General features: G+C 39.4%; 1 protein-coding gene and 1 non-coding gene across 5 annotated transcripts; both read right to left on the bottom strand.

Annotated features, from left to right (window-relative positions):
• Positions 1-10,533: 10,533 nt before the first annotated feature.
• Tsc22d2 (TSC22 domain family member 2) lies at positions 10,534-107,939 on the bottom strand. Of its 4 annotated transcripts, XM_076867192.2 has the most exons (4): positions 105,572-107,920; positions 94,506-94,577; positions 63,074-63,125; positions 59,825-61,560 (listed from the first exon to the last, which is right to left on the bottom strand). In XM_076867192.2, the coding sequence occupies exons 1-4, from the start codon at positions 107,545-107,547 to the stop codon at positions 61,300-61,302; spliced, it is 2,361 nt and encodes a 786-aa protein (XP_076723307.2). In that variant the 5' UTR covers positions 107,548-107,920; the 3' UTR covers positions 59,825-61,299. The 4 variants fall into 4 exon arrangements, with proteins under 4 accessions (XP_076723310.2, XP_076723307.2, XP_076723308.2 ...); XM_076867193.2 differs by lacking the exon at positions 94,506-94,577 and having other exon boundaries at positions 105,572-107,919; XM_076867195.2 differs by lacking the exons at positions 59,825-61,560; positions 63,074-63,125; positions 94,506-94,577 and adding an exon at positions 10,534-10,557 and having other exon boundaries at positions 105,572-107,939.
• On the bottom strand, positions 77,321-77,432 carry LOC143409106 (U6 spliceosomal RNA). The gene has a single exon (XR_013092612.1). It is a non-coding gene; the product is annotated as a U6 spliceosomal RNA (small nuclear RNA).
• Positions 107,940-126,337: the final 18,398 nt, after the last annotated feature.

Genomic DNA, 126,337 nt, shown 5'->3' with positions numbered 1-126,337 from the left:
CTAACAGGCACAGCTGTATTGTAGGGCTCAGTAGTGGATCCACTAACAAAATTCCCATGTGCTTTAGCATCTGAAAATTTAGAATATCATCAGATTCTCCATTTAGAAATTGTTCTTAGGTTTGCTTTGACTTTACCTACTTTTTTAGTTAGATTTTTTTTTTTTTATTGTTTTTGACTTTAACTTCAGGAGTTGACTTAAACAACAAATTCTGTCACTCTTAGAGCTTTTCCTGTTAAATGTAGTTCCACTCTGGGCAATTCAATTACTTTATCTTCAAGTGGAATTAGGACACGTCCATACTGGGAAGGAATATTAAGAGCAGTAAAAGGCTAAAAAACTGAAAGGAAATTTTTAACTGAGCTTTGATAATTCAAATTAAATTCATACATTTCACAGAAAAAGAAAAGACATGGAGAATTTAGTTGAACTGCTTTAACTTACAGATAAAATATCATTTTTTCAGTGAATACTCAGTAACATGCTAGATCTAGATAGAGCTGTGAATAGAGTCCCAATATTCAAGTATCTTTCAATCTGGTGGAGGAGAGCAGATAACAGAAAGCATAAGAATAACTGTACATATTTCAAAGGAAAAGATAAATGATCTTGCCGTCACAGAGCTATTGGGGAGCAGAAACAGAACTGAGGTTTCTTGACTCGCTGAAGAAGTCAGAAATTGCAAAACGTACATAGCACTTCTGTTGTCATGAGCACTTTGCTTCTGCTTTTAGAAAAATATTTATTTTTTCAGGTTGCTAATCAAAAATTTATCCTTTAATGGGTGAATTTTTTTTTCATTTTTCCACTATTTTTATTGGTACCTTATGGTTACATAATAGAGGGATTTATTGTTACATGTTTGTACATGCGCACAGTATAACATAGTTTGGCCAATATCACTCCTCAGCACTTCCCCTTTCGCTCCCTATCTGATCCTTTGGGTGCAATTTCTTTTGAGAGTGAATTTAAGTGACAATTACTATTGGTGTTTCTTGTATAGCAGAAAAATCAAAGATCAAATTAGTAAGGTTTATGTCTTTAAGAATTATTTTGCTACAGTTTTATTGTATTTTGTTTTTAATTTTTTTATCTGTGATAAAAAGAATAACCCTACAATAAACTTATTTTTAAAAATAATGATTAGGTAGTCTAGTAGTTCAAGAAATGTAACAAGTGTTCTCCAAAGATACTTTTGATACCAAAGGTTCAGTGTGTTTCTATTTTGGAATGCAGATAGAACCAAATCTATAAATTTAAGTAATTACAATGGTTTCACCCAACTGCTATGTATTGTTATAAAACTCTAATTTAAAAAAAAAATCTATGAAACATGAAAAGAATTTTTAAAAAAGCATATTTGTGAAACTTTTTTTTTAAGAGGGAGAGAGAAAAAAAAAAAAGAGGGAGAGAGAGAGAATTTTTTAACATTTATTTTTTTTTTAGTACTTGGCGGACACAACATCTTTGTTTGTATATGGTGCTGAGGATCGAACCCGGGCCGCACGCATGCCAGGCGAGCGCACTACCACTTGAGCCACATCCCCAGCCCATATTTGTGAAACTTATAAAAAGAATTTTACAAGATTGTTTCATAGTCAGTAGATAAACTAGGAACAGGCATTTTCTCACTGTTGGTCCAGCAGGAAGATGAGAATAATTGATTTAGAACTAGAATAATTTATTTAGAAGCTCTAGATATGATCTTCATTGGCTTCTTTATATCTGAGGAAATGACAGACAAGAAAAGTTAATCTTTCTCCCACCAGTGCCAGTAACACAACAAAAATTAGAAAAACCAAACTGGCTTTTCAGTATGGTAAGGATATGCTTCAGAGGTAGAGAGCTCACCTGGGCTGTGCACGGCCCTGGGTCACATCCCCAGCACCTGAGGAAACAGGGCTCCTTTTACCTTGTGTATTAATCTCATGAGGCCCCGTGGGTTTTTCATAGAGGTGAAATCTGAAAGAGTCTGGTTTTCAGGGCTCTCCACCGCGTGGCTGAACCTGCGTTTTCAGCCTTGTCCCCAGTTTCCCCTCATTGCACAGTTTTCAATACTTTTGAAAATGTTTCTGCTCATTCTCCCACGTTAAAGTTCTACCTGTCTTTTCAGACCCAGCTTTCATTTCACTTCCTCTGTAAAGTTTCTTTTTCCCTCTAGAAACCAGATGCACTTGGGGATTGATGACTGGGCAGTTAGCACTTAGACCATATTGAATTGTTTTGTTTCTGAGTTTCTCAGATCAAGTATAGAGAGGGGCCAAGTCTTTTTCTTTCTTACTATCTTCTACTCTGACCACCCCCAAGGCTAGTATGGAGCTTTATACACATAGTGGGAACTCAACATTGTTGAGTGATAAAAAGAGCAATGAAGGCCTTATAATAAAATAATCTTGGGGCTGTTGCTGTAGCTCAGTGGTAGAGCACTTGCCTAGCACGCGTGAGGCACTGGGTTCAATTCTCAGCACCGCATAAAAATAAATAAAATAAAGGTATGCATCTACAACTAAAAAAAAAAACCTTATAAAAATAATAATCTTTAAGAAACATGTCTTGTAAAATCCTCTAACCCTGGCAAAATAGTCACCCATTACTTCCAGTCCAGTGATCTCTGGTTAATGTCTGCCTTCATTACCAAAATTCAGTTTCTGTACCCACGAAGCAAAGTCACACAGGATAGGCTTGATATTTGGAAATATTTCAACAGAGTGATATTTGTCCTTCAGTCATATTTAGAACAGTCATTGAGAAAACCAAATAGTGCTTTATCAAAGAAGCTAATACTTCACCAACCAGTCAGTCCAGTTACAGGAAAAAAGCACAGCTGTGCCTGCCCTGCAGAGGGGTGTCTGTGAGTTGTCAGCTGCCCCTGCCTACCTCCATCCCAGGATTCAGGAAAGCCAGGACACCACCCGGGTGCTGCTTCTCCATACCAGGCCTGTGGACATTTCTCAAACCAGACCTAGCCCTGGGAAGACAGCTTCTCCTCACAGATTCCCTCACAGCAGGGTCATACCACATGACTAGCATTTAGAATGTGGTGTGGTTACCAAACCAGGCCACATATGTTGTGCAAGGGGCACTATTTCCTTGTGGGAAAATACCATCCTTGGAGCCACACAGAGCACAGGAGCCACACAGCTCAGCTCCTGGCACCGGGAGCCCCTTGAGACCAGAGGAAACCTGCTCTATTTGATGCACCAATAAATGCACAACTGCAAATTCCTGAGCACAAATCCATCTGGAATTGAGACATAATTTCTTATAAGGCCCAAATCATAAAGGTATATAAACATTGGGAGATTAAAGCATGCTTTTACCTAACTCCAGCCCTAGTGACTAGTGTACAGCCCACCTGTTAATTACCAGTGGATTATAAGGAGAAGGAAGGCACCACAGGAAATGAAATCCATCCCCAAATCTTAGTCACTTGTTCTTGCATGAGAACAGTATTAAGATGTGTTTTGAAGCGAGAAACATTTCTTTTGCAAAACATGCTGTGGAAATCGATATGGTGCCAAGTACACACAAGGAAAGCTGACCAGTGAAATTTAATGCCTAACCTGGGCTAATCTGCTCAGAGTATCATCCTGGAAGTAAAGTCCTGGAAGCCTGTTAGAAATACAGTATCTCCCACCTCACCCAAGGCCCACTGAATCTCCATCTTTACGGATCCCCTGGTAATCTGCCTGCACAGAGAACTTTGAGAACTATTGAAAGGGCTTGGGTTTTCATCCAGCTCTGGCACTAACTAGCTCCATGGTGATCAATCCCACAACCTCCTCAGGCTTCCTTTTCTTTGTGGTGAAGGAAACACCCTCTGCCTCAAGCAGCCCTTATGAAATCTAATGATGACAAAAACACTTAAAGTTAAAAATACTCTGCAAATAAGATAAGACTGACTTTGTGAACTGCAAAAACAGATTTGTGATATGGCGAAGTGCTTTCCCCACCCCAAATAAAAGGAATAATAGCCTTCATCTTTGATTTGGCAGGAAGTGATCCATCTTCTTAGTATCATTGGCTATTTACAGATCCCAAATTATAATTCAACCTTTTCAAAGCTTTGCCTCTGAAGGACCACTGGAAACCTGTAGGATTGTGAGTCATGTCCAGCTATGGAGTGATTGCCATGTGCCAGTCCTCCAGGAAGATCTGTTGGCATTTGGAAAAGTGAGGAGAAACCAGAGAGCTTGTTGTTCCCAGAGCTTGCTCATTCATTCTATATAATTTCCTTGATGTAAGTTGTATAACAAGCAAACAAAACTTTTAAAAAACAAACCATAAAGATGGGTCCCTCACAGCAGCAACCTGCTTTGATGATCCTTACCACACCCCTTCTATTACTTACAACCAAATCAGCACCACTGGGGAAGCGCAGTGATGGTACCAAAGCCACCTGGATGTGAAAAGGCCCTTCACAAATACTGGGCTCCCAGCCTTGAACCTGAAAATGCTTGGGTCCTCATTAAGACAAATGGAGAACCAGTTAGGGAAAATGTATGGAATTTGATTTGATATCTTTAATCATTTTAAAATAAACCTAGATTTACAGAGAAGTCTCAAAGATAGTACAGAAAATTTTTGTAAATCCTCTACTTAACTTCCTTTTATATACATCTTACAAAATTAATTATAGATTTGTTTCTGTTGTTTTGTCACTTTGTACCTATGTGACCTTGAGCAATCTATTTCAGTTTCCTCAAGTATAAAATCAAGATGAGGTGGGTTTGTTCATGGAAAGCGTGCAGAAGTGAGACGGGCAGAGCAGAAGCCCCAGGTTCATCTGAGATGTTTCCCTCCCTGGCTTGAACAAGCCATTTCCCCAAGGAGCCTGCTGTTTTCCATCAGGATGTGGATTTAGAGACTGCAATGTCCACTCTAAGGGAACTCATGAACTGTGCTGCCTTGCTTCTAAGACTTTAGTAAACAAAGCTTTTATTTTTGTTGTTTTGGGGAGGAAGGACTGAGTCCAGGGCCTTATACATGTTGCTAAGCATGTTGTGTATGACTGAGCTGTCCCCAGAACATTTTTTTTTTTTTTAGTTGTTGATAGACCTTTATTTTATTTATTTATATGCAGTGCTGAGAATGAAACCCAGTGTCTCACACATGCCAGGCAAGTGCACTACCGCTGAACCACAGCCACAGCCCCAGAACACATTGTTTTAAGAGAAAATGTACCATGAATTTACACTGATACTGCCAACTCAAATTTGAAATTACAGGTCTTCACTTATGTCCTTAACTTTCTGTTTGTAACCCCCCTTTAAACTACATTGAAAATCTTGGTTCCTCAATGGTTGTGCAACTGATGTGATTCTGCAATCTGTATATGGGGTAAAAATGGGAGCTCATATCCCACTTGAATCAAAGTGTGAAATATGATATATCAAGAACTATGTAATGTTTTGAACAACCTACAATAAAAATTAATTAAAAAAAATAAAAAGAAAAAGAAAATCTTGGTTCCTAACGTTAAAATAATTGCTTAGCTGCTTTATCTTATTACCTACACAATGTTTGCAGAATAACAATACCAACTTTATTATTATGAAAAGTTTGATTTTCAAAGTTTCTTTGCACTCCTTTTTATTCCTAGATAATATTTCTTGAGGAATGTAGAGTCAAATTCCTGCTTTTAAGTCACCCAAAGTTTATATGTGGTTATTCCACTAACTGAATACATAGGTTTATTCGTTCTGTTTGATTTTTATGTTTAGAGCTTCCTTTTTTTAAAAAAAAAATTTTGTTGAGCCGGGCACCGTGGAGCATGCCTGTAATCCTAGCAGCTCAGGAGGCTGCGAGAAGAGGATCAAGAGTTCAAAGCCAGCCTCAGGAAAATTGAGGTGCTAAGCAACTCAGTGAGATCCTCTCTCTAAAAAAAATACAAAATAGGGCTGGGGATGTGGCTCAGTGGTTGAGTGCCCTGAGGAAGGAAGGAAGGAAAGAAGGAAGGAAGGAAGGAAGGAAGGAAGGAAGGCTGGGGATGTGGCTCAAGTGGTAGTGTGCTCGCCTGGCATGCACGGGGCTCTGGATTCCATCCTCAGCACCACACAAAAATAAAATAAAGATGTTGTATCCTCCAAAAACTAAAAAAATAAATATTAAAAAATTCTCTCTCTTTAAAAAAAAAAGAGAAAAGTTTTATTGAGAAGAAATTCACATACCATGCAATTTACCCATTTAGAGCATATAATTAACTGGTTTTTAATGGATTTATAGAGGTGTACAACCATCACCATAATCATGATGCTTTTATTATGTTAAAAGGAATCTATAACTATCACTGCTCAACTCTCACCCTCACATACAGCCTAGAGCAACCACGAAGTCACCTTCTGCCTCTGTATTTGCCTTGCACGGATATTTCCATCAGCGCATGGTTGGATCCGCATCTCTGGGACTGGCTTCACCCCTGTTGTATCAACGCTTCCTCTTTCAGACCTTCCATTACGCGACTCTCCTGTAGTTTGTGGATTACTCTTAGTTGGTGGAGATTTGGGTAGTTTCTACCTTTGGTTTTCATGGCAGAGGCTGCTGTGAGCCTTCCTATACAATTTTTGTGAGAGCCCGTTCCATCTGTCTTGGCACACGCCCTGGAGTACTGCTGCTGGGCCAAGTGGCACGTGTGCCTACCTTTCTGAGGACAGCAGGCTGCTTGCAAAGCGCTGAACCATCTTACATTCCTACTGGCAGCGAGAGGGTTCCAGTTTCTCCTCTGGATCAACACCTGTGATTGCCTGTCTTCTCCATTCCAGCCACCCTAGCACATGGGCAGTGGGATCTCATGTAGCTTTGATTTGCTTCCCTGATGACTAATGATCTTCGTGTGCTTACTGGCCATGTGCATCTTCTTTGGTGAAATATCTATGCAGATTCTTTGCCCATTTTTAAAACTAAGTTATTTATCTCTTATTTAATTATAAGCATTTTAAAAATATATTCTAGATATAAACCCAGTATCAGATACATGATTTGCAAATATTTTCTCCCAGTCTGTGAATTGTCTTTCTCGGTAGTATCCTTTAGATTCCAGAAGATTTTATTTTTATTTGTTTGTCACTAGGGATTGGACATGGGCACCCTTTACCATTAAGCCACATAATGAGCCTTTGAATTTTTTATTTTGAGACAGGGTCTTGCTAAGTTGCTTAGGGCCTCACTAAATTGCTGAGGTGGCCTTTAATCTGCCTTCAACCTCCTGCCTCAGCCTCCTGAGTTGCTGGGATTACAGGCATGTGTCACTGCACCTAACTCAGATTTTTAAATTTAGACACAACCCAATTTACCTACTTCTTGATTTTGTAGCTTTTGCTTTTGATTTTATATCTAAGATATCCATGGCCAAATTCAAGGTCATGAGGATGTTTCTCTCTTTTAAGAGTTTTACAGTTTTGGTTCTTCATTTAAGTTGTGTGTGTGTGTGTGTGTGTGTGTGTGTGTGTGTGTAATGTACATAAATAAATATTTAAATTAAATATATATGTCAATATATATTGGTACTGGAGATTAAACCCAGGTATGCTTTACCATTGAGGTACATCCCAAATCCTTTTTTATTTTTTCATTTTGAGACAGGGTCTTGCTAAGGTTCTAAGGGTCTCATTAAATTGCCTAGGCTGGCTTCAAACTTGACTTGTCCTCCTGAGTGCTAGGACTATAGGTGTCTGCCACCACTTTTCTTCAGTGAATCACCTTGGCATTCTTGTTGAAAATCAGTTGACCCATATACATATGGGTTTATTTCTGGACTCACAGTTCTGATCTATTGATCTATATGTCTAGCCCTGTATCAGTCCAGTGCCTGATTACCCTTGCTTTGTTTTTATTTGTTTATTTATTTATTTATTTAGTTGTAGATAGACCTTTATTTTATTTATTTATATGCGGTGCTGAGAATTGAACCCAGTGCCTCACACATGCCAGGCAAGTGTGCTACCGCTGAGCCTTAGCCCCAGCCTGTGCTTTTGTTTTTGTTTGCTTGTTTTTAGTACCAGGGATTGAACTCTGGGGCACTCGACCACTGAGCCACATCCCCAGTCCTATTTTGTATTTTATTTAGAGACAGGGTCTCACTGAGTTGCTTAGCACCTTGCATTTGCTGAGGCTGGCTTTGAACTTGCCATCCTCTTGCCTCGGCCTCCAGAGCTGCTGGGATGGCAGGCATGTGCCACTGTGCCCAGCTGTATTAGGTTTTCGAATCAGGAAGCATGAGTCACCCAGAATGGTTCTTTTTCAAGAGTGTTTTATCTATTTGGGGTTCCTAGAGTTTTCATATGAATTTTCAGATCAGCTTGTCAGTCTATAAAGAAGCCAGTTGGTATTCTGATAGGGATTGTATTAAATCTCTATATCAATCTGGGAAGCATTGCAACTTCAGTTCATAAATTGTCTTCCAATTTATGAACGTGAGATTGTTTCAAGGCAATGTAGAAGTGGCTACACAGCACTCTGTCTTGGTCTGTCACCCTAACTATGATGATAGCTGTGGATTTTTTGTGGATGCCTTTTTTTTTTTTTTTTTCAGGTAGATATTTTGGTTTGGTAGCATATTGTTGAGGATTTCTGTATGTGTGTATCTTTAGAGATCTCATAAGCGATCCTGGTGTAAGTTTTCTTACTTTGAGGTGCAGGTTTTTGTATGAGGATAACAATAGGCTCTTAGAATGAATCGGAAATTATTCCTTCCTCTTCTATTTCCTTGAAGACTTTGTGAAGAATTAGCATTAATTCTTCCTTAAATGTTCAGCAGAATTCACCCGGGAAACCATCAGGGCCTGGGCTTTTCTTTATGGATTTCTTGTTATTTCTATTGTACAAATTCAATCTTTTTATTTGTTGTAGGTCTACTTAGGTTTTCTATTCTTGACTTGGTTTTAGCAGTTTTTGTCTTTTTTAGGAATTTGCCCATTTTCTAAATTATTTATTTATACTTATATTTTTCAATGTTTATATAATTTATTGGTTTACAATTGTTCATAATACTTCTTCACAGTCTTTTTTTGTATTTCTAAATGTCAATAGTAATGTTTCCTCTTTCATTTGAGACTTCCCTCCCCACCCCCTCTCTCATTTATTTGATCAACCTAGCTCAAGACTGGTCAACTTTGTTGTTCCAGAGAACCAACTTTAGGTTCCTTTATCCTCTCTGTTGTTTTCCTCTTCTCAGCTTCTCTAATTTCTGCTCCATAGCTGATGGTATTCCTGGCTTGCCTATCCTTGGCTTTACGACTAAACTTGGGGGAAGGAAATCAGACTAGATGTTCTCAATGCACCTAACTAAAGACACAGCCTCTACCCCATCTGGGGGCCAGGTATGGCCAACTCCCCAGGGTTTATGAGAACTGCAGACCTCCCAGCCTTCTTGGAAGGAATACCGTAGAACACTACTCCTTGGGTTTGGAGCTATGGGCAGAGGGGGCCTGTGTTCTCAGCTACGTTTTTCCCAAGTAGTTTCCATAACTCTGAATGGGGAAGGGGAAAGAAATGGGTCATGGTTCTGATGTCACAGACTTCTTATTCTTTCCTAGTTTAAATAGCTTTTCTTGAATAAATGTTTCTTCACTTGCTGCACAGCCCTAAGGCAATTTCCAGAGAATTCAAATATTTTTTAAATGCTTTTCAGCAACCTCACTGTGAAGTAGGCCCAGGAGGGTTCACGTTGCCATCCAGAGGTAGAATGTTAGGAGTCGTCTTTTAACTTTTAATTCAATTTACCTTTATAGCCATGTGCCTTATTTAACATGATCCTAATTTCAAATGTATTAAGGTATATTCAGAGAAACTCAGTTTCTATTCCTATCATTTCTACTTTGTTGCTTCTTCCTATTGATAAGATCAACTTTTTTTTTTTGAGTACTAGGAATTGAACTCAGGGGCACTCAACCACATCCCCAGCCCAATTTTTTTTTTTTTTTTTTTTTGTATTTTATTTAGAGACAGAGGCTCACTGAGTTGTTTAAAGATTGACATTTTTGAGATATAATTAATGTACTATAACTCTCACCCACTTAAGAATATTTTGTCTCCTCCCACCCATGCAGCCTTGCTTTCCCAGCCCAGCCCAGCCCCTGGCAACAGTAATCTACTTTCTTTCTCTGGACTAACCTGTTTTAGACTCTTTATATAAATGGAATGATACAACATGTGGCCTTTTATGACTGACTTCTTTTACTTAGTATGATGTTTTCAAGGTTCATTCATTTTACAGTGGGAATTAAGACTTCATTTCTTTTTATTTGTGTATCTGTTCATCCAGCTGGTGGACATCTGGGTTGTTTCCATTTGTGTCTGTTATGATCAATGTTGCTGTGAACGTTGGGTTACACATTTTTTGTGTTGAACATGTGTGTTTCTTCTCTCTCAGGTATTTACCTCGGATAAGAATTGCTGAACTTTAGGTAACTTTTAACAAAACTTTTTTGCTTTCTTCTGTCATTCAGAGAGGTAATTAGATGGATAGCTCTGGGTGTATAATTATCCATTTTTTTAGATAAATAGCAGCACTGCACAGATGCTCTTTTTCCACCCTATTTCTTCTACCTAAAATATATCCTGAAAAAGAAAAGGAAAAAAAAATTATATGCTGAGCATCTGGTCACTTCAATGAACAGAAATTATTCCAATCGCTTTGTAGCCTCACAATCAGGACGTGCTATAACTTATCCAACCAGTCACCATTCAGGGGCATTGGGGTTGTTTTACCACCTCATGTTATTACAAATAGAGAACTGAAAAAAATATTTGCCCTGGGTATTATGTCTTTTCATATTTTTGCAAGTGTATTTGGGGGATAAATCCTTAGAAGTGAGATTCTGCGTCAAGGGATACGCGCGTTAGGGATTGTCAAATGACCTTCCATCGATGTTGCACATTCCCATCAGCAGTGTGATGGAGTGCGGCGTCCCTAGCTGGTCACTTTTGGTGACCTACTATTTATGCTTGAATAATGTGTGTTCTCTGGACCACAAGGCCAGGTTTATTGTTCCTTTGTTCATGTTGTTAATTATGTTGTTTAAATCTAGATTCTTATTAGTCTTTTTAACTTTTTGATAGAGGCTTATAGGTTTATAAATTCTTTCAATATTTCTTTAAATTTTTACTTTAAATATTTTTAGGCTCTGATTGGTATGTTCAAGTTCAAGGTACTTTTCTTTTTTACTGTGTAATATCCATCCTAATTTCTAATAAAGCTTCTCCACTACAGTTTACTATATTTGATGTGGGATATATGTATATATAGTCTTTAAATATATATTCAATTGTATTTTTATTTAGAATACATAATCAAATATATTCCTCAGTATATTTGATGTGGGATATATGTATATATATAGTCTTTAAATGTATATTCAACTGTATTTTTATTTAGAACACATAATCAAATATATTCCTCTGTATCCAAAATGGCATTTATAATAAATACATGTATACGTTCACCTTTTGTGGGGGAGGTGCTGGGGATTGAACTTGAACATACCAATACTTTCTTCTCATTAAGTGATAGTTCCTTTTCTTCCCCTAGTTTGGGATTAATTCAAGAAAGGCTTACTTTGTAGAAATTAATATGAAATTGTTTTTTCAGTTCTAAGTCATAATTTAAGCTTACATAAGCACATAGAACTATAGCTTACAATGTAGCTTTTTTGGGGAAAAACGACATTTTAATCATGATCTTTTGAACTGTAAAAATATTACTATAATGCTTGTTCATCAAAAGAATACTCTTGAGTACCCTGTTATGAAGAAAACCACACTAAAATATTTAGGGTAAAGACCCGCGACATGATTTATCTGCACACATGTGCACGCACACATAGCAGCACAAAGTGAATGATCTAACATGAGTAATCTGGGTAAAGGGCATATTGTTTGGGCACTATTTTTATTTTCACGATATTTTACAAGTTAGAAATTATTTCCAAGCAAAAATTTGGGGGCTGGGACTAAGCTCAGTTTTAGAGCATTTGCTTAGATATGCAAGGCCCTTGGTTTAATCCCCAGCACTTAAAAAAAAAAAAAAAAAAAAAAGATTTAAAACTTGAGCTGTAGCAAAGGATTAAAATGATAATCTCTTTTACTTGTGGAATTTTCCGTTCACATTATTAAAACAAAAAGGAGCACAATAGTATTTTTAATAGTAGTTGGGTGCCACCCAGAGTTCAGTTTCTGCAACTACTAATCTTATAAAATCAAAGCAAACTATCAACTATCTAGGAATATCGTGGTGTTGACTTCTTTGTGATGACAACAGAAGATTAGGAAAGGGATGTGTTTGAGGTCACTAAAAATAACCACGAGCCCCTGCCCCACGAACACAGGCGCAGGCACTGCAATATCAGAGCCTTTCTGCCCTCCTTAAAAAGTCATCAAGTGATTCTGAAATCTTTGTAATGTTTTGAATAACCAATTAAAAAAAAAAAAAAAGTCATCAAAATTTCAAGGGGACATTGAAGGAGCGGGAGTTTAGAAAAAGACGATGATCAGTGTCCAGGCTAGTCAGAAGGGGGCTTTACACATGATCCAGGATCATTTTAGGGCAGAGAATTTATTCAAAACATAAAGTTACTAAGTAGTCAGGTCAGGAAAACTAGCAACACGTTTTTTCCCCTTTCTCTCTAAAAAGCAGATGTGTGTTCTTTGATCCAAGTAAATTCCATGACAACAGAAGAACAAAGTGGGTTTAACATTTGACTTAGGATAATTTAGCACCGTGAGTTTGTAAAGAAACATACTTTAAAACAGACTTTGGAAATCAATGTCTAGCGCTCTTCATTCATCCCGATCCCCTTTAGTCCTTCTCCTGGATGTGACCTTGGTCCAGTTGTGCGGCAATCTTCAGAAGAACTGCAGAGTGTTGAACTGGATTTAGAGCTTCTCAGTATTGTCACCATCATTTCCCAGGCCATCATCTGGCACCATCTGCAGGGTGCAAGGAACCTGCCCTGCTGCAGCTTGTCCCAAGGCTCCATGTGGCTTTCGACGTGCAGTTTTGTTGGAATATGACATAAAGTACCATGCTTTTCAATTTCATTGAAACATGTTGCTTCCACTTCCCAACATTCCCCTCACGTGGGCTTGCTGGTCCGATCTCCTTGAAGGCCAGTTCAGAATCTGTCACCTCCTCACCTCTCCTGCTGTCACGTCTCCTTAGCAGCACTTCAGTGGAGGTCTGGGTCTCCACCTCCTCCCAGTATGTGAGACACACCAGGGCTGCCTGGTGCTGTTGTGTAGCAGGACAGCGGCCTGCGTGTCCTTGTCACATTGTCCCCTCTGTGCCTTCCTTGACTACACAGTCTATTTCTGTGTTCCCAACAAATACCCTTTCCACCTCACCAGCTGTATTTGGTGAAGTCTAAAATTAATCTGACCTCTACTTTCTTCTCCAACAAAGACTTTTAAATGACGGATAGGACAATCTCTCTTCCCTATTTTATGTTCATGTCTAGTATCCTCTGCAAAAATAAACTCTCACCCCCATTCCCAGGATGAGAATGGAGTCCCCTAGTGGGATGGGCTGGCTGAGACCCCCACTCCCTGGGTGGGAAGGGTTCCCCTGGTAGAATGGGCTGGCTGAGACCCCCCCCACTCCCAGAGGTGGGAATGGGGTCCTCTGGTGGAATGGGCTGGCTGAGACCCCCCCCCACTCCCAGAGGTGGGAATGGGGTCCTCTGGTGGAATGGGCTGGCTGAGACTCCCACTCCCTGGGTGGGCATGGAGTCCCCTTGGTGGGATGGGCTGGCTGAGATCCCCACTCCCCGGTGGGCAAGGGGTCCCCTGGTGGGATGGGTTGGCTGAGAAATAACAGCTAAGAAAAGTAGAACCATGAAAAAACACAGGACACAGAGAGCAGTTTCAACAGCGGGGGCAGGACGGGCAGGCTGACCAGATGGATTGCGCTTCTAGACTCTGGCAAAATGAGCCTGCGCCTGCTTAATTTATATTGGGAAACATCAAAGGCCTTCCATAGAATGTTCTTCACCAGAAAAGGTTAAAGTTGGGCTGTCCAGTTCCCAGTGGGTTATACCCATCTCTGGAGGAACTAGGAGGGAGCTTCTTAGTAGAGCGGAGATGAAGGTCACGTGCATTGGGCAGTCTGTTGCTGTGGGAGAGCCATGGAAAGTTCCCAAGGCCAAAACTAAATCTCCCTGGCTTCCACTCTGAGAGAAGACCCTCATGTAATTCACAGATGGCTTCCCACAGTAAGCTGTTACCATTGTTTTGTTTTGTTAATTTTTTTCTTAGTTGTAGTTGGACACAGTACCTTTATTTTATTTATTTATTTTTATGTGGATCTGAGGACCGGGTGCTAGGTGACTGCTCTACCACTGAACCCCAGCCCCAGCCCTTATTGCTGTTGTTTTTAATGAATTTCCCCCCTCCCTCTGTCCCTCCCTCCCTCCCTCCCTCCCTCCCTCCCTCCCTCCCTTCCTCCCTTGCTCCTCCATGCTCCTCCATTGCCTAGGTCACCATTCCTTCTTGCATGTCATTTCTTCTAGGTTCTGTTTCCTTTCTAAGGTGCGTCTCTTACTACTTCATCCTTTGGTGTCCACAGGGGGCTGGTTCCAAGACCAAAATCTGAGGATGCTTGAGTCCCTTATATAAAATGATGTGGCACTTGCATGGAACCTACACACACACCCTGCATATTTTAAATCATCTCTAAATTACTTATAAGACCTAACACAATGTATACAGTTGTTATGTATTTTGTAAATATACATGTAACTATGTAAATAGTTGTTATACTATATTGTTTAGGGAATAATGGTTAGAAAGAAATCTGTTCAGTACAAAAACACAATTTTTAAAAAAATATTTTCCATCTGTGGCGGTTGAGTCTACAAATATGGAATCCACCAAGATGGAAGACCAACTGTACTTTAACATTTCTCCTATTTCCTCCTGAACATTTGATTCTAGTTCCCTTTGGATAGGTAGCAGGTGCTGCTGTTGATTTGTAGAAATGCTTCAAAGTTCTGGGGACAGAAATCCATTCTCCCCGGACCCATCCAGACAGCTCCTTTGTACAGCAGTTTGGAAAATGAATTGTATTCAGGACTCTTTCCTTCAGATTTCAGGGTTGGGCCTTAGCACTTGTTTTTTGGAAGGAAGATGAAGCAGATTTTGGCCATATAACAGCTTCGCAAGCACCTTGTGGGCATCTCTGCAAGCCCCACCTAGGGAACTGCAAGCCCCACCTAGGGAAACGGTGAAGAGACGGGAGAGCAGGAAACTGACTTCCTTCAGGAGTGGCCAGGCCTTTGTCAGCGTCCTGCACAGAGAGGCACTTGATGGGCAGTTGCTTCTTCAAGCAGAGGAGAGTCTGGGGATGGGGTGAATTCTCCAAGCATTCTGTTTGTTCTAATGTGGGAGGAGTGAAAGATTTCCCAGGGAGAGAAGACTGAAAAACTTGCTCTGAATGCTTGTGTAAAAGGAATTCAGAGAGTGGAATTAATATGTTGAAAGATATGCACATATTTTAGTCAGTTCCAGGCGGTCTTGTGAATTAGTTTCACAAGGCTGTGTGGTAACATGGAACTCATGGATAGTAACTGAGAAAGGATATAAAATATCAAGTATACTGATCTATCCATACTAAAATGGGAAAGGAATACAGGACATATTAACTCAATGGATTCTTTTTTATTGTGATAGGTTTGTGTGTGTTTTAAAAATTATATTTTGATAAATATGTCCATAATAAACATTCAATAATTGTTTTTTAAAGCAAAGATAAAGAAAGAGAAAAATACGCTTTTGCTTAGTGTAATTACAACTTGTTTCAACTTTTCATATTTTTCCTGTTATATATAAACCAAAGGGTGTTAAATAGCATATACCATCAGATTATTCCAGTGAGAGTGGGAAATGCCTATGTTGATTTGTGTTAGTTCTTTTTAAATTTGGGCTCTTTTTGCAGGATTAAATGCAGAAGCCGCCCAAAGTTCAACTTTCCCAGGTCTTTTGTAAAAGCTCAAGGAAACCAGGATGAGGAGTATGGGACTGTGGAGGGTGGGACTGTGGAGGGTGGGAGGGTGGGACTGTGGAGGGTGGGAAGGTGGGACCTGGAGGCCGGGGAGTGGAGTGGTACAGCAAGTTCCTGGGGCTGGAAGTGCTACAGGGGACAGAAAGTGGGGGACCCATGGGAGCAGAGGATTGCTGAGGCGTTTGGGGTGTGGAGTCTGGGACCTTGAGAAAGTCAGCTAGAGTCTGATGGCTTCTGGGCGAGGCCCAGTTTCCAGCTCCGCCTGTGCCTGTTTCCCTCCGTGCTGTTCAGGAGGGTCTGAAGGAAGGTAACAGAAAGTGAGGCCAAAGCTGTAGCCTGAAACCACACACAGAGCAGATAAATTCTGCCCAGAACCAGAGGAGGGTCAAAGACCTCCATGGTGCTGGTGCTTGGGAGCTGGGAGAAGCTGGGTGCACCTGGAGGGTCCTAAAGCCCGATTTTCATTCTCTCTCTCTCTCTCTCTCTCTCTCTCTCTCTCTCACACACACACACACACACACACACACACACACACACACAGGGCTCTGCTTCAGCAGCCTGGGGCAAAGCTGAGAACGCACTTCAGCAGGTTGGCAGTGCAGCTGCTGCTGCTGGCCACCCCCAGGGTGGGAGATGGAACCCAGGGCCCCCTCAGGCTGAGCCCACCTCTGGACAGTCCTTGGCCACCCGTTTGAGCACTGTGTTTAGGCACTGATGAGTCTTGCTGGCTGAGGCTCTGGGAGGGCTGTGATGTCATTTCCCGAGCATTGCTGCCCCCTTGAGGTTGGTTCGGTTCTTTTCAGATTTGGCGTTTGTTGGACCCAAAGGCCCCATAGAAGAGCCCGTTCCTGTGCTTTCAATTACTTGGCTGCCTGACCAAAATTTTGGATTTCCATAGTTAAAATGACCTCTTGGTCACTTATGTGATGTCTTTCAGTTGAAGTCACTGTCGCATGCGTCAGGTAATTGTGTTTCTCTTCCTGGGAGTATTCAACACTGTGTCTTGGGGACTTTTAGCAGCTGTCCTGTGAGGAGGCGAACGGAGGATTCTTCCCCTTTTCTGTGTTGGTCACAGAGCTGGGAGTGACTCCACACCAGCTGCTGGCAGGTACGCATGGCAAAGGGGTGCGGGAGGGGACAGTGAGAGGAAGACCAGACGCCACAGAGCGGCTTGTCCCTGGGAACACGCCTTGCCACTAAGACTGTGACTGGGGAGAAGAGGAGGCCTCCACCAGGAGAGAGACATTTGGTCCCACCACTGTCCCCGGACACTCTGGGCTTCCCAAGCCAACGTGGCCTCCTGCGACGAGGGGGCCTTGCTGGGTCAGGGGCAGTGGAGCCTGAATCCTATGCCTGTCCTGCGTGGACAGAAACACACATGGCCTTTGGCCTTCTCTGGGGTGAAGGAGGAGAGCCGTGTGGGGAGAGGAGCCTCATTCAATGCAGAGCAACTGGAACCTCCAGAGAAGCAACGCCAAAGGTTTATTTCCCCCTCTGACATGAGTAGAAATGACCTGAAGGGATGGAGGACAAGGAAAAACGCCATCCCTGGAGCAGCTGGGCCCCGGCACAGGAGACCTGTCAGTGTCCCAGTCTCTCCTTCCCTCTCCCTGTCCCTCCCCTTCCTTCTGTGACCCTGTCACCACTATCCTATCTGCTTGAAGTCAGTTAGCAGTGACAACTGAAGGAGGCTGAAATAGGGGCCCTGGAGGAGAGAAAGGAGCAGACGCTGTAGCCGTGGTCGCAGGAGGTGTGCAGGCTAACCAGGGGGGATGGTGCTCTTTATTCTGTCCAGACAACTTTGTTTTTTAAATCGTGGTTTAACTCACACAGTAAGCAAATGCAACTGAGTGCATTCTGTACGCATGTGCACTGTTCCTCCAGGTCTCACTAACGGGCCACTCCAGTGCTCCAAGGCCCCGTGCCCAGGCAGTGACCTCAGAGGTCAGCTCTGCCGTCCTGTCCTGCCCTTGGATGGATGTCCCTGCTCCAGCAGCATGTGCATCCTGGTGCCTGGCTTTCTCAGCACTGTGCTGGTTAAATTCACTGACACTGTTAGAGGCAATGGGTTTGTTCTTTTTCACCCCAAACACCCCACTCCCCAGGCAGGCCCATGAAGCCACTCCTCTGCTCTCTGTAGATCAGCCTATTCTGAATATTTCATATAAATGGAATTTCACAATATCCAATCCTCGTGATGGGCTTGTTTTCAGGGTAAACCCATGTCACAGCATTTATCAGTGTCTCATTTTTCTTTTTAGCTAACAGATAATATTGTATGTTTTTATCATGTATAACATGATGTTTTGAGGCACAGATTCATTGTGGAACAGTTAACTGTAGCCAATTAACAAATTCATTACCTTACATACATAGTTAATTATCTTTGTGTCGTTTCTTTTTATTGCTGAAAAATATTCCATTGTCTGAGCATAGTCATTCTCTTTATCCATTCATCAGCACATTTGGATTTTTCCACCTTTGCCCATTATGAATAATACTGCTGTGGATACTCAGGTCACATTTTTGTGTGGACAGTGGACATATGTGTTAATTTCTCTGAGGTCCATACCTGGGAGTGGAACGGCTGGATCATTTGTAATGCTGTTTAACTGGTTAAGCGGTTGGTTAAGAAGCAGCTGCACCATCTGTATTCCCACTAGCAACGTGCAAGGGTCCAGTTCTTCCTGTCTTCACCACTCTCCTCTCTTGCCTTTTGGATTCTAGCCATCTTAGCCGCTGTGAATTATCATCTCACAGTGCTTTGGATTCACATTTCCCCATGACTTGTGATGTGCAGCATCTTTCCGTGACCACATTAGTGTACCTTTTTTTCGGGGGGGTACCAGGGATTGAACTCAGGGGCACTTGACCACAGAGCCACACTCCCAGCCCTATTTTGTGTTTTATTTAGAGACAGGATCTCACTGAGTTGCTTAGTGCCTCTCTGTTGCTGAGGCTGGCTTTGAACTCGCAATCCTGCCTCAGCCTTCTGAGCCTCGGGGATTACAGGTGTGCACCACCGCACCTGTCTACACATTAGTATATATTTTTGGGAAATCTATTTAGGCGCTTTGTTTATTTTTTAAAAATGAGCTATTTGTTTTTTATTATTTAGTTGTAAGAATTCCTTATATATAGACATAAACCTTTATTAATATGATTTTCCAAAATTTAATCCCATTTTTATCTTGTAAAACTGAAACTGGGGGCTGGGGTTGGGGCTCAGTGGTAGAGCACTTGCCCAGCACACGTGAGGCACTGGGTTAGATTCTCAGCACTACATAAAAATAAGTAAGTAAAACGAAGGCAGTGTGTCAATCTACAACTTCAAAAAAAAAAAAAAAAAAGCTGAAACTCTACGCATTAAGCCACTCCCCCGTCCCTTCCCCCAGCAGGCTGACTGCCCTTCTCTATTTCTATGAACCTGGCTATTGCAGGTGCTGCTCCTAAGTGGATCAGCAGTATTTGATCTGGTTGCTGGCTGCTCTCACTTGGGCAGTGCTGTCCAGACTCATCCATGCTGGGGCATCCAAATGTCAGAACGTCCTTTCTAAAGCAGCTTAACATTGCTTTGTGTGTGTGTGTGTGTTTCACATTTTGTCTATCCATTCATTCAGAGGTGGACATTTGGGTAGCTTCTACTTTGGGGGGTTTTGGATCACTTTTGCTATAACGAATACTTTTGTGATTTGAGGACAACATTATTTGGAGGAAAGGTACATAGAAAAGGATCATGTGCCACTTCATGGTGTTTGTGCATTTATTTAAGCAGCTAGGTAACCTCAGATAAGTGTGTCCCTAGCAGGTGCTGTCAGACCCTGTGACCCTCTGGTCACTTGCATTACCCTCCTACATATTCCCCAGGCCTTTGGTGCTTATTGTCCTGCTGAACACAAACTACTGGCTAATTAGGAAGAACTCAGTGGAGAACAATGTCACCTGACAGAAGCACATGTCCCCGTTCACCAGCAGTGCTGCTTCCTTATAGTCGAGGTAGTTCATAGCACCGAGTGTTTGGAAGTGCTATGCGGTCATTTTAATCAAGCAAGTATCACAAAATCCCCTGAGGATTTATGTTCATTTGCATAAGACAACAAAACCTTCAGATGGGACAGCAGGTAAGGTGACAGAGTTAGTCTTGACCTGGGGGAAGTGGGAGAGGAAAGGAAAGAAGGGGTGGGTGCGGCATCTCAGCTCTCCTAAGTGGACATGCTGCAAAATGACTGGTTTCCATGGCTCCAAAAAATAAAAAAGTGGAATTTGGACATGTGGCTTGGAGTTCTTATCTACCCCTCCCTTAGCTGTGCCTGTGTCCAGCCAACAATGATCACATGATCATTGTCAAAAGAGTGACAGCCACTGCAAAGGCCTTTTAGGAGGGAACCGACCCCTCCGGATAATACATGCAGCCACCTTGTAGTCAGACGCAGATCAGCCTGTCAACATCTTGTTGTTGATAACCTAGATTTTAAAGGCACCTGTCCCCAAGGAATACCTAAGCCAACTCCACAGTAGGGCACAGGTCCCCTGCAAGTTGGGGAGGCACTGGACTTCACAACCCAGCTGCCTGCCTTCTCTGGCTATCTTGCCTTCTCGTTCTTAACTGATTCTTCTCTTCCGCAGGTGCACACACAAGGAGCACGACTTTGCCACCCAGGGACCTCCCTCTACTTGCACTAGTGTCAGCCTGTACTTTAAGTGCTTTGGGAACTTTGACTTCCTGTTCATTGGCCCCTCTGCAGGCTGATCTTTACCACGGCTTGCTTTTTACTTGCTTATTGCAATTTAAGGAGCAGTATCAAGCCTTTATAATCTTCTTGCACATGATTATAAACTGACAGCATGCATCTACTGGCTCTTTCATGATGTAAAACAGAAGGAAGCTAAAGAGTTAGACACCTGACCCTTGGGTCCCCACTATGAAGGGACATTCCCCTCTGGCAGGTGTCCTCAAACCCAAGCCTGCCTCCAGAGCAGCTTCCAAGCTTCTTAAGACATTGCCACTGCTGAGCCTCACTCCCGAGTTCTCTGGTGGCTTAGTTCTGGGTTGGCCTCTGAGAATTTGCATCTTTAACAAGTTCCCAAGTGATCCCAATGCTCCTGGTTTGGGGACTTTAGAGGGTTAATTCCAAAAGTCATATCAGGAAGAGCCGCACAGCGTGGATGTGGGCCATTCATCACATACAAGACAGTGGTGACAAGGGATTTACTTACCACCCTTTACCACAACTTCTATTTTTGTATTTTCAAATGAGGAAACTGAGTCATGAAGAGATTAGTGCCTTTCCAAAGGCATAGCACAAACCAAGTAGGGGGCTGGATTATGGATTTTGTTAGTTTCAGAGTCTGTGGGTTTAAATGAACCTCATCATATGAAGTGACGTATCTTATGTGTGTTTGCATACATTTTGTATCAAGTATGAACCTGTAAAAACTAAGAAATGCGTAAGAAAAATCAGTCTTGCTAATATAAAGCCAATCATTTCATTTTCTTCTAATTCTGTGAATGCTCACTTTCTATCACAGGGAACCAGAATGATAAAGGGAGAGGACTATTAGTTCTTCTAATTGAGACTTTTAAAGGCATTTACCTCTCAACCTGAAGAGCATCCTCACATTTCCCTCCCGGGCCTTTCCTTCTGTATTCCCCATCAGTCTGCAGGCATGTACTCGGGTCACCTAAGGAGATGTGCTGTGTGACTTCTCTTCTCTGGAGAAGGCCCTCTGCTGTCTCTCCCTGCTTCACTGGGTTTTAATCTAGGCTTTCCTAAGACCTAGCACTGAAAACAATGAACTGAGACTCTGCTGCATGAGTGACTGTAACTTATGAGATGGGCTCCCCAGGTCTCCACACCTACCCCTGGGACCGTTCAGAGCAGGAGACAGATCTCAAGGCGACGCGGTGTTGCACTAAGACGCATGGCTTGTGGAGGGACCATTGCCATATGTACCACTCAGTACAAGGAGAATGCTGCCCATTAAGCTGCCTCAGCTGCCGTCCCCATCCAGTAATCAGTCACACTGACGTCTTATTGCTTTGACAATTTTTTCATCTCTTTTGAGAGATTTGATAAGATCTTGAAAGCCATTCAGGTGCCTTTCTTGGAATGTGATAGGCAAGTGTTTCTGAAACTCGACAGGGCCCATGAATCACTGGGAGTCTTATTAAAAATGCAGGTTCTGGTTCAACAGGTCTGCAAAGGGCTTGGCATTCTGCATGTCCATTGCGCTCCCTGGTGAGCCCAACACTGCCACTGTGGGCCAGTTGTTGACTAGTAAGGTGCCGCTCCCTGTCATCTTCTGGTGGGTGCCTTCCCTGCTGTGGTCTCAGAAGTGCATGCTTACTGCCTTACAAGTAAACAGAGCTGCAGGAATTCCTCCCACTATGAACACGGCTTTACAAACATCCCGCTCCTGTCCCTATCCTTGTTACTGGGCCTTTCTGGTGTGCATGACCTTTTGTTTCAGAATTGAATCATGCTGTGAAAATGTTTGAAGACATTTTAAGTGGCAAGTAAGCTTAACACATCCAATAGGAGTGATGCACAGAACTCAACAGAAGCAGGGATAACATGGCCATGCATGGCCACATTTACAAACGCATAGGCAAGGACAGCGGTGTCACAGACCTGGCCAGGTTGACAGTAGACACAGGATGCAGTCAGGATGCAGGACCCATCCTCATTTCTCAACAATATTAAAATATGAAAAAGCAGCTGGGCATGGTGGTGCACCATAATCCCAATGACCCGAGAGGCTGAGGCAGGAGGATTGCCTATTCAAATCTAGCCTCAGCAATTTAGGGAGGCCTTCAGCAATTTAGTAAGACACTGTCTCAAAATAAAAAATAAAAGGGGCTAGGGATGTTTCTAAGAGGTAAAGCTCCCCTGAGTTCAATCCCCTGCACTCCTCCATATATATATGTACATATATGTACATATACATATATGTGGAATCTGAAACATAGTGTTTTAAAGGAGGAGAAGGAAAGACACAGGAAAGGAAGCTAAACATCTTGGCACTGCTGGCTTATAGTGTCTTCCATGGGAAAAGCAGTGCCCCTGAGGAGGGGAGAAGAGCAGTTCCTGTGCCCTTGCACTGCTGCAGGGGGACCCACAGCAGAGAAGTGCACCCAAATTTCGGGATTCGGGGATTCTGCACTGGTGGGTTGGCCTCGGTGATGGTCAGCTAGGGCTGCCATAATCAGACGCAGCCTGGGTGACTTAACTGCAGAAGAGCATTTGCTCACAGTTCTAGAGACAACAAGTCCATTTGAGGTGGGAGGAAGTTTGGTGCTGGCAAGACTCCCTCCTGCTTGCTCAGATCCGAGGAACTGGGGTAGGGTGGGAAGGGGTATGCTCTCTGCTGCCTCCTCCTCCTCTTGTGAGGACACCAGTCCTGTTGGCAGAACCTCACCTTTATGACCTCAGCTAACCCTAATCAACTCCTTCAAGGTCCAGTCTCCAAATATGGTCACTTTGGGGGCCAGAGCCTCAGCATATGAATTTTAGAAAAACACAATTCAGTCCCTTATACCTACTTGTTAAAATTTATTTGTAAGCTCTCAACATTTTACCACTCTTCAGTGGTGTGTAGACATGCGCAGAGCAGTAAAAACTTTTTGTGTCCCACGTGTTCCTCCCTGAGACGGAGAGGGCAGCACTCCACCTTCCTGTCTCGGCTGTCATGCGGTTAACAAAGTCCCTCTTCACAGCCAATTTTGCTTCACATTTTCCTCATTTTTTTTTTGTGCTCTGTTTTTGTGATCTTGGCGTTTGAAATGTCCCCAAGAGTGGTGTTGAAGTTCTGTCTAGTGTTCCTAAGGGCAAGGACACTGAGAGAGGCCATAGAGAAAGTGTTGGGGACACGTGGTTCAGGCAGGAGTTGGCCCTGGGCTGGGGGTTGATGGAGCAGTCACCTGTACTAAAGGAAGCAGTCACCTGTCTTTAAAGGAAGCACACGTAAAGCAAGACGAGGTGTTGAACAGTGAAGGGGAATGAGACCAGAGGCCCTGGAGCCCGGCCTGTGGTTCCCTGGAGCCAGGGTCAAGGTCACTGACTCAGTGCTCACGGCAGCTCAGAGAGCACATCGACCAGGAGCACCAAGCACGACTGTCATTGTCACTAACTACCTGTGACATGAAGGAACCTGGTAAGATTCTACGACAGGTCCCTGAGTAGCATCACAAGTTTCTATATCTCAGATGGTACTCATGAGAAATATTTCTAGAGTGAAAAAGTGCTGCATTAAAAGAATAAGGAGGGAAACAGCATCGGATCCTCATTGTGCAGAGTGAAGCTTACTAAAGGCAAGGGTGGGTCTTCCACATTTGAAATGAACAAATGAAAAATGTGTTCATTTTTTTGTGTTTTTATTTTTTATAAAAGTCATACAGTAGTTGGTCTTCCAATGCTGTGTTTTTTAAGTTTCAAAATTTGAATGATCATTAAAAACCAGTGTTTCCAGGAAGACTGTACCGTGGTAGGTGAAGACATCTGGGGGAGCCCAGACCTAATAGAAAGTAATCCTAGAATTAAACATGAAAATTAATAAGATGTCTTTATTCTTTGTTCTTGTAAATGAACAATATACGAAACGTAAGTCATACATTATGCTATTTAAATTTCATAATAATTACATCTTTCCTGTTCGAAAGCATTTTCTAATTGAAGAGTTTACTTTAGGAACTTAAACTCTTGAATTAGAAAATGTTTCATTTTGAGTAAGCTTTCCAGTTCCTTTAAGGACTGGGTTCTGAGTTCCAACCACCAGGTGGAGACCAAACAGAACTAAAGCACCTCCCACATTCTATGCTTTGTGTTGATTGGGAGCAGTTCTTTAATCTGAATGGAAGAAAGTGAGAATTATTTTTTTCTTCTTGTAAGTGTTCCACTGACCTCAAAGACCATCTGCACCGTCAAAACAGTTTTTTGAAGAGAACCACAACATGCTCAAGTCAGTGACCTATGAAATTAAAAAAGGGAAACATGTACTTTAAATAAGTTTAACAAAAGTAAATATATTTCCACATTACATTCTGGCCAGTTAGAGGATGTGTAAAATAAGGTAGAGGAAAACAGTCATGAAGAAAAAATAAAGGACTGAGGCTGTAGCTCAATGGTGAGCACTTGCCTGGTGCATGTGAGGCTCTGGGCTCTTCCTCAACACCACATTAAACATACAAACAAACAAATAAAATAAAAATATAAAAATACAATAACATTATTTTTAAAAAGAAAAGTAAATAGATGCAAGAGGAACTTTAAACAGCAGACACAAGCAGGGACACACAGAGTGAAAGGCGCTGGGCCGGCGGGGTGGTGGTGGTGGTGGTGGGGAGGCCTCTTGACCCTGCTGGCAGGGGCAGCTGGGTTTTGGCCCTTTCTTGTCCACTGCAGGGAGGGTATCCAGGACAGCAGCCCCACAGAGCCTTCAAAGACTGACCAGCCTCCCACAGCCCCTCTCTGAATGGGGAGTTGGGTCTGTTTTAATTTGTGAACTTCAAAGTCTAATTTTAAAATGAAGATTTCTCTTTCCCCCAAAATTGAAATATTTTTCTATCCCACGTAAAGGAATCCCTGGAGTTTTTAAAGTTCTCCTTTGGATGTTAGAAGTACTGTCTCAGGCGAGATATTTAACATTCACAGGAGGAGTCTTCTGACTCCCTTTTCTTTTCTTTTTAAGATAGGGGTTTCTCATTCCATGATATTTGGACGTTCTAATTCTAGTGGCCATAGAAGTGCCCTGAGGCAATGAAACCTGTTGTGTGTGTCTGTGTGTGTCTGTGTGTGCAGGCCCGCACACGCACTGGGAGTCTCAGGGTTGTGTGCCTAATTAGGGCCTTTCCAAGATGTTCTATGATAAAAAAGACTTTCCCCTCTGGGGATATCAGCTCTGCTTTCTGCCTCTTGAGGGATCCAACCATTTCGCTCCCCACACGGAGGGGAACTGGCCCCATGTGGGGTGCTCATTTCTCCTATTTACCAGGAACTGGACACAAATTAGGAGCCAGAGCTCAGCAAGAAGATGAACTTCCCCATGAGGGCCTCTCCCTCAGATGAAATGTCTAGCTCATTGTCATGTCATTAGGAGAAAACCAGCTTGTTCTAGAAAAACTAATCTCACGGGTACTTTGAGTCACACCACTTGCCCTATTGGAGACTTCTGTGAGATTACATCATATGAAAGTTTTTGACAAAATTATGATGGTATTCACATTTCTTCCCTTAACACTTGGAAATTTAAAATAAATAAATAAATCAATCAGGTGTGTGTGGGGGAATCTAAGTTCCTTCCTTTTATTTTTAACGTTTAAAAGAGTTTCATCTTTTATGATTATTATTATTTTACAATAAAAACAAATAGGCATGCTCTCAGAAGGTATTGAGTCTTTGCAACTTTAGAGGTGCTGCTTAGGCCAGATTCAATGTTTTTTTGAATTCTGGTTGTAACCTGCTGCTTGGTTGTAATACCAAGTTAGTGGAATTTTTTTTTTTTTAACCTGTCCAAGATTTTATTAGCAGGACTGTAGCGGCCAGTCGTAGAAGAAAAGGGGGGGAGAGAGAGAGAGAGAGAGAGAGAGAGAGAGAGAGAGAGAGAAGAGGGGGAGAGTAAGAGGGAGAGGGAGAGTAAGAGAGAGTAAGAGTAAGAGAGTAAGAGAGGAGAGACAGAGAGGGTGAGAGGAGGAGAGACAGAGTAAGAGTAAGAGAGTTAGAGAGCCAACACGAACAAGGTGTTGATATTTATGGACTTAACGCAGGATGAGGAGGAGCAAGGTGAGTGGGCTGCTACTTCTTCATTGGCTGAGAGTTCACGCCACTTCAGGGATTGGAGGTGCGCCATTCAAAGTTTGTGCCATTCAAAGTTCGCGCCATTCACAGGGATTGGAGGTGATGGTTCCTTTGCCATTCAGTGCGTCATGGACCTGAGTTCCCAGAAGAGAAGCGCTCTGGGCGCCATCTTTACCAACATTCCTTCCTTTTTTGTTTTGGTTTGGGGGCGTCGTACTTGATCTGGCTACTTCCTGCTGAGTAGGGGCATCATTTAGAGGGAGGGAGGGAGGTCAGTTGGATGGAGAAGAAGGGCCAGGAGGCCCCATATCCATTAACTGAAGGCATGGATTTCCTCAGGGGAGAAGTCCATGAACGTGTCCTGCAACTATGAAAAGAAATATCATTAATTTCTGGCATGTCGTCCAGTCTGTAGGGATGGGTAGAAAAAGCCTATGCCCAGGAGAAGGCAGATTAGAACACATAAAGCTGAAAACCCAGGGCTTATTTCTTTGGCATGGTGGGGTAGAGATGGCCCTTCAGTGGAGTTGTCATTCGGTATCTTCATCTGTCAGCACTTGGTGGAAATTTCTTGGGATGACTGGATGTGCATGTCGTCTGGCTCATTGGCAAGTAGCTGGTAATCCTTGAGGAGCAATCTGCAGGCCGGTGGTGGATGTCAGGCAGGCAGGAGGAGTGGACTACAACAGGAACGGTTGGGCTCGTAGTTTGGGAACGGAGTTCCACCTTGAGCGACGAGGATCCCGGTCCCAGGTTTCAGCATCAATGTAAAGAACAGTGGAAAAGCTCCGTAAACTCAACAAGCCAAAACAACCGTTTACCTGTCTGAGATTTTATTAGCAGGACCATAGCGGCCAGTTGCAGAAGAGAAGGTGGGGGGAGGGAGAGAGAGAGAGAGAGAGGAAGAGAGAGAGGAGAGAGAGAGAAGAGGGGTAGAGTAAGAGGGAGAGGGAAAGTAAGAGAGAGTAAGAGAGGAGAGACAGAGAGTGTGAGGGGAGGAGAGAGAGTAAGAGTAAGAGAGTAAGAGCAAGTTAGTGGAATTTTAAACAATAAAATAAAATACAAAATGACAGTGTGTATTGTAAGTATTGACGCATTAAAGGTGTGCCTGTGTGAGTACTGGATTATCATGTAAAATGTATTTCTTACATTTCTACATCTTCATAACATAAGTTGAAAACACATGGACTACATTGTGGCCTCCAAAGTGCAGTCCTGAGAACTTTCTAGAAACACACACTCCGGGCTCACCTGAGATTCACAGTCTGAAACTAGGGTGGATTACAGCCTCCCACCTCAGGTATTTTTTCTCCTTTTTTAAAAGGTGTAGATTTTGGGGTTGGGGATGTGGCTCAAGCAGTAGCGCGCTCCCTGGCATGTGCAAGGTGCTGGGTTCATCCTCAGCACCACATAAAAATAAAATAAAGATGTCCACTGTAAACTAAAAAAAATAAATATTAAAAAAATTCTCTCTCTCTCTCTCTCTAAAAAAAGTGTAGATTTTTTTTCCACTTTAGTTAACTATATCATAACTCTAAAATTAAAATTTTACTGCCATGAGAAGTGGCCCTTATGACATTTTCTGTTACTCTTACTGCTATTTTGACCTGTTATTATCATCTGTCTTTTATGACATATTGTTTTGCTTTGGCTTTTTGCCATTTATTTTCTTTTTCTTGTCTTTTATTTGCATTGCAGTAAGAACTTTTCACTACAGCTACCCTCTTAACAGATTTAAAGTGTGACATAGAGAATGGTTAACTGTAGGTACAAGGACAGACAGCAGACCTCTAGAACTTAATTATCTTGCATAATTTTTTGTCCCGTTCTCAGGATGGAAGCCCAGGCCTCAACAAGGCAGGCAAGTGCTCTGCCCCTGAGCTCCACCCCAGCCCACAGAAAGGGCGATGGGCGGGATACCTGGCCATCTTCTTCCCCCAGCTTCTGGCACTAGCCTCCTCCTCTCTGCTTCTGGGGGTTTGACTATCTTAGCTACTTCACTTAAGTAGAATTAAGACCAGAGTTGACACCAGTGTTGAGAATAAATCAGGATCCGGTCCATTCCCCGCTATGGAAGATGGAACGCTGGAGAAACACTAAGGCAAGAGCAAAGAGTTTTATTTCAAGGATTAGAGGGAGAGGGAGAGGGAGAGGGAAAGGAAGAGGCAGAGAGAGGGGAAGTGGGGAGGCGGGGTGAGAGGGTCCTCTGCAGAGGAGGGGGTCCAAAGCTAGTGCCCCAGGGAGTGGGGGTGTCCTGCCCGTTTTATAGATTTTAGATTCCTTTGTTCTCAAGCCCCTCCTCCCATCTTGCTTAGAAGACCAAAAGGTGGAGTGATCCTAGGACCTGAAATGAGCTGTCCAGGGGTACAAGCTGGAGGGAGCCGCCCAGGGGGCATTCCTTAACCACCCCTCGAAAGGAGGCAGGTTGGCATCAGGTTGGAGAAGCGAGGGAGTACTCTGGAGATATTAGTGCTTTATTTCCTTTGAATCAGCCCCCATCTTCCTGGCCTAATTGTTCATTATCTACACTGACTGCCCTTTTGCCCGGGCCTCAGAATCATGTATATTTTGCAATCAGATAATATAATATCTCCAGTATTATTGTTCTTTCTCAAGATTGCTTTAGCTATTCAGGATCACGTGCGTGCGTGCATGTGTGGTGTGTGTGTGTGTGTGTGTGTGTGTGCACGCGCGTGTGCACGCCCTCTCCTGCGCCCATGAGAGCATGTGTATATTGTGCATGGTTCCAAATAAATTTAAAGGTTTTCTATTCCTGAAAAAAGAACGCTATTGTGATTTGGATGGCAGGAATTGTGCTGAATCTTCTTATCACTTTAGGTATTATGGATATTTTAATAAAATTCTTCCAATCCATGAATATGGTCATATCTTTCCATTTATTTGTGTCTTCTTTAAACTTCTTTTCATCAATAATTTATATTTTTTAGTGCATGAGTTTATTTTTAAGTTTATTCCTTAATATTTTCTTCTTTTTCATGCTATAATAAATGGAATTGCTTTCTTAATTTTATTCTCACATTGTTGTCATATAGAAATGTAACTAGCTTTTGTATGTTGATTGGATCCTGATATTGCCAGTGACGAAAATCAGTCAGGACTGAGTATCCAAGAAGTGTGGAGGCAAGCATAGAAAGTAAGTTTTATCTAAAGGATAGAACAGAGATAGACTTCTCCTGGAGGAGAAAGGGGATCCAGAGCTAGTATCCGAGGAAGTTGGGATGTCCTTCCCCCTTTTATACATTTTAGAATTTTTTTTTTCTCATGGCCTTTCCTCCCCATCCTGTGTACCTGACTCCTGACCAAAAGGTGGGCCAAGGGTAGGAAGCTCCCCAGGGGTCCAGGCAGGAAGGAGCACCCAGGAGGCATTCATTAACAGCCCCTTGTACAGAGGAACAATTCCCTGGAGGCAAGTCTCCTTAACTTCTGGTTGCAGGGGTCTGGAGGTTTTAGCATTTCATTTCCTCCTGAAGCAGCCCCCATCTTTCTGACCCAGTTATTTATTACCTATACTGTGTCTTTTTGCCTTGTGGCCTCAGTAACCTGCAACTTCACTCCATTAATTTGTGAGTTCTAAGTATATGAGATTTTTACAAGTAAGATCATGTCATCTGCAGAGATAATTTTACTTCTTCTATTCTGATTTGGATGCCTTATATTTCTTTTTCTTGCCTGATTGTTCTGGCTAGAATTTCTAGTATTGTGTTGAATACAAAAGGCAAGAGTAGGGGAATCTTTTCTGTCCTGATCTTAGAGGAAAACTTTCAGTTTTTCCCCATTGAGAATAATGTTAACTGTTGGATTTTCTTTTTTTCTTATTGGTGCATTATAATTATATATAATAATGGGAATCATTGGTATTTTTCATATATGGACTTTATGGTGTTGAGAATTTTTTTCATGAAAGATAATTGATTTTTTTGCGGGGGGAGGGTGCTAGGGATTGAACCCAGGGCCTTGTGCATGTAAGGCAAGCACTCTACCAACTGAGATATACCCCCAGCCCAAGAGTATTAAATTTTGTCAAAAACTTTTTCTGCATCTGTCAAAATTATTGCTGGGCTCGATGGCACATGCCTGTAATCCCAGCAGCCGAGGCGGCTGAGATAGGAGGATTGAGAGTTCAAAGCTAGCCTCAGCAATGGTGAGGCACTAAGCAACTCAGTGAGATCCTGTCTCTTAATAAAATACAAAATAGGGCTGGGATGTGGCTCAGTGGTCTAGTGCCCCTTAATTTCAATCCCCATTACAAAAAAAAAAAAAAAAAAGTGATTTTTATTCTTCATCCTATTAATGTGATACATCACATTTACTGATTTGAACATATTGAAGCATTCTTGCCTCCCAAGGATAAATCCCGTGATCCTAGTGTATAATCCTTTTAATTGTGCTCAGGAAGTCAGTTTTCTTGAAGATATTTTGTTGAGGATTTTTTCATGTATGTTATCAGGATATTAATCTGTAATTTTCTTGTGGTATTTTTATCTAGCTTTGGTATCAGAATACTGCTGACCTCATGAAGTGAGTTTGGAATTATTTTCTCTTCTTCAGTCTTTAAAAAGAGTTTGAGTGATTGGTGTTCATTCTTTAAATATTTGGTAGAAGTCATAAGCAAAGCTGTCTGGTCCTGGACTTTTCTTTGTTCAGTTTCATAATATCTTATTGTTCTCATCAAGTTAGATATTTCTTCATGATTCAGTTTTGATAGGTTATATGTTTCTAGGAATTTATTCATTTCTTCTATGTTATCCAATTGTCATATATTTACAATAATATCTTATAATATTTTTTGTGGCATTGGTTATAATATCTCCTCTTTCATTTCTGATTTTATTTGTCTTCTCTTTTTTTTCTTAGTCTAGATAAAAACTAATAAATTATTTTAAAAAGTCAACTACTACTTTCATTAATTCTTTTCTATTGTTTTTATATCCTCTATTTTTTTTTTCTTTTCTGCTCTAATCATCGTTGTGTCCTTTGTTTTCCTGACTTTGAGCTCAGGATGCTCTTCCTTATAGTTCCTTGGGACATAAAGTTGGATTATTTGAGATCTTTCCTCTTCTTCACATATTACTTCTATTGCTTCTTTTTTACTTGTCTTGAGATATTTTCTAATCTCCCTATTGATATCTTCTTTGACTCAATAGTTATTTAAAAGTGTGCTGTGTGCTGGGATGTAGCTCGATGGTGAAGAACCTGATTAGCATGCACGAGGCCCTGAGTTCGATCTGCAGTACTGCCTAAATAAAGAAGTATAAATTTAAGTGTGTTCATTTTCATGGATTTATGAATTTTCTAGTTTTTTCTTCCATTATTGATTCATTTCATTGTGCCATAGTTTCAGTCTTCTTAAACTTTTTGAGGCTTATTGTGTGACCTTGCCTGTGAGCTGTCCTTAAGAATGTCCCATGTGTGCCTGAGAAGACCTATACTCTGCTTCGGTTGGGTGTCACTTTCTGAATATGTTGGTTAGGTCCATTTAGAATATAATGTTGTTTGTTTATAGATTTTCTGTCTGGAAGTTCTATACACTGTTGAAAGGTGGGTATTGGAATTTCCTACTCTTATTGTATTCCTGTCTATTTCACCTTTTAGATCTGTCAGTCTCTGCTTTATGTACGTGGGTGCTCTGACAATGGACACACACACACACACACACACACACACACACACACACACACATAAAACTGTATATCTTTATGAAAAATTGTCCCTGTTGTCATTGTATAAAGATAAAACATGTCCTTTGTCTTGTGTGACAGGTTTTGACAGCCTGTTGGTTATGACATTTGTATGGAGTACCTTTTCTATAGTTTCACTTTCAGCCTGTGTGAATCTCTGACTCTAGACTGAGTGTCTTGAAGACATCATGTGATGGTTACTTTTAGATGTCATCTTGACTGGATTAAGGAATACCCATTTCCATGATGGCATTTCCCAAGGAGACTGGCAAGTGAATTGGTGGATCAAATGGGGAAGATCTGCCCTCTGTGTGCAGGCTCCATCCAATCAGAAGGGGACCCTGAATGGAAGAAAAGAAGCCAGGAAAGGCGATTTTCCTTTCCTCTCCTCCCAGGACTCCTCTCCTGCCTTTGGACTCCATGCATTCTGGGATTTGGACTCCAGGGCTGACATCGGAGGAACTCCAGTCTCAGAATGAGAGTCACACCACTGGCTTCCTTAGTCCTCAGGCTTTGGGCCTTGGACTCAGCGTCTCCAGCTGGAGATGGCCTGTAGCGGGATTTCTCGCCTTCCTCATTTCAAGAACCCTTTCACCTAGTGAGTACACTGCTCCAATATCTACGTCTGTTTCTGTATTTTCTGCTGCCCTGCGTCTGTGTTGACCTCTATATCCCAGTGACTCTCCGGGAGAACACAGCTAATACTACATAAAACAGGAGCTTTTGAAAAAATCCATTTGCTATTCTTTGTGTTTTGATTAGAGAGCTCTGTTGAGCTATTTTAAAGTAATTGTCGATAGGTTAGGACTTTTAATTGTATTTTGTTAATCGCTTTCTTTTTGTAGCTCTTTTGTCCCTTTGCTGTCTTCGTTTGTGATTTGTGCATATGTTTTGTAGTGATGTGCTTGGATTCCTTTTAATTTTTCTTTTGTGCATCTGTTGTAGATATTTTCTTTGTGGTTACCATGAAGCTTATAAAAAAACTTCTTATAGCTAGAACGATCTATTTTATTTTATTTTATTTTTTAAATTAGAGCTTTATAGTTATACATAATTGGGTTCATCCTAACTCATCCATGCATGATAACCATCTATTTTAAACTGATACCTTTTTACATACAAAAACTAATTTTACCCCTATCTATATTTTTGTTATTGATGCTATACTTATTTTATATTGTGTATACATTAATGAATTTTTTTAACTATAGTAATTTTGAACACATTTTTTTTTGACTTTTATGCTAGAGCTCAAAGGACTCACCACACCACAGTTTTACTCTAGAGTACTTAACTTTACTGGTGAGCTTTATATTTTCACATCCCTTCCTGTTGCTGTTTAGCATCCTTGCATTTTAATTTAAAGAATTCCCTTTATCATTTTTTGTAAGACAGATTTGAGTGGTGACGATCTCTCAGCTTTTGTTTGGAAAAAACTCTTTTACCTTAATTTCCGAAGGGCAGTTCTGCCAGGTAGGGAATTGTTGGCTGGGGATTTATTTCTTTCAGTACATGATCATCTCCTTCCCTTTTGGCCTGTCGCGCTTCTGCTGGGATTTCTTGTACTTGATGAAGCACTTTTCTCTTGCTTCTTCCAAAGTTTCTCTTTGTGTTTGATTTTTGACAAACTGATTATAATGTGTCTCAGTGTAGACTTTTTTAGGGTTCGTCCTATTTGAGGTCTCTTGAGCTTTATGAATCTGTTTATCTATTTCCCTCCCCAGATTCAGGAAGTTTCCAGCTGTTCTTTCTCTGAATAACCTCTCTGCCCACTTTTGCTTCACTTCCCAGCACTGCCAAGATACATATGTAGGTTTGCACAATAGTGTCTCAGAATTCTCGTAGGCTCTCTTCACTCTTTTTCATTATTTATTCTTTTCTTGCTGGATAATTTTAAATGGATGGTCTTTGAGTCTGCTGGTTCTTCTGCTTGGTCAAGTTGGCTTTTGAATCCTTCTGGTAAAATTTTTAGTACAATGATTGAATTCTTCAGCTTCAAAATTTGTTTGATTTTTCTTTATCATTTCTATTTTTTTGTTAATATTCTCATTTTGCACATGTATTGTTTTCCTGACTATCTGTATTCTTTTGGAACTCACTAAGCTTCTTTTAGATGATCACTTTTAATTTTCTGTCAATTTATAGATTTCCTTATGTGTAGGGTCAGTTACTGGAGATTTCCTTTGTTCATTTGATTGTGTCAAATTTTCATTTTTTTTTTTCAATGTTCCTTGTGGCTTGGCACTAGTGTTGGCACATTTGAAAAAACAGTCCACCCCGCCCCCGCCCCCCCCCCCCCCCCAGTCTTTGTGGACTAGCTTTAATTGGGAAAGACCTTCCCCAGTCAGCTTGGCTAGAGATTCTGGTTCTTTGGTCCTAGATGCCTCAGGCATCTGAATTTTGTTTTATTTCATAGCTTACAAACTCTTGCTTCCATGTCTGCTCACATGGGTTCTGTCAGCACTCTGTGTGGAGTGAGACACACCCAGAGTGTACCAGGAGGCAAGGATGTTGGGAGCATGTTCTACTTCCTGTCCCCCCTGGAGGAGAGGCCTCGTTCTGTGCCTTCTCCAAGCCCCGCAGATCTGTGCTGGCCTTGGGAAGGTGTCTCTCCCACTAGCTGCCCCAGGAAGCTGGGCTATGCATGTTCTTTCAGCACTCTGTGCAAGACAGAAGCCAGACTCCTGGGGAGTACACTGATAGGCCAGAGACATTGGATATTCACCTGGCTCTACCCCCAAGGAAGAGTCATGATGTCCCTCATTACTGAGCTGATGCAAGTTAAGTGAAATTGTTCATCTAATCCATTTCAATGGGACTGACCCTGATTTTGGCTCCCATAGGGGCACTTCAACTTCGTAACAAGCTTCTGAACTTCTCATAGAGGTATTTTTGTTATTTATGTCATTGTCAAATCTGTGTCTCTGTGGGGTAAGAGGACTGGGACTTCCTAGCCTGCTCTTTTGCTGATGTCACCATTCAGGTGATGAACAGCATATGCTAAATTTTGGAGCCACTGGCTAGAGCATTTCTGGGATTCTTCCAGTTGCACAAATGTAGGATTGTGTTAGTTATTTTTATAGTTAAGGCAGCATTTTAAAAATTTACCTGAGCATAAGAAAAATACCCCAGAGACCCTAATTAAGCAGAATTTGGGCAGAGAGGGCCTTGGAACTGTATTTTTAACAAACATCCATGGCGCTTGCTTCTTGTAAGTTGTGGGAGATACTATAGAAACATGAAAACTTCAAAGTCTGTAGAAAATAAGTATTTTCTACATAAGAGAAATGACTGTTTTCTAGAGAAGAAAAAAACTGTTATATAGAAATCAGTTATAAGGAAGGAAAATGAGCTATTTGAAACAGAGCCTTAAAAGGTAAGAATTGTCTGAACATTCTAAACTGAAGGGAATGAACTTTCTTACATTTTGAATGCTGAGACTGGGACATTCTCTCTGGAAAGCTGGCTCCGGAGCCTAGCAGGTAGACCTAGCAGGTGCTGAAAGGTGCCACTTGAAATGAACCCTGCGTGTCTATAGGGTCTGCTTCTGAGGCCCTGGACCCGGGAGTGCTTGAGCCAGGCATTGGAGGAAGTGCCCTCAAGTGTCTCACTGTGGGAGAGGCGACTTCACACGTGTTGGTAGGGTGAGACTTCACCTTCAGAGGTGACAGATTCATCCAATGTGACAGACTTAAAATAAAAGGAAGCAAACTTAAAATAGTGTTCTGGGCTCACGTTATCACCTCACTACTGTACTGTGTTTTGATGAAGAATCTTATATACATTAGAACATCAGATTTGTGGCAGTGCAGAGTCTCGTCACAGCACCATAGATGAAAATCCCCCTTGTACACAGGACACTGTGGTGCAGGAAGGAAGGAAGGGTATGCAGAGTGCAGACGTTTACAGTCTTCATGTATCTTTGATTTACATGCTTTAAAAATTCTTAATTAAATTCTCCTTCATAGTTCTTTTTTTCTAGAAATTCGTGGGTTTCATTTTTATGTTGATGTGTTTGACTATTTTGCTTCCTTCTTTTCACTTTAGATCTATGAGGAACAAGTGGTATGAGTGTTTATTTATTTATTTATGTTTTTAATTTTTTTTTTTTTTTTTTTTTGGTGGTTCTGGGAATGGAGCCTAGGGCCTGTGTATGCTAGGCAAATGCTGTACCACTAAGCAACATCCCCAGCTGTATATGAGTGTTTAAAAGTATTGCCAATATCAATATCTACCTCCAGGGCATGTGGTAATCATGAGATGAGACACCTATCAATGGATCCGTCACCCAGGACAGGATTGTGCAAGCATTTCCAGGCCTGGGTGCTCTGGGAGACATGGTCACATGCTTTCCTATGAGGTATTTTTCTCTTTTAATTTCCTGGCATTCTGGAGTGGAAGGTAACTTTAGTATTCTCTGAAGTTTTATGGTTTAGGACACAACTAGGATATTTAGCAATGAAAGAAATAAATAGTTATGAAATGCTACAGATTTAAATTTTGATTGAGATTTTTATTTTTTATGTTTTAGTTGTAGATGGACACTGTATTTATCTTTATTTATTTTTATGCGGCGCTGAGAATTGAAGTGTGAGGCAAGCGCTCTGCCACTGAGCACCAGCCCCAGCCCCAGCCCTAGCCCTGGATCAGATATTTTCTGATGTCAGAACCAAACTCTTAAACCTTGATCATTCAGCCCAGCACTCAGGCCCACGGGGAACCACTGCTTTACTGACAGCTCTGCTCCCCGTCGTCCCTGCCCGGAGAAGAGGAAGTGTTCTCCTCAGTGCTCTGTGACTCTCCCGTGGTCTGTGAAGCATTTTGTGTGTATTATTTCATTCAGCATCGAAAACGCCCTGGGAAACTGGAAACCACCACATAAGGGGAGGTAAGCTAGACTCCGCAAGAGAAGTACCACTGTTTTCTCTTGTGGTGGAGCTCATGGGGGATTAAAAAGGGCACCAGGAAAACAGAAGGGAGACCGGCAGGGTAGAAGGGAATGAGGTGAAATGAAGAGTTGTGTCACACACATGCCCCAGCAAGCCACAGCAGCCCACCACCCTGCATGCTCAGTGGGCACCAGTCAGGACTCCCAGTACAAGTTCTCTCTCATGTGCAGAAGCTATTGCGAAATGAAGGAAAGGCAGGGAAGGATAGGACAACACGCAGAGCCAATCAAATGCAAATTAATAACGAGCCAAAAGAGGTCTAGGGAGTGGAGATTGGAGCAGGAAGAGGGCATCAGAAGGGAAGTCAACTCCGTGGTGTATGAGTTTGTGGAGATGAATCCAACTAGGAGGCATGACTTAACAACAACAACAACAACACACACCCTGTGAAGCAGGTGCCATTTTATAGAGAAGAGACCAAGGCTCAAGAGAGGTAAGGCGCGTGTACAAGGTGCCTAGAATTCAATTCATATTTAATTTCAAGGCCTTGTGCTAGTCATTTGCCCACCACTGACATTTTTTCTGTATGTACCACTGTTTTATTCTCGCTTAAGATATTTTTAAATAGGCTCATTATTTATTTATTAATTTTGAGAGTCAATTTGATATTGGTGGTATTTAAATGGGTACCAAGACTTCACAAAGGGAAGCAGAAAAGGATAACTTTAAACAATCAACTCTCATTTGTCGGCTTCCATAGACACTCAGTCCTAACTGGGATCTGAGAACACACTGTCTCCCCTCCCCCACCTTATTCTTATTGGGCAGGTTTGCCCTGGGGTACACAAATTTCAGGGACTCAAGCAAACGACAGTTTGAAATATATGCTCAGGTTTTATTGACTGGATAACAAATCCTTCTGCTAGAAAGGAATTTCTCACCTTTAGATTTTGGCAAAACTGAAGAAAGACCTAACTGAGTTATGAACTTCTTGACCACTAAAAATAATACCTGATGAGAGATCATGATGTAGATTTTGGCATAGAACTCAAATGGCTCAAATATTGATTTTGATGTAACAAAACTCCACTTCTTATCTACTTACGTCAACAAGATTTTTCAGAGATGACATCTACAAAAAAGAAAAATAGAAATAGAATTGATGCTAGATTGCTAGATCTCTCTTGCTCAACCAGTAACTATTCTCATCCATGAATAAATGAGTTAACTCGAAAAAATTCTAGCCATGGGGTTAGAGGAATTGCTGGTTGGGAGAGCACTTGCCCAGCATGCGCAAGGGCCTGGGTTTGGTCCCAGCAACGAACAAAAAAAAAAAAAAAGAAAGAAAGAAAAAAGAAAAAGAAAAAATTACCAACCATATTGCCATATTCATTTTATCAGAATATGTGTTTTTAGTACAACTTTTCTTTTTAAATTTGGAAGTTGTCTATCAAACTGGGCATGATGGTCAATGCCAGCAACTTGGGAGGTTGAGAAAAGAAGATGGCAATTTCAAGGCCAGCCTCAGCAACTTAGCAAGACCCTAAGCAACTTAGCAAGACCCTGTCTCAAAATAAGAATGAAAAGATCTGGATATGTGGCTCAGTGATCAAGTGGCCCTGGGTTCAACCCCCAGTATCCTCCCCAAAAGTTAACTATTATAATTTTTAATAAATAGATATAGGTTTTTGCCCAGTTGTGTATGGATATAATTGTGATAACTGAGAAAACAATTTAAAACCTTGAACTTTATGGTTATGGGCAATAAATCATATTTTGATTTATAAGCATATTTTTATAATAGAAGAACATCATATTAATAAAACTTGTTTAGGCTTAAGAATGTATTGCATGAGGTCAGCTGTTTTTTAACTTCATCATGCTGGGGAGGACACATGATTCTCTGCTGTGCTGGGTGCGGAGGGGGAAGGCTGACCTGTGTGCCTGGGAACAGTTAGCAAACAACTGGGTACTAGTAGCACCTCCCACAAAGTGGTCCAGATGTTGCTAGAAGTTCCCAAACCCACACGGTGGGGAAAATCACCCATGGTTGAGACCCACTGCAATAGGTTAAGTTCTGTGGAGGGAACAGAGTAGAAAAGGGAAAATCAGAACAGGGGTGTGGCTCGGTGGTAGAGCCCATGCCTGGCCTGTGTACGGTCCCAGGTTTGATCCCCAGGCCTGCAAAAACAAACAAACATGAGTCACCTCTGCTGTTGAAGAAGAGCTTGTTTATTTTTGGATGATGATGAGTGATAGTGAGTATCCAGTCCCTGTGGAGTTTAGATTCTACTAGGTAAGTTTAAAAGTGAGACCTAACACCTCTTTTTTCTCTTTCCAGTTGAGGCGCATATGTACAAAGTAGAAATGGATGTATTATTTCTATTTCAAGATACCAATTTTCAGATAGCCTTCTTGAAGCTATTATCATTTTTGTAATTATGAACACATTAATTGTTGAGGTTCACGGGTTTCACGGTGGCGTTTGCATACACACGTGTGGAACTTTGATCATGTCCCCTGTCTCTTCTCCTTCCCTTCTCTGTGCCCTCTCTAGATCTGGATTGTCCCTCTTCTACTTTCAGGTGAAGACAGAGGAACCCTGCACACTGTTGGTGGAGTGTCAATTAGTGCAGTCACGGAAGATAATATGGAGGTCCCTCATAGAGCTAAAAATAGAGCCACTTAAATGATCCAGCTTTTCCACTCCCAGGTACATTTCTGAAGGAAATGAAGTCATCAAAGAAGACACCTGCATGCCCATGTTCATGGTAGCAGTATTCATGTCGCCAACACATAGCTTTGGGAGGGACCTCCACAGTTTTCAAGGCTGCACTCACGGACACTCCACTGACAGTGAGCAGGGTTCCTTTTCCTTCACGCACGACCTTGCCAGTACTTGTCATTCTCTCTGTGCTTGGTAATAGCCATTCTGACCAGGTGAGATGGAGTATCGAGGTGGTTTTTATTTGCCTTTCCCTGATGGCTAGAGATGTTGAACATTTTTTCCACATATTTATTGGCCATTTGTACCTCCTCTTTTGATTCAGATAATTTGCCCATATATTGATTGGATTGTTTGGGTTTTTGTTGCAGCCTTTGAATTTTTTTATTTTTATTTTTTGTGGTGCTGGGGATTGAACCTGAGGCCTTCTGAATGCCAGGCAAGCGCTCTACTAACTGAGCTATATCCCCAGCCCATGAGCTGTATCCCCAGCCCTGAATTTTGTATATGTTCTGGATATTAATTCTCTGTCAGATGCACAGCTGGAGAATATTTTCTCCATTTCCTTCCCTCTGTTGATGTTTCCTTTGCTGTGAGAGGCTTTTTAATTGGAGGTAACACATCTGTCGATTCCGGCTTCTGTTTCCTGGACCACTGGAGTCCTGTTCAGGAATCCACTGCCTGGGCCACTCAGGGCCTGGAAGTGCTCCCCTTCTAGAGGCTTCAGCTCCAGGTCTTAGGGAAGGTCTGTTGTCCATTTGGAGTTGATGTTTGCACAGGACAGTGGGATCTAGTTTCAGTTTTCTCTGTGTGAATCTGGAGCTGTTTAAAGCACCGTTGGTTGAAGAGGCTGTCTTCTCCAATGTGGGCTTCTAGCTACAAGTGGGTCTATCTCTGGGTCTCCCCTGCTGTGCTGTTGGTCTGTGGGTCTGTTTCTAGGCCTGTGCCGGATGCTCTGGCCACCAGGCTCGGGGTGTGCTGTCAATCTCTTTGTGCTGCCCCAAGCAAGGCTTTGCTTCCTTTTTTCTGAGCACTGCTTTGGCTGGTCAGGGTCTTTTGTGTTGCCAGGTGAACTTCAGGGTGATTTTTTTCTACTTCTGTGAAGAACAGCATCGGTGTCTTGAAGGGGATTGCACGGAGTGTACAGATGGCCTTGGGTAGCATGGACATTGTCATAATACTAATCCTCCAGTCTGTGAATGCGGGGGATATTTCCAGTGTCTCTTCTGTGTGTTTCTCCAGTGTTTCATAATTTTCATTGTAGTCTTTCACATCCTCACTTAGGTTTAGTGTGTGTGTGTGTGTGTGTGTGTGTGTGTAGCTACTGGGACTGGGACCATTTCCTGATTTCTTTCCTTCTCAGTGAGTTCATTGTTGATCTATGGAAAAGCTACTGACCTCTCCATGTTGGCTTTTTACCCTGCTGCCTCACTGACTGCTCATCATGTCTTTTGGTGCAGCCGGTGGGATGTTCTAAGTGCAGAGTCAAGTTGTCAGCAGTCAGGGGTCATACGACTCCTCCTGTCCTAGGTGTAGGCCTTTTCTTTCTTTCTCTTGCCTGATTGCTATGACTGGCACTTCTAGAACTATACCAAGTGATAGCGATGAGAGTGACAACCTTGTCTTTTTTCTGATCTTAAAAGATATGCTTTCTGTTTTTCCCTTTCCGTATGATGTTGGTTGTGGGTTGGTCAGGCAGTCTTTATTATGTAGCAGCATGATCTCTGTGTGCCTAATATATCAAAAAAAGTTTCCCTTTTATCATAAAGAGATGTTGACTTTTATCAAAGGCTTTTTCTGAACCTATTGAGATGACCATGGATTTTTACCCTTAATTCTATTAATGTGATGTATTTTGTTTTTTGACCTTTACTTGTATCCCCAGCATGAAAACAATTTGGCATATCAACTTTCTAATGTGCTGTTGAATTTGATTTCCAAGTATTCTGTCAAGGATTTTTACATCTATGCTCATGAGGGATATTGATCTGTAGTTTTCTTCTCTTTCTCTTTCCCTCTCTGTCTCTCCCTCCCCTCCCTCTCCCTCCCCTCCCTCCCTCCTCCTCCCCCTTCGTCCCTCCCTCCCCCTTCATCTCTCCCTCCCCCTCCCTCCCCTTCATCTCTCCCTCCCCCTCCCTCCCTCATCTCTCCCTCTCTCCTCCCCCTCCTCCCCCTTCATCTCTCTCTCCCCCTCCCTCACTCATCTCTCCCTCCCCCTCCCTCCTCCCCCTTCATCTCTCCCTCCCCCTCCCTTCCTCCTCCCCTTTCCTCTTCCTCCATCTCCCTCCCTCCTTCCCCCTCTTCATCTCTCCCTCCCCCTCCTTTTCCCTCCCCCTCCCTCCCTCCTCCTCCCTCCCTCCCTCCCCCTCCCCTTTCTCTTCTTCCCTCTCCCTCCCTCCTTCCCCTCTTCATCTCTCCCTCCCCTCCCTCCCTCCTCCTCCCTTTCTCCCTCCTCCCCTCCCTCCTCCCTCCTCTCTCCTTCCTCCCCCCTTTCTCTTCCTACCTCTTTCCCCCTTTCTCTTCTTCCCCCCTCCCTCCTCCCCCTCCCTCCCTCCTCCCCCCTCCCCCTCCCTCCCCCCTCCCCCTCCCTCCCTCCTGTCTCCTTCCTCCCCCTCTCTCCTCCCCCCTCTTCATCTCTCCCTCCCCCGCCCTCCCTCTTCCCCTCTCCCTCCCTCCTTCCCCCTCTTCATCTCTCCCTCCCCCCTTTCTCTCCCTCTGTTCCCCACCTCTTGCTCTCTTTCTTTCTCCCTCCCTCCCTCCCTCCCCCTTTCCTTTCTTCTTTGTCTGATATTGTACCAGGGTGATATAGGACTGGTAGAACAAGTTTGTAAGTCTCTTTCCCTTTCTATTTTGTGGAATTGTTTTAGAGCCTTGGTGTTGGTTCCTCTCTAATGTCTGATAATACTCAGCAATGAATCCATTGGTTCTGGGGCTTTCTTTATTGGGAAACTTTAATAACTGCTTTAATTTCATTACTTGTTATTGATCAATTTAGGATTTTTCATGTTCTCTTGATTCAACTTCAGCAGGGATTATGCATCCTGAAATATATCCATTTCTTCTTGATTTTACAAATGATTGACGTGAACTTTTTTAAATATTCCCTAATGGTCCTTTGAATTCCTGTGGCATCTGTTACATGATCTCTTTTTCCACCTACAATTTTATTTATCTGGGGCTTCTCTCTGTTTGTTAGTTTAGCTAAGAGTTTGTCGATTTCACTGATCTTTTCAAAGAACCAGCTCTTAGTTTCATTGGTCCTTTGCATCATTCTCTTAGTCTTTATTTCATTTATTTCTGCCCTGCTCTTTATTATTTTTTTTCCTACTGATTTGGAGTTTGGTTCTTACTTTTCTAATATTTTGAAGTGCATTACTAGGTTACTTATTTTAGATGTCTATTTTTATTTTTTTAATATTTATTTTTTAATTGTAGTTGAACACAATACCTTTATTTTATTTATTTATTTTTATGTGGTGCTGAGCATCGAACCCAGGGCCTCACACGTGCTAGGTGAGCTCTCTACCACGGATATGTAGAATTCCATCAAGCATCTTCTGTAATGCTGATCTAGTGCTCTGGTGCTCATGAATTTACTTAATTTATGCTTTTCCTAGGAGGCCTTTACTTTTCTCTCAGTTTTCAAGAATAACATTGCTGGGCATAGTCATCTTGGTTGGCAGTTATTTTCTTTCTGGATTTGAAATTCATCATCCAGTGTCCTTCTGGTCATCAATTTCTGATGAGAAATCTGTCATTACTCCAGTTAGTTTGCCTTTAAATTTGACTTGGGAATTTTCTCTTGCAGCTTTAATATTACCTCTTTGTTTTGTACTTTTGGCAATTTAATTATAGTATGTCATGAGAAGTTCTCTTATGGCAATATCTACTTGGGGTTCTAAGGGCCTCCTCTACCTGAACATCCATTACCTTTCCCAATGTTTGGGAACATTGCAGCTATTATATTCCTGAGGATGTTTTCTGTGCCCTAAGCTATGGCTCTTCCCCCTGTGGTAGGCAATTAGACAGATGTTTAAGCTTTTAGTGGTGTCATGTATCCTGTATGTCCTTTCACTGTTTCTGTTTTTCCTTCATGGCCATCTGAATTTAATATTTGGGCAGAGTTGTCCTAAAGCCCTGACCTTCTTTCTCCCGCCTGATCCAGTCTGTTGTTGAGCCTTCCAACTTTTTAAATCTGACTGATTGAACTCTTCATTTCCAGAATTTCTGTTTTTCCTCTTTTTCAGAATCTCTGTCTCTTTATTTACGGCCTGCATGGTCTTCCTGAATCCATTCAACTAGCAGATTATTTTTCATCAACCTGAAAATATGTGAAGGGGTACACAGTTACCCCAAATTCTTTCAGGAATAAATAAGGAAAAAACAGGTTGGAGATCACTGCTTTCTATCACTTTATAAGTGGAAAATCGTTATCCTGGTCTTTGGGTATTGAATATGCCCTCCCCCCTGCCCCACCCAGCAGACGTACTAAAGTTCTAACTGCTGACGTCCTAATGTCCACTAGGGTTTTTAAAGGGGTAATCAAGTTAAAATGGGGCCATAGGTTGGGTTCTAATCCATTATCACTGTTGTTCTTATGAAAAAGGAAAATCTGGGTGTAGACACTCACGGAAGGAGAACCATGTAGAGAGGTGGACTCGTGGTGACTGAGACAGAGATTGGACTAACAGCCGTGCATCAAGGAAGGTCAGAGGTCGCTGGCCACCACAGCAATCAGGCCAATCCTTGGGAGGAATCTACCCACAGGCTCACACCTCACTTTTGGACTTCTGGCCTCCAGAACTGTGAGGCAATGGTCTTCTTTTTCTTTTATTTTTTTCATCCAGGTTGTGGGTCCTTTGTTAGGAAAACCCTCACCAATTCACACACTCACCATAAAATTATATAATAAGAGTGTAATAATAAGAAGACGATGCCCTCGAATGTCACGAAATTTCATCAGTTCCCCAAGAGCCCACTGAAGACAGGCCTGAGTCTTTTTCTTTATTGGAAGGAGACTTGGCAGCGGCACCCCCGTGTTCAGAGCTGCTTATCTGCCAGCTAATAGGTACAAGCAACCCCAAGACCATCAGTAGATGAACAAATAAACAAAATGTGGTATCTATGCATGGTGGGGTGTCATACAGCCTTTTAAAGGAAGGGAATCTTGATGCAGCTGTACCGTGGGTGGAGCTTGAGGCCACTATGCTGAGTGAGATGTGCTGATCACAAAGGACAGCTGCTGCATTACTGTCCTTTTTAGTAGCCCTGCAGAAGAGTCCAAGTCATAAAGATGGGACACTAGACGATGGCTGGAGGGGCTGGGGAGGCATTTCGAGGTACTGTTTGGTGCATATGGAGTTCCAGACAGACAGACGAAGGGTCCTGTGGGTGGTGGTAGGGACAGTGCGGCTAACGTTAGCATGTTTAATGCCACGAACTTAAAAACGTCCAATGTCTAGGTTATGTATTTTACCACAATTGAGAAAAAAACCAAAAAACAGAATAGCCAATGTCAAGAGAGATGTTAAAAGCATAATTAAGACAAAATTGAGGTGGTTACCTTGAGCTAATCAGGAAAATCAGGCAAATTGGAAGTGAATTAGATTTTAATAGCTTTTTACAGCGTAGTCCATGTTATTTGTTTGCTGGGCAAATGTCTACATATCACCTAAGGTCATCCCACACAGTGGAGAACTGTACCCCACTCAGGTGGTAACTGCCCATAAGAATGGCCGCAGAGAGCCAGGCCTGGGGCTCGAACCTCAGCCCCTGGACTCTCCGTCCAGTATGCTTTTCTTATAACATAAAAAAGTTCTTATTTTTGAAATAATCATAATAATCATAATGATCATAATAATGTTCTGAGATATTAGACCATAGCACCAACCGTGAGTTTAGCTCCCCTCTGCTAGGTTGGTGGCTGGCAGCATTGCATTTTGGGTGAAGGATAAGAGAAAGAAGTAACCCTTTAAATAGCGGAGTTTCAGGAGGAAACCAGGGGGTGTTAAAGTAAAAGTAAAGTGCTAAAGTGAAGAAGAATGACCAGAAGCAACACACAGTCTTTATCGTATAAGTGCAACGTAGCTGGAGACGAAGGATGAGGACCCCGACTTGTACGCTGTCAAATTTAGGTTCTCTTGGAAACTTAAGTTACTGATAACCGACTCTTTTGTTCCTAGTTTGTTTGATGATTCTGGCCCTGTGACAAACATAGGTAGTTACTCAGGGAGACCTGGAGACAGACATTTAGAGACATGCAATCTGAGACTAGAAGCAAGGAAGGTTGGGGATGATTTTGAAAAGTGTAAATTGGAGTAGTTGAATATTTTCAGAGTAGATATTATTTGAAACACAATCATTACACCTGAAGAATACACACTTAAAATGCTGATTCAAAACTAGTTTAGAAATTATCTTTAAGCAGGGTTGTGTAATTTTTTTGAAAACTGGCTCTCATTAAGGAGGCTTCAGGGAACAGCTGGATACCCAGTGCCTGCTGGTGTGATTCAGCAGGAGGCCCAGGCATTGTGCTGGAAGCTCTAGGCAAAGGATGAAGCTTGTCCCTAAGCACGTCTCTAGAGGTAACTTTTTTTTTTTTTTTTTAAAGTATTTATAGCTTTTAGTACATTTCCTCTAGCTTGTGTATTTTCTGAAATATTCTATACAAATTTGCATGCAGTTCTTTGCATTACGTTTACAGGATTCCACTACATGAGCAATTTTCACTGATGCTATTAGTTACAATGACAACTTTCTCATATTTTTCGCAAATGCAGGATCTCGACCCATTGTGCATTCCTATCCGTGGACCGACTTGTCCTTTGCCTTTGTTCCTTCTCAAGGTTTCTCCCCATTGTGTGCTCTTTCACATCTGTGAATTGAACCAGGAGGACCAGGGACACTCCCACATGCTTCAAACTGATATGAATTCTCTGCATTATGCATAGTCATGTTTTCTAGAAAAGTCCTGTGAAAATGAAGCTTTCCTACATTCTGTGTTTAGGGTTACTCTCCAGTGTGGTCTTAATGTTTGTGAAAGTAACTGGAAGAAGGCTTTCCCACGTCACTTGAAAGCGGAGGGTCTCTGCAGTGTGAGTTCCTCTGTGTATTTTTTTTTTAATGTTTATTTTTTTAGTTGTAGTTAGACACAATATCTTTGTTTTATTTATTTATATGTGGTGCTGAGGATTGAACCCAGGGCCTCACACGTGCTAGGCGAGTGCTCTATCACTGAGCCACAACCCCAGCCCCTCCTCTGTGTATTTGAAGAGCAGTGAAATAAATGGAGTTTGGGACAGCATATCAGTGCTCCCGGTGTTCCCAATACCAGATCATTTAACTATGTAGGATTTCAGATATTCCAATTATGGTGGTACTTTTGTTTGTTTGTTTTCATACCAGGATTGAACCCAGAGAAGCTTAACCACTGAGCTACTTCCCAGTCCTTTTTATTTTAAGACAGGGTCTCACTAAGTTACTGAGGCTGGCTTTGAACTTGAGATTCTCCTACCTCAGCCTCCCAAGTCACTGCACCCAGCTCAGATATCCCAATTATAGTTGATCAACCTATGTGCATTTTGGAAGGAAATTGCCTGGGACTAAATCATATTGAAATAGGCTTATTTACATCACTTGCATCTTTTGAAAATCTGCTGTCATTCCAAGGTTCTGAAAGGACATTGCTCTTTTTTAAAAATATTTATTTTTCAGTTCTAGATGGACACAATATCTTCATTTTATTTTTATGTGGTGCTGAGAATCGAACCCAGTGCCTCACGCATGCTAGGCGAGCCTGCTACCACTTAAGCCACATCCCCAGCTCCAACATTGCACTTTTTTATGAGTGCAATTACCTTAGATTTCTTCTGGAATCTTTATCATCATTTTCAACATTCTGGCCTACTTTTCTCCCTGTGGAGCCCAGCTGCCTGAAGGCTTCCCACGTCCCTTGTCTTCCAACTTTTTCTGCAAAGCATCCCTCCCAGCCCACTTCTCTGGGGTGGAGTTCTCAGCCAAGTCCCCACAGGTCATTGGGTCCATTTCCAGCTTCTGAGGTGTCCTGGTGTCCTCCCCAGGGCTTCTGAGGTCGGTGCTGGTCACAGTGCAACAGAAGCTAAGCCGCTGGACCTCTTTCAGCCTGTAGGACGGGTCCAGACACTCTCTCTAGAGGCAACTCTTACTTATGGGAAAGGGAGAAGAGAATAAAAGGGTAAATGATAACATCAGAGCTGGGATTTGCTTTAAAACACTTCAGCAGAGAAAAAAGGCAAAGCCAATATGTACAATATGCATTTCTTCCCTGGGGCTGCCATAATAAAGCACCACAAATCTGGTGCAAACTCTTCTCTTTCAGTCCTGCACCTTCTCCAAAGACTTTAGGGGAAAATGAAATTAAGTGTACACTTACTACATGTACCATTAATAGGTCGTTATCCATGTGATGTGAAAATAGTATCTCACACAAAGACTTGCATGTGAATGCTCATGCAATTTTATTCAAAGTAACCCCCAAATGGAAGCAACCCAAATACTCATCAACACTACTGCATAAATTGTGGTATATCTCTACAATGAAATACTCAGCCACACAGAGAACCGAATCTCTGATACACACAATGTGTATGAATCTCCTGAAACATGGCACAGAGTGAAGGAAGCCAGCCGGTACAGAAGGTTAATTCTGCCTAACTCCATGCATGTGAAATCCAAGAAGAGAGCAAGTTAAAGTACCAGACCAAACTACCTGGGCCAGAGGATGGGTGGTAGCTGGATGGCACAGCCCCCACCTTGGCTGTGGTGGTGGCCTGGCTACATCAATATAGAAACTCATAAAATCGTTTATTTAAAATGGTGCATTTTAGTGTACCAAAAATATCTCAATAGATTGGTTAAAATCGGCTTAAGGTATATTTTGAATGTTTCCCTGCTTTGATCAGCTTCTTGGAACACCCAGGGCCTGGCCGTTCCTGCCCTTATCTCTAGGTCTTCCCCGGAGGGGAGGCTGTAGTTATGCAGCTAGATGCAACAGAGGGGCACAGGGTTCAAGTGGAAGAAACAGCTCTTTGACATCTTGGGTGTCTGGGTTTTTGAACTAAGCAAGGAGTTTTCTACCCTAATTACACATTAAACAAACCAACCAACCCAAACTTCCTTCTCTGAACCTCAGTCCTCTGCTTTTCTACAGGGAAATGGCCTCGTGGCTCTGCCAGCTTCTCCTCTTAGCCACGGAGGCGAAGCCAAAGGACTACAAGAAACGTTGGCCATTTCATCCTAAAGAAATTCCCATACGACTAGGCAAAGATGCACAGAGAAACAGTTTCCCTTATAGGAAAAACAGAGTGCCATCTAGATGCCCACAAACGGGAATGCCACGTGCTGGTGGCTTTTCGTACAGTCACACACAGCCATTTAAAAAGCTAAAGACAGTCTCCCAGTCACAACATGGAAGGATGCCCACAGTTACTGTGGATTTGTAGAACGTAAGTTGAAGGGGAATATGTTTAGTATGACCCAGTTGTTTTAAAAAAGTACAAAATATATGTGTATCTTAATTAAACACACACAGAGAACTGTTAGCACAGATTAACTCTATAGAGTAGGACTGAAGGTGAGTGAGGAGGAGAAATTTTGCTTTCTTTCTAAAAAAATCTGTTTTTGCAGTACCAGGGATCAAACCTAGAGCTCATGCATGCTGAGCATGCGTTTTCCCCACTGAGCTACATCCCCAGACTCCGATTTTGCTTTAAAATGAACAAAACAACATCTTCTTCATTAGATTTTTCCAATGAATACTATTTATTAAGAAAACACATGCTTCTCACACTCGGAACCTTCCTTGCACTGGTTTCAGGGCATGGACTGAGGTTCCTTTGGAGGCAGACTTACTTGTCACCCTTCCCAGGAGCCATCTGCTCTCACTTGGCCCATCCCATGTGGCCATCTCTTGACTCACAGAGCCACCTCAATGAGATCACACAGAAAAATCACTGGGAATGAACCCTGTGTAGCTTCAACAGTTTGTTCCAGCAAAGGAGTGCCTTCTCCTGTGACTTCTGACCCATCTCATCAGGATGGAAGAAGTGGAGCGCACCCGCCCTGGCCACAGTGCAGCTCTCCCACTAGGAGACGGAGATCTTGGGCAGGTCTCAAGCTCCTTGGATTCTCTGAGCCTGTTTCCACACCTGTCCAGTGAGCACACACTTGCCCTCCCAGGTCTCCCTAGTGCACTTGTGAGGTTCTACAGAGATGGGGTGGGGATGTGGGGCAGGGCAGGTTTTGTAGGAAATGCTGTAAAACGTGGGTGTGTTATTACTTGGAGAAGGTGCTGAATTTATCTAGCTGGCCTGATTTATCAGAGGTGCTATTTGCAGGGCCTAGAAAATATCCCTTTCTTTTTTTCCAGAGCTTCTGTTCAAAAAGTGGTGAGGAGAGAGAGCCTGGCTTTCACCAGATGCCCCAAAAGAGGTCATGTGGAAAGTAAGAGCGGGCACCCAGTGTGCTCACACTGGCCTGGTCCCTGTTAACTGACATCTTTTGTCTCGTTTAATCCTCCCAACAATCCTATGGTGTATTTGTCTCAGGCTATAGTTTACTGATTGGAAAACTCATAAATTAAAAAAATGTAGATCGAGGTGAATCTTCTCTCATTTGTTCTTTCATTGAATAAGTCCTAGGTGCCAGGAAGTCCAGCAGTGCACTAGGAGTCCCTGCTCTCACAGAGGCACCTCACTCAGGGGCCTGGTGGGAAGTTTCCTGGCTCCAGAGGGCGAGGGGGAACTCTCATCCTGTTTTGGCACTCAGCTTCTGCACCAAGTGTTGGCACCCTGGGGCCCTGGACTCCTAGGCCGCTCCCCATGCAGTCCTGGGACACCGATGCCCTTCCTTCTCCTGCCCTGGCCTCCCCACCCTTGGCCTGACAGGCTCAAGTGGCCAGCGTGGAAGCTTGTTTCCACCAGTGTCTCCTCCCAGGGTGTGATCCTGGAGGAGGCCTGCAGGAGAGCCCTTTCCCAGATGAGTCAGGCAGCCGTCATTACCTAGTGCTGACCCAGCACCGTCCTGGAAGCTGCAGTCAGCAGAGGAGCCAAGACTCACAGGGTTGGAACTCAGCTTCAAGCTAGGGGCTGGCCAGGTTTCCACCACTGCTGCCAAGTCTCCGCTTGGTCATCCTCTGGAGAGCAGGACGAGGCAGTGGTAAGAGTCCCATTTTACCAAGGCTGATATTTCTGGGGACTCCTTTTCAGTCTTTCTCAGTGAGTGCGTTAGCAAGGATGGGCGACAGGGGCAGGGTGGGGGTGGGGGGAGGGAGGCAGTGCTGCTCCAGAAGACGGTGAAAGGAGTGGTCTGTCAGAGGGCCACTGAGACCCAGACCCCTGAGCCAACGCCAGACCCCCTCTCCTGGGATCCCTAGGGGCTGAGACCAAGGCCTTTTACATGGGGCCACCTCCCAGCCCTTTGTGATTTCCTTATGGAGACAGGGTATCCCTAGGTGGCCCAGGTTGGCCCTGTCTGTGCCATTCTCCTGCCTCCGCCCCAAAAGCAACTGGGATTTCAGGTGTGCCCCACAGTGCATGGTCCCCAGCAAATGTCCCATCACTGAAACTTCCTGTGTCAGGGACAGCCTGGAGGGTGAAGGGGGTGTCTTCACAGAGTCCCGGTGGCTGACAGCCCTCTGGCATGGGATGCCAGGGGTGCCTCGCCCAGGAGGAATGCTGCTCCCTAGAGGTCATCCACCAGGCCCTCTCTCTCTGAGGAAGCTTTCTGCCTTGTGAGTTTGTAAGGACCTTGTCCAGTCCCCGCAGGGGGACATGAGCTGGCAATGCCTCTCACCTGTGTAACTCTGAGGACTGTGTCCAGTCCCCTGTGTAACTCTGAGGACTACGTCTAGTCGCCTGTGTAACTCCAAGGACACCCGTCCAGTCCCCATAGGCGGGACCTGCGCTGGCTATGCCTCTCACCTGTGTAACTTGGAGGACACCTGTCCAGTCCCCCAGGGTGGGACGTGTGCTGGTGATGCCTCTCACCTGTGTAACTCTGAGGACTGCGTCCAGTCCCCTGTGTAACTCTGAGGACACCCGTCCAGTCCTCAAGGGTGGGACATGAACTGGTGATGCCTCTCACCTATATAACTTTGAGGACAGCATCCAGTCCCTGCGTGTGCTGGCGATGCGTGTGCTGGCAGGGCCTCCTCACCTGTGCAACTCTAAGGACACCCGTCCAGTCTCCACTGGGTGGGACGCTGGTGGTGCCTCTCACCCGTGTAACTCCGAGGACTGCGTCCAGTCCCCTGTGTAACTCTGAGGACTGCGTCCAGTCCCCCTGTGTAACTCCCAGGACAGGACACCTGATCAGTCCCCCGTAGGGTGGACATGTGCTGGCAATGCCTCTCACCTGTGTAACTCTGAGGACTGTATCTAGTCTCCTGTGTAACTCCAAGGACACCCATCCAGTCCCCTCAGGGTGGACATGCACTGGCGAGGCCTCCTCACCTGTGTAACTTCACTCCATAGGTCCTCAGGCCACTCAGGCTGTGTTTTCCTGGCTCTTGTGAAACAGCCGTGGCTCCTGCAGCATGGGCTTCCTCCCCGCTCCCAGGTGCAGGCCACCGTGCAGACTGTGGCTTCGGTGCTGTTCCCTGGCCCCTCCCTCCAGACACCTGGGGTTGAGTGTGCTCCCCAACTCCCTGCCTTCTCCATTCCTTCTTCCCAGAGTGAACTATCAGAGTCCGTTTCCCTCATCACTCCACATGGATTCCTTTGTGGGTACTCAACTTGTTACTTGAAGACTGGAAATAAACGGGGAGAATTAGGTCCCTGCCTTCCTTATAGGAACCGAACCACAAGGTAACTAGACAGTTGAAAAGGACACATTTCTCTTTAGAGCAGTGTTTTGCTAACGAGTGAAAAGGAATAACAGCATTAGGAGTCTGAAGGGTCTGGGTAATGACCATCAGTGCTGCCCACATCATCAGACAGGGGCAGCCAGACATCATGTGACAGAGTGTAGACCACTACTTACGAATTGATCTGGACAAAATGGGAACCCGAATCTGATTAGGCTAGAGATCTAATTTATAGAAAATACAAGGCATGGAGGACTCTACAGGACTGCAGTCCAGAAAACTCAGACTTCAGGAAAAGCAGCAGGACAGACCACCCAGATTCTTGAAGAATATCAAGGGGAAAAGCGGGGCAGGGTTGGGAACCTATGGATAAAACATTCAGAGGCGTGCCAGCCAATCCAATATGGGGCCCTTACTTTAACCAATATTCAGACCAATGTGCTAAGAATTTTATGACAAGCAGGGAAACGTGGACATTGGGAGTTTGGTGACACTAAAGGATTACTGTTACTTTAAGTGTGGAAAATAGTTATGGTCTTTTTTTCTAAAAAATTCTTATATTTTAGATATATGCTGAAATACACATATACACGAATATAAGTTTATGATATGTTGGATTTCCTTCAAAATAATCCAGAGGATCATAGGGGAAATGGGCAGGAGTGTAAGCTCAGCCATAGATGACTGTTTATGCTGGGGGGATGATGGGACACAGGAATTCATTACACTTCACTTTTGCATAGGGTTAAAAATGTCCAAAAATTAATATAAGAATTTAATATAACCACCAGAAGAAAGGATGTGGAAGGTACAACCTCCTCACCATAAGAGAGGCCCAAAATGAGCAAAGCCCTCAATTGAACAAGGCAGGAGGGGAGAAATGGGAAGGGCCTGGGAAGCATTTTAAGGAGAGAACATAAAGTCAGATTCTAGTAATAATAATAAATAGGAATGGACAAAATTTGTCTATTAAAATACAGATTGGGCTAAAAATAAAAAACATTCAGTTATACTTTGTACAGAGAACTTTTAAAAAATTAAAAAGGAAAATAAAGGCATAGAAAACATCTACTATGAAAATTACATGGCAATAAACAGAAATGAGGTTCAAAGAGCTCAAACAGGTAAGAACTGAAATATGTGAAGTAGGATTAGCAGCAAATGACCAGTGGTATTATGAGGGGCAGCTTCAGGCTGCAGTGGGAGCCACAGCCGGGCTTCGTCTCCAGGAAAAGCAGGCACGGGGCGTGTGTGTTAGCAGGCCACGAGGGCCACCCGTCTGTCTTAATCTGTGTGTGGAACCTGGAGGAATTTCCATGTGAAGATGCAGAGGAAAGGCAGAAGTAGAAAATATGGTGGAGACAGAAACCTTTCTGGGGAGAGAAGACTGAAGATGCAAGACCCAGAGCACCGGGGATGGGGGCAGAGAGAGTGGACAAGAAGAAAAAAACGCCTTCTATTTTATTTTGCTTCTAATTTATTAATTTGCCATTACACAAACAGTACATGAATGCATATTCATCAACATGAAACATTACAGTTAAAGCTAACGCATGCCACCAAACTCCTGCTGGCAGTCCGGTGGTATCCTGCGGGGCCTTGAGTGAGTGCCCGGCACACTAGTGCTCACATTGGAAGTACACTGTGCAGCATCCGCGCGTGGGAACACGGGGCTGTGTGTTGACAATGGTGTCACATGGGTTACGTGTATTGCTCTTCAGTTTTTACTCCCACAACTTTTCACAACTTAACTTTGCATCCCAGATCTTTCTGTGATGGTGCACTAGGCCTCTCGTTTTTCGTTGGTACTTGGTACTTTATGATGTGTACTGTATTCTACTCCCTTGATGGGTGTTTGGGTTTTCCAGTTTTATACTATGACAAGCAAAGGTGCAAATGACATTACTGTGTAAGCCGCCTTGTGAACACGTGCATTTCTTTTGTGTATATATTAAAAACTGGAGTTGCCGGGTCACAGGGCATGTGAATCTTAAGGTTTAATCGTGCCACCCAATTGCTTTGAAACATAGCTGGGTCAACAACCTGTCACCCACCAGCAAGGTGGGATTCCTGCTTTCCACACCCTGCCAGCTCTTGATTTACAGATTTATATTCTTTTTAATATTTGCCCCATTGGATCTGAGATGGTTTCTTGTATTTTCATCTGCATTTTCCTTATTTTGCTGAGGTCAACTCTCTCTTCCTGTAATTATTTGCTTTTCCATGGTTCAATTTCTACAAAGGATATGTGACCGAAACAGCAGAAGGCTTCCTGCTAGTCCTGGTGGAATCCATTTTTGTGAGAGATCTAAACCTTTTGCTTTCTTCCCAAATGGCTTTGCTGTCTCAGTACTAGTTGACTAATTCCTTCTTTCCCTACTGATTTGAAACACCACTTTTGTCATTTACTCAGTATACCTTTGTGTTTCTTTCTGGATTCTCAGCTCTATTAAGAGATTTGTTTTTGGCATCAGGCACCTGAGTTATTCTTAACTTGGTTCCTGAATGGTAGCTGCTTTTGTCAGCCAAGATATGTTTTTTTGTGAGACAATAGACAATATAATTCATGACACACAAATCCTGTTCTAGCCAAGTTATATTTAAATCAGTTTCATTATCTACTAAAAACTTAGGGTATTAAAATATGTGTAAACTTCTATCACAGGCTAATTTCTCTTTTGCGGGAGTATCTCATAGCCTCCAAGTAGAGATGGGAGGCTCTTTCTAAAAGCATTGTTTAATGTTAGAGTTCCATAGGTGATTTGAAGTTGTTTCCTGGCAAAGGCACAGGGTTTCACATGACATGGCAATGTCACTGTTATTTACATGAACCTTTCATCTAATAAAGTCTGAGGTCCACACACCATGACCCTGAACCTGAAACTGGCACTGCGCTGCTCCAGCTTCGGCCTGTCCATGGATCCTGAGCTCTGGGAGGGCATGGATCATGTCCCTTTCATCTTTTTATCCCCAAATGTCTCGTACAGGGCACAGCACCTACACTAAGAGAATGGAATCACATTTCTACAATGTTTTTATAAAACAAAACAATGTAACCCAAATTCCTCCTGAACTTCACTTTTGGCTGCTTCATAATTTATACATTTTTTTCTTGTCTATGCAAGTCTGCCACCTGATTAAGTGATACTGTATATTTATTTCTAGTAGTAATACTAGAACTAGACACTGACCTGATAGTACCTTGTGCACACGTATGGACTTGCTCTGGTTTGATCTATCTGTAGATGCGTTGCTTGCCTGTGAATGACAGCAGAACTGTGATCTAGAAAACATTCTGGATGGCAGTGGGCAAGAGCACTTTGTTGTTACGTGGGAACATTGCAGGCATGCTGGAGGCTGGAATGAGAAGGTAGCCTCGATTTTTTTCATGGGAGAGTTGAAGAGTTGCAATTGTCTTGTTTTAAAATTCAGTTCTTTTTCCAAGTTAGCACACCTTTGCCTTCCCTTTTTTGAGGGGTAACTATGGATTCTGTAGGCAATGTCTTAAGTCTGTAAATCTCTGGATCTGAGACATTAGGCTGCAGGAAAATTCTTCAAACAGCCTAATCTATCAGTTTCCCTGTGCAGAGAAAGAAAAACAAAGCTAACTCACCCTCCAGGTATGTTAAACCAATTCAATGACCAAGTGGACTGTGCCAGTGCAAAACACCAGCTTCTTACTTTGCCATCACTAATCTTGAAAAACTGTCTTAGTTTATCTGATGATTCCATTAAGGGGTGGGGGTGGAGGGGGAGTGCAGATGTCTGTGAACTTAAACTTGCTTTATACAGTGCCTCACATAGCATTTTTTCTCTCTGAACACAGCATGCCATACCAATTGTACCCCACTCAGGAAATAGTAACCATAGCACTTATATAGGTGATCCTTCCACCTACAAAGAGAATATATGTACTTGAAGAGCAGATCTCGGTATGGATTTCTGTGACCTGGTACAGAATTAATGAGACAAGGATATATTCTGGAATGTCAAAAAAAAAAAAAAAAAAAAAGATAAACTGGTGCAAATGTACCTCACAGAATAATAAATGAGTAGTATTGCTAGAAAATAAAAACATGGATTACTAGGAGGCTGGAGAAGGGCAGTGGCAGGGGGCTGCTGCCTGAACTGGGGACTGATCTAGAAGTCTGCTGGATTGATCTCCCTCAAAGGACAAAAGGCTAAAACTTGGCAAAATCTAGTCTGACTAGTGTTATCAGGACCTGCAGTGGAGCCAGAAGCCATTCATCCTTTCAGAGAGCAAGAAACATCTCTTTAGGGAAAGGCTTTGGAATTATGTTAATCCTAGTCACCATAAAAGGATTAAATTTTATTAACCTTTAGGGCTGAACTGACAGAGGCAGAAAGTGATCATCAAGGTTCCTACATGTCCCCCATTCTTTTATTAGATTCTTGAAATTTCTTTTAACAGGAAACAAAGACTTTGATTTCATAGAGATATATGAAATATATGGCTATTGGACATAAAAGATGAACTCAAACTTTCAAGTATGAGTTGGGGCTCTTTGATTTTCCTTGAAAGGGCAAGGAAACAAGACATCTGATGTTGGGAATGGAACATCCATTGAAAACGGCACAGAAAGGCCCGACACACACTTCCTCCACCCGCTTCACAGGAACTGCCTGTGCAACTTTGCCTTTTCATCATTTCTTCTCTGGATTCCTATTGTCCCTCCAAAATTATTTCTTAGCTTCCAGTTTCAGCCCGCAATCAACTTCCGATCTGCCACTGTATCTGAGCACATATCATACTGCTTAGAACCATTCAATAAATCATTCTTGCTTTCGAATAGGGGCCAAGACCACCAGGGCTAGTGGGGTCATCACTGCCACTCTGTCTCCCAGGAAATTCTGGGGCTCACTTAAGACTCTTATTCATGCTCTCTGCTTTAAACCTCTGAGCACTGTTTTCTTGTGCTTGGAATGCCTTTCCACTTGGCTCTTGTAACCTAAAACTCAGATGTCACCTCTTAGGAAACCTACTCTGACAAAGCCATTTTTTGTACAAGTACCAAGTAAGGTTTTTCCCCCCAACTGATGCTTTGTATCTGTTGTCTGTAACCTTAAACTGTAAATCTTGAGGACTAAGCTTTGTCTTTTTAACAGTATTATTGAAGAGAACTCAATCATATCAACCACTGGGCTATATAGCTTCATTTATAACTTAATTATGAGTTAAAATAACTAAATATTTTTTTTGTGTGTGTTGTCTTTTGAGATGTTCCAAGTTCCAATTCACACTGGAATTACATAAGATGAATTTTCTTTGGGGAAGATCAGATTTGAATTATACACATACAACTGTATTAGAAAAATTTCTACTTTATGAATTCCTGGTTGGCTAAATAAACCAACAGAACACTTATGTAGCACCCAAGTCTGTAGACACTGCATTGAGAAATTAGAGATACACGACATACCTATAAGACTGCCCCCAAATTGGAATTTCAACCAGTTAATATTCTATTTGGAGCAAGACCCAAAGCTTCAAGGTAAAACTGAAAGTTACTCAAGATCCTAAACAAACTAACCCATTGGGGGAATGCCCAGCACTTCCAAATACAAGTCTAATAGCTTTTCCACTTTATCCCCGAATGGGAGGTGTGGATGTAGGGACTTCTCTTTGCAGCTTTTTTTTTAGTGGGGGTGGGAGGTGTTGGGCTAAAGGGAGAATTTTGAGTCCTGATGGAAGGAGAAAGTAAGCAGAGGGCAGGCACAATAATTTTGTATTTCTGACATTGCACCATGAGTTCTCACATCACTGAACTGAAAAGACTATTAGTATTTAAGGCTCTTGATACATATTGCCAAATTTCTTTCTCAAGTACACAGAAAAGCCTGACTTACTACATTAAGCCCTGTTATTTAAAAGACACAACTGGTTAAAAATATTAACTTGTATTTCTTAGGTTACTAGAGGTTGAAACTTCAGAAACCACTTTATTTCTCCTGTGAATGGTTTCCTCTCCTTTTTAACATTAGCAGTGACTGCTGTTACCATTTTAAACTTTAACATATTAATTTTCTTGATCACAGCTACTATCCTTTATAAAATATTTCTGTCCCCAGAACCAAAAATTTATCTCTTACTTTCACAAAAATTGCAACTTTTTTTTTTCCTTCCCAGTGCTGGGGATCAACAACTGCACGGCCCTGCACGTGACAGGCAAGTGCTCTCCCACTGACAACATTCCCAGCTCTCCAAGCTTTTCTTGCATGTTTTTCTTTGACTGAGTGAAGGACTCACTGTTAGCACTGAAGGGTGCACGCAGCACATCTTTTGGTTAACACTCCCACCGCAAAGCTTCACATTCCATCTCACCCACTGTGGCTCTACTTCACGTTCTTAGGGTGACTATCAAGCCTATATAGATAATAACTAGAAATATTTGAAGGAACTAACATTAAAAATGTGTTCGCTGAAAATACATCCTGCAGCACAACTAGAATATAAAATATTTGGTAATCCCATGTACATCTCAATTTTATGCCTTTTGTTTGTGGATAATCTGATTAAGCTTTTATTTCAAATAAAGAACACTTATCCTCTTTAACATGGAGAGGTAACTACCATTTCTCATTAATTCCTGATTAGTTCACTGGCTATAGATAGAGCACGTTAATTTCTACAGGCACCTTTCTGAATTCAAGTAAAAGTTTTGGTAGACAAGGATTTCCTACTTAATGTAATATGATTATTGAGTACAAATATTGCTCACCATTCTAGCAATCTTCAAATTATTTACTTTGAAAATTTAAGAACTATCATTAAATCATTAACAACACAGGTTTTCACATTTAAGGAATACTCTGAACTGTGAAAATACAAATCTAGTCAAATTTTGAACACATATAGAGCCACATATTTCAACAAAACTGCAGTTTAATTTCAGAAAATGTGTTAAAATATATATTTATACATCAATTTCTGACATACACTTAATGTGTTAGTATACACAAAATGATGCTTTCTCTTGAAACTGTATTTATGAAATGTACATTTTAATTTAAATACTCAGTATACACTGCACTTAATCTGCATGTTGCATTTATTAAATACATTAAAATCTGCAATGTAACAAAACGTTTTCTGCATACGAAATTCAAAACACCATTTTAAATGAACAAAAGATGGCTCACTTCATTTTTGTTTTTGTACAACTAGCGTTTTGCACACTAGCTCAGCTCCACCAAACCACCTGTTCGTTCTTTTTTTATTTGACATTGTTCACAGACTAGTACATATTACAATAAGAGTGCTGGATAAAAACATGAGGTACGAAAGTGGTTCAAAGATTATAGGTCATGCAGATCATGCTAGACAGCAAAGAAAATTGTGACCGAGAAAACACTAAATAAAAATACATAAAGAATGTGCATTATATATATAAAAAAAACAAACAAAACAAAAAAACAAAAAACAAAACTCCATTACACAGCTTTGCTTCTTTGGTTACAAAGTAGGTTGAACAATTTCACAGCTTTTTATTCCCAACCAAAAGAAAAGTCATACGAAATGTCAGAAAGCAGAGGAATCGTGGCAATTTCTCTATTAGAAAGTAGAAACAAATGAACAAAGTTTTCTTCATCAAAATAGCCCAATTATTTATTATATCACAATAACTGGTGACTACCTGTACAGCTGCACTACGTTCTTCATACTTACACTATACAAAATTTACATTCAAGCTGGGTCTTTACTACTGAAAATAAATACCAAAGCTAAATTGCCATTAGTGTTAGAAATATGCCAGGATTCTTTTGTTCAATTATTGCCTAAACGTTTTATCTATTAAATGCAATCCTGTCTTTCAATTCCTTTACTGATATTTATAATTATTCAAAAAAATTTAAAAAGTTCTGTGACATTGTTCATGTACATTATGAAAATAGCAGCCCTGTAATAAATAAAACACAAATAAATGAAAACTTATGTAGGCAAATGTTACTGATGTTGAAAGAAAAGTGGCTCTTTAGATGAACTGTTACTTATAATGTGGTAAGAAGGCTCAAGGTAAATCCATGGTAACAGGAAACATGGAGAGCCACCAAAACTCTTAAAGACCCTACTCATGCGCACCAGGTGAAATGCAGACTTCTGCTTGCTTTAGAAAACCCCATCTATTATTCTCCGTGTGTACTGATGACATAGAACTGGACATCGACAGCGCTGCATGACATCTTAGAGAGGAAAAGCTCTTGTAGAATGATTGTCTAATACTGAAAAGGCCAAACACACAACCAAAGCATGGCTACTTGCTTTCGTATAAAGTGGGAAGAACAGCAGTGGCACACAGATGGATTGCTGTCAGTGTTTTCCTTAGTGAGGCTTAAGAAAGCTTATGCTGAGGAGACATTCGGCTGCTGCGGAGGCTGCGCAGGTGGTGGAGGCTGTGCTAGCACTGCTTGCTGCTGAGAACTGCTACCAGGATTGGCCTGTTGGGCTGGGAGCTGGGATAACTGATCATTGTTTGAAAGAGATTTTAACAGTGCATTTTCTCGTTCAAGTAAAGAGTTTCTTTCAACTAATTCTTTTATTTGTTCCTTTAGAACTTCCACTTCTTCTCTTACTGCATACATCAAATGGCTTTTCACCAGATCCTGTGAAAAACAAAATTAGGAATATCAAAAATAGAAAGGAAAAGACATTGCTTTGTGGTTCTAGACTACTTGGTGCCCTGTAAACACAAAGTGTTTTTTTTATAAACACAGTGTTTTTATATGTTTTCCTGCTCTTGCTTTTAATGTTCCTGCTATATCATGACTAGGGCTATGGGTGATGAGTTGAGTAAAATCTAGTTCTCAACTAGAGCAGCAAGTCCCCAGTTTTTTCTTTTCTTTTTGAGACAAGTTCTTGATATGTTGCCCAGGCTAGCCTTAAATTTGCAATCCTCCTGCTGCCTCAGCCTAAGTAGCTGTGATTACAAGTATGCACCATCAAAGTCTTCTTTTCAAAATTTTGGATGATTTCCAATAATACTCACTCCCCCAAATCAATTTAAGCTTAGAATTAAAAAAAAATGTTTTAAAAAAACCACATGCTTACATGTTGGAGTAATGCTCCAATGAAAAAATGATATTAAATCAGCCGCAGAACTACTTCAGAGAGAGATAAAGTGACAGGGATTTAGATTAGCATTTACTTGAGAATTCTGATTATACTTTCTATATTTTTATTTCTACCAGGCAACATTGAGTTAACTCTATTCTTTGACATATTTAACTATTTCAAAATGTTAAGCTTTAATATCAGTTTTAAACAACTGAAAAAACTCTTAAAAAATTGTTTATTGTTTCTTTTATGATTAAAATCCTGTAGCAAAGGAATAGTTACCATGCTATTTTTTAATCTAACAAACTCTTGTCCTTGATTTCTTTTACAGAAGAAACAGGCTTACAAGATATGGATAATGTAATTTCCAACTTTAAAATCTTGGAATTTATTTTTCCTAACACTCTGAGATCAAGAGTCCTTATTTATAGCTCATCTACACTTATAATGATCTTTTTTTGTTTTTTCCTTGTGGTGCTGGGATTGAAGTCAGGGGGTGCTTTATCACTGAAATATATCCTATCCCTTTGTATTTTCTGAGACAATCTCATTAAGTTGCTTAGACTGGCCTTGAACTTGTGATCCTCCTACCTCAACCTACCAAGTTGCTAGGATTACAGGCATGGGCTACCATGCTTGGCTACTTTAAATATTCTTGAATCAATGTATTTTAAGGGAACACCCTACCCCTCCAAAAAAAATGATGGCAATAGCAGAAACCAGAACCTGAAACCAGTCCACTCATTGAAGCTCATGAAGACATGGCCTTTGATGAAATCACCATGCTCAGCTGCGTGATTTCACTGGTCCCTTCCAATGGCTCTTTCTCAACCGTGATGCATGAAATGTAACATGTCCAAATGGGAGAAATATTTACTCAGCTTGTAAGTTTAGACTAAACATTCTCAATGTTCTAACATTTTCAACTAAATCTCATTACCAAAAAATATAATCTAGTTAACTTTTAAGAAATTAGATCTTTGTTATCTAGAATTGATAAGTACAAAGTGTTTCACAGGACCCACAATCTATGAAATTAGAGGACTATAAACTTTTACTTACCATTGCTTGTTCTATTTTGTTGTCAATGGCTACAACACCTCCCCCAGATGCACTGGAAAAAATTAGAATATTTCATTAAATTATTCTAAAAATTTAATCTCCCTTCCAACTCTTAATAATGTAAAAGACATTTATGTTTTATTTAAAACCAAATATGACTGCTTAAAATAGCTTATTAATAAGTCTATTCTCCCAATTGCAAAACTCAAAAGAGTTCTATTAAAAAGAGGATCTCAGTAAATGGATGACTTCTCAAATTCCTTTGTAGTTCCAACATTTATAATTTGCCTACAATATGCATATGCTGCCTTAAAAGTAACTCTCAATTTTATTCAGAAGATTTCATTTCAGTGGTCTTCAAAGGATAGTTTGAATGAGTAGTACCCTTTTATCTCTTACACTTCACTCTACAATGATGATTTAGAGATGGCCTCTAAAAACAATCCAGAGGGCTTTGGGGGCACAGCTGGTTAACAAGGAACTCAACATTCTGGCAGACCTACATGCTTTGATTATAGGTTACCTGCTGGCAAAAATCACCTAATAAGGCATGTGGGTTAGACCAGTTTTTCCTGAAAACAACTGAAAGCAGTCTAGCCAGGACGTACACATCCCAAGTTTAAATGCTATTTCAGTACTTGTTTGCTAATGACTTAGAAGGCTGAATATTTGTCCTCTTTGGTGGTTTATATTCTCCCATGTATTAAGTAATAAAAGTAGGAAGACTTTATATTTTCTTATTGGTATTTTTATCAATTTTGAAAAACAGTAGTAGGTTTTTAAAAAAATCACTCTTGTAAAAGAACATCTGATAACTTTATTATGTAAATATAAAGGTCTTTAAAATAATTTTTATACAAAACATTTCTAAATATCAAAGTCAGAAGAATTTGGTACTAAAATACCAGAATACTATTTTACTTTAAAAGGTTATATCAGGTTAAGCCTCAGAAATATATTGTTCAAAGTAGTTGTATCTTTTAGATTGTGATCAAAGTAGATCTGGTTATAATTCTGGTTCTGCTACTCACTACCCACCCCCGTGACCACTTAACTTCCTTGGACCTCAGCATCCCCATTCATAAAATGAAGGTGTTGGTGTCAAAACTTTAATGAACTTTCCACTTCTAAATCCCTGAAACTCTGGGATTTAGAAATTGAATTAATACACGGAAAACACTACGTTTTATTTATTTGAGCATTAACCACATTGATTACAGCATAATGTTTCACTCATTACTGTTGCCATTTCTAAGATGAAAAGGGTTTTGTATACCTAATAACTGGAAAGGATATACAGACTGTTAACAAATACTTTATACATAGTGGGCTTTAAATGCTTGTAGAGGGCTATGCAAAGTAAAATAAGACTATATGCAACTATAAATTACAGAAGTATATAAACTATGAGGATATAGTGTAACATTCAGTGCCAGAACCAACCATTACTTGGGCAAAAAAAAGATGGTGACAGGGATTTAGATGAGCATTTGCTTGAGAATTCTAATTATACTTTCCATATTTTTATTTCTACCAGGAAATAGTCAATTAATTCTATTCCTTTGACATATTTTATTTAAATACTTCGATATGTTAAGCTTTAATATCAGTTTTAAACAACTCAAAATGGTTTATTGCTTCTTTTTAAATTATTAAAATCCTGTAGCAAAGGAATAGTTACCATGCTATTCTTTGAATGTTAATCTAAAAACTCTTGTCCTTGATTTCTTTCACATTAGAAACAGGCTTACAAGATATGAATAATGTTGTAGGTATATAGATGCATATCCCAATTTGTGGATAATATTATAGGTACATATCCCTTGAAAGGTACTAACCCATTTTGTCCCATTGTACTAGATGTGAAAAACCTCAAAAACTTAAATGCTGTATATATTTAAGTATATGATAGGTGATCATATATACTGCTACTAAAAATGTAATTATGATTATAATATTAATATAATATATATACGCTCTAGAATATTACTGCCAATTTATTTTAATGTACATGTGTAATTCTGTGGAAATATTTACAAAATTGAAAACTTGGAACTTTATGGGTTAGTAGTCCAAGTCTGTTGAGTGCTGTACTCTTAATAGAATTAAATCAGTCACAGACATGATTATTAACACTATAATGATCTGTGACTACTCTGATTGCTGTTACTTTACTCAGTAACCTAATGCAGTGGTCTCAAGCTAGCATACAGTCATCTGGAGGTTTGGTAAAAACAGACTAGTGGGCTCCGCCCACCCACCAGTTTCTGATTCAGCAGGAATAGGGTAGACCAAGCAATATGCATTTCTTTCTTTCTTTCTTTTTTTTTTTTTTTTTGTGGTGCTGGGGATTGAACCCAGGGCCTATGCATTTGAGGCAAGCACTCTACCAACTAAGCTATATCCCCAGCCAATATGCATTTCTAACAAGCTCTAGATGATGCTGATTCTGCTACCTGACCATATTTGAGAAACACTGGCTTACAGAGATGACAGTTATAGAAGGAAAAAAAAGGGGGGAGGGAAAGGAAAAATATCCCTAATTCTAATATAAAAATTTCAAGCTTGGTATACAAAATTCTTCATGACCTTGACTTATGCCTTATATGGTCTCTTTTTAGTTCTTACACTCCATCTGGCCTACTGCATTATGGTCTTATATAACTACCGACAATCTGAGGAATATAAGCTCTCTCAGGTTTCTTTGGCTTTGAAGAAAATGCTCCCTCATTTGGAAGTGCAACTGTTTTCCACTTATTCCTTAAGATTCTCCAGTGCCATCTCTGATACCTTTTCTAAGAGTCAATTATTCCACTCCTTCTGCAGTCCACCAATATTCACATTTTTTTTTGCAATGCAGGAAGATAGAATAGCAAATTCTGGCTCCTCCATATACTCACCGTGTGAATTTTTAGAAATTATTTAACATTTACAATTTTTTCATCTAAAATAAGGATTATATGCACTAATTCATGAAACTCTTGTGAGGATTAAATGAGTTTTAGTAGTACTTGAAATAGTTCCTAGCACACTGAGCATTAAATACATAATAATGATTATTTTTACCACTATAATACTGCCACCGTTGATCCTGTTAGGCTGATCTCCACCCCCCCACACTTTTTTTTTTTTTTTGGTATTGGAGATTTAACTCAGGGCACTATACCACTGAACCCTGAACCATATCCCTTTCTATTATTATTTTGAGATAGGATCTTGTTATGTTGCTTAAGGGCCTTGCTAAATTGCCAAGGCTGGTCCTAAACTTGCAATCCTTCTGCCTCATCCTTCTGAGTTGCTGGGATTATAGACATGTGCCATCATATGTGGTTCCTTTGGTTAAATTCTTCAGGAGGTTCCATATCTTCACTTCTGTGAAGATATGAATACAGTGTTTGGCACATAAGAGCTCAAATGTATACTGGCAGTAATTAGAAATGGTAGTGATCAGATCTGAAACAAACACTGGATGACACTGGAAGCCATCCAAAACCATTTATTAGTTTGGGTTATGGGGACTGACTCCAGGGGCACTTTACCACTGAGCTATATCCAAGCCCCCTAACTCCCCTTTTAAATTTTGAGACAAGGTCTAAGTTGCTGAGGGTCCCACAGACTTGTGATCCTCCTGCCTCAGCCTCCCAAGTCTCCAGGATTATAGATGCACACCACCATGCCTAGCCAATTTTTTGAATTTTGATCAATCCATAGTTTTCAAAGTGAAGCTCCTAGATCAGAGGATCAGCATCACCTAGAAACTCACTAGAAATGGAGATGCCTGGATCTATTCTAGACCTACCGAGTTGGGTACTCTTGGGATGGGGCTACTGATAGGAACCCTCCTTGCGATTCTGATAAACTAATGTTTGAGAACCATTGCTTTAAACAGAAGATTTATAATAAGGATATCAATATGGCACTCTTTAGCAAAAAGAGGGTACTATTATATTTCAATATCCAAGAGTAAGGTTTAAAAATACCTCATCAATGAGGGTAGAAAGGTGTATTCTATGGTGTCCAAAGTTAATAGTGATTTAGTTTTTAATATGAGAAAGATTAATAAAACTAAATGAGTAACTCCCTTTCAAGTTTCTTTTCATCACCTAATGTTATAGTATCACAACTTTTATTATTGTATTCATCAGATCATATTTTGATGGTTAAACAGTTTCTCAATTTAAGCTACCTAAGGGAAGGCTTCCTGTCTTTCTTTTTAGTACTCTCAACAGAGTGTACATATACCAAGTATTCAATTAGGTACCCCAAAGGCAGTTAAGAATAAACCGTATGCTTTAGATGAAATGGTGTGCATATGTACAGCCATACTCAAACTGAAACAAATAAATTTCAAACCAAGTGCTATAATTACTGCCTCAGAAGCATGGGGAATATGAAGAGTTTAGAATCTTCCCTTTTAAACTACTATTATGTACACTGTAAGTGCTGAATAAAGCCAAAGGATAATTTTAAAAAAGAAACTTTCTGTTTACTATGGACCTTGATAGCATTTACACATAAATTAAAATTTGCAGATATGGAAGAAATGAACAGAAAAACAGAACTGTGCGAAGATAGTAAGAATGAATGTATTACCTTTTATATGATAATTTTTTTACTTACGAGAACTGCCCTATAAGAACCAAATAAGCTTGAATTTAGTAAATAAAGCCAACTGCCAACACATTTACAGGAGAAGTCAAACTGAAGGTATCAATGCTGGGGGAAGACAGCATAGCTTCCTGTGCTCTTCTAACTTATCCCAACTGGTTCCCACCACAGATTTTTTTCTCAGATCTCCTTAATATTTAGGAGAGCCCTTGCAACCTCACTAAGAAATGAGGCTGGGTAGGTAAGAACCTCTACTTCACAAGTTAAAATCAGTGAAGGCAAGGATAACCTAACTTGATTTCACATTTTAAAAAAAACTCTTCATGAGAAATCAACTTTTATCTTTATCTGTAGTGATGTGGACAGATAATCATAGTTATTTGTCTAAAATAAGACCAATGCAAAATTTTCCCCAAGTGGACATATTTTGACTACTTTGTCTTCTGTCCTCTTCTCTATACAAAGCAATTAGGTAGAGGAAAATAATAATTAATCACTGTACATTTTATGGCAGGCACAAATTATTTAATTCTTATGATTAAACCTGAGCAACATTCTTGTTTTACAAATAAGCCAAGTAACTTGCTCAAAGACACACTGCTAGGAACAGAATTCAAACCTAGATCTAATGTCAAAACAGGTTTCCTTCTAAAACAGTAAGGCTGTCAAGAAGGAAAGCAGCGCTCTGTGACCTAGAATAGACCCCAAGTCACACATATTATGAAGAATGCTTTAACTAAACACCAAATATGAACTGTGAAGCCATAAGCATAGATCCAAAGATCAAACCACATTCGTAATACCATTTATCTTATCTAGCACATTCCCAGAAGAGGTTCAGCTCTGAGGATAAGGGAGGAAACTTCTTAGAAAAGGCTCTTGCTCAATGGTCTTTGCACAGCCAGTGTAGTTTACCTATTCATCAAGAAGCAAACTGTTGTTCTGGTTTGTCAGAAAGCTAGAGACAGATAAATATAAAACTGTAAAAATATTATCCTGTTTTGCTCAAAGGCCCTCTAAACTTTCTATGAATCACAATCATAATAATACATCATTACTACCAAATGGCAAACAGTAATTCTTTTTTTTTTTTAATATTTATTTATTTTAGTTCTCGGCGGACACAACATCTTTGTATGTGGTGCTGAGGATCGAACCCAGGCCGCACGCATGCCAGGCGAGTGTGCTACCGCTTGAGCCACATCCCCAGCCCCGGCAAACAGTAATTCTAACCTGAGTAACAGTTTGCCTGTTCTCTTAAAAAAAAAAAAAAAAAAAAAAAAAAAAAAATCCATGTTTTCTTTGTTTTTTAGGGGAAAAAGTCATAAGTTGCAGATTATAAAAAGTAAATCTAATGAATGTAAAGTTCAGCAAGGTTGTGAAAGTTAAACATAATTTTAAAAAATTCACCCCTCTTCTGTAAGAGAGGACTACAGAATATTTACAGTTTAATATAAGAGAAGATAGAAATTCTTATTTCTAAAGCATCTAGATTAATTTTAATTCATACAGAATTAACCTCTGGCAAAATACAAACTTCTATTATTAAGAATAAATTACTAGATGAAATTAACAGTAAATTAAGCCAAGAACTTAAAAATTTATGAACCCTGATTTCTGAAGATAAATTCTACTAATGTAAAACAATCTGCTTAATTTTGTGATAAAAAAACCCCACAAAAATGCCCGATTTTTATTAGTAACACAAGATAAGTGATTTTAAAGAAATTATTCACTCTGAGCAAGCAGGTAAATGGCTATTTACAAACCTTACATTATTATTTTCTTAAGTAGCCACTCTTAAAGTGGTATGATGAAAAGTGTTTACCAAAAAACGATTAAAAACCAAGCTGGGGGGCTGGGGTGTAGCTCAGTGGCAGAGCACTTGCTTAGCATGTTCGAGGCCCTAGGTTTGACCCCCAGCACCACAAACAAACAAACAAACAAACAAAGGCTAAATATTTATGCAATGATGGATAGTGTCATCATTTCTACAAAAACACTGGTCACCGATGCCTTCAGCATATTTTATATTCATCCAGTCAATTTTAGGCCAAATTTCTGGTCAGGAGGTGGAAATAAGAAACATGTGAAAAGAGGACACACGCAGTGGACTGCATTAATATCAGCTTCCTGGTCTGGTCCTGTGCCGTGGTCAGGCAAGGTGTTATCAGTGAGAGGAACTGGGAGAAGAGTGTACAAAAACTCTACCCCATTGTTGTCTTTTTTTATAATTTCTTGTGAGTCTACAATTACTTCAAAATAAAATTTTTTTTCAAAAAAGAACATTCTCATGGTAAAAAATACATCGAAGAGTATACTTTAAAAAGTATGCATCAACACAAAGTCGCTTTTCTACCTCAGACCCCCTTGGTCCAAATCCAACTATATTGTTCATATTAAGGAGCAGTTCGGGCGTTAATACTTCAGAGTCTCTATATATTCCTGAAAATATAGAAAAATAAAAACCTTCTTCAGCAATTTTCCTAATATATAAAGTGCTTCTAGAAGTCTAAGACCAGGAGCCCAACAAAAAATTTGGAGAATTCATACTGACAGTCCACAAGAAACACATGAAAAGATAATTTCAAACATGATAAAAATACAGATCAAAACTATAATTCAATACCATTTCCAACACATATTCCCCACCCAACTCTCATCCGCCCTTAAACCAACAATCCTAAATCTGAGAATTTATCCTATAGATATTTACATACACAGAAAACACCATATTTACAAGGACACTCATTGCAGCACTGTTTAGAACAGCAAGGTTTCTGTCAACAGGAAGCTTGTTAAATAAATCATGGCTCAGCTATCTACTGGGTTTAAGAGTATATACCTATTGAAAACATTAAGATGTTTTTCTATGTATTGAGATGGGAGCAGCAGCACACCTGGAGATCTTTAAGTAAAGGTACAGAGATATGCTCAATATATTGTCAGTTACATGAAGGGATAATATATATTGTGTTTGCTTTTATGTGCATAAACTGTGAAATAACACACATGAGCTAAGTGTTTACCTGTTGGGAAGGTGGAGAAATGGAGGACAGAATAGAGAAGACAGACTAATTGTATCACATTTTTGGGAAATACTGAAAAATATATTAAAAATGAAAATAACTCTTGAAGGAGTCATTACTCTATGCAGTATATATTCAAGACATGAACAAATGGCAGACAGGAAAAGTAACAACAGGAAACAGAAGCAAGGGAAAAGGAGGGAAGAGATATAAACTCTTTCTCTAGGAGCTACTTCATTCTGTAAGATAAGGTACTATATTTACCACTGGAAACAATGTCAAGAAGTGATTTTGTGATTTGTAAAATTCAGGCCCTTGGTTTAGGGTGATTTATAGCTGCCTAAAAATACACCAATCATGTTTATTATTCCCACTATGGCTCTCCTCACTTTCTTTCTTTTGGGACTAGGGATTTAAGCCAGGGGTGTTTTACCACCTTTCCCTACCCCTTTTTCTTTTTAATTTTGAGATAGCTAGAACCTAAGCAATTTAGTGAGACCAAGTTGCTGAGGCTGTCCTCCAATTGCAATCCTCCTGCCTCAGCCTCCTAAGTCACTGGGAATACAGGCATGTGCCACTGTGCCTCTGGCTCAGTTATGTCTATTTATTCAAAGTCAACATGATAAGTAAATAGACAAAATTTACGGTAAGCATCTATGATATAACAAGCTACATAAACTTAGATGTTACACTAAAAAATGCTTTCCAAAGAAGGTAAGGATGAGATTAACATAACCTTATTTTTCCACATCTATTTATATTTCTACATTTCTAAGTTATGATATTTTGAGAGAATCATTTCAATTACTAGAGAGTAATGGATACATACTAAAGGGTTTGAATCATTTCAATTACTGAGGAGCAAAGGAAACATAACAAAGGTTTAAAGTCAAATTAAGAATCCAACACCACATTGCTGAGCACTGTAAATCATTCCCTGGAGATGGAGAAAATAACACAACTGACAATCACCTAGACTTAGAGGTACATTGGTAGCTCAGAGAAAAAGGGGAAAGGAATTAGAGAGGGTTTTAAATTCTGCTGAATTACATCTAGCTCACAGCAATTGACTATAATTATATAGAAAAGGAACAAGTGGAACACAGTTCCATACATTCATTCTAGATATTCTAAAACCATTCCTTTAGTCTGCTGGGGTAGAAGCTGATGGCTAATCAAGCTTCTAAAAATTCAGATCAGAATTTAGTGATTAAAGTAAACCTTAATGTAATAAAGCATTTTTCAATACTGATTTTAAGGGACTCTTTCCTTGAAAATACAAAATTTAAATTAAAAAAGGGAGATAAATCCAACAAAAATTCTTAGTTTGCATGAATATAAGAGGTCAAATTATTTTAGGTGGTTTAGGAAAAGGATAAAGATAGACTTCCAATGAAAGGACTATGATTATTAACAACCATTTTATAGTTTGTAGTTAATGTCAATTTTCCTTTAAAAGGTTAATTACAGTATTCCTTTCCTTAACTAAAAGGAAAAATAACATTTAAATCACCTGAAAAACATGGGAAATTTTCATGATGTAATTGTATAAAAATGAACAAAATTAGAGAAAGAACACGATAGAAAAGAATGTCAAGGAAAGTAAAATGAAAAAGTGAAACTATATTAATATTTATATTTCACTTCAGAAACCAACAAGCATTGGATAATCTTTCACCCTTAGATATATCCAAATCCACCTAACCTTTCTAAAACTCAAAATTCTTTAGTAATGACATAAAAATACCCCCCATCAGTAACTAGCTTTACACTTATTTATTTAAACGTTTATTTCCTTTTTTGGGTGGCGGGTACCAGGGATTGAACTCAGAGGCACTAGGCCACTGAGCCACAACCCCAGCCCTATTTTCTATTTTATTTAGAGACAAGGTCTCACTGAGTTGCTTAGGACCCTGAAGTTGCTGAGGCTGGCTTTGAACTCACGATCCTCCTGCCTCAGCCTCCCACGCTGCACCACCATGGTGGACTAGATTGTACACAAACTTCACTTCCTATCTCCTATATAACTAAATCTCAGTAGCATTTATCTTTCTGGGTAACACTCCTATAAAAATAACAGATTTGGGGCTGGGTTTGTGGCTCAGCGGTAAAGTGTTTGCCTAGTATGTGCTGGACCCTGGGTTTGATCCTCAGCAACACATAAAAATAAATAAAGGTATTGTATCCAACTACAGCTAAAATATAAATACCTTAAAAAAATGACAGATGCCACTCAGTATTCTCTACACAATGACTGACATTCAACAAATACTGGCTGCAAGAATCTTAAGTTGGGCAGTAACCATTAATGAAAGATCACTAGATGTGGAATTAGTAAATCCACATTACAGCTTGGCCTCAAAATTTTTTTTTTTTTTTTTTTTTTTAAAGAGTGAGAGTGAGAGAGAGTGAGAGAGAGAATTTTTTTAAAAATATTTATTTTTTAGTTTTCGGCGGACACAACATCTTTGTTTTTGTATGGACTTTTTTTTTTTTAATCAATTAGTTTCAGAGTTTTATAGAACTTAGTGTAGTCATATAAATATTATTTTTCATTCCTTTTTTTTCAGGGTTAGAGTTGGACAGAAGGAAAGTTAGTAGTCATATTCAAGACAAGTCTTGGGAAAAAGTTATTGAAGTAAACAAGGGGAAAGCAGAACTGCGGATAGCAGAACACTGAAAAATGCGTGATCACAGTTTAGGAAAGTGCTATACTGAGATCAAGGAGAATAGTTTTTTTTTTTTAAAACAACAGAAGTATGGTGAATCTGTGAGGTTAGAGAGATGGTGGAGGAAAGGGATTCACCTATGGATGAAGAAAATGCCAAGGAGGACTGAGGTTTCTGAGCTGGAACAATGACCAGCTGGGAGATGGTCAGTGTGTCCTAATATGGAGGCAGCCAGATATGGGTGGGATAAGGGGGGAGTGCATAGTGGAGAAACCTGGGAATCTTACCGATAAGAACACTTTATGTTCCACCTGAAATGGAGATCCAGGTGGAGGACTACCTAAAGAAGCTATAAGAAACAGGTATCTAGCACTTGTCCTCGACCTAAAAGACTAGATTTGGCAGGTGGCTCAAACCATGGGAGAAGATAAGTAGGGCCACTGGAAAAAACCAACACGTGAAGAAGAAATACGGAAAACAGGGGTTAGGAAGAAATTGCCCTTCTTTGGAAAGCTAATGATCCAATATCTCGTATTTGCCTCCTCTTTCTTAAGAATTCTACGTAGTCGTAGCATTTTTCAACTAAGCAGCCATTTCCAAAGAAATACTCTCAATTACATTCATATAATGACACTTGAATGAAGTGAATATAAGACTATTCCACTGTATACCAAAATCCAAATACCAATAAAGAGCATATCAATAGCTTCTGGTCATTTTTTTTGCTAACAATTTCCTTTATGCCTATTTCTTGAAGGTGCAGGGATGGCATTTAAAATAGCTTTAAAGAAAAAGTCTAGCCAGGTGTGGTGCCTCATGCCTGCAATCCCAGCAGCTCAGGAGGCTGAGGCAGGAGGATCAGAACCAGCCTTAGCAATTTAGCAAGGCCCTGAGCAACTCAGAAAGACCTTATCTCAAATTTAAAAAGGGCTGTGGAGGGGCTGGGATTGTAGCTCAGTGGTAGAGTGCTTGTCTCACATGTGTGAGGCACTGGGTTTGATTCTCAGCACCACATATAAATAAATAAAAGTCCATTAACAACTAAAAAAAAAGGGGGCTGTGGATGTGGCTCAGTGGTTAAGCGCCTGTGGGTTCAATCCCTGGTACCAAACAAAACAAAACAAAAACCCCTCGAATTCTATGGACAATATATATGAGAAAGTAAAATCATATTAGACTAGCCATTAGGATTAATAACCAAAGCCCATTTTTTGTTCCAAAGTTAATTTTTTTTTTTTTTTTTTGCTATTTTAAATTCCTTTCTAATCTGTCCTCACTGTCCAGGGATGGCAATAAATAAAATGAAGGTTGTCAAGGGATTTGTTTCAAAACAGTTAAACCCAGAATAAGACAGTAAACAAGAGGTTTTTAAAGAGACAGTTGCTTGATTCTCGTTTAGACTAAGGCACAGCATCAAGCATGGTCATTGCTCCTTAATACAAAGAGAATACTGTATTGGGGAAAATCTGACCTTTACTTTTAACAAATCCATGAATGTTCTGCATTTGGAATGTTTAAAAAAAATCTTACCAACTTAGAGCTCTCAGCAAAGAAATCACCTCCAATAAACATAAAGAGAGCGTGGTGAATGTATGCCTTGGTGGTGAATGTATGCCTTGAAAAGCATAAAGCTATCTAGGTCATCAGCTTACTACCACTTGGTTGAAGTCCCCTTTGTTCTCTATTTCATGCTGGGGTCACACATTCTGGGAGGTAAAACCTCTCAGAAGTTGCCTAAGTAAAAAAGCTGAATTCTCCAAGAAGTATTTCAAAGCACAGGCTTTGAAAGAAGACAAGCTGCTTTAAAATCCAAACTCTACCCACTCACTAGTGGGGTGATCCTAACAAGTTTCTATATATACAATGGGGTCACAGTTTTATATATCTGAAGGACTGCTGTTAAGGACTAGTGAGGCTGTTACCATGGGAAACAAACCTCAATTGGTTTCTTCTATTGTTTGTATCAATTTGAGCTCTGACACTTTATATGGGCTACTTCCCCAGTGTATCTTAAATTATAAGTTAAATAAAAGTCAAGCTCCCGAGGCAGCAAGGTATAAATACAAATCAATCAGTACTGAGAAAAAGGTTTTATAGTTATGTCTCACCAAAAGAATTAAACAATCCTAGTTATGCTATAATAAATTTACTTGATATTTTGTACTCAATTAGTCTAATGTTAAAGACTTAATACAGTCACAGAATACATGCTAATAAAATTTGTTCAACCTGAGATTTAAATTAATAATGTGGCTTAGTAAACACAAAATTCATGTGGACTGAACATTAATAAAGCTCTTACTGATCCTCTTTAGAGTCTCAAAGTGGCATTGTTTAGAATAAAATATTCTTAATTTACTTGGGGAAATTTTTTCATAGGCTGCTGAAACATATCTGGATTAATTTAATTCAACATAAAAGTTTCCAAAAAACTGTGTAACTAAAATATCCCAGGTAATACTTTCATGTGAAATTTCAACAAATTCCAACTGAAAGCAAATAAAAAACTGTGGGATAAAGCATTGTTCTGCTTTTAAACCACTTCCTGTCCTTGTCAATCACTGCTTTACAATTATCTAAGTCAAAAAGGGATTATGGTGTAAACGATAAAATATAAAATAGGACTACTATAATAGTTTTTCACTCAATAAGAACGGTAATATCAGTGACAAAAAGTTTTTAACAGCTATAACAACCTTTTCTCATTTCAATTTAGATTCATGTCCTTGATTTCTTATAGGAATAACAATTATACAGTTTAGACATGACTGAATTTTACAATGATGTGCACATGTCTGTGTAAAATCTTTTATGATTAAGTCTTAATTTTTATCATGACCTGGAGTTTGTTAAAATCAATTTAGAGGCCAGATGGAGACGGTCATCTGAAATGGTATGCCTCATTTGCTCTCTTAGCCCTCTTCCTTTCTTGCCAATAGGCATCACCTCTCTGAGTCTTCCACATTTTTGTTGTTTTTATCAGATGTTCTCTCTTGAATTAAAGCTTAGACTCATTATAACACTGTGCATGAGTTACATGTTTGACATGAGTTGATATAAAATAAATTATATTACTCAAGGAAAAATATTGAATATGACATAATATTTGGAAATATTTTATATTTAACACAGGTAATAATATTTTATTACCTAGTTGCATCTAATAAGTTTGTCATGATCTGATGTTATGTTGGGCTTATCATGGCAGGACAATGATCTAAGAAATTAACAGTGATTTAAACTATTAGAAACTGACAGAAGAGTTACCATTGGAACACAGTAAAAGTAGTGGAAAACTTCATGGAAAATAAAGTGGAGTTTAAAAAAAATTCTACTGATGTTCTGGATAAAAACAGTGGCAAAGACTTTTTCACATAGGAATCAAGGATTTAGAGAAGAGTCATCTGTAAATCTATGAGTTCTCTGAGTGGACCAATCTCAATCTAAAAGGAGAAAGTGAAAGGAACTAAAGGCCAAAAAGGCTTGCAGGTTTAGTCTAATAAAGGAGGTAATTCAAATTGGCATGTGTTTCAGCAAAAAAGTAGAAATTCTCGGTGTGCTAGATAGGAGTCTGAAGAAATTCTGATATACTTCACTTTTTATTTGGTGGATAGGGGCACAAATAAAGACCTCCAATGAGGACATTACATCATTACAATAATTAAGAAGTGAAGAAGATATCCTCCTGATCACTAAGATATTAAACAATGTCTCCTTATTTTGGGGGGGATGGGGAGGGTTACCGGGGATTAAGTTCAGGGACACTTAACCACTGAGCCTTGTTCCCACCAGAATCTTGCATTTTATTTAGAGACAGTTGCTTGGTGCCTCACTGTTGCTGAAGCTGGCTTTGAACTCATGATCTTCCTGCCTCAGCCTCCCAGGCCCCCGAGGTTACAGGCATGCACCACTGCACCCAGCTCTCTTTATCCATTTTTGTTTTTAATATGGAATGCTTCACAAAGTGCCTATCATCTTTGCGCAGGGGCCATGCTAATCTTCTCTGTATTGTTCCAATTTTTGTAAATGTGCTGCCGAAGTTTGAAAAATAACTTTTAAACTCTGTTTGTACTAATATTGTTGACTTACATGGCCAATAACTGGAATCCATATTACTTATTAGGGCAGCTCTAAAAACACAGAAGTAACTAGACAATGTATCATTTCAACCCTTCCACAGAATTTGTAGTACAGCTAACATTCTTTAATGTACTTCAAATGATGGCAATCATCTGAGTTTTCTGCTTCACATTTTAAACTTCTCTGTTGTACAGGAAGAGTTTATAAAAGGTTTAAACATGAAACTGATTTTTAAAAAAAATGACCATGAGACCAAGGTAAATGTGGTGTTCAAAGAGGACAACTTGCAAGGTACACTGTTGACATGATCCAAGTGGGCCACTAAATTCCCTTCCAACACAAATGTATAATTCTAGACTCAAGGTAAGCTGTGAGAGGTGTTAATGAATAAAAGGGCTTTTTATCTGGAGTCACACCTAGGCTTGAATCTCAACTCCATTACTTTAAAGATACTGACTTCAGGCAAGCTATTCAGTTGTTCAGGAGATAAAAACAAGACTAGGTAAGGAGACTCAGTGAGATAATGAATTAGTGTCTGGCTCATGGTAAACACTTAATATGTTACCTATATAATTTGTAGTGGTAAATTACAGTGGCCAAAATTTAAACATCATGAACTGACTTAGAATAGGTGATCAATTTCTACATTTGTTTCTTGCTTCTAATTGTATTTAATTTCTGATATTCTTTACAGATACTGATTTATGGGATGCTACATTCAGAGGGATTTTAATATATTTAAATATTTACCAGACACTGTAGTTATAATGTCAACTAAATATAACCCTAGGGTTAGAGCTTACATTTTACATACCGAAGACATACAAATTATAGATATGGCAAATGCTAAGATAGGGCAAGATTTTAGAGGATGTTTGGGGAACAAATAATATCTAGGGTCAGGAAAAAATGTTTAATAGAGAAAGTGTCATAGCTGGGTGGAGAAAAAAGAACATTTAAAAAATTGTTCCAAGTAGAAAGAACAGGAGGATGGGAAATGGGACAGGATGAAGAGACACTCATCAGACTGGTAGACTGGCAGCACTTTCTTCAGAGAGCTGTGGGAGATCAGGGAAATGAAAATGCAAGGAGAGCCCTAGGCTGCAGGGAACAGGTGTGAGTACCTAGAGCACACGTCTGCCTACAGCATGAAGATAAACACAGGCACTAATGTGCTCTTGGTATAAGGAACAATGCTAGAAGAGAGTATGGACAGCATCCTGAGGACTCCAAAAATATTTAGAAGGACAAACAGAAAAAAAGCCTGCCAAGGAGTCTGAGTAGAAACTACCAACAAGGTGCAAGAAGAAAAATATGAAGGGACAGTATCACAGATGTCAAAGTATCACACATCAGTCCAAATTACAAACCATTCACCTATCAGTATTAACTTTAGTTTTTAATTAAACATTTTTAAAACTATTGAAAAGCTACTTATCAACCACAACTCCAACTATGAACATTATATATATATTCACAAAGTCAGGAAAAGAGGATACAAATGCTGAGATAGTAACTGTGTTAAAAACTTGGTCTTATTGTCCAAACTTTCCATAGTTCTAATCTTGAAAAGTCAGATATATTACTACTAAAGAAGTTAGGATACAAATGCATTATCAAGAAGAATAAAACTATGATTTTCATATCCTGATAGGACTTATGAAATTATTTGTATATTCTTAATCATGGCACTGAATAAAATTGAGATTCTACTTATCAGCAAACAAATTCAATTTAACTGAAAAGCAAACAAATTCTTACAGTTTTTCACTTGTACTTATTTTAAGCAGTATTATTACTGTAGATTTAACTTTAAACCCTATTTGAACACACAGGAACCTTATTACAAATACTTAAATATAGGGAACAGGTTATAAGGTTTGGAGCTCATATGAGAGAAAAATTAAACAACCCAAAGGGTATGTACAAAGGTTCTCGTAAGAAAACCTCATGTATCAATAGTGATTCTTTCTTTTCCTCCCTTAAATTCTTAAAATAAGCATAAAAGAGGTTTCTCAATATAATTATTCACAACTAAGGACAAATGAGAAATTCTCATGAAGAATTCAGTAGGGAGTTTTATATCTAATAATATTTCCAACTTCTACATGGAACATTGGCAGCTCAAGGAAGTTTTTTAAAATGCCATCTAGTGTTTGCTATTTAAAAATTCTGAATATTAAGGGGTGAGTTCCTTAATGGTTATACTTAATACTAGACCTTAAAAATATGTATATATCTAATACACATTTGTGCTTACAACCATAAACATTAATTCTGAACATATTTTCTAATGCACAAAGTAATTTTGAATAGTAAGCAACTTACAACATGTACTTTTGGCCAACACTCTAAAAGATGACATTTTAGTAGAGGATGACTCATTGCTATTTAAGTTCAAGGTAAATCAAATTTATTCACACCTTCATAAAATATAAAATCCTTTGTCTTATCACTTCAAGTAAGCCAGGGTCACTCTGCATATAAGCACTCTGAGAGTCTATGCTCCAGTCAGAAAGTTAGATCTGAATCCTAGCTCCTACTCAATAGCCTCGTGAATTGAGCAAGTTACTTAACCTATCTAAGCTTTTGATTTCCTTTTCTGTTAAACTGAAGATATTGATAGTATCTAAAAGTTAAATGAGAAAATGTGCCAAAAATACTTAGCACAGTGCCTGACACATAATAACCACTCAGTAGCAAAACTGAAACTCCTTTGTGGAGAAATCCAATCAACACTTGAGCACAGGGACTTAAACTATGGAATTCCTAAGCCAGAAGCAGCTAGGCTCTGATCTGTTCCATCATTCTTATGGTTACTTAAAATAAGCTAGTCTTGGATAAATATCACTAAGAATCATTATAACTGCTGAAAATTTCTCTCATATACCACTTTCATGAGTGCCTAATAAGGCTTGTCCTTTTAGGCACAAAATATTCCCTAGTAATATTAACTGTTTTGAAAATCTGACAAATGCTCTGAACCCTTCACAGAAACCTAAACATATGAAAAATGCTACCCCATATTCCAGAGTTTCCAATACTCTGAAGCCCTATTAAATATGGATATCCTAGAGAAATTATTCTCCTTATAATCATTTATGTAGATTTATTATAGAAAATAAAGAAAACAGGAAAGTATATAGGATAAGAAACAACTTATTGGTTTGTTGTATTTCCTTCCAGAATTCAATTGATTCAAATATTAACTTAAGAAACTTTAGTTTAGAGAATATGATAAACATGAAGCTATGGAATACTATATCAGAAATAATTTAAAATATTATTCGAAAGATAGAATGGGTATGAGTGCATATAAGGAAGAAAATAACCTATCTCTGGTTAAGTTTGAAATACATACTGCCTATTCAGTTGGCCAGGCCTTTTGCCCGCCACCTGGTTCATTATAAATATACATAATGGTGGGAACTTTTTGGCTTTTTTGGAAAATAATGAACTTCAAATAATTTTTGATGGTAACCACATTTTAGTAATATTATTCTACAAATATAATAATTGGACATAAAATTTAACCCAGATTCTTTTTCTTCATTTGCAAAATATGGTGATTTTCAGTTTAAAATTTTAAATCTTGAGCTAAATTCTATTATTCTAAGAGGACCCGCCCCATACAGCTATGTAAACAAAAGCAAAATAAAAATGTACACAAAACAAGTTAAAATTTATTTTTTTCCTAGGCAGAGTACAATTCTGAGAGGAATTAATTTTCAGGGCATACGAAAAAATGTGTATTGACTTCTAATATATCATTTTCAGTTGACACTGGTATCTTAGGTGTTCTTGATGTAAAAATTTTGGCTTTATTTTAGAAACATTCAGAAGAAAATTGTCTTTTTATCAAGAAAGTAAAATCCCCAAAAGCATTAATAAAATTAATCTAAGCTATATTTTATGAAGAAATGGACTTTTTAAAAGAAAAATGATATTATTTATCAAATATCTCCTGGAATAATAATTCGAAGTATTTTGGGCTCTCCACTATGCTGTAAGCATCTACAGCAGATCCAACAGCAACATTTAAAAATTTTTATGTAATTCAGGATTTCACTTTCTTTTTAAAACTGATGTATTTACTGAACACCACTGCAAAGATATGGCCTTAAGCCTCATATAATAAAGATTACATACTCCAAGTATTTAAAATTTCAAATTTTAACTTATATTTAATACTATACTCTTAGTAATACAATGTGCTCATTTTGTTCATAAATAGTCATGTCAATACAATAACATCAGGTATAATACATAAAATCTAATCCATTAAGTCTTACCAATTTATGACCTGATGAGACACTCTTGTGGACAACATTCAGTCCTTAGAAGCTAGAATAACCCTCCAACCATGTGAGGGCATCACAACTTTTAAACTTTCGGCTTTCGATCATTATTATGTCACATTCCTCCTCCGATGCTGAATTCTAAAAAAAATTCTAGCAAAGAGTTTAAGTAAATAAGTGTTTTAATAAAATAGCCTTTAAAAATCTTTTATAGCAAAATTTTATGTTTTACCATGATTACACAACTGATATTTTGTACTTAATATTTTTAAATGTAGAGTAATTTCATATTTGATTTGGTTACTTTGAACTTTAAATTTCAACATGGACTTTCAAGGCTATCAAGAATACTTGTTAGTGAAGACTCAACTAGAAATGGAACCAATTAAAGGTTTAAGATCATGATCCAGAAATTATGATTTAATACCACATAATCTGATGTAGAAAGTTTTGTGGTCCTATAGAATGGCATTTGAGTTCTACTTTGGGTCCACATCCACAGAAAAGATTTTAGAATTAGAGCTGGATCAGTTATGATATATGTGAATCATTAAATGCTTACAATAGCATTTGATTTTTATTCTTAAATCTGAATCTGTCTCCACTGCCCAATTATTAAAATAGACAACATGTTAGTATGAATAAATTTTTAAGTACTTTGTATAGTAGACATAATAATGTATTCTACTCAGTTGTAGTCCCGAGTACAGGCAATGGAGAATTGGGGATAGAAAGATTTAATAATGACAAATACTACCTTGTTAAGAATATCATCCTAAATTATGTTAAATTTTCACCAGAAAGTTTTCAACTGGGCATATTTTTTAATTCCTGAAGAATAATATCATTAAAAACACTGTTTGATATGAATGCACACTTTACACTTTTAGTTGCCAGTAATTCATGGAAAAGACAACCCATATTTGTGGGCATATTTTACCTAAATTAGCCCCCTAAATAAAATGATATATAATGGGGCAACAGGGAAAGGGGAAAGAAAGAGGCCATTATTGAGGAAGATCAGTATGTACAAAGTTATAGAAAACTTCAAGAGTATTATAAAGGAAATTCCGCAGCTATCTCAAGATAGATTTGACCCACATGTATGGACTGGGTTATGCTGTTGCAGACCTGAACTTCCAAGGGAACTCTTCTGTCACACGTGGTTATTTACAAATATGATCTTTCCAAATGTAATCTCACAACACATTTGACTTCAACAAAATCATACAAACACATTTTGACTTTTTTCAAAGCACAGTTTTATAATGAAATCACCTGGTGAAGGCAAAAATCCACATTTATGAGGATAAACAACAGCTTAAAGTTCTGGTCATTTCATTAGCATTTTACCAAATATTTGTAGAAAGGTTTTATGCAGCTCTTACTTCCTCTCAACCAAAATATTACCAAAAACTTTTTTTAAATGTTTATTTTTGATGATTTATTATTTGTGGGGCAAATTCCATGAGAAGATCCGGTATGCAGTCACATTTAGTAAAATCAGTTCTTCCTGAAATGTCTATCAATAATGCTGGTCATTTCCTTGTGTGCAAGGCTTTGATGAATTGGTAATTTAAAGGGCAGAATGTTTGACCCTGTGTTAAAGGGCTTGCCAACAAACATGCATTGTTATCATAAATGCCTGGAAAGCCTTTGGAAGACAGAATTACACCAGAATGAAAGCATTCAGTTATTTTACAATGAAACTTATAGAAGAAAATTTAAAGGTGTGTGCATTATACGAACATGGCTTATAAGCTCTCTACATTTAAAAAGATACAAAACTTTTATATCAAAATTTTCCTGAATATTTATTATTAAAATTAGTTGTTACCAAGTACAGGGGTCATATTTGAAGAGTTTTAATCACTAAATTCCAAATTGAAGAAAATTCTTATTAAAAATCTGAAATGAAACTGGGTAACTGAAATGTTTTCATTCTTTTTCCATTTTTGAGGAAGAAAAATCCCATTTAACTTGACAATGTGCCATTAAATATTCTTATAGTTCAGTAAGAACTAGGCTTATGTTTGTCATCACTTAGCTTGCTTTCTTTCATGGAAAAATCTATATTATTAGGACAAAATAGTAAGCAGGAGGGCAAAAAGATGAATGATTTGCCATTTCCAAGTGATTATCTGAAAAGTGAGTGACATGCAAAATCAAATTGCTCAGAGTTTCTAAAAGTATCCTCTCTACCCCCAATCTCTTATTGGTGCCACACTAGGGATTTAACCCAAGGCATCACACGCGTTGGGCAAACATTCTACCAGAATGTGTTTAGCTTAGTTGAATATCAAATTTTACTTTCAAGTGTAAACAACATTTCTTTCTTTCTTTTTGAGGTGCTGGGGATTGAACCAAGGACCTTGTACATGCAAGGCAAGCACTCTACCAATTGAGCTTCATCCCCAGCTCCCTGTAAGCTACATTTCTTTAAAAATATTCTAAAAATTATCTAACACTAGCTATTAATATTTTGCCACATTTTACCCTGCTGTTCAAGAAAGTTCACTACACTGTTTTGGGGTTAAAAAAAAAAAGCCTAACCATAGTAAATACTTGCTCTTGAAGGTCTGAAATGCTTACTTTTTAGTGGAGAAAGGGGGAAAGTGTAGCATTTTCTGTATGCCCCAAATACATTAAACATAGTTGTTCCATGGATTATGTATTGGGAAATCACTGTAGAAGAAATATCAAAGATAGAACTTATTTAAAAAAAATCAGTCCACATGTACATGATAAAATAACAACACTGGAAAGAAAGTTATACTCCATGAAGTAAATGTATAAAAAGACACACAACTGTAAGAAAGCTCATGTTATCTGTGGTTGAGCCAAGATCTAATGTAAGAGACAACTAACTATTAGCTATACTAAAAAAAACTAAAAACATACATCTTTTCTTGGTGTTTGTGGTAATGGTTATCAAAACCAGGGCTTTGGGTATGCTAGCAGGGGCTCTTTGACTGAGCTATACCTGTCTGGGAGTGTGCACATACGCACAGTGTTAGGCTGCATATCAAATGCACCTACTGGTAAAAGATGTGCAAAATACAATTTCATTAAGCTCTAAGCTATTTGTTATTAACAGTTCATGTTTATTCACAAATGAATTCTACTGGTGGTCCTTTCAAAAGTAGCAGAAACATATACAAAACAATATACATATTTCTCAATATGCACTTAGGACCTGCATACTTTGTTAACAGAAAAATTTAGAGCTTATTAGTAATAGTCAACATAAAGGAAAAGAAATGTAAAAAAAGAAATTAAGAAATATCACACATTATGCTTTTGAGAAGTGGTATCTAATTTCTTGAGACAAAATATGTTATGACCATCCTAAATATATACTTAGCAACATTTCCTGGACTTGGCAACATGGAAAGTAGAAACATCGGCTGCAAATAAACACAGAAATTTTGTGATGACCAAGGGTTAACAATCACTGTGAACAGAACAAGGATTAGTTGCAACTCTTTTCCTTATTTCCTTATTCCTCTTCCAATAGTGTGTAGGACTAGAGAGAATATACCTTTTTTTTTCTAATTACTAGTTGTACATACAGAAAGATGTTTTTGGTTTTCAGGACAAGTTCTATTTGTATTCCTAAATGTGTTGTGTGTGTACATAGAGAACAGCTTACTATAGGTAGAAAATACACACTGTGAACTGTACCATTAGTCTTGATACTGAAGTTGGGAAAAAAAAAAATCCTCAGTCTGTGGACTTTAGTAACTGTGAACAGATGAGAGTCACGCTGCCTGAACACATTTTGTAACATACTGAGGACACCATTATTTCTGGCCCAAATATTAAAAATTAAAAACCGAAAAATATAAGGGCATCTTCCAAATCTTTTAGTATTTATAATCAATGACCTTTAAACTTTGAAAATAATAAAGAAGAAGAAATAAATTGACATAAAAATGCTCTTTCTTGAGGATATTTAGCATTGGGTATACGTTCTAAATTATTATCATTTAAATTTATTTCTGTCCAATATGAAAAATATTTTAGAAGTAGTCAAGTAAAACCTAAACACAGAAGCTAATTTCTAATTTAAAAGGTTTATACCCATCATAAAAATCTAAGATATTCCCTCATTTGAGTCATCTGGGATATTTCTAGGAGCATGAGCACACATATACCTACAAAGAATGTGAGCTATACTAGAAAATGAGGCATTTTTCTCCTGAACTACTTGAAACTCTAAATCTTAATGAAAACAAAAATTTTACCACCATCTCATCTGATCTAAATTTCACCCTGAAAATAACTGTAATGACCTCTCAGCAGATTGGGGTGACTCAGGTTGAGATATTTACTAAATAATGATGGTGGTAAGCAAATACACAGAAACATGTAATGATGGGGAAACAGTAAAGGAATAATTTCTCACTGTCAGTTCTGAAGTTTAAAAGTTGATGTCAGTGTGTTGGGTGTACCAGTTCACTTAGTTACAGAAAAACTAAGAGAAGAAATGTCAAGGAACCAATGTAATACCAGTTCAAATAGTGAGATAAGATCTCATTATTTAAGATGTAAGATCTATGGTTAACAATCTGGCAGCAGACAAACCACCTAAGTATCAGTATTAAACTAAGAGGACAGGACAGAATATAAATGATAGTTAATAATTTGTAAACCCAAGTAATGATGTAAAAATGTCTTCTAATTATACTTCTTTTTCCAATTCAAGATAATTAAAATTACCAACTTAATACATACGCAAAAAAGTCACCATGTACAGGAAATAAAAGTACATGAATATACCTCTTGCTATTCTAAAGTACACATTCATTTTAACATCTGCATACTCTCCTTCTCTGAAATTTCTCCCCCAAATTTGAGAAATAATAGAACTTTCCTCATAAAACTTCTCTAATCCTAGTTGTTCCATCTAGATTTCAGGCAGTACTCACTTGTCTTTCATTCCCCAAATAATATGAACTAGCTAGGCAGATACATTTTTTCCCCTAGTATTTTATCCAGAACAGTAGCACTGTCTTTTTTTTTTTTTTTGGATCAATATTTACACTTCAAATAATTGTATAAGAGACAAAAGAATTGAAATACCTGTTACACAGGACATTATAATTAAATGTAATCTATGGTTCTGTATTGGCTTTGGGATCAGGTAAAAATGATTATGAATATTTGGGGAACAATTGTTAGAAACTGAATAGAAACTGCATATTCACCTTATACAACAGCATAGTAATGTCAAGTGTCCTAAATTTGGTAATTATTCTGTTGGTATGTAAGAGAATAATCTTCTTAGGAAACATACGCTGAAGTATTTGAGATCAAATGATTATGATATCTGAAACTCACTCTTTTTTGGAGTGGGGGTACCAGGGACTGAACCACTGATCAACATCCTTAGCCCTATTTTGTATTTTATTAGAGACAGGGTCTCACTGAGTTGCTTAGTGCCTTGCTAAATTGCTAAGATTGTCTTTGAACTTGTGATCCTCCTGCTTCGGCTTCCTGGGCCACTAGAATTATTACAGGTATGTGCAACCACACCCAGACTGCAACTTACTAAGTGGTTTCTAAATATTATGATGGCAAAGCAAATATAATAAAATGCTAATAATGAATCTTGGCATGAAGACTATTAAATTTCTTTGTTTTATTCTCACATTTTTTTTCTGTAAATCTAAAATTATTTAAAAATAAAGATTCAAATATTTTCCCTTCTTTGGCTAGAAAACATATTCCCAGGGAGTTTTCGTCTCTAAAATCACTTATCCTCCTCAGACTTGATCCTGTTCTCTAAACTTCAGTGGTGTTGCTCAAAGTCTTGACTTGACCCTCTTACCCTACTTTCTTTCTTCGAAATCTTGGTCTTTATTAAAGCTTGAACTCTAAAAATAAGTAACAAAGTAAAACAAAAGATTCTTTTAGTCTTAATTTCTCCATCCAGCTGTGTGCACCCTGAATATTTCCACCAGCTCATCAATTTATCTATAAAATAGTTAAATACAAAAACCTCATCACTTTCTTCTTTCCAAACTAATTCCTTCACTAATACTTTCTAATAGTACCAGAATTTCCAAGTTAGGGTTTTTGACATTTTGAAGTCAAGTTTGTGTGCTTCCCTATAGTATTCAAGCAGCTGTAAAACTTAAAAATTCCTTCTCTCTGGTAATTATTCCTTCTTCATCTGGGGACCTTTCTAGTATTTTTGGTCTCTATCTAATTCAGCTTCTCTTCTCTGCTGTCTTCAAATATATTAGGCAACAAATTGAACTATTCTTATCCCACATATTCTGTCCTTTCGCAGTGGTTCTGTATTTCCTCTAACTGAACTGTTCCCTTTTCCTCAGTTCTACAAGACCAAATTCTACCCACCTTTAAGTTTCCAATTAAAAAGTCACCTTCTGAAGCAACTTTGACCAATCCCTCCAGCTGTTCTTGAAAGACAAAATGCTTGATTCTACAAGACAGATCACTTTTAATCTTGTGATAATGCATTTGCCCATCTTTTTCCATAGTAGACCAAGCTAATCAAGGTCAGTACTGAGTTGTCCTAATCTTGTTCTCTCCCAGCATTTACTTTTAGGAATCAATAAACTTTTGCTGAGTCAAAGAATTGCAAATTTCTCTTGATATTCTCCCTTAGCTTCATTCTGTACTATTATGCAAAAGTGAAATTTTAAGACTTTAAGTCTTCTGGTTAGGAAAGGTGATCTCTCAGAAGACACTTAAAATGGCAAAATGAAAATCTTTTGTCAAGTGTCTATAATTTGGGATAAGTATTTATTGCCAGTTTTTCCTTGATGTCTGCAGGTCAGATACTCAAGTTCCTTATGTAAAATGGAGCAGTATTTGCATATAATCTATATACATTCTCCTGTATACTTTAAATCATCTCTAGATTAATAATAATAGTAATGCAATGTAAATACTTAGAAATAGTTCTTATACTCTATTGTTCAGGGAGTAATGACAGAAAAGTCTGTACGTATTTAGTACAGATGCAATTAAAATTATTTTCTGAGGTAGGCTGAATTCAAGGATGAAGAACCCGTGGATACAGATGACTGTACTTTATGCAATGACCAAATATCTAATACTTTACTGAAATTTGTAGGAAGGTTTGTTTTCAGAACACTGCAGCATGGTTTTCACAGTTTACGTGGTCTTCTCTCATCTTTCACTAAAAGCCCCCAAACCTGCATTCACCATCTTTATATATAACTGTATTTCCTTTCTACATACTGTTCTTATTTTTACATAACAAGAATTGGACTTATATCTTGACAGCATCACTTTGATAACCATGTACATGGCTTTTAAAAATTTGGAAGATCTGTTTTTTTTTTTTTTCCTAAGTATTTTATTTTTAGTGGTAGCTGGACACAATACTTTTATTTTTTTTTTGGTGCTTGAGGATCAAACCCAGGGCCTGGCACCTGCTAGAGGAGCACTCTACCGCTGGAAGAGCTGTTTTTATGTCCTACAACTATGAACTGCATGTATGATTCATGCATGTATGTATGTCCATGCATGTATGATTCATGACTTGAAGGAAGTTAACTTTCTTAAATTTGTAACTTTATAACACATAAGTACCCCCCACCCAAAGTTACTTTCCCAATGTCTGGCACCACAAAATGAAGAATTCTGTAGTATTTAATATGCTGCTGCTCTGTTATATATGAGGGCTTCATTTACCACCACTGTCCATGGCAATTCTCATTTCCAATAAGCTTACTGTCAGAAGGAGGCTCCATTGGTTCCCTATTCAGGATCCCTACTTGCTGTCTGTCAAGGGGCTCTTTCTTAATGAGGCACAGCAGTTTGCTAGCCTTCCACTCCTTAAGCAAATAATTAGCTCTTTAAGATCTGCTGATAAGGTCAACAATGAAAAAAGAGAAGTAAAGGAGCTTAATTCCAACAGTTACCTTTTTCCTTTCTCATTTAGAACTACATGGGGGACCAAACTCAATGGAGCAGGCATTTTAAAGGTAACTGAATCTAAACTTCAAAAAAATCAATTTCTTGATCAACACACATGAAGACAGATTTATTATTTCTAGTGAGGGCAAAACTATTTCCCAGGAGCCCCATTTACTTTAAGTAAGCCCAAGCCTGCTTGTTAACATAACACCTTCCTGGTTATTTAAGTAGAAAATAAGGAAAGTAACTTCTCTAGTTTTTATTTATTTTTTTTAAATTTCAAACATATGCCTTTAGTATGCTTTGTATTTAGATTTACTAGCCTACAGAAATATAATACAATGTCATTATCTTGTCCTGTTTTATTCTACCAATACTGCCTAAATTACATTAATATTTTATACCTGTTACTTGTTCATACCACAAAAATTTTGTCAACTAATAACATATCTGTACATATTTTTTACTTCACCTACTTACTCAACCTAGATTTCAACTTCCCTGAATTTCCATATTCAGTTCTTTCAATTTCGGTACATGCCTTAGATTGGTGAATAAATGTCATCATTCAATAATAACTTTATTACTTGCCTGCTTTAATGTCATCTGAACATTTTATAAGCATGTCCTTAAGTTTTTATCTAAATCTGGGATCTAACAATGAGCTTTGAAGCGAATATGTATAGCTTTCATCTGATCCTCAAAGTATTACTGATTATCTGCTTGTCCTACCTTGGCTCACCTCTTACATAAAAACTACAGAATAAGCTAGCGACAAAAACATTTATGATACAAAGGAGTCCTGTGAACGTAGCCACTTTAGTAAGTACTGAAGGAAAACCTGGAAATTTGGAAGTATACTTAGTTAACTGAATCTCCACACCAATTAAGACCAATATATGTTACCCTGAATATATGTTTACTAGGGGAAACTAGGTAAACAGTACACGGGAACCCTTAGCATTATTTTTTCAACTTTAAATCTAAAATTATTTCAAAGTAATAAATAGGGGGGGGGGAGTGGGAAGGAGGAAGGACCAAAAGGAGGGAGGTGAAGAACACTAAAGGGTCATTAAAAACCTGTCCTTGTTGGCTTCTTGGACTACCCTCTACTAGATGTCCTTAAGTGAAATGTAGATAAATTATTAAGTACTAAGGACAAATTATCAGGGACTCTATTTGTGGTGCTACAACATGGTTCAGTCAGTTCTATATTCATAAGGTACTTACACATAATTATTGGGAGAGAACATTTAACCAGTACCAATACCCAACAAGTATCCCACTATACAGATGAATCTCAAACATAACACTAGGCTCTAACATAGTATGGAAGTACACTAATTACATAGCGTATGGGAGTTAGGACAGGGAGAAGGTGACTAGAAGCGGGTATGAAGAGGCCATGAAAGAGGGTTATACATATCCTATGTCCTGATCTTGGTGCTGGTTACACACGTGTTTTCAGTTTAAACTGCACATTTATGAATGGTGTACTTTTTTGATACAAGTTGCAATTCATTAAAAAGATTTTTAAGTATTCCTATTACTGAGCATTCAAAAATTAGATTACCCAAATTGTGAAACATGTTCTATTATATGGGATAACAAGTATTGGTTAAAAATAGACCCAAGTTTCTTGGAGGATGAACAGAATAAAACAAATTATTTTATAAAGTACCCATGCTATTGATATAGAAACATTTAGTGCTAACTCACTTCTAGATTCAAAAATGAAATCTCATAATGTACAATGAAAAGAATGAAAATTTTTTCTAACACAAATACTTGGGTTAAGGACATACTTTTTTTTGGCCAGTAATTTAAAAACCAGATGTAATTAGATATAAGTGAATAATCTAAATATTTTAACAAAACCCATCAAATATTTACTAAAATACTTTCTATAAACTTAAGACATTCATTTTAATAACCCAGTTCTTCTACTCTCCAATAATTTCTCTTTAAATAGTGGTGCTACCATAAAAAAGAACAAGCAGACTCAAGGGGATGGTGTACCTAACAATTGCTACTCTTGCTACATTTATGCAATTTCCTCATGAACATGAAAACATTGCAAGTGCTTATCAATGAGAGTAAATTCTTACAAGCTACCTAATTTCTTCCTTTAAAGTTTCTTCTCCCTAGTTCTCCTTCAGCCTTACTGACCTTTTTGAAAGCTGTTTGCTTTTATATTTGAGAGCTGTTTGCTTTTATAGATTCCCAATGAGAGCCTGATCCTCAGTGACTAGCAGGATAGGTTCTAAATTAATTCTGTAGATTTAAGAGAGCTAATAATTAAATTTGCAAAGTTTAAAAAAAGTCACATTTTACAGTTACTGCTCTGAAACACTAACACACGAGAACATTGCTAAAAAATTGACTTTACGATGAGATATATCTCCTAGAAAGCTAATCATGTAGCTACATTATTCACTATAATAAGTAGGCATTCCTAACAAGAGGTCGATTATTTTTGAGCTATCTGTGTTGACTGTCCTAATACTTGAAGATAGTTTTACTGATTGATTCCCTGAGGATTCTGCAAGTAGGGAAGTCAGAAACTATGATGGCATATACAGAAAGATGGAAAAGGCAGTTTAAGAAGAGCTTCAATATTAGTACAATTTAGGAAACCCCTGGATATCCCAGGAGAGAATAACTAAATACAGGAAGAGGCAGCTGAGTTGTTGAAAAGCTTTTCAACTTGCTAATTTAAATAGGAAAGGAAATGAAGGACCATTAGGGAATTTTAAATCAATATGAGAAAAATATATCACTCATATTTTGGTTAAAAAGAGACTCAGCCAAACTCAAGGAATCCTTGAGATGGGGGTTGGTGGGGGGGGCAGTAATCAAAAGTATACCAGTCTTTCAAGTTAGGACAAAAGTGGACATCTTCTGATATCTAGGGCATGTTTAATGAAAACTGTCATAAAGGCTGCCCCTACTGAAAAGCATTCCAAGATCTCATAAACTAAAGCCTGAAATAAGTAGATTATGTAGTAGATAAAGTAAGGGACTTTCAGTCCCCTAAACTTCTGAATGGATCTAGCAACCACAGTTTTTCTCAACTGAGTACTTAATAAACTAGTTGAAAAATCAAAAGGAAGCCATTAGTCAATTCCCATTAGGTTGGGCTTGTCACCTTGGTATAAATGGGCCAATTTATAGTGAAAAATGGCTGATCTAAAGATCTAGAATATAAGTGCTGATTATATTTTGGCATTAACATAGACAAGTAGCCATTAGCTTCTTTGGCTTTGAAGAAGAGAAAATATTTTAACTCATGAAAAACTACAGATAAAGCAACTTGCCTCATTTCTGACACCTTAAAATTTCTGGTATGTATAAAACAAAAATAAATAAAGGAGTATTTAGCTGTAACAACAAATGAGCAGTCAACTTCTTTGTTGTTTTGCAATGAAACAAAGGAAGCCTTTTAATATTAGAACAGAATTATACAAAATAAAGCTCAAATCTTTTTATGCTGTTTTGAGAAAATAATGTATGTATTCACGCTGCTATGGCAGCTTGTCAAAATTAGATATTTGAAATACAGTTGAAAACTTATTACAACATTTCAAAATAGAGTGCTAATTTTCCCTTTTTCTTCAGATGAAGTATAGATGTATCCTAAAGTATTCATACTCTGACTACACCGGGTAAGCTATTTGAATAATTAAACCTTCGGGCTTGTTTCATGCTATAATTTACATTTACATATTAATCTGTACTGCTATAGCAGAAATACCTAAAAACTGATTTTATAAACTTGGTGCTACAAATTTTAAACATAAAGTTCAAAAAGTGACTGTTTAAAAACACCTTTGGTGAAGTGTTTTTGTGTTAAGGGATACACCATCTAAAGGTACTTTGTTAGAGAATACCTTTAGAGTATAACACACACAAGCAAATCAAGCCTAAGGATTAAAAGAAAGTTTTACTGTTTTTAGGCAATATAGATCATGTCTTAATATGATATGTACATGCACTTAGCAATACTTTTTCTAATGAGATGGAGCAGATTGTTATCCAAAACTATACCAAAAGACACAAATGCATTGCCAGGCAGAGTTAAAAGAATCTAACAAGCTTTGTGTGAATTTTAAAAACACTGCTTGTGCTCAACTTTTGTTAATTAAACATAGAATGATGTCGTGCTAACAAATATTTAGCAAAAATAATTGAACAGAGCATACACTCACTTAAAATATATGCTAAGCAGAAAGATAAACCAAAGTATCTTTTCTCAAAAATCAACTCTGAAACTATTTTGTATTTTTTAATGTTGAAAGTAAAATATGTACATTTCTGTGAGAAAGCAAACAGTTTAAGGGCTTAGCAAATCAGTAATGTATATCTAATGAACTCCATAGAACCAACTTGGATATTTGAACATCTCATCAAACATTAAACAATGACTACTCTGATACCTTGGTCTTGTCTTTCCTCCAATTTTAAAATTTGAAATAATATTTTGTTTTACGTTATCATGGCTTTTACATAGAAATCATATAGAATAACAAAAAATTAAGATTACTACAGAAATATGCTTTTGTATTAAAATAAGTGGTTATTTAATATAAGATTCACACACAGAACATATAAATCCTTCAAAAAAATAAATATAAAGTGCACAAAATTCAGTTGAAAAAAAAAAACACATGTTTATAAAATATATATACTGTCCTTTTGGTTTATTTTGCTGCTTTGTCCCATGCTAGATACCATGTGATTTTCCCTCTTAAAACAGCAAAGATCAGTTTTATGCAAAGCAATTCATGCATACATTTTTGCATGTATGCATTCCATATGTAAGTATTCATACCTATCCCAGAGGCTCTTTGATTCCTGAAACGTGTTCAAATGGAACGCTTGGTAGAAAGCAGTTGAAGGATTCCTGTGAGATCCGAGAATCAAATGGAAATGAGGTTGAGAATATACAGTAAAATCACTACTTTAAAAAAAAAAAAAAGAAGGAAAATTTTAGATTTCTAATACAGTGCAACTGCTTTATTGAAAATAAAAAGAAAAAAGCATATAAAGTTGTTAAAACACTTTGAAAGAAATTAAAACAAGACAAAAATCCAATAGACTCCAACAATAATTCAGGATCAATTTTCTAAAAAGGGTAATAGATAAAACTTTAAATGTTAGTTAGCATCCAGTTGTGACATTGTGTTTACATTTGAATGTGACTGACTAGTCTACAGCCCATCATTTGCCTTTTAAATATAATATCTACTAGTCTAGCAGTTTATCAAAGCTATTCTTAAGTGTTCATGTAAAATGTTAAGTCATACCTTTCTCAGAATATGCTGAAGTGGGAAGTATTTGAGAATGAACAAGAGTCCTTTCCTGGGTTGGACTTGACACATTTCTACCTTCAGAATTCACATATTTACATGTGGTTTTTCTCTGGGCTAGTGCAAAAACTTTGGTTGCAATGGCAGCTTTCTAGCTTGCATTAATACAACACCCCTTTAAAAGGTAAAAGCTTATTTACAAAAACTATCATTCACTTTTACCATTCTGGCTAACAGCACAGAATCCTAACCGATGGCTCACCTGGGCAAGTCGCAGTATGTATGATTCTCCTTGTTTCAGTACTAGTTTCTTAGGGAACAAAACCTTTGACAAACCAGCTTCTTAATAGTTCGCCCTCCTCTTCAGCATGGTTCTGGTCTCCCTAACCACCAACTTGTACTTTAGGGGAGCTAACAAATATCTGTCACATCATATTTATAATTCTTGATCCATGCTGCAGCAGAATAGCAGCATCTAACAATGTAAATGTTTATTGCACAAGAGACCCCATTCTAAGTGCTTTATGTTTATTAGCTCAACTTTTGCAACAACTCTACCTAAAAAGTCTAAGATTTATATATTCCTATCTCACAGATCAGAAAATTGGATCCAACAGAAGTAATCTGCCTGATGCCATAGACCTAGAAACGTAATCTGGTTCCAGAGTTTACGTTCTTAAATCACTAAGTTAAACATGTAGCAGCACTAAATTTTGACTTCTTTAAATATCTGTTAACAGCCTCTCAGGATGATTGAAGAATTGAGACAATACCTAAATCTCTTGGAATACAGTCAATGCTCAACAGCTATCATTTTATATACAAAATGACACAAATGTAATTCTGAGGCCCTAATAATGTGCATTTAGAAAGTCTGCAGAATTATGGGTACAGTTAGAAAACTATTTCTAAGGTCTACTGCAAGAGTACTCAAGTATCAGTGATCATCAAGACAAATGCACAACAGAACTCTGATTTCAAAACTCAGATGAAGGCTAATTAAGTTGTGTAATGTAACTGTACTTAGAAGTCAGTCTGCCAAATCAAATGAAAACCAGCTGAACTAACTGGAAACTCAACTGGGTTTTTTTTTCCCCCCTTTTTTAAACCAGGCCTGCGTAGGACCATATGGGAACTAGTTTGATGTCCTCCCAGGTCTGTTTAGAGACCCCAAGTTTAGACAGAATGACTCAAAGAGTTAGGTAGTAAATACTTCCCTTCAAAGTAAACTTAGAAGTTATTCTCCAAGTCTGGAATTAAAAATTCATAAACAAGAACTTTAAAAATGCTCAACTATGAGGATGACATTTAAAAAAAAAACACTTCAGATTTTGGCCAATTCATCTACCAAATAAATTGGTTCTAATAAAGTCATATGACTTAAATTACGGAATTCTAGCATTTCTTAGCATAACAGTAAAATTTCTCTTTGTAAGTTAAATGTAAAGTGGAAAAAAGAACATATCTACAGTGTGAAAAGAACCTACAAAATGAAATACAATCAATGAACTTATCTCTAAAATGTCAAGAATATTGCAAAAGCTGAAAATTAACACTTATTCTATATATACTCAAAATGAAGAAGGCATTTGGAGTTATACAGTCTATATATCATGGAAAAATGAAGTTAAATGACAAGAGTGCTTGCCTAACATGCACAATTCTAGCAGGCACTGGTGAAAAGAAAAAAAGAAAACAAAAGTTTTTTTGGTTGTTGTTCCTTGAATACTACCTTCAAGTAAAATGTTACCCATAAACTGAGTGTCCCCCTTCCTATTTTTAAAGCAAGTAGCAACACTTTAGCTCAAAATATTAACAGGCGTAGATAAAAGATTTCAAATCTCTGAGACCTAGCTTATCAAGAAATCTAAGAGAAAAAGAGAGAGAAAAAGAGCCATTTGTCAATACTAACAGGCCTGATCATCAGACTTCTGTTTTAAAATGGCATAAAAATTGAGAGGATTTGGGCTGGGGTTGTAGCTCAGTGGTAAAGCACTTGACCAGCATGCGTGAGGCACTGGGTTGGATCTCCGGCACCACATAATAATAAATAAATAAATAAACAAACAAATAAAATAAAGGTAATATGTCAAAAAAAATGAGGGATTAAGAGTCCAAGGAAAACTGTTAATAGAATCATTTCATAGTTATAGTCTATTAAACCCCAAAATATCAAAAGGTAACTGAAATGTAAAAATTTATTTAAAAAATATTGAACTTTTATATAGTTTGGCCACAAATTGTCTTCTGTCCAAGAAATAAAATTTGAAACCAGTTTCCTAACCATTCTAAATACAGAACCAACAAACAATTCTTAGGACGACTGCGGTGTTTCAACTACCTAAATGAAAATATTGATTTCCTAGTTGGAGCCATTTTCAAAATCGTTGAACAAAATATATTCCTCCTTGACTTTATATACTAAATGGTCTATCACGACTATTCAAAGTACATGAAAATAGGGCATCAGAAAATGACACAAAACAAAACACTTTAGTAAGACACTATCTTTGTCAGATAACTATGTCAGGGAGGGAAAAAAATACACATATATCCACACTGTAGAACAAAGCTACAAAAGTTGATGAGGCTTCGAAGGATATGTGAGTCCTGAACTCAGTGAACACTTTCTTTTAATGTCAAAATTCAACTTCAGAGACTCTTTGAATAGAAACCAGGGAAATACAATAAACAGATGATAAACAAGGGCCACTTCGATATTACTATCTAGGGATTATAAATGGTTAAAAATATTCTTTAGATAAAGGGTTACAACACAACACATCAGTGGCTACAGTAACTTTCCCTTCCTCCCAGTATCTCATCCTCTGCCAAGTAATAAAAGCAAAAACTTCCAACTCTGGAAACACACAAGAGCACTAGTGTGGAGGTTGAAGACCTAAGCAAGAGACTATGCTTTATCACTTAACAGCTATGTTTCAAACTTCCAGAGCCTCGACTTTCCTAATCTGTTAAGGGAAAGGAGGGGGGCGGGAGTAAGAAAGCACTTCTTTACAGGTTACTACAAAAATCAAATAAGATTATGCATACAGAGAGCCAGACACTATTAAGCTTGGTTTGTGTTTAATATAGGGCTATGGTTTCCAAATTATGTTGTATAAAAAACAACTTCTGGTAGAGTATCTTAACATATACCAAATGTTTCATCTCCATCAAGGTAATACCCAGGCAAACAATAGTTAAGTTTAGAACTAGGTGTATCAAAGTATGTAACACATTCCACTGAGTATTTTAATTTGGGGGACTCAGTGCATCTCCATGTACTCCCAAAACACAATTCTGTTGCAAGATTTTAATTTAAAATACAATGATCACTGAAAGGAGTGTTGAAATGGCTACAAAATAAGTATTACTTGAACAATAAAAGCTTCAAGAAACACATTTAATAGCAACCAAAATCTTATAAAAATTTAAATTTATCAAGATTTTAAGTCTTTCATTCTGGTTCCGGTCAAGTTAATCAAATCATTTTTCAAAATGACAAATTCTTACTCTTCCATGTCATTGCACAAGCTGCCCTTTCCCTTAGTTTGGAAAAGCATCCCTTTCGCTTATCAGTAACCTAATCTAAATGACCCTTTAAGATTTCAAGAGTGGGTCTCAGAAGCATGCACATATAATGATTTGACTCTGAGAACACAAACTAGATGTCAGAAGAACAGAGGTGGCAGAGAGCTTTCAATTTTTCCTTTTGAATATTTTGAACTATATAAATATATACTTATACAAAGAATAACTTATAAACAGAAGTTAGTCTAATACCTCGTAATTGTTAAATGACTTGATGTTTTAAACTGTCCCCATTAGCACCTTATATTTAGTGTCTACAATGTGTATATCAACGTATATATATGATAATCACTTTCATATAGCCTGAGATCTTGGAAAACAGGAGTCTTATTTTTGTATCTCAGTGCTTACTATTCAGAAAATACAATGAAAGATGAATGATTGACATATTGTTACTTTGATGTTTACTTGGACATTCAATCTGCTGAATGAATATTTGCAAATCTCATTTACCATCACACAATGGTCCTGTGACCAAAAAAAAAAAAAAGGTTTAAAACAAGAGAAAGGTTTAAACTAGCAGCTCTCTCATGAAGCTTATCTTGTTAACTCAATAGAACTAGAAGGAATCTTAAAATCTGAGCCCTTAAGTCTAGCTTTACCAATGAGGAAAATTGAGAGAAGTTAAAGAACTTGACCAAAGAAACCAGCAAAGTTGTGGCAGAGCCAAGTTTAGAACACAATTTGCTGCCAGATGTAGTGGCAAATGTCTGGAATCTCAGCAACTCAGGAGGCTGAGGCAGGAGGATCACAAGTTCAAGGTTAGCCTCAGCAACTTAGCAAGACCTTGTCTCAAAATAAAAAGTGAAAAGGACTTAGGATATGGCTCTGTGGTCAAGTGCCCCTGGGTTCAATCCCAGTTCCAAAAGGTGTGTGTGTGTGGGGGGGGAGAATGAGAACACCACACTTTGTTATACTTCTTACTCATGACCTTACTGGCCTAAAACAACTCCCTTTCTCTGACTACATCCATAACATATAATTACACTTGCAGAATCAAAATTGAAGACTACTGATACAAAGGTGTCAAGAGGTGATTTGGACAGATAGTACTTTGGATGCAAAAAATATTCATATTTCTGTGATGAACACTTGCCATACATATTACCTTATATTATTGATTATTAACATATCATTGCAACCATTATTTAATACTTTAAACCCTCCAAGATGGGTATTATCCTGTTTTATTCAGGGCAACAAGAGACAGGGCAAAGCAACTACTTTAAAGTCAAATACCTCAAATATGCAGCACAGTGGATTTCAGTCCAGCTACATCTGATTCCACTGTCTGACTGTAATGGTCACTCTTACATGGTATGTTAAAACATAATTAAATTGATTTTGTTTGATCAAGAGCCCCATTCCCTTTTCTGTCTTTGTTGTTTTCAAAAGGTAAGTCATATATAAGATCTAGCTTGGTAAAACTGAATTCTATTTTAGTAAATATTGAGTTTTAAATTTGCTTTGGAAATCCTTTATTCACAGATTAAACAATTTACTTGTAAATAATGAAGCTGGATAGTCTGAAACATTAAAATAACATTTGCAAACACTAGTATTACTAAAATGACTGACACATTTATCACAAAATTTATCTTCGACAAAGCAATATTCACTAGCTAAATTCTAGTAAAAGCTATGGGATAGGAAATTTTAAGTGATTTTAACTTATTTGTCTTGCCTACTCTAATTGTGTGTTCTGGGCCACCACTAACAGAATTACTCTCAATTACCTGTAAAATTTTCATTAACCATCCTATTATACACAAACAACTAGAAGAATGAGATCTCTTTTTAAATTTTTTAAAACAATTATTAGTATAAGTACAAAGAAATAAAGATAAAATACTTAAGACTAATTTGAGGTTTTAAATTTTGAGAGGTTCAGAGCAGCATTTGTGAAATTGAATTTACCTGACTGAAAAGTAAAAATTATGCCAACATTTTTTTAGATACAGCGGCCAACTAATATACCTTAAATATTACCAGAAAAGTTCAAAGTGCGCATATTGAAGTATATTTATTAGTGTCATGGAATGATGCAAACTGGATTCTGTTCTAAAATCTTTACGTGACAAACCAAATTTCGGCCCTGAACAATGCCAGATAAAGAATATAGCAAATACTGAGACTATTTTAAGAATTGCTGTGGGAAAGACATCAAATCAATGATTCAGGTATGCACATTTGTGGATGCAGTAATTAGCATTATGCCATCAAAAATAGTAACCTCAAATCACAAGCCACTGGTTGAGTATAAGGAAAAACTACAAACTGAAAGGATTTACTTCAATTTAGGAATTTTGCTGCAAATCCCCTATAAATATTGTCATTTCCTAAGATTTCTTACTGGAAAATCTGCTTTCCCCATTCATAAGGAATTACTTGGGGAACATCATTCAGGCAACATTTAATCAGAAAAAAATTAAATCGCTATTCTTTACTATTAACAAGTGTTCCTATTCCTTCTAAGATCATGTCACATGTTATTCTGCCATATTTTCTTCCATCTTGGTTATCTGTTATCACTTATTTTTCCTGGCCTCCAACTCCTTATCATTTTAGGAAAGTTAAAATTATTTTACACTCTCCTAACAACCATTCCTGTCAGGAAAGAAATTATTTTGATTTATCATTTGGTGGGGCTGCTGCTCATTACTAGAAGATCTGAGAGATGACTGCTTCCACTCTTCTCTTCTTCTGTGCAGAGAAAGATAACTCCATTTGAAATTACCAAGTACCAGACCCATAAATCCAGTATCATGTTATTTCCAAGTTAGTGCTATCAGAATCTAGAAGAATAAATATCAGGGAGTACATACATACCCCTACCACCAGTCCTATATAAAATGACTTATTCCCACACTGATATGCCCGTATGTTTTCTAAAAACATTAACCAATATTTGGCCTATATTAATTAATGCACAAAAATTTTTAAACAATATATGTCACTGACTATAAAAGTCACACTGCTACTGATATAGAAATTTCAGGTACTCTAGGATATCATCCAGCCTTTCTGGAAATCTATAATTTTCTTTACGTCAAGCCATGTTTATGACTAAAATATATATTAGTAATTAGGCACTTCTGATGAATACACCAATATTATTTTATACTAAACAATGTCACATATGCATATAATTACATATGCACAGAATTTTACACTTGGATTACTCTTTGGTAAAAATGCCCTCTCAAAGGCTTATGTAGAAATAAGATGGCATCTAATATGTGATTTACACATCAACTGAAAAGTTGGATGAGAAAAATTCCTCTAAAATTCAATATATAAAGAAATGTAAAGCCCAGTGTGGTGGGCACAAGCCTATAATCCCAACTAACCTGGAGGCTGAAGCGGGAGAATCTAAAGTTTAAGGCCAGCCTGGACAATTTAGAGAGACTGTCTCAAAATAAACAATCAGAAGTGCTGGGAACATACACGTGTTTAGCAGTGGAGTGCTTGCCTAGCATGTGCAAGGCCCTGGGTTAAGACCCAGTCTGCAAAAAGAGAGAAATGAAAGCTTCCAACAAACACAGATTCAAGTAAGGAGTATCCATGTTTTTGACTTGAGTGCATTGAGATTTTCATGTAACACAACTCTGAAAAGTACCTCTAAGTTTTACAGTAAAGAAAGTTCTGCCTCTTGGTATACATTTATATAATCCTCTCAACTTCAAAATGAAAGAAAGAAAATTCCATTAAAAGTACATATACACATTTATATAAATGAACAAAATTTGTATTTATAGTACATACCAGGGCACACCATTTAGCATTCATAATTTATACTCTGTCAATCAGTAGTCATTAGCAAACTACAAAAATAAAAACCATTAACCAAATACACACACACACACACACACACACACCACTAAGGGATCCTTACAATTAGGTTTTTAACAGTCTTGAACTGCAGTTGACAGTTCACAATTGTAGCCATTCACGGGAGTTCCTGGAATATGGCCTATAGAGATCACACTGGTCAGTTATCTATGGAAAGCAATCTCCTACTGTGTTCCTTTTAGGGCCAGTAATATTTTACACTTTTCCCCCATTTAGAGGAGTCTGTTCAATGTATAGGTAGTAGTTTAATACAAATTCTGTACCATTCACTGTAAAAGTGATACACAATTCTTTATAAAGTATATTTCCAGCCATTGTATATCCACCAGTTTACATAAAATCAATTTGAAGAGTCTCAACAACTAATCATGAGCCTTTTTAACTAAAATGTCTAAAAAAGATATCATGGTAATTAATAACATAGTCAGCAAGGAATGAAATTTGAGAACTTTTGCAATACAATCATCAGCCCTTTCAAAGGTATAACATTTAAGATACATTAATATAAGGCCTGGTCCTGCAATATAAATGACCTTGAAATTGAACTTATGGAGTCTCATATTAGGTAATGGAACCAAAAATCACAAAATAAGAGTTTTCGGCCTAAAACCCACACTAATTTTTGTTTCTCCTCCTTTTCTCAAAAAAGAAAAAGGAAAAAAAAAAGATTACATTATTGCATTTATTAAAATCCTAAATTTTTTAAATTTACAAATATTTCCTTGGGATCTAAAGGATTTGTCAACTAGTCACAAAGTTTGTCTTAATTACTCAGGACCTCTCATTCCGATTAATTTCACTTTGAATGACTGCAAATAAAACTGTGTAGAATTTAATAAGGCAATCCAAAACCAATGTACTAAAATTGAGATTTTTTAGTAAAACTGTAGTATCCCTAAAAACAGTCATCTTCTAATTTAATTTATGCCTGGAAAACTCTATGATTTCAAGCTTAAAACGTTAAAATACCCTGTCTTTTACAAAGGCTTTTGGTTTAAAAAAAAAAAAAAAATTACTATTTCTACTTAATGGATTCAATCCTTCACCAGGTGTGTTGGTCCTGTGATAAAACGTCAAATGTGTAAGATTACATCTTGGAAACTAGCATGTTAAATTAAAAACAAATGAAAGTTTGTAATAAAAATTAGAATCGCACATTTGATAAGCAACACAAATTTTAAAAGACTGGGGAGAGGGAGGGAAGTCTCATGTTTAAAACAGGACTACACACGTATCAAAACCCTTGCACTAGATTAACTGCTGCAAACTGCTAAGAATGTATGATAGTATCTGTAGTTCAAACATGGAGCCTGTGAATAATTCTTCAGATGATCAACTTTTAACACAGTTAAGGACAAACAAATGCACCTCTGAGGTCATACCCTATAGAATATATTTCAGAATTTCAGAGATCTGTCAACAGATCTCTCTGCTTCAGTCCATAAAATCTCACTAAAGTTCTGAGTAGTATAATTACATATTTACAAACTAAGAAAGGTGTGATGTATTTTTCATTCATAGATATACTTGTGCATGGAAAGGAGGGGTGGTTGGTAAACCAGTCATTTCTTGAAGAGATATGGGGCAGTGCACAGAAACAGAGGTAATTAAAAGGTTATTTACCAATTTATCAGGAAAAAAAATTGGTGTCTTGCAACTAGAAGAGGTAAGATGCCTGTCAATTATTATCAAAGGCAGTAAAAAAAAAAATGGACTCAATTTGATTTTGGGTTTGCCCCTATATGTGGAAATGGAAGCATCTATAAAAGGAGAGAGATTTTTCTAAGTGGCTTGTGGAATCAGTTTCTTTACTTGGTAGTCTCACCCATGTAAAATTTCTCAAAGACTAGCTAGCTGAGCTCACTTATGGGCATGTGGAGTTCTCAAGTGGAAGAAAGACTCCCCACAAGCAAGTCACCTATAAAAGAAGATGAACTTTGAATTACAAAAAGTAGTGAAGATAAAAGAATTTCAGTGAGCATTTTTCAAACCAACAGAAGTATATAACAAAAATACAAGGCTAAATAGAAATGGGAAGTTAAGAAAAGAATGCGAAGAAACTAAGAAACATAGGTAGAAAAAATTTTTAACATTTTACTGTATCTTTCTACATAAACCCACAAAAATAGTTTTGTTTAAAATTAATCTGGCTCAAAAAACTCTGTAAATAAATATGTAACTGTAAAATGACTGAACTCACTCTGCAATTTTTAAATGTAATTTAAAATGTTGTAACAAGTATTTTAAAATCTGTATTTGTAGCATGTCAAACTTCCCTGCAATGTTTCTCCAAAACCACTAAAAACCCTCATTAAACTATAACTAAACATCAACTCTTGTGGAATGATGTAGCAACACACAATTTTCACTTAGACCATTAAAAAAGCATCCCTTACATAGAGGGAGCCAATTATTGACATTTACACTATAAAATTACTCCTAATTTCAAGAACTACATGTTCTTTAACTATGTTAAAAGAATTTTAAGGCCTTTCCTTTTCTATATTAAAAGGACTGATGGAAGATAAGAACATCTTTCCAATATATTTTTTGTTTAATAAAACAAAAAAATAATATCTTAGAAAAGTTACTGGGAAGTCTCACAACCCTCTTCTATTTAAAGGTTGAACTAAGTATGATCTTTGAAGCTGAATTTGACACTTCACTCTCTCTTCAGCCTTTCCACATACACTGGAGACCATTCCTTACCTGGATTGTTTTGTTGTTGTTGTTTTGCTAGAGGGGCAGTCTGGTTTCCCAGAATGGAAAACTTAATTCATGTTTCAGCACCAAAATTCACACTGGTAAAACTGCCATAGTGCTCAAGTGTGATTAATATCTAACAAAAGGACAATCCTTTGGGAGCATACTAGCTACCACCTCTAAATTATTAAGGTTACACTGAAATCCATATTTGAATAAAGTGTTGCATCCCTACCCATTTAAGCACTTTTTAAGAAACCGTGACAAGCTCAGTTCTCTCATTACAGGCTTTTAACAATTTAAGTCAATTTTACTAAACTAAATCTTATATTTAAAAATAAAGAGGCCTCAATTGAAAAAAGAAAATTTCCCAAAGCTGCAGCCTATGCTATGATGTTTGGCCAAGCATTCCTATCCAATATTTAAAATAAGAGTTCCATACCTGTCTTCATCACCATCAACAGGAATAGCTATGCTGAACACAGAGGTGGCGAGGTTGTTCATAGGTGTTAACTGGAGGGGGTTGGCCAGGGCATCTGCAACAGGAGGCTTCACAACAGGCTTATTTTCAGCAATGAGAGAAAGTGGTGGTTGAGGTAGGGGTTCTGATTTTCTTCTAGTATCGTCAACCTGCCCGACTAAAGGCTGGGTCTGAGTCTGAAATTGGCTTAGGTCAGACTGTGGTAGACTTGTTGGTGCGCTGTGAGTGCCTTGGGCTAAGGGCAGCCCAACATGCTGGAGGAGGCTGCTGCTCTTACTGACTGGCGTATGGCTGCTCAGCTGCTGCGACTGGGCCAGAGGCGCGGGTACATTTGGCATAGTAACAGAAGTGGTAGACACACTAGGCACGCTTGGAGCGGGCAACGCTGCAGGCACGTTTGGAACTCCGGGCACCACGGTGTGAGGGCCACCAGGCACGGCTGACAGCTGACCACTGCCACCGATCTGCGGCGGAGGCACCGACGGCGGCTGCCCGGGCCCCGCAGGACCCATGCCCTGCTGCACCACGCCTCCCACAGCAGCCGGGGGCACACCAGCTGGCTGACAAGGCGCGGCCTGCCCGCCCTGCGCAGGTCCCGGCCCCGGAGCCACAGCTTCACTGGGCTGAGGAGACGCAGTTACTAGCTGCGCGGCCGCCGAGGCGGCGTTCTGGCCCGCGCCCAGGGGAAAGCTGGCCGTGGCGGAAGGGGTCGCTCCGGCGCTAGTAGACGAGGGCTGCGCGGGGCTCGGCGGCTGCAGGCCGGACACGTGCTGCTGCAAGTACTCACTCTGGCCGGAGGGCTGGGCCGGCAGCAAGTGCCCAGGCGGCATCTGAGGCTGGGGGTACGAGAAGTGCTGCGGATGCTGCGCGGTAGAAGCGCCGCCGGCCGGGCCAGGCTGCGGAGGCAGGGGCACAGCCGGCTGCGCCAGGGCTACATTCGTTGGCGGCAGGACCTGTCCCCCGGGCCCCGGAGGGGCGCCGCCCGGACCAGCCCCCTGGAGCTGGCTCGGTGGTGCGGCTGCCATCATGGGCTGCGGCCCGGCAGAGGCTCCAGCGAACGGCGGCAGCGGAGCCGAGCTTGGAGCCACAGCCCCACCTACGGGCGGCGGCGGCTGCGGCTGCCCAACGCTGAAACTCTGCGGCGCGGCCGGAGCGGGCTGGCTCATCTTCTCCGACGGGGGTGGCTGTGACACAGCAGTCGAGGAGCTGTCAGTTCCCGAGTCGGGCCCGTGCGCCCCCTGCATGGAGGCCACCACCACCACCACCGACCCTCCGGTGGCGCCCAGGCCGCTGTCCCGCTCAGCAGTCTGGTCGAAGGTATTGCTATGCCGAATGCAGTCCCCGGAGCGGGTCAGGACGCTGCTGTCCGAGTCCCGCTCGTAGTACTCCATGCACGTCCATCGGCCGCGGCGGAAGGGTTCCCCGCTGCCGTGGTCCAGCTTGATCACACGGAAACGAGAACTACAAGTGGTGGGGGGCTGCGCTGGAGGGGCCGTCCCTGGTCCGCTGGACGAGCCCGCCACTGGGGGGCCGCCAGGTGCCCCCGAGGTGGGGGCCGAGGTGGCGGCCGCCGCCAGGGAACTGGCGAGTGCCCCGGCCACGCTCCGGGCTGAAACGGCTCCTCCTCCGTTGGCGGGCGCAGCCGCCGCGGCCGCCAGCTGCCCGTCCAGGAGGAGGTTCGGGGAGACAGTCCCAGGAGTCTCCGTGTCCCCAACATTGTTGAGCGTCTCTTCAGAGGAGCTGCGCTCGCAAACCTCCTCAGGGCCGTAATCCGTGGCTCGGGAAACGTCGAATATCTCGGAGGAAACATCCTCGGTGCGTGACTCGTCCGGGTCGTCCAGGCTCTCGGTGTCCTCTGTGATGCTGGTGGCCACCTGGGCAGTGGTGACACTGGTGATTTGGAAGCAGCTCTTCTTCTTGGCCGGCATCTTGGACATGTTGAAGAAGGCTGGTGAGCAGCGAGGACCGCGGCTCCTCGGGGATCCCACTGGAAACCGCGGAGGGCAGCGCAGGGCCCGCAGACAAAGTCCAGTTCGCGCTGGTGCGAGGCCCGCCGCCCTACGAGTCACGGGCCGCTGTGGCCGCCGGGCGAGGCATCCTCCTCTCGCTTCCTCCTCGCCTCCTGCGGCGGCTCCGCCTTCCTTTCAGTCCCGCGGCCGCGGCGCCGCAATTCAATCCCAGCGACGGCGAGCGCGGCGGCAGGGGCGGGCCGGCGGCTTCCTCCGGGCGCGGGCCGCCGCGGTCAGTCCAGCTCGGCACTCGGCAGTCAGCAGTCAGCGCGGCCGCAGGCCCGGCGGGGGCGGAGTGGGAGGTGCGGGCGGCGGCGGCGCGAGGGGCGGCGCTGCCCCGCTCGGGCTGCTCCGGCGGCGGCTCGAAGGAGGGTCGGCGGGCGAGTGCGAAGCCGCGGGCTGCTGGGCGGCGCGGAGCCGCGGCCCGCCCTCCCGGCTCAGCCGGAGCGCGGCCCCAGAGACATGTCGCTGTCTCCGGCGGAAGCCCGCTCCGGGGGAGGAAGGGAGACCGGCGCGGTCCTCCCCTGACGGGGGAGCCACCCGCGGGCGGCGGCGGCGGCGCGGCCTCCCCTCGCGGCTCCCGGGAGAGAGAGGGGCGGCGGCGGACGGCGGGCCGGCGGGCGGAGGCGCTCGGGCTGCGTGAGGGAGCGGCGGCGCCTCCCGGCTCCTCCTCAGCGCGCCCGCCTCGGAAACGCGGAGAAACTGAAATTCAAACTGCTGAAGCGGCGGCTGCAGCTCCCTCCCCTCGGCCAAGATGGGGCTGAAATGGCCGCGCCAGGGATGCTGGGAGGAGCAGCCGCAGGCCCGCTGCCGCCGCCGCCGCCAACTAAAATGCCGCCGCTGCCGCAGCCGCCGCCAGCGCCGCAGCCGCCGCCGTTCCGTGACGCACCGGCGTCGTGACGTCACCGTCCCGCCCCCTCCGGTTTCCTGCGGAGCTGCGCGTGAAGGCCGCGGGGGAGGGAAGTGGGCGGGGCCAGGGGTTAGAAAAGGGGAGCGGTTTCTTTATTTAAAAAATTTTTAAATTTAAAATGTGCGCCGCAGGTTCCTTGAGAGTTGAGGAGCAGGAGGCAGCTGCCATTCCCAGCCTCGAGGAGCGCCCCGCGCGTCGTCGGCTGCCCCACTCCGTGGGTGGCGAGGCTGAGGCCAGAGTCCGGGTGTGCCCCGTCAGTCTCCGCGAAAGGGTCCTGAGAAGTGAGTGCCAGAGGCACCGGCCGTCGCCCGACGGCAGCCCGCCAGACCGAGCCCAAGCGGGCCCCTCGGGCTGAAAAGCCTGCCGCCTGCTGCCCGGGCGACGTGGATTCCCGGACGGGGAGTTCCCGGATCCGCTGGGTTCCAGGGGGAAGAGTCCACTTCAACTCCTGAGGCTGTTTTCACTTTCAGCACGAAGTCAGCTGTGGATTTCGTGGGCGCAGAACCTGCAGTGCTCAGAGTCGCAGGTCTGCCTTTTGTTTACTCTCAATTCCTAGCTGGAGCCGGGACGTCGTGGGGTCCGGATTGGGCCACGAATGACCCTGCTGGTCAGACAGCACTATTCCTTGTCCTGGCAGAGAGCAGCTATGAAAGTACTGTGATTCGATTATCTCATAGCTACTTTCAGCAAAAGAAGGTGGTAAGGCTGTCCTTTTAAACAATGGTGGCTCTTGAACTTTGACATACCAAAGCAGTCCTCCTTTAGGTAGGATGCAAGAAAGCTTGATGGAAATCAAGAGTTCATCTTTATTGTAGCTTCAGAAATCACATCAAGACTTACATAAATCAGTACATCAACCGTTCTAATCAGTTCTTTGAAAAATAATAATCTTTGAAAAATAAAAAGACTTTTTATCCCAAAACATGTTTTGAGAATTAAATTTGTACGGAATTTGTAAAGGTCTTTACTTGTATTTATAGAGATAGTTTGTTTGTTTTTTTTAACTCAGTATGTCCTTCAAACCCAACTGACAGAGGTCAGGATGTGAAATAAGACCTCATAATAACATCCCTGTTTCTTAAGGGGGTAGGAGAGTAAAGAGACAAAGTGTAACATTATGCTGCTATTGTGGCAGAGATAGCTAATGAAATGTTTCATTTCCAAATCTGCAATTTTACTTATTGTTAGAGATAATTTTTCATCAATAAATTAGATGAACTGGTTAAATCCCATATGAAATTATAAAAAAGTTAATTTAATTTTGAATTGATTTACCAGATTGTTAAAAGTGATTTTTAATGGGTGGTGTTGACTGGGAGGTTTTTGGAAAAGTAAATATCATATGCCTGTTTGTTCCATTACATTATGTTATTAAACTTCTTGATTATTTGCCATGATACTCTTAAAGCACGCATTTAAAGGGGGAAAAAAAGTAATCTGTAAGACCATGTCTCCTTAAAGAATATCTAAAGGATTTATTATGAAATGAAAGTAAAGATAAAGCTAATTTAAGAAAGATCAAGAAGTAAGCTACATTCTGGTACAGAAAGGTTAAAAGACATTTTAGGATTATAAAATTTAAATGTTTCACATAGATACTTAAGGATTTGTGTGCGTGTGTGTGTGTGTGTGTGTGTGTGTAAACTAATAGTTCTCTTTGAACATAGTGTTTTCCAGAAGTTTAAAGATCCTACCTTCTTTTGTATCTTGTTCTTTAAAAATATAGAACTCAGGAGGCTGAGAGAGGAGGATCACTTAAACTCAGGACTTTTTGAGGCCAGGCTGGGCAACACACTGAGATCTTATCTCTTAACTAACAAAACCAACCAACCAACCAAAAACCAACCAACCAAAAACCAACCAACCAATCAAAAAACAAAACAAAACCCTGGTTTAAAAAAAAATGTAGAGAATTTACACTGATCCGTTAGGAAGAATTGATAAGAATTCTGATTGTTGCAATAAGTTTGAAATCATGTACAGAGGACTAAAAGTGGTACTGCTATATCCAAATTACAAAAGGACATCCAGTTCATAGTTGGTCCACAACAAACTAAAAAACTTCAATAACTAATCAGAATGACAGAATGTGGGATGGTCACACAAGTACCTTGTTGGTTGTATATAGACAGTTGTTAGTACAATGGGACCTGACTCACTGGAATTGGAGAGGTGCCTGGAGACCCCAGCGCCAAGGCTGGGGTCTTAATGCAGCTACCCTGACTTCACACCTGCACCCACAAACCCTAGGTGAGGCTGAGGAAATCCTTGACTATGGCTTCCAGAGCTCCAGCTTGATCATTTGTCCTACATCTGGTACTTCCCTCAAAGATTTCAAATTGCAGCAGATTATGGGAAGTACATTTAGGAAGAACAATGTGGGGGGAAACCCACTAAAAAAACCAAGGACTATTTTCACTGATGAAAAAACACTACTTCAGCAAGATCTTCTCATCATTCATGAACATCATACCCTTACACTACTAGGTTATTATCTAACCATATCAGTACCAGATGGTGAATTATAGTCCCAAGATCCTGAAATCTGAGTTACAGATAGAGATACAGAAAACCTGATTGCCCCCATGATACCTATTATATTTAAAATAACAATGATATATTAATCTAAACACTCTTGAGCCAGCGAAAAGAAACTAATACTATTTTGGTAGAAATTAAGGAACTGGCTAGGCTAAGAGAAGTCAACCTTTAGCACTTAACGCTGTCAGTCACACAGTGACATTTACTGTTCATTCTCTGCATATATTAGGAACTGGGCGGCCTATATCTTGGCCATCAAGTTTTTCTGGGGTTTAGAAATAGTTTACGTTTTCATCACCAAATTGTTGGAATAATACAAAGTGAAGGAGTCATTTTCAGGTTCTGAAAAGGATTGCTAGAAGTAAATCTCAGTTGTCTAAATAAGTAGTACTTGATCTGTTTCTGTGATTTTCCTGGTGTTCCATTTCTGGAACAATATCATATTAAGAAACCCTTGCAGTGAGACCATCGTGTGATATTATCCAAAAATGAAAAAAGGGGGGGGGGGCAGTGAAAGAGAAGGCAGGCTGAAGAAACCCCAGGACTTTATGAGGAAAGTGCAATCTGATGGAGGTGTGCAAAGTCTTACTTGAGAATGAGGTGTTTAAGATTTTCACATTTAAGAAAATTTCTGTTAGACTCACTTAGAGTTTGATGGACTATGAAATGATGATGTCCTTTTTTCTTTTCTTCTTCTTTTTTTAAATAATGAAGATTTCCTTGAGTCCCATGACTTTTGAAGTTCAGGCAGAATGTACCACTTGGGTGGAAGAAAAGGGTGCATTTTGAAATAATAATAAATACAATGTCCTTTTACAGCCTGTTTTATTTCATCATGAAATTTGGTGTACAATCTTAGAAAACTAAAATCTTAGTCCTCCACAGGACTTTAGCGTCTATCCTAAATGCTTCCCTGTAAGGCAACATGAGTAGAAATCTGTTAATGACTCCGGTACTTCCTCTTTTTCATATAAGGTATGATATCTCTGGGGATAAAATTAAAGAAATCTACATGGCCTAATTGGAGAGATCAGAAGTAAGCAAATTTTGGCTTTGCTCTAAATCTGTTTCATGATTGCTGATGAGTCTTTTAGCCCCTCAGTGTCCCCATTCCTAAAGAGAAATAGTATTGTATTGAAGAGGCATTCCAGTACAAAGCTTCCAAAACAGTGTGGGCGGGGGGCGGGGGGGGGGGGGAATAAGCCACATGGCAGCACTTTGTTATCTTTGGAAGAAAAGATAACAACTCTAAGGGATGCCGATGGAAATACCATTTTCAACACCATTTGTTAAATTAAAAAAGAAAGCCGTCACTAGCTATTTGTGATTGTATGAAGAAGTTGTTCTGTCATAGATGAGCTAGCTGTTAGCAGATCTGCAATGGCATATCCTGTGATACAGCAAAGCGTCACTGTTTATTCTTTTTTGTATATCAATTTGCTGTATTCACAGGTGTGATTATGTATTGCTTACAATGATGGTATGCCTGTAATTTTAAGTTGTAACTTCAGCACTCATGGAAGAACATTGAAAGACATAGCTAATTTCTAGACTTCTGGGTTATGAGTCCTTCTGTATGTTATTATTATCAGCTTACACTGATTTTTTTTTAAAAAAACATGTTTGAATGTAGAAACTTGTATGAGTTGAATTTAGATGTGAAGGAGGGTCCAGATGTTTCTGACTGATAATCTGAAGGTCACTCTAACCTGGCTGATTAGGTACCAAGTATTGAAAGGCAAAGATAGACTTGACTACCCTGTATTTCCAGTTACATTTTAATTCCAAAATAACTAGCTCTTTAGTCACTGAAAACAAAACACTTTTAGCCTCTAACTTTAGAATACTTGAAATCCTTCTTTGAAAGCATTCATACTCATTAAAAGCTCAACTCCTGATCCATGTTTGCATAAGGATTTGGGTATTACTTAAAATAGCCATATAACGAGCTACTTCTTAGCAAATTAATACTCACCTCCCCATCCTTAACCTGGGATATTTAGAAGAGAAGGAAGCCACTAGGCTGAAGACACTGGAGGGAAATACAAAATCAAGATGAAAAGTTAACCTTAAATTCTAATCTGGGCCATCAAATTTCTAGTGAGTAATAGTAATAGTATTATTTTGATACCCACTTTGTGACAGCTTCCCATTTTTAAACTAAGTTGGCTAGATATAAATATATTTTCATCTCTAATGTTTAAAATTTTTATCTTTTGCCCCATTTTTTTTCTGGATTTGGATACTAATCTTTCTTCTTGGCATATTGCAATGGTTCTAACCTCCAATGAAGAAAAATAAACCCCTCTGATAAAAATACATATTTTCAAGAAAGATAAATTATGTGGAGATGATTCATTCATATTATTCAAGTATTCACCAATGAACTTCCTTAACCACTGTGATCAAAATAATTTTGCCTATCAATATTTCATTTGAAATATTTTATTTTGGTGTAAAAAAGACCTCATGATAGCACCAAACTTATGTCTTGAACAACCAGCACCAAATGTAAAACATAATACTAGTTATGCTTATTCAGTCATTGATCATACATGTAGAAGCCTACTATGTGCTGGACTTGGTGAGAACAGTTGTGAACAGTTCTGAACTAGACAAGAAAAGTTCTTGTTCTGATAGGTCTAGTATTTTAGGAGGGGAAACCAATGCCAAGGACATAAAGAAATGTAGTAGTTTCAAATATTCATAAGTATTAAGAAGAAACAGAACCGCTACATGAGGGAACTGCCCCTTGGTTGAGTGTCTACAGGTAGGCTTGGGAAGGGCTCTTTGATCCAAGGACAGGCTCATCCATAGCCGGGGAGGGGCTTTTTAGAAAGGGAGACTGGCAAGGACATTGCCTCCTGGTAGAAGCCATCATAACGGGCAGGGACTGGGAGAGGCAGGAAGGGGCAAAACGATGTGAACCTTGTTAGTGGAAAGAAGGAGCATGTTCTCTATTTTAAACGTAATAGGAAGCCACAGAGGTGGATAAGCAGAGGATTAAGTGATCTGACTTGAATTTAAAAGGAATCCTTTGTCGTCTTCTAATACATACTATGTTTTATATTATGTTTGTCAAATATCTTTAAAAATATATTAAATATATTTATAGGGCCATAATATTTGTGTCATACCAAAATGGTAGGAATATTCAATAATCTAAGTGACATTTTGAATCAAAATATTCAATAACTCTGTAGCAAAACTAAGTACCTGTAGGAGAGATATCTTTTTCTCTATGAAATCCCCAACTCTAAGTTAAAAGCAGCAATTTTGATTACTTGAGATGAAATTAAAATGTCCTGCTTTTTCTTCCCCCAGTACTAGGGATTGAACCTAGGGGTGCTGTACTACTGAGCTATATCCCTATCCATTTTTATTTTTGAGAGAGGGTCTCCCTAAATTGTCCAGTTTGAACTTGAACTTGCCAACCTCCTACCTCAGCTTCCTAAATAGCTAGGATTACAGTGCCACCCACACCTGGCTGAAATGCCTTACTTTATTTATTTTTGTTTTTTTAGTGGTGCTGGGATTAGAACCCAGGGCTTGTGCATGCGAGGCAAGCACTCTTCCAACTGAGCAATATCCCCAGCCCCAAAATGCCTTACTATATAAAAAAGTGAATAATAAGTCATTTCATATAAATGTAATTATTAGATAAGTGTGATAGAACCGCCTGATGAGAACTTCCAACAAGTAGAACTAATTTGGGGGAGGCTGGGATTAAGTACCATTTTTTTTCAATGAGATAAAAATACACATAGACAGGTCCAGGGACACTTTTTTTTATTATTTTTTATTTTTAGAGAGAGAGACAGAGAGAGAGAGAGAGAGAGAGAGAGAATTTTAATATTTATTTTTTAGTTCTCAGCAGACACAACATCTTTGTTTGTATGTGGTGCTGAGGATCGAACCCGGGCCGCATGCATGCCAGGCGAGCGCGCTACCGCTTGAGCCACATCCCCAGCCCTCCAGGGACACTTTGAAGTGTTCAGAGACGTGTTTTGGTGTTACTGGGTCACTTTTCTTTTAGAAACCACTTGGAAGGAACACCTGAGCAGCAGGTGTTGGCACTGGCTTCAGGGCTATTTCTTTTTGACTGAGGTCACATTCTGAGGGACTAACCTGGGTACTTGGTCCACATCTCCTTTTCTCTCCTCCCAATTCCAGGCCTAAGTGTATGAAAGTTCAGTTTATTCTTACCAAGGCAAAACTCAAAGAGGGTCACGGGTCTGTGAGCTTCAGTAGAAACAGATGCATAGACTGTGATTTTCTCTGGAACACACATGGTTCATCTGTTTTCCTAGTGGAATGTGGGAGAAGAGACACCCAATGCTCTGTACAATAGTCCCCTGTGGGAATGTAACAGGCCTCTATACATTCCAAACTGAAAGGAGAAGAAAGTTTGCTTATCTCATCCAGTACTTTTAATGTATGTTGATTATAATTTGATAAGTTGATATTTCCACATATGATTATACAGCATTAAGATTAGAAAATAAAAAGGGAAGTGTGTCATAGTTTTGGTGCAGATTCTTTGAAAAGTGTACATGTTTCTTTGCTGCACTTTTGTTAAATATCATTCTAAAACTCTTGGTTTGTTTTTTACCTTAATTGTGAAACTCACAAAGACTGAACGTATCACCTTGCAATAGCACTTCTTATGGATGGACAAACATTGCCCAAACTTCATAGTCTACCTTATTAATGAATTTTACTTGTAGTTAAATCTTATTTTCAAAAATTAAAACCATTTTGAAGGTGAACATTTTTCAGTATTTGATGAGATCTTAAAAAATGTTAAACATGGTAGAATAACAAGTGGAAAGGGGCAGGGGCTGTAGCTCAGTGGCAGAGCACCTGCCTCGCATGTATGAGGCACTGAGTTCAATCCTCAGCACCACATAAAAATAAACAAATAAAGATATCAAAAAAAAAAAAAAAAAGAATACCAAGTGGAAAACAATACTGTGCCTCACCTTTGAAAGAAAAGTACACATATGCACAAGAAAGTAATGTGGGCAAAAATATGTCAGAATTTTAATAATGCTTAACTCTGAATGATGAGATTTGAGGCTTTATTTTTTAAAAAAATATTTTTGCAAATTCTCGACTATTTTTATACTCTATTTATTATATATAGTATATATAATATATATACTAAAATATGTATCTACAGACTCTAGACTAAATCAAAGGCATTTTGTAAAGGTGTGACAGTCAAGACTACAGTTTCAGTGAGATGTGGCAGATGGCACTCAGAAAGGCTATCCAAGGATAAATCACTCCTTGGGAATGCCATCAAAGATAAATATTAGGGTGATTAATGCCTTTTCAGTTGAATCAAACTAATGCAGAGAAACTTTTAAGAGTTTAGCAAGGAATCAGGAGGACATAAAGGACAGAAAATCATTAAAATAGGAGAAGTGGAGTTGAAAGAATAGGATGTCAGGAAACCTTTGTTCTGTTGTAGGCAGTCTTCCTTCTGGACGTATGTCCTTGAACAGGTCATGACCTCTCTGGTCTTGGTTTCTTTAACAGGGAAGTAAGGAGGTTGACCAAGAGGATGATTATTTTTAGTGCTATGATTTTATGAATCTAGATTCCCAAAGGACAAGTTTAACTTTTTGGTTTTACAGGAGACAGTCAACATATAAATGGGCCTACACACTGCCTATGCCGCAGCCCTGGTGACAGCTGAAGGAAGCTAATCCTTGCCTGGTGCCCCTTCCCTGTCTTCACCCTGCTCTTGGATGCACTCCTCTGCATTCTGGGAAAATGAGGCAATGATCTTCATCACTGAGGGGCTCTTGTTCTTTGGAAATCTGCTAGCAGGAGCTCAAGAGCAGTGGCACCCAGAGCAGTGGGTATTCCTGCCCTCCTCCCCCTTCTCTGCCAGGCTGAGACTCTCGGGGTGACGCCCCTGCCCAGTTACAGCTCCTACCAGATCTCCTTCCATGGCTTCAGCTTTTGTTCATCCTCAGTGTTCCTTGTGGGATCTCCTAACTCTGACCACATATCTGTGATTATTATTTTCATTAATTTGTCCAAAATCCCCCTTTGAACTGTGCTTTCAATATCCTGCCAGGACTGGGCGAATAATACATTCAAGGGATTCAAATTTTTCTGATTCCCACAACTTTGTTCACACCCAGTCTTTCCCATCTCACTTAGGGTAGGGGCCTAAGCCCTGACAATGACCCTTGCTCCAACCACCTCTGTCTCCTTGTTCTTCTTCCACCCCACTGAGAGACCCCACATAGAACCTCTATGCTAGCCATGCTGTCTGCTGAGTCCCTGAGCTATCTGCCCGGCTAATGTACTCACCTTCAAGTCTGAGCTCAAGGTCAGCTTCTCAGTGAGTCCTGCCCTGAGTACGGCGAGGCTGCAAGCCTCCCTACCCTGCTTTTTCTTCTTTCTATAGCACTTATATTTTAGCATACTATTTTATTTATTACTTATTTTGTTTATTTATCTTTCCATACTAAAATGGATTACTCCAAAAGGGAAAGAATTATCATCTGTCTTACTCATTCTTATATCCCTGGAGTCTGTGGCAGAGTGTGGCACATGTGAGAGTCTCAGCAAATATTGTGTAAACGAATGAACTTTTCATAACACTGTACAACATTTCACTCAGTATTTTGGAAGTAAAGAAATAAGCATGCCTAACATCATGGAACATTGATACACTGGGAAATTCTCTGCAAAGACAGATTTTATTCATTTAAACATGTATTTTGAAGAAGAAAAAAAGAGATCATTTTAATTATTAGACAAAGAAGGTTTCTTTACCTTTTTATTAAAGCATTTCCTTCTTTGTAAAAATTTCAAAAATTGTTGGATATGGTGGCACACACCTGTATTTGCAGTGACTCAAGAGGCCGAGGCAGGAGGATTGAAAGTTCAAGACCAGCCTCAGCAACTTAGCAAGATCTTCTCTTAAAATAAAAAAAATAAAAAGTACTGGGGATGGAGATCAGTAGTAAAGTGTCACTGAGTTCAATCCCCAGGACACACACACACAATTTTTTTTTTCAGAAAATATGCAAGCTACATATTGGATCATATGCAGAAGTTTAAGAATACAGTATTTTTAGTGTTCTACAGACAGTAGAAGAGAAAAGAATACACATTACTTGACATTAGCCATTTTTAAATATATTTAATTCAGGAACATTGAGGTTTTTAAAATATTTGGTATAGCAGTTTAAGTAACATTTCCTTTACCTAGAAAAATCTAATAAATAGAACTATTCTAAGGGTAAAAAGTTCTTATTTGGTATTGTGAGTGTAAGCATATAGATAAATCACTGTAGTAACAAACTATTAGAAAAAAAGGTTTCATTTTGAATTCCCGGAGTCTAAGTGCTCTGGCTTAATGAATACCTAGGTTTTTTTAAAAAATGTCTTTTATGGGCTCTTTGGGTTTTGTTTTCCTCTTCTGTTTGGTTTGGCTGCTCTCATTTACATACTTGTTCTCATTAGGTTTGAATTTCAGTGCAGGCCCCCTCTGCAATGGGAACAAATGTCTCACCATGTGACCCAGCTTTCCATTACACACTGAGGCATGTGCCCTCCCAGAGGCAAAGCGTCCATAACTGGTACACAAGAGAGGGAACCATCACATAAAAGAATTCAAATTTGAGGACATTTTTCCTTAGTGTTAATATGGTTTCACCATAATAAGAACTCAGAATAATCAGCTAATGATCACAAATGAATTATTGTTAAAACTTCGTTTCCTTGGCATCAAATACCTAACGTTTCTAATTGGATAGTAATTTTCATAGCCACCATGGCATTTGGTATGTCCTAACCACCTTTCATCAGAAGCCTTCAGACCCCTGGGAAGAAGCTCATTACACCCTGAAACAGTTCTGGGTATGAAGAACAAGTTTGGCTGATGTTCTGTATTCATTTTTTAAAATTTTTTTATTTGTCAATGGGCCTTTATTATTTAATTTATTTACATGTGGTGCTGAGACTCGAACCCAGTGTCTCACATGCTAGGCAAATGCTCTACAACTGAGCCCCAGCCCCAGCCCCAGCCCCAGCCCCATTCTGTATTCACTTAGATGCTGTATTGTGTGGCAAAGATTTAAACTGCACTAGGAGACTTCTCAGTAATGCTTCAGCCAAGTAGAAAGCAGAGGCAGCAGGAGAGATTGAGAAGAGCTGAAAGTCAATCCCCACGTAAGAGTCTGGGCAGAATTCTGAAACTCATTGTTTTATTCTTTAAAAACTAAGTAAATAAATGAATTGAACAGGCTACTCCAGTAGTAGGGTCACTATTAATATCCAAAAAAATCACTCGTTGTATTTCCAGGGAGCTCTATGAGATTATTTTTCTGGTGGCATGTATTTTTTACTTTTGGCTAGAAAGTCAAGGTAGAACAGTATTAAGAATAGCTGACAATTAATTGAGAGTATAGTTCAGTGGTGGGGCACTTGCTTGGCAGTAGGAGGTCCTGGGTTCCTATTCCCAGCTCTGAAAAAACAAAACAAAACAAAAAAAGAATAGCATTAAATAAGTGTAAACCTCATCATAGCTCTTTTCATATCTCTGGTCAGACCTTCTACACATGGTGCACTTTATGATCGTCAGACCTTACCCTGCATTATATTTTTGGGTCCCTGTAAACCTATATCTATGTGACCTTTGGCAGGTCACTGAGCCATAGCTTTGACTCCTGTTTGGTAAGCTAGATTGAATAGATGCCCTCTACCATCCTTGGGAATGCTTCAGAATTAATAACAGAGTACTTGAGCACATTGTGACCTCTTTCAAAGAAAAGCATTGTTACAATTACAAATCTTTATCATCTTTGTAGTTTAGGAAACTAAAATTTAAAGAGATTAAGTAAATTGGCCTAAAGTATTTAACCACATGAGTCTCAAGAAACACACAGAATTATAGATTAAAAGGTTGATTTTTATAGTTTAGGTAAGAAATTTGAAATTTAATTATATAGGGCAAAATATTGCCTCATAAATAGAGAACAGAACTTTCTAAACAGTATAATCAGATATTCATTCTGAGCCATGAACTCATTAATTTTAATTAACTGTGTCAAACTGAATATGATTTCATCAGTTATTGGTTAGCATTCAGGCTACATATGACAACTGATGAAAAGATACCAACTTGGAGTTGATTAATCCCAGAGTTATTTTGAATTATATAGGCTGAAAAGAGAAAATATTGTTAAAAATAATATTTTCCAAATATATATTCAGATTAATATTGCATTAGCATAATTAAAATGATTGTCCTTGTCTCCAATATTATTTCATGTAACTTAGACATTAGACTAAAATCTTAAGAATATTGGATATTTTATAAAATGTTTGAGTTTGAAGGGAATGATATCCTCTACCCTGAATTACTGAGATTTATTAAAAATATTATGACCTAAATCCATATGATTGAAATATTATTTGTATTTAGTAAACATTAAGATCAGAAAATGATCATTTGAAATATTTTAAAATTTTTTATAATGGAAAATGAAAATACACAAATATTTCAAACATTTGTAAAAATAGAGAGAACTGCCTAGTGGATGATAACAGTGGTGTGATCTGCTGGGCTCTCAGAAGAGACAGAGACAGTGGGGAGCAGAGAGAGGTGGACCCGTGTCAACCATGAGCCAGGCAGAGTGGTAGGTGCTTTATGGACATGTCTTCTTTGAGCTTTGTGGGATAATTACATGGGATAAAGAGGAGCCATTGTGGGGGTTCTTGTTTTGCTTGGAGACCTCAGGCCGGTGGAAGCAGGTAAGGGATGGCCGGCCAGTGGAGAAGCAAGGGGGCTGCTGGGGAGGTTCTTTCCTGAGGAGTGAAGGGGTTGAGAGTTGCTCCCCCTGTGAGAGACAATGGACCAGGTAGGCCTGGGGTGCCACGGCTGAGTGAGCAGGAATGGTGGGCACCATCACTATGGTTGGACAAGTTTCTCTGGACTTTCTATTTCCTTTATTAAAGAGTGGGCCTTTGAATATTAGATGAAGATTTTATTTTTTTCTGTTATTAAAAAAAAAAAAAAGGTGGTGGTGGTGGTGGCCTGTCATTCTATTTTAATTCAAATGCAGATGTGTCTTTATCTGGAATGTATGTGTAACTGTGCTGGAATTAGACTGTACAGAGTCAGACTATCTCCACACAGCAGAGGAGCAAATTCCCGGGATACCAGGCAGTGCTTTCTGTAGACTGCCACTGTCTCCTGTCCCAGAGAAGAGGACATTGCTTCCAGCCCCAGCTCTGTAAGGGGCAGGTCACCTCACCCCTCTGGTACCTTGCTTTTCTTCCTCCTTAGAAATAAGGAGACTGCACCCCACAATCCTGGACCCCCTTTCCACCTTTCTGTTCTGCAGTTCCCTGAGACAGAAATGGCAGCTTATTCCTGAGGCTTCTTAGGAGAAAAAAGCCCCAAAGAGCTACCTTCCACGGTAACAATCTCTGCTCCACACATTTTGGTGTTCCAAAGATTTAAAGTTTTTAAAGTTCATCAATTTTGTAGACTCTGAGGGAGGCAGGGCCATTGGTATTTCCAGACAGTATTTGACTGTGTTTAGCATTGTTAGAAGAAAATATTTCTTTTCTTTTTTTTTTAAAAGAGAGAGAGAGAGAGAGAGAGAGAGAGAGAGAGAGAGAGAGAATTTTTTAATATATTTTTTTTTTTTTTTTAGTCTTCGGCGGACACATCGTCTTTGTTTGTATGTGGTACTGAGGATTGAGCCCAGGCCACAGGCATGCCAGGCGAGCGCGCTACCGCTTGAGCCACATCGCCAGCCCAGAAAATATTTCTTAAGGTGAAATTTTTCTAGGAGTGAACTCAGTTTTTAAAATATCTCATTTTGAAATTTAAAGTAAATGACTTGTTTGGGGTATCCTATTCAGGTGCTTTTTAAACCACAAATAATCTGGCCCAACACCCACAAAATACTCTCCACCTCAGAAGTTACTTTAGGACCTTTGTTGCTATGCGAAGGGGAACAGATAGAGCTTTTTATTGTTGTTTGTGTTTGTTTTGCAGTGTTAGGGATGGAACCCGGGCCTCACATATACCGGCAAGTGCTCTGCCACTGAACTACACCCCTAGGCTCCGGGTGAAAGTTTAAATGTTATAATATTTCAGTTATCCCAACATATATTACTTGATGAATATATGCTAAATGGAAACATTTTGCTATAGTTATACTTCATATTGTAAATTGAAAATTTTTAAGTTCAAGAATGGGTAGATAATTTTGATGAAAAAAAAAGAAAGATTTTTAATTATGTGAAAATACCCATTCATCATCTTCCCAAGGTGACACCTGCTCTATAGCCCTAGGTCGAGTTCCTGCTGCCTTGATAAGCACTACTCTTCTTGTTTAAGTGACAAGGATGAGTAGTCCATGCTCCGCGGTCCTGGAAAATGAACAGTTAGCGGAAAATGCTTGTAGCCCATCTGGAAGAAGAGAGCTTATCAAGTTGTTTCTACTTGATGATCTTGTTTGAACCCATTGGGTGGTATTATCTGCTTTTACACATGGAGGACACCGAGTCTCATGGACATAAAGTTATTTTAATGGTCAGCTTGCTGTAACTTGCTCAGTATTTTTTGTCCTCTTAATAAAGACCATGCCTGTCTTCTTTTCTCGGGAACCCCAGTGCCTAGCATAATATTTGGTATATAATATCAGTGGCGCTTAGGCCCTGAACCACATCCCCAGCCTTTAAAAAAATATTTAATTAGAGATAGAGACTCACTAAGTTGCTTAGGGCCTCACTAAGTTGCTGAGGCTGGCCTTGACCTTGGGATCTTTCTGCCTCAGTCTCCTGTGCCAATGGGATTACAGGTGTGCACTACCATGCGTGGCAATGTCAATACATACTTGATGGATTAGTAACTGTTGGATTATTAGTTGTATCAAAGAAATATGGGCTGGCAGAGGATTAGCAGTGCAGATCTTCTTCCCCTCCAGCAAGGACTCCTGCACTGTGCCTTGCTCCCTTTCACTCTTTCTGTTTAGTATTAACAGGATAGACGCTGGAGGTCTGGAAAAAGAATCATGTAGGGTCTGATTTTTTAAATAAGGGGAGAGATTGCCTTTGAAAAGTAGAAACTGAACATCCTAGAAAAAACACTAGGATCAATCTCCCAGAGCTCAGACACTGGGAAATCCAACCGCAAAAAGCATTCTTTCTTTACAAAGAAGCAGTTATGTCGTGTGTATCAAACTTTCCCCTTTAATGGCTTGGAATCATTTTAAATTGGCCATTAGCAGTGATGGCAGCAAGTCTGAGAGTCTAGAAGTGTATTTTGTGCTTTATCAGTAATTTGGATGGGATTTGTGAAGCTCAACATGGCTGATGCTAAGAGGCAGGGTTATTAGCACTTCAGAATGGAAGAATGGAATTAAAATGACCTTGAAAAAATGAAGTTAATTCTAAATAGGAACATACCTAGGCATGAAAGACAGATGTGATAACTGCAATGTACAACTGGGGTAGAAAGGAATTTACAGCACCCAAATTCAGGAATTGTAAGCTAATTCTTATATTACAAAGAACTGCTACAAACTATTACAAGAATATTCTGGCTAGTTTAAGAGATTTTCAACACATTGTATGAAAGTCAGGTGATAAAGAGTAACTGAAATTGGGAATATGAAAACATAGAGAAGAAGTTGAATTTCAGTCACTTAAGTTCTCCAATAGTTTTGCCCCTCGAATACTCAGTCTTAGAAGCTACTCCAGGATGTGCTCCACCAAAATGAGGGAACACAGCAATTCAGAGGGAGACAGCAGGTACAAGAGACAGGCAAAGGCGTTCCCAGCACATGAGGAAACCTTACGACTAGGTCAAGGTACGTTACCAGGGGTGAGCAGAAATTATTTTTTTAAGAAATGAAAATGAAAGAACTTATGTACTTGAATATTTTTTTTTTTTTAAAAAGGTTAACAGTTGATGGGGAGTTTGGGTTAAATTAGTGACAGTACACAGAATGTTTGGCAAAACAAACAAAAACTGACTCCAGGGCAACACAGCTTTGAGCCAAAAGGGAAAGAGTTACAGTGCATGTGCTACAGAGCTTAGCTATAAATAACAGCGCGTCTTACAGCAGTGCAAACACAAAGTGTTCAGCTCACCGACATTTGGATATAATGAAATGGAATGGATGAAGAGATGGGAACGGTTGGTGTGAGGTTTGGGAGGGAAGGGGATGGAGAAAGCTGTGCCCTTTTAGTTCACAATGAGAAGATGGAAAATGCCTACACTAGAAAAATCAAATTTGTACCATAAGCGAATATAGCATATGAGTTATGGATGTCAACGCCAAAAGCACCAACCAGCCAATCAAACAGAGGAACAGAATAAAATTGCTAAAAACTTTGCGGTTGCTTCTGGAGTGGGAAGAAATGGGCCTGGGGAAGTTCTAGGAACCATTATTTTTTTATAATAATCCCTACAAGTTGAATTCTTTAAGCTATAGGCACATATAACTTTGATTAAAATGAACAAAAAGGAAATCAAATGACATAGCCACATGTAGACATGGTGAAGGAGTCATCCTGTGATATCCGAACGTGGGCGGCTGTACTGTCCTGGGGGAGGCAATGTTTGCTGCACTGTGCAGCCAGGCTCTGGATTCCATGCTGTGTCCTGGTGAGAGCTGCTCTGGAGCAGTTTTTCTTTACTTTTCTTTTTTCTTTCTGTCTTTCTTTTTTTTTTTTTTTTGGTGCTGGGGATCGAACCCATGGCCTTGTGCATGTGAGGTAAGCACTCTAGCTATATCCCAGCCCCTAGAGCAGTTTTTCTAGGCAGATGATGCATCTTCTTCCCTGGACTGTGTGGGACTAAGTGCTCACGCCACCTGGTGAGGCTTCCACCGTTGTGAGTAGGGCTCATGGGCTCCACTCTGGGCCTCAGCCGAGGATTGGGGGCGGAGACCCATATTGCACTCTTGGACACACAGACTGAAGGGCAAACTGCAGCTCAGACATGTGCTACTCATGTGGCCTCTGAGAACGTGCTGACCTCTCTGGGTCTTAGTTTCTTCATCCGTAAAATGGGGCTGTATGATACCCACCTCAGAGCAGTGCTGGTGATTAAATGAAATTGTTTTTAAAGCACTTGGAAGATGCTCCAGATGTATCTGTTTCCTCCTGTCTGAGGTGGTGATCTCCTCCCAGGTTCAGAGCAGGAATCATTCGAATCATATGATGACGATATTTGACTCTTACATAATCATGTAGAGAATTAAAATATACATTTAAATACCTACTTATTTTTCTTTTTGTATGACAAAAAAAACTATAAGTTCTCCTATCCAGAGATAGATATGCTTTTAAAACAATTTATTTGGTCAAATTATATAGCTCTTTGGGTGTCCAATTGACACAACCGGAGTGTTTTCGTGTTACATGGAGCATAGCAGGTGAGAAGACCTCGGGAAGCTCAGGGCCTTCGGGTGTTGCAGTGGTCAAAACATGCCCCATCCGGCCAGTCTCCAATTGCTAAGCAGCCCTGAGAGACCCAGTGAATCATGATTTATAAACAGCTATTCATAGACGCAGGCATTCCCCGGAGGCATTATTTATATGAAGCTGTTAAAGAGCAACTTGATTTTTTCCCTTTGTCATGCGTTGATTGTAGCACCTGACTCATGAGATGGGCAGAGGGAGGAAGGGTCCACGGAGGGAAAAAGAGACCCTGTGCTGAGAGTGGCAAAGAAGAGCTACTGTCGAAGAGAGGCCTTCCTGAGGAGCAAGCCCATGTGGTCCTCAGGTCCTCTGTAGTTCAGAGGGCAAGAAAAACGGCCTGGTTGCTGAGGGATGACCTGCCCCTTCCTGGCTTGTGCTGGTGCCTGAGATGGAGTTCAAGATGAAACCTTGTCCATGCTGCCGCTCAGAGCTGCCTGGATAGAAGCAGTTATGTGGACAACAGGAAGCAACTACTTTCATATGGAAATCCTCCCATCCAGTGAAAGAATATATATTTTAAAATAAGTAGCAAGTAAATCCCTTCTTTCCTTTCTTCCTTCATCCTCCTCCTCCTGCTGCTGCTCCTCCTCTTCCTTCTTCTCCTTCTCCTTTCCTGTGGTGCTAGAAATCAAATCCAGGGCCTCAGACATACTAGGCAGACCCTCTATCACTGAGCTACATCCCCAGCCCTGTGAGTAAATATTTCTCATTTTCCGTGATTGGCTCATACTAAAATCGATTTCTCACTTTTGATCTAGGTGAAAGACCACTGGATTCCAATTGAGTATTATT

Source organism: Callospermophilus lateralis, chromosome 10 (genome assembly GCF_048772815.1).
Source record: "Callospermophilus lateralis isolate mCalLat2 chromosome 10, mCalLat2.hap1, whole genome shotgun sequence".
NCBI classification, from domain to species: domain Eukaryota; kingdom Metazoa; phylum Chordata; class Mammalia; order Rodentia; family Sciuridae; genus Callospermophilus; species Callospermophilus lateralis.
Note: the sequence above shows the minus strand (reverse complement) of the source record. Positions and strands in the feature narration are given on the sequence as shown.

Coding starts and splice junctions, on each gene's coding strand:
- Tsc22d2 (XM_076867192.2), bottom strand. CDS start 107,547: ATGTCCAAGATGCCGGCCAAGAAGAAGAGCTGCTTCCAAATCACCAGT. Junction 63,126..94,505: donor TCAAAGAGCCTCTGGGATAG/GTATGAATACTT, acceptor AATTTTTTCCAG/TGCATCTGGGGGAGGTGTTG. Junction 61,561..63,073: donor ACAAAATAGAACAAGCAATG/GTAAGTAAAAGT, acceptor TGTTTTTCACAG/GATCTGGTGAAAAGCCATTT.